Below are 144,179 nucleotides of genomic sequence, written 5' to 3' on the forward strand. Positions count from 1 at the left end.
GGAAGGGGGGAGTGTATTGTACGTCGTCTGGCATTGTGATGTATAAATTGGGACCAATATTGATCGCTCGACGGAATGGTACTCAGGATGCAGAACATTCAGAAGTACGCCTTTCGCAACATCTAAGCGCGGGGTAAAGGGAAAGTGGCTGCTATATTTCCTGCATTGCGTATCTGTGGATTTATGACTGTGTTTTCCATCCCCGGCGATTAATATATAATTCAACACACTCTTCGACGCTTCGAAATGGAAATGGCTGTGTGAATGTGGCGGGGGATGCGGTGACGGAGTGATGGTGGATGAGTGAGCCTTTCCCGAGGCTGATATGGCCGTGTCTATGGCCGGACAGATATGCGCTTCGTGTCAGACGACTTTCTCTCAAGGACTCCAGAGCCAGCGGGCCGCGTGTCCTACCTGCGGAAGAAAACTAATCGGAAGGGTAGCCGGGCCCAAGAGCGGGGGCTCGTCCTCATCCTCCCACATGAATGCGGGGTCCAGCAGGGGGAGCAGTGGTGGCAGTTTGCCACCCCTTAGCAACCCTTCCTCTCCGAATGAGGTAAATTACTCTCCCATGGCATGGCTGCAACATCATAATTGATCAGTCTGTCTGTAGGTGATTGCTTTTCCCAGGCATCTTTTTTTTTTTTTCTTTTCTTTTCTGTTTGGCAGACAGGCTGATGCATCTAGGGTCTAGAGATTCAGCTTGTGAAATGTGATAGGATTTTTTTTTTCTTCTCATCTGTTGATGAAGCTATATTTAGAAATCTCTTAATCTTGAGGTGACATGTAAGTTATTGAAATAGAAGCAATAGCGAGAGTTTGTGTATGAAAGATTAATTCTTGTCTGCTCGGAACCTCTCATCTATCCATTTTGATATGATTGGTACGATTCCTGAGGGGATGAATGTTTTTAATCTTCAGTCATCAGTTCATCTCATATCTCTCTGTAAGCATGAAACATTTTAATGTTCACAAATTTAATATTTGTAAGCAATATTGTTTTCAACAAAAGATTAATTGCAACATTGATGGATTTTACAATTAGACATGCCTCATATTTGTTCGTTCACTAGAGCCAATATGAAATGAATAGAATATTACAGTAGGGAATCCATGAAACTGCATGCTTTTACAGTTAATTTGTTTTTGGGCATCTAGCAGGGGCAAAATAATTGCTGGTAAATGTCAATGGGATTAATAACTGCCTTCAATTATGATCATCTAAATTAATTTGCAAATCATTGATGTTAACATTTTGAAATGCAAAATAAATAACTGAAATCTTAACACAATACACACACACATGCACACACACACACACATACAGACAAACCTGTGTAAAGAGGCGAGGGAGATGGAAAAAGTGGCCATTAAAGATGGTGGCCGCTGTATAGACAGGGTCCTTAACATGGCTATTCTCTTGGGAAAATTGTTTCTATTGGCAATATATATGGCCACTATAGACAGGTGGTCACTAAGGTAGGTTTAACTCATAGATATATTATGTAGATTGATAGATATATCACATATACAGACATACATCAAGGCTTGACAATTACATTTTTTTTTGGGGGGGGGGTGGAGGGGGCAGTCAGGCCAAAAAAAAAAGTCATCAAATTTCTTTTATTTTTTATGAAATTTGGTAGCTTGAAAAGATGAAGAAAATAAATATGAAGTCATTTGATAAAACATCAAAATGATGTGATTATGCCATGATAGTCATTTGAAAATCATGTGGCAGGTATGATAAAGGGCTTCAATGTACCACATACTGTGACTGAATTCACTATTAAATCTAACATATTCAGATTTGAATAGAGGCATACCTGTAAACATGACTTTCCATGACACCACATAGGCCTATTCATGAAATGATTCACAACAAAGGGGTATCACATAACTATGGATCCAATCATTGGACAGGTGAAATTTGGTCATGAGAATGAAAAATTTGGCCGAATGTGGCTTTGACATAGACGGAGTTTGGCCATAAAGTAGTGTAGTGATCTTGCCACTCTGGTATGGGCATCTGGTTGAAATGTACTTACTGTCTTGATTCTCTTCTTACCGTACCAAGCGCGAAAATTAGTCCCGCGAAAATATCTACTTTTACAGTATATCTGAAGAAGTGATAGCATAATATCTATTTTTGGTGGCTCTGAGCCACTGCTGATGTCATTCCATAAGACAGATACAATACACTCACCTGCCCCATCCGCACTCACATCCAGTACACAGATAGTTTTTTATATACCCCTTTTATACTGGGTACGACTTTTACCTCGCTTATGAAGCGAGCTAACTTTAGCTGAGGCCAAGTCATTTTATACTGCCATTCTCGACCACCCAAGGTTACGTGCGAGACCAGACCTATCGCTCCCCCATTAGCCTGCTGTCCTTCCAACGAGTGCGAAAATTCAGCGACAGTTTTCATGCTTACTTGCGAGTACGAATTCAGTTCTGTTGTTATACGGTACGTTACTCGTGAAATTCAACCAGTTATAGGCATATATATAGTGTATACGTACTGAGCTGGTCTATTTTTTTTCTTACGATTTAATCATGTCATTTGCTAGTTCAAAGAGTTAATTGCATTGAGAGTTTCACCGAACTGCGAACACACCAATGCACTGCGTAATACACAGCACGCCGGTGGCAACAGTACAGCAGTAAACGTGCAACCCGGAAGCACCGTACACGCTTTCCGGTCACGGGTCAGTGGATTTAGCCGTGGCTAAACTCGCAAACCTTTTATACTGAAGTTAGCTCACTTCTGAAGCTGACCTGATCCACCCCCCTAGAGGGGACTAACTTTAGCTCGGACTAACTATTTTTCAACCTTTTATACTGAGAGTTAGCTCGCTTCAGGTCCGCACGTGAAGCAAGCTAATACCCAGTAGAAAAGGGGTATTACAGTTTCAAGGAAGCATATGGAGCTCCTGCGCCATTGGACAAACAAAATGTATTATTCAGAATTATATTGCTCAGTAGTCTTTTTTTGGAACTTCTAAGCCAATGTACAAACAAAATGTATTATTCAGAATTATACTGTTCAGTAGTCTTTTTTTTTTTTGGGCATCTTGAATGGAATACAGGTGATAATAATCATGTCAATAATACCATATGTTTTGTATTGATCAAAGCTATCAGATTAGACATTTCCAGCAATTATGTGAGAATCAGTTCTGAGAGAATGGGTGTACACATCTGTGGAAATTGATCAATATCAAATTGATATCTACAGTGGTATATTTTAAAATAATCTTACATACAGCTCTATACATAGTAATGTAAACGCCATATATTTAGCGAACCTAGATTTTTGCAAATTGGGACTTCCCGACGACATCGCAGATATGGTTGAATTCGCGATCGTGAGGTACTGTACTGAACGGAGCAATGAATGTGTGTGTGTCTCATTCATATCGGGATCATTATATTCGCTTGTCTTTAATCTCGCAAATAGCACCCGACTCGTGAAATTCGCGAAAAGAAAAACGTGAAATATTTGGCGTATACAGTATATAAAATGTATAATACAAATAAATATGTGCGTGTAAAATATGTGTGTGTGTGTGTATACATCTCGACTCGCGTATGAAAATCCAAGAATATCGTATCTTGATGAATACAGTTGGGTTCTTTTTATGTGACAGATAGACCTGCACATTGCATTATTAATGTAAACCTCTGAACACACGTGCACAGAACATCACGTGTTACAGTGCACCATGAATTTCCTCCTGAAGTTGAATAATTTAGTAACAGTATATGCATTTTACAACATACTTATCACCAAAGCTGATAGTCAAGTCATAGAGAATGGAAGTTTTACGACTGATTAATTACATTTTTATGCAACTTCACAATTTTTTCTCCCAAGCCATTTCAATCCATGCCCTGCAAGGGTTAGGAACCCCAATATACACTGCAGAAAATAGGTTCCTATCTGAGACTGTTTTTTGCTGTAAAAAGAACATGTAATCACCACTGGAAAAGAGCTATAACCAGATCTAACAAGTAAGTGGAAATACTGGACTGCATGACTGCTAGAACTTACACTAATGGGGGAAAAAAGCTTCCCAAAACTCTATGGGTAATTATGGTTCACTTACACTGAGGTTGTTGAAATACTGCTGTCCATATGTTTATCACAAGATTTAGTTTTGCTGGAAAGTTCTCTTTGTACATCATAAAATCATATCGTGTTATGCATGATCTTCTTCAGATATATACCACTAAATACAATGCAATGCAGTACAATACATGACAATACAATACAATACAATACAATACAATACAATACAATACAATACAGTACAATACAATACAGTGAATGTTTGACATGCATGAGGCTCAGGATGCATACAAAATTACAGAAATGAAAAAAAAAATATTATAAATTTAATAGAAATACAGAAAAGTAAAAAAATGTTTTGATCAGTGTTAGATCCATTGTTTGAACACGACACAGGCATATGTACAGATTCACATACACACACATACACTTGTAGGAATACATTCACATATACCTGTGCAGAGCTGAACATTGGATTTATAATTTAAGATATATTTTCAGAGCTTAAGGAATTTGTGGATACAGACTACCTAATGATCAAAGGGAGATTATTCCACAGCTTTAATGCAGTAACCGTGAAGGTCCTGTCATACCAGCTAGATTTTGGGTTACTACACGCAGCTGAGTCGAAGATGGTGATTTGAGGATCAGTCTGCAAGAATCTTCAGCTCATTGAAGGAGGTAGATTTAACCAGAAGAAAAAGGAAGATTTCTGACAGAGTGTATATACAGTTAAGCACTTGGTTACGTATCAAGTGACCTGATTGTTTGTAGTTCAGAAATAAACTAGAGATAATGTTATGATGAACTATGAAAGGTGAACAAGGAGAAAGACTCATGAATTGTAGAACAGTCAAAAATTGTTTTCATTTTCTCACTCACTCTTCATTCTGTTTTTGTCTGTATACTATAGTGTTTTTGTTTCCAAGGCTTATACATTGCAAACTTTTCTGCTTGGCTAATTATCTGTCAGGAGACAAGTGAAATGTAGTTTTAAGAGTGTCTTTTTAAAGGGGATATTGGTCTAGAATCAAGTCAAATGGCCATCAGATACATGATAAAATCCTTCTGCTTGCAGTTTACAGCAAAAATGTTTACAACAAATTGCTTTATCATGCATTTTATGTAACTCATTAATACAGATGTTTGGACATTATTTCAGAACATTTCAAGCTGGCCCAACCAAGCTGCATGATATATCTCTTCACAGTTGCACTTTATAAGGTATTGATAGTAGATCCCACCATAAGTAGGTTGAGAAGCACTTTGCCAACTGTGAAAAGATGTATTGAGATATTTGTGCTTAACACAACAAGCTATGAAGTCATTAGCTTGGGTTTTCTATTGGCCCACATATATATATATATATATATATATATATATATATATATATATATATATATATATATATATATATATACATATATTTCATATTGAGAGTGCATTAAGGGATAGTGTTTTGGCAAAAAAAAAAAAATCCAGATCTTTTATAAAGCTTTACAGTGAATGCAATATATACATATAAATTTGTATGAATATGTGTTTCTTTACCCATTCCTGATGCAGGTTATTGACAAAGGTCACATTTTTTGGTAAATCTTGTGATATAAGGGAATGCTCAAAGGCAATATCAAACTTTTTTCTTCATATGACTGGATTAGGCACACACCTTATTTTGATGGGTAGACATCTAGGTTCACATTTAGTCAAAAATTCTCCCTTTCTCTAACACTTACTTTTGAATTTCATGTTTTGATCTATATCTATTCTTTCTCGCAAGACTTAGTATGTTTATAGCGTGATTTTTCTCTTTCTTTGCACATAATAATGCCAACCAAAATATGTTGCACTAAACAAGAGGACCATATTCAACCACAAATTACAGCAAGGTATCATAGTGGTATATCTTTTAAAAGTTGTCAAATTGGTGATGCTCGCTGTTTTTCATTCATATGGTTGACTTTGTAATCATCATATTCAATCCAAAAACAAAGTCATAGTAATCATAAGTTATTATTTTACTTGATATGTTAAAGTGAATACATAATGATTATGTACATACTATGTATACTTTTACAGTACAGGTGAATGGAAGTGTAACATATTTCTGATACTTGAATTTCCTATGAAAACAAACAAAATGCTCTACAAATATTTCCTAGGTTTTTTGGGAGCTGTGTGTGACAGGGAGAGGTAATTAATGAAGTTTTACACAATTCCTAAGATAAACCTAAATTTTCATGTAACATGCAATGGTAGTTTATGTCAGTTGTGCGTGGTGTCCACAATAATTAAGAACCATAACATTTTGTATAGTTTTATATAGTTTGTATAGTTTCCATGCCTCCACCACAGCACCACTACAAAGTGTTACAAGTGGCATTAAGCTTTTGGGTTGTCCATCTATCAGTCTGTAATCAATTTTGTGGGCAACATAAAGTACAACATTGTTTGAGGTATCCAAACGAAACTTGATGTACATGTCCTTATGAGTGGACAAATTTGTGCCTATCATCTTCTGGGTGCACTCGTTAAAGGCCAAATGCTAAATTTCCACTATTTCCTCAATCTCTTCAATGCCAGAATGTATTTCCATGAAGCTTAGTGTATTACCAGATTAAGATTCTGTAATGAAAGTTTTAGGTCATAAGGTCAAAGGTCAAATGTCAAGTTAAAAGCTGAAATTTAACCTTTTTCCTCCATTGTTTGGAAATGGCTCAAGATATCTTCATAAAACTTAGTACTTATACATGTATTGCCTGATATTGATTCTCTTTGGAAGTTTTGAGTCAGAGATCAAGGATCAAAAAGCCAGGTTAAAGGGTAAAATTATACTATTTGATGTTGAGATTATAATTTTCTCCATACCCTGAAGAAATGATTGAATGTACACACTTAACAGTGTAATTAAACTTGGTTTTAAAGTACAATTATGTACATGCATTACCACACAGTGCCTATGTAGGGAAAGTTTTAGGCCATGGGGTCAAAGGCCAAGTGAAAATGCTAAAATTTTACCTGATTTCCATTCAAGTGGCTTAAAATATTGTCATAAAAATTGGTGTATTATTGTAAACCAGATGATAAACATGATAAACCAATCATGTGAAATTGCTGTCTTTACATTGCAGTAGAACTCTAGACCAAGTGGGAGAATAATGCAATATGATGGAGACATACCAGTCGCCATTGCAATATTTCTAATTTAATGTTAGTTTTAGCTAAATGTATTCATTTCTTTCTTGAAATATTGCTTTTGCTTATTTTTTATTTAGGGTAATTTTAGATGTTTCTAATACCCAACATTATTTATGGGTAATGCTTGGTACACATGCTGAGTTTCTTCTGAGTTTCTTCTGAGTTATCAAAACAGCCCGATGTACTCTATATGCCAAATATTTTGCAATGTTTTTATTTTCGCAAATTTTGCAAATCTATAGTGCTATTCACAAATTTAAAAACAAACAAAAATATTAACTCTGATTCCATCATGAATGAGTTGTGCATACATGTATTTCTCTGTGCAATAATGTACTCGATCCACAATAGCCAATTTTACCACGTGCAAAAATTGTCGGGAAGTCCCTATTCATGAAAATTTAGACTCACTATTTCTGGCGTATCCATACAGTACTCAGGTCATGCTCATATTCTGCAGTTAGGAAACCAGAAAGACACGAACTCCAAAGGGTATTTGATATGCATGTAATTTTACAAATAAAGTATATAGAGATATTGTATCCCTGCAGTATTTTCAGGGCATACTTCAGGTACGTTATCAGTAAATAATGAGTATCACCGTCACCATTTTAGTTTTCAGCTATACTGTGACATACAAGTGACATACCATCCGAATTTGAGTTATTGATGTTTTCATAATTCACATAATAAGCTCTTTTTCCAGGCCAAATTTCATGCAGAAACACTCATCCTACATTGTACTAAGAGATATGTTAGATAAGACATCATGATAGTCCATTGACATCAGTGTAAATGACAGACACATTTTGCTCTTTTACGAGAAATGTCACTTTTGTCACTTGCTTCCTTTTGCCAAAGTAGGGCAGTATAGAACATGCTATTAGCCAGACATGCAGAGGAGGGTAGAATGATGCATGAGATGTCATCAAAATGTTGATGTGCTCAGGGATGTTAATTTAAACAAGCATGTCAAGCTCCAGGCAGACAATCTAACATCCATATTGCTATAGTCAGTGACCTGAGTATGCAGTAAGGAACAGTGATGTTTTTGACATATTGCCTGTGGAAACAAGATAATATTGAATAGATTGAATACACGTTCGACCCAGTTCCCATAATCATTGTGCTAAATAAGAATTGTTCATGAGAAATGTTTCATCTGTCTACTGATTAACTTTTTTTGATAAACATATGAAGTGCTTCAATTATTACGTTAGGTCAGATATTACTGCGTTCATGGTCTTTCAGTTGCAGTCTGATTTCTGTGCTTATGGCAATTATTGGAAGGATAATATGAGCGACAGCAAGTGAGAAAACAGTTGCATTTATATTCATCATCATGTGATAATAACAATTAAATTACCACGGTTGTACGCTGTCCTTGCCACGGCTGCAGCTCTGGAAGAAAATCGTTTATTGTGGGCATTTCCTATGTTCTGGCCAAATAATCAAGTAATGAACATTCCAAGGTGACTTATGATATTTTTGCAGCTCTTTAACACAGAACGTTCAGAGAGTTTTGCACCTCCAACATTGCATCAAAGGTTTACTTATAAAATCACTTACATGTGTGGGCAAAATATTATTGGAAGGTGTTAAATCAAGAGGCGATTTCACTCTACCTTCCTGTCTATTTTATATCATATGTCCATCTCAATATGGAACAACGTATTTAATAGACCTTGTACGCACTTGCAGAGATATCTATGTAAAGAATTTACATTTGTTGGGGGAAAAGAGCATAACGCATTTCCTATATTCTGTAGACATGTTCAGAGGACACAAAACATTTATTATCCCATCCCGGTACACCCTCTGCTCCTCACAAGGTATCAAACTGAATCACCCAACTTCCAAGATGCTGGCCGCACTTGGTGATAAAGCATTTTTCTATCTGCTGCTCCCAAACTGTGGAATCAACAACCCAAAACTCTCCGCAACCAGCAATCTCTCATCACCTTAAAAAAACATCTAAGAACTCACTTGTTCCATTAATATCAATAATCCACTAGTTCAGTGCATTTGAACATGCATGTATGTTTATGGAAAATGCGCTGTATAAATGTATTATTATTGTTGTTATTATCATTATCATAATTATTATTATTATAATTTTGTCACAGTGAAGAATAGTTTTATTGGCAGGGAAAGAAAATATTATCTACCCTTTGCATCTCAGATATCTGATTTTGACATTAATTGCAAAGATTTGTGTGTGTGTGTGTGTGTGTGTGTATGTGTGTGTGTCTGCAGAGAATGAAAATGCCATATGGCTGATATCTCTGATTTGTCAGTTAATCTGTACCGACTCATCATTTATCCCTTTCTATGCTGCTACCTAACTCCACAGTCCCTGGATAGGTACATGTAGCTTACCATATTTTTGCTGCGCCCAGGAACTTAAATGTGTGTTTCTCGATCTATTCCTTAATAATACCTTGAGAACAAAGGGATCAATTGATTTTTTTGTTGGCCTGCATCTGCCCAGTAAGGGGGTGCATGGACCAATACAGCGAAGGCACTTTCGATCAATACCTTTTTGTCTTCTGATCTTTCCTTGCCCGAACCTTCATGCCCCTCTGCCATTCAGCCTTCCAAAGATGCAAATGAATACCAAAATATCACCACTTGTGGGTCACAAAGAGAGACAAACCAGGAGGTGCATGGTGCCCTTCTCTCCCCATTACCTCCCCCCTTGGTGGCTCAGCCCCACATCAGTTTTTGCCTTATCACTTGAGGTTTTTCTAGAAATTTAAGCAGTATATCGTCTGTCGACAAGCAATTATTGAAGAGTTTTATCCCAAAATGAACCTACTCCAGTTTTGTCAAGTTGAGATATTTGTGATTAACGCTGCTAAGAAACCAAAGAAAATAATAAGAAAATACGGGATATTTTGAATTATAACTTCTTGAATATTCCTTGTTATGTTACAAGTGAGGTATTACAGGAAAGGTTTAATTCTGCTCTTTCTGATGATGGACTCACTTTGAATTGTTTAATAATGGCACTTAGCTCATTTTGCAATAAAACCCTTCAATTGGAGACATCCATTAAGTGCTTCATTTCTTATTGATGAAGTCATCACTACATGTTGATGTAATGGGAGTGAAATGGATGTGTGATATGTAATGAAAGGGAGAAAGTAACGGGCAAGCATGTGTGCATATAGTCTCTGTGGGTAAATCATTCATGAGAGAGGCATGCTCTCGGTGTTAGAAAGCTTGCTTCAATTTGTGAAATGTTTGTCATCAGGGCATTTTATTTGAAGGGACTTTGCAATGCAACTGCATGCTGACTTGTATTGATTCAAAAATACTGCAATCATCAATTATATGTATATATGACCAAAAGAATATCTTACTGTTTGCCATATTTTATGATAATTTTTTCCTCTACAATCTTCAGATTACTTAAATATGCCCACAAAAAACCTCCAAACCAAGATTTTGCCAGTAAAATCTTCTTTCAATCATTAACAAAAAACATTGGTGTGCACCTTCCCCTGGACCAAGCATAACTTTCACTTGTCCTGCAATGTCTTTTGTTTAATCTTATATTATTGGCAACATGGAAACATGCAAGTTACGTTTAGTCTGGGAGAGGATGTATTCCAATCTCATTTGTTAATGATATAATTGTACTTTAGCAATGATTGGCAGGTGGTGTCACTTTATAGAATCTTGGTTTAGAAGGTTCGTTGTTGTTTTTTTCTTGGCCTTATCCAAGGAATCTGAAAAAAATAAAAGAAAAAATATTATAAAATATATAGCACATACTTAGATATCTATCTAAAGTAGATGTATATGTGTACACATCTATATATGTAAAATATAATCATTTCATGAATATGTGGTGTCATGGAAAATCATGTTCAGGCCTCAGTTCAATATTGAATATGTTAGAATGATTGAACTTCATTACAGCATGTGATATTTGTATCATGTTGAACATTCCTGCCTATTTTTACATTGGTTTTTATCAATTATTCAACTTTCAAATGTTTTATTTTGTCTTAATCCCCAGCAGTCGACACACTTAGTCATGCCTGCCAATTTTCACACAATTATCATGGATTATTTTGTTGACTTATGAGATTATTTCATATTTTATGCTTTCCTTTATCATTTTGGACCAACAAAATGCAATTTGATCGCTTTGATGACTGAAACATAAAAGCTTCACTTTCTCTTGATGAAAACCTCAAATAGGGTGCTCCTTCAACAAAGATATGAATCATAATCATATGTATATATATATATATATATATATATATATATTATACATATATTTTTGATCAAATAAAAATCAAATCTACAGTGAAATCATGTACACATGACCACACCTATTACAGCAATGAAATTAGATGGTTCCCTCATATTCAGTTACTAATTAATGTTAAAGACTTTTAATAAGCATTCACCTGAGATAGTTGGCATATAGCACAATATTTATTGATTCAAAATTGAGCTTGATACTGAAATGGCATTTTCTGTGATATTAAATAATTTCATGTCTAGTCTGTCTTTTCTTTTCTTTTTTTCTGCTACATCTCATTGTTTCATAACAGGATAAGTCACGATCCAAGTTTTCGGGCATCTCAAGTTTCTTCAGTAACTTTGGCAGTAAAAACAAGAACAGTGATAGCAGGAAAACTGATGGTGGTCCCGAACTCCCTCCAATCAACCCGGGCCAGGCCATGGTTACACAAAATGGACATCGGAAGGTGAGAACACCAGATGCTCAAGGCACTCCTGGATTCAAACCAAAGACGTTGAAAGAATTCCAGTAAGTTCTACTCTTCCTTTGTTTCTTTATCGACCTTCTGTTTACTTGCTCATCAAACATTGTTTTGTTATATTTATATTTTTACATCCTTAATATATGATATCAATCTGGAATAATGCATTTTACAGTGGTCTCATATATAACAGAGTTTATTAAAGCATATTACAGCAGCTTTCGATGGGCTGTCCTGACCCATCAATAAATTCCCCCTGGGGCAATGTTTGTCACCATCTAAAACTTAACAGCTATCAAAAAATTAGCAAGATTGATGAGTTTATACTATTTCTTGACCGTGATTGAGTTGAAATATTCTAATTGATTTTAAACATTTCAATTTTTTGTTGCTGCTGCAAAGGAAATATCATTATCATGTTGATTTCTAATTGATTCTGTGCATAAGTGTTGTTGCATAAATATTTTTTCTCACCCACGTATATATCAAAGGGTCAGTTTGTCACAAATTCCCGACTTATCCAGTTGAATACATATCTAATGTTCATCCTCAGCAATGTTGTTTGTTTGGATGGAAGAGTAAGTTTAATGAATGATATACCGGATTAGATTAACAACAAAGTTATGATTTAACAACCACGTCTAGTCAAACTTGCATTGATAATGTATGATACCAATTTGCAGGAATTGAAGCTGTGGATTTAGCATCCTTGTTGTGGAAAGATGATTGAAGTATGCAAATTTAGTTTTATTCAGGTGCTCATGCAACAAGACTCAATCTCTTTTCTGGACAAGTAAATGTAGAAATGGAAAAAGTCAAACTGCAGAACCAGTAGCAATCGCCAGTTAATGAGTTGAATCTCATAGGCACATATAAAGATTCTGAAGTTACTTTATTTTTTACATTTTTGTTTTTATCTACTTTATCTTTCCAATAGGTGTTAAAATTCTTTGTCCACAACTTGCAATCTCATATTTGTACTGACTCGGAACTGGATCTTTTTACTTAAAATACATTGTCTAGAGATGAAGGTATTCAAAAATAAATCATTAGTCTGAGAGTTGGCTCATTTCAGCATTCATGACATATTCATCATTTCATTTGAACTGAGTAACCAATAAAAAGTTCTGCCATAGTTAATAATTAAGTGGCAATAGCTACATGAATGTGCCCAGTGGGCATTTTGCTTTAGCTCATAGTGCACAGTTGAGCCAATATAAAAGCTAATGATAGAGCTTTTGATGTGCGTCATGCATCAAGAATGAGCTTGATCATATTTCCATGTTCTTTGTGAACATGTAATTTCGATGGATTTTAAGGGAACTAGATGGCCGGAATCATCCCTAGAGCAAGGAAATCTGTAGTTGAGCAAATAATGAATGAGAAAAATGCTAATTTTCATTCTTTTTATATCAATGCAAAGTGCCTGGAGTGCAATATGTATATCAAAAATATGTATTGCATTTATCATGATAACTTTGAAAAACATGGTGGTTTTTTTTTTTTTACTTTGCAACTTGTTCATCTACAGATATGTACCTTGATTTCATTTGTTTGTGATATATTATGGATGTAATCCAGAATCAGAAACATCTTGCAATGTCTTTTTTTTTTGTTTATATTAGTACAATATCTTTTCAATGAAAATATGTATTCTTTATATATGATAATGTAACATGATATTTCGTCATGTGTGTTTCTTTTAATGTAATATACTGAGTGTGTAGCATTTGTCCCATTAAAGGGATGGTACAGTTTCTGTTGATTTGAGGCTTCAGGTTTCCAATGTTTTGTGATGTTAATCTTTTGAGATAATGAGAGACCTCTAATGAAATATGAAAGAGCATCTTCAAAGTTCATTTGATAAAAATTGGTTACGAAATGGCTGAGATATCCCAAACAATGTGATGAGGACCGCATTGTTTTTGTTTTTGGATATGTCAGCCATTTTTTTTTTCATCAAATAAACTTTGAATCCTCTTAGAATTGTATGCTCTTTATCATTTCACAAAGTGGTTTTCTTAGTATCTCGCAGAAAAAGTTTTATGCTGAATCCTCATCTCAACCGATACTCTACCATCCCTTTAAATATAGTATACGCTGAAAATGTCTTAGAGACTGCCCATGAAACCCCCCCACACACACACACATACACACTTGTGGCCCCGATTCTTTGTGATGCTATGTGTGTGTCACTCTGTTCATCCTCAAAACTCATTGCAGGTCTGAGGTGGAGGAAGCAGCGACAGCTAAGGATAGCAAGATATTACTCAAATACTTTGAATCAACTTTCCTCTCCTTCGCTCACATCAGTCTGACATTCAAGGTAAGCAGAGCCTGTCCTCAGTTGAACTTTTCTCAAGGGTGGATCCAGGATTTTGATATAAGGGTGGGGGCACCAGCGGCAACAGAAGGAAGCAATTAAATATTTACATATTGAAATATGACAGGGGTGAACACAAAGGCCATGACAGTTGCAATATGGTTTTGACTAGCCCTTCTTGAAATCGACTGCATTGTACCAATCCACAGAAAATATCCATTAAAAAAAAGCATAAAAGAAGTCCGGCAAAAATAGGGGGCGCGTGCCCGGGGCGCTCTCCTCTGGATCCGCCACTGCTTCTCCAGAATGATAAATGAGTGATGACATGTCGCAGGGTAGCAGATGATCTGGAATGAAAGAATCTGCCTCCCTTCCCCCCCCCCCCCCAAAAAAAAGGGAATATCTATCAGTATATTGTTTTGACATGGCCGGCGGAACCGTGGGGGCCGTGGGGGCTCGGGCACCCACACTTTTTGTGCACCATGCAAAGGAATACATAAGGTGTAATCACTTTGGGCCCCCACACTTTTTTTTAACCCGGAAATACGTAAGTGGCACTAAATAAAGATAGATAGAGATCTTGAAGTGTGAGCGCGGTTAGGTTATGTTTTTCCACTGAGGACTTTTTGTTTTTTTTTTGCTTGTCAGCTGAAGAGACCCGGAAATAGAAGGGGAGAAATGAGCTGAGGACCATTTATTTTTTGTTTTGTTTTGTTTTGTTTTTTGCTTGTCAGCTGATGAGACCAGGAAATAGAAGGGGAGAAATGAGCTGAGGACCTTTTTTTTTTTTGCTTGTTAGCTCATGAAACCCATAAGTGGGCCCCCACACTTTTGAAAATGCTCCGCCGGCCCTGTTTGAAACTCCAATATGCTCAGATTCGTGGTACTTCCAGATTGGATTGGATGGCATTCACTAAATTAGTGATGATTTATTTGCCGGGTAGCAGATAGTCTGCTATGAAAAAATCTAACCTCCCCCCCCCCCCCCCCCCCGAAAGAAATGGAGTATCTGTGTATATTGTATGCTCTAACTGATTGAAACACCAATCAGCTCAGATATTGATTATCTGTAGATTGGATTGCATGATCTCCACCAAACTATATCATATATTGAACAATAATATGTAAAAAAAAAATGTTCTCTCATTCTTGAGATTATGGAGGAAAAACAGTACTGCAGGTAGCAAAGTTGTCTGAAACTATTCAACCAAAAGGTTATGCCCCAGTCACATAAACACAGATCCTCAAGGATCTACATGGTGATCCAGGGAGATCCTGGGAGATCCGGAGAGATCCAGGATAGTTTTGACTATGATGGAGTGTCGACGAGCGTTGATATGACTGTACACACGGCATCAACATGGCAGCTGCACGGATAAGGCCGGAAGAGCGCAGAGTCTACAGGGACAAAAACGGCATCTACACCGATCAACATGGCAGCTACACGGCAGCCACATGGACCATCCCAGATTGCTCTGCCAACACGGCAATCCCCGGATGACGCCGGATGTTTTTGACCATCAAAAGTTGCCGTGTTGGCCTCCCAAATGTCCCTGGATCTACACGGAGATACAGGGAGGTCCAAGGATGTTCAAAGCATCAAAATGGATCTCTCCCCAGATCAACCCGGATCAGATCCGGGGTGATTGATCCGGGATGTCTATGTGACTGGGGCATTAGAAGTCTACCACTCTGTGAACTGAAAATCAAATAGAGCTAAGTCTGGAGTCTGTGGCTTGTATACACTGACGTCTTACCCACTGTAGACATATAGCCTGTTGAAGATGAGTGCCGAGTATACTCGGGCAGGTGTCTATGAGAAATGCGTGTTGTAGCAAAATTAGCCCATCCTCAATGGTTTACAAGGCAGCTGGCACCATAAGAGAGCGTGATACTGTCTGCAAGGTCTTTAACACATTAATTTGTCCTAAGAGGGGTTTGTTGTAACCGCCCGTCTTGCAGCTTGCAACTTGCAGATGACTGATTTAGACACAGGTTTCTGCCGAGACAGCTTCAGTTGTACTTAATTTGTGTAGAAGTGATTGTGCATTGTATGTCGGAAGAAAGCTTGTGAATTAAAATTGTCAAGACTACTTTGATAATGCTTAAAAAAAGAAACAACAACCGGAAAAGCACTCAGAGAGTGCTGACTTCTACTTTGCAGCTCATTTCCACCCATACACAAATGCTGAACATCATACCCTATTTCCTACTGATGAAGAAACCTGTCTTCTGTCTCAGTGTCTACCCCATCAGCACACTGTGCCTTGAGCATGCCACCTCAGTCATGGGCCCTATTTGCTAATGATAATCCCCAAAAAGAAGAAAAAAAAAAACAGGCATCCTGGGTCCAGATAAATATCTGGATCACTACCAACATTTAATCATCTGTTCCTTGTGCCATTATCAACTTTTCCAATAAGTTTCATCCATATCCATTCCCAACTTATTGAGTTATATTGCAAACAAACACACAAACAAACCAATACCAACAGAAACATATCCTCCATCGTAGAGATGATAAAATTACAGCAAAAGATGCAGTAGGCATAGTCATTATAATCATTTGCATGTCAAACTTTGGCACTCTCATGAATATGCATTTGAAAGACTAGAGGGTGTATCGTAATCAAAAGTATCTTTTGATGAAGATACCGAAGTTTGATGTGACTGATATAGTCCCTAGAAACTGCACACAAGTCACTCAAATAAATTGACATTTGGTCTATTAGCTCTGTATCTCTGTGTATCTAGCTTGCCGGACTGCATTTTTTAAGTGACAGTACGGATTGGACTGCGTAAACATTACCCCAAGGTTCTGTTACTGCTCCCTATACTAAAGGAGACTGCTCAGAAATCTCCCCTATAAAAATTGACATGAGGGATGCCATTTACTAGAGTCTCTCCTAAATTGCTTTTAATTTAAATCTCTTGCATCGGGGAATCTAAATTGATGTTTGTTTAGCATTCATGGATGGTAACACTGCAGTCAAACATGTGAATGGACAATCTTTATTCTGTGAGGCATCACTGTGCATTGATTTACTCCATGCCATAGAGTTGAGATAGAAGCCTGTTGTAGAGAGTGCGGAAGCAATTATAATGTCACCCATTATCACATCATCTTCAAAAAAGCTACATACTAGGTAAATTTGAGCAAAGAAATAAGGTGTATCATGTATTTGTATTAAAAAATAAGACACTCAATATTTGTCATAAGGACAACATTTTTTAAGTCATGGATATACTTGTTGAATACATTTCAAACTTCAGATATTTCAGTTTGTATGAGCTGTGTCACTCTAGTGTTTTGTATGACACTTTAGTGCCTTGATTCCTACCAATTCTCTGACATGCTCATCTGCGTTAAAACTTAAATGCTGATTTTCTAGAAAATATGCCTAGCTAGTGGCCGACTTTTTTTTAAAGTTTCTGTGGCAGTTAGTAGAAATAAAGTGTGCAACATATTGTATGATAGAATTGGGAAGGCTTAGAGTTCAGAGAATCAAACAACCCATCCCAAGATCATGGAATCATCATTTGACTTTACCGGCCTTTCATGGTGATGGATAACATGATAGTAATGAATGATCTCAAGACATGAAGATATACTTTCAGTCAGTGGAATTCCGAATAGAACATGTCTTTTCCTTTGTAGCTTATAAAGTTATGTGTTTACATATTCACATATACAAGATAAAGGAGCAGGGAAATTTTCACTGCAAATCAAGGTAGAAGAAAATATCTGGTCTAAGTATTCCATATATTTGTCTTACACAGGATGATACAATTTTGTAGCATACTGTAAAACATGATATATTCATGGCATAAATTTTTCGCAAATTGGAGCCGACAGCCTTTTTTGCGGCATGAAATTTTCGCGAACTGCCACTAGCATTCAATGCATATAGTGTAAACAAGAACTTTTGCGTCCATTTTAATTTCGCGAATCTTGGCGCTAGCGAAATTCACAAAATTGAAATGCTAACATTCCTCGTTTTACAGTATTATGTAGCAGGAAGTAACAGCGTTGGAATTCTTACAGAATAGAAAAGGAAGAGGAAAATGTGAAAAATTTTCATGTTACTTTCATGTGTAGAGGTGGTTTCATATTTGTACATCATTAGTCATGAACGAAGGTATCTCTCCATGCCATGGCAACAAACCAAGCATGGCGATCTAATAACGCGTTTTCCGTAGGGCCACTGCAATTCATACTCAAGTAGTACAGGCTTGTGTGTGTTCTAATTGGGAAACTTTAAGCTTAATTCATCTGCAGTGCGGTGGCGACACGGATGGACTGGTCGCAAACATGTGCACAGAAACGTGCATCATGTATTTGTTACAGTGACTGTTTCAGTATATAAGGATGTTTGTACTCCAGAGTTGTTCTTCAAACTGCCGAGTAACGCAACATGTGACCTTCATAAAATGGTGCAGGGTCCATCACTGATGGCTTGTATCCCAATTTTTCTTTTGATTGATATTGGAGCAGCTAGATTAACTGTTATTCACACAAACAAAGTAGTGGGATATCGATCGCGATCCATATCTTGAGATTTTTGCAAGCATTCACAAGGACAGAAAAAGCGGATCACCATGGATTGTCGATCCAAATTTCGAGATTTTTTTTGTAAGCGTTCACACAACAGAATATCAGAGCTACCAAGTCTCACACATTCTGCTTGAGACCCACGCATTTAGGGTCTGTCTCACAATCTCAAGCATGGCACTCATTTTTCTCACGCATCGGGAGCATAGGTCAAATGATCAACATGATAGTTGCAATTGAAGGTAGACATCCCTTTTGTCTTTCAAAATAAGTAAAGAATAAACACTAAGTATGCACCAGATCGCACCATTAGGAGCTAAAAATTAAAAAAGCTCCGTACCATGCTCCTGATCCCCCCGCTGGTTTGCTTCGCTCCCTCGCTCGCGCACACATCACTCGATCCCTCGCTTGCGCGCATGCACCAGCGCCGACGAGGCCGAGTCATGAAAATCTCACGCATAAAATTTTTGGAACTTGCCATCTCTGGAATATCCTGCCAATTGGTACACACAAGTGCACTTTACTGCGTGTGCTTTTCATTGCTATTTGTTCTTGTCCTTCACAGTGTTATGGTGCATGCGCTGTTGTTGTGGTGCGTATGCTGTTGTGATGTGTGCTTTGAATGATGGGATATAAAGGCTTAAGATCATGTGGTCCGTTCACATGGTTACCCTGGGGCAAATTATTGGGATAATTAAGAAATAAGCACAAGATTTCTTGAGATTTCCATCACGATGCTGATCGCGATAATCAATGGGATTTTTGTGTCCACACAAGCAAAAATCTTGAGATTTCTATCGCCATGCAAATCCCGAGATTTTGGTCCTGCTTATTTGTGGACTGTTGATCCCAATAATAAGCCCCCACTTAACATAAGTTGTATAAGCACATGTCTGCACATACACCTTTAGTGATGCAAATATTCCAAACAGGGAAGAATTGCAAAATTCCGTCCATTAATTCAGGGTCTTTGAAAAAAAAAATTGAATTGTATAAAAGCTGAATGAGTCAGAAGCTCATGGATAAGAATTGTGGGCACTTTACATTTATTGTCATTCTAGAATATTCATGTGGTAGAATTGGATTTTTCTAATTCCCCCACCCAGCCAAAAAGGAATATGTTGAACCTTAATATCCTCATTCTAAATAGGAAGAGGCTTGAGCGGGATTTTCACACAAGCTGTCTCTAAACCTTTTACTATCTGCAGGTGAAATTTATTGGGATGTGGAAGGCCATTTTAAAAAGGGCATTAACCCTTTATGTATAATGTTGGCTTTCTCTGTGATCTTTCCTCAATCCACATGCCTACTTAAGTGCTTTCACCTTCTTGGTGTGATCAGCTCAGCTGTCCTTTTAATTAACTGGAAAGGGGATCACATAGTCCTAACTTTAATCTCGTTTGATTGTGAGTGACTTTCATGTGGACTGTTGTATTGTGCAATTAACCTGAGATGATACATAAAATAATATGCTTTTATTATCAATTTTTGGGAAGAATTTCTTTGTAAATGTAGAGGAGGGGGATTATTCTGATGCCATTAAAATAGCATGGTTTGCAATAGTGGAGAGCATGGCATATGCAAAATTTTTGCATGAAGAATTCAATACCAGCTTGGACAATGGCATTCAATTTAATTTAGGATATGCATTGAAAAAAACAGTGAATGTTCTCAATTTTCATGTGTCGTTGGATGTGCAATGATGAATGCTCTGTTCCCATGTTTCCCAGCCCATGCCTGCTGATCTGGTCTATCCCTGTCAAACCAATGTCTCCCGGTCTAGTAATTTGCTGTGTCTCCCAGTTGTATGTTTACATCTACCTGAGATAACAGAGCCTCAGTCTCCAAAATGATGAAGAAAACATTTAGCTGCTGAAACCTTGTTACCCATATAATGCTTTAATGAAAGCAACTATGTACACTGTACATAAACAAAGTAAGCATGCACATTGGGCACACATTTTTAACAATCTAATTTCAAGATATGTGTCAAAATGTCAGATCTATATTACTGAGATCATGGACTTTTTGGAATGCATATCATCATGATAACATAGCTTATTTCCTTTTTTTTTTGGGGGGGGGGCAGTGTTTGAGCACCAGTTATTATTTATTTGATAGGGATATGACAGTTCAAATGGGACTTAATTCAACTTGAAAGGGGTTTTGTTTCACATTTATCTTGCATTTCAAACCAAACATATTCAGCTTATCTGAGTATGTATTTCTTACACCTTTTCAATATTTGTCGGTTTTTTTTCTTCACAATGCAGTAATAGTTCACAATTTCTCACATTCAATGAACTCTCATTAAAGTGATAATCATATCCGACATAAAAAAACAAAAAACAACTGACTTGATATTTTTGGTATTAAAGTGAGATAGCATACTAAATGCACTGAATGTTTTCATCAATTTCAGGTCCTCCCAAGCTGAAATTTTAAAGTATACATGCTCCTTTACTCGTTGAGGACAAGTCCCAAACTACTCAGGCAGGTGTCTATGGGAAATGCATGTTGTGGCAAAATCAGTCTGTCCTCAATGGGTTAAAAGAATTCCTGGACACAAACACCCGACACAGCATTATTCCAAACTGTGGTCCTTGATCCTTCTCGCACAGTGTGTGGTGAATTTTTAGGTCATGCTGACATAAGCGATAATCTAGGGTATACAACAATCATTGTCGCTGGGATACACAAATTTCTAATCAGACAGAGTGCCGAGTTCCAATTGTAAATGAGTGTAACTATCATTAACTTTGTCCTTCAGAATACAAAGATACAACATTTGATCATATAATCTTTTGAGTGATGGTCATGTAGCCTATGAGGTTTCCTGCACAAGTCTTTTTCCTTCTGGTTTATTCTTTGTGATATGATAATCATTTATAATGATCAGATTTTTTTTTTTTTAATGAATATAGTTGTAGTATATGTCTGTAAGTGGTATATCTGTCATATTGTCAATCTGTCATATTGTCAAATTGTCAAAAACAAAGTCCTTGTCTTGTAGTACTCTATATCCCTCATTCTGCTTTTTTTTTTTCTTCACTAAATAGTACAGATGCATGGAAACTACCGGTAGTTGTCAGTGAACAGAGATTACCTATTCAATCTAATCCCTTTAGTGTCACCTTGGCCTTCCTGTTGGATTAAGGCTCATAACTACACCCAAGTCAGGGCTGCACACTAACCTGTTTTCCCTACTGGTCCAAACCTAAAATTTACTGGTCCTGTACTATTTTCAACTGGCCCTGACAAAATGTAATTTTCGTTAGTTTACCTGTCATGCCGGACCAGTAAATCTTACAATCCCTGAAAAGTTGCTGGTCTGACAGTGAATGATTTTTACCGGTCTGGGACCGTCGGACCAGTGCCAGTGTGCAGTGTGTTGCCCAAGTGCATCGGGGTTGCTAACTTTACACTAAGCTATAAGGTCAAGTTTGAATGGATTACTCAATGCTGATGACGAGCTTGCCGAGTTAAGCTAAGTTCTTGGTCATACTAAAGGGTTATGCTGTAATTTTCCACAATGTCTTAATTTGAATGTAAATGACATACATACACTGTACATAGCATCAGTCCATTTCAGTTTATCATACACTGCATATTAACCCATAATTCACTGAAACACCTGAAACAGCCCATCTTATTATTCCCTAAAACTCCTGAAACTGCTCATCCATTTTCTTTTTATAGTTCTATGCTTTTTCCATTATTTTTGTTTTCATATAGAATACATAATTTTATAATTTGAAGGAGGTCAAAAGTAAACAAAAGTATGTCAGAATTACTTCATTAACTCACTGTTCGCTTGGTAAAGTCTTTATAAGCTTTCAAATAAATATAACTTATAATAGGTGAAAATAAACATGCAGTGAGCTATTTTACATCATTAAAAAAGTTCTCAAAATGAGAGCAATGTTGCAAGTACCTTCCAGGGAATCATACGCCATTATGTATAGAATCTTGAGTTGCTGAAGGGTTAACAGATTATGATGCACTTAATTCTTACCTGAATCTTTGTGTAAGGTTTCAGGGGTACCACATTCAAAATTATATTTCATTTCTTTTTTTATTGTTCATGACAGGATCCATCAAAACCTTCGAAGAGCTTGGAAGACAGCGGTCTGCTCCAGAGCTACATTGATGAGGTCTACAAGTGTCTCCTAGAGACGACGGTGGAGATACAGAAGATAACCCTCAAAGGCATCATCAATAGTCTCCTAAAGGACCTCAAGAAGTAAGTAATCAAACCTTAACCCTTTGTGTGCTGTGCGTGCTAATTGGCACAGAGGAATCCATAGCATCATACCGTATGTCTCCCCGAAAATTACAATGGTATCCTCCGCAATGATAACTTGAAAAATAGGGAATCAGTCCAAATGCAATTTCAGGGTGTGAAACTTTAACTCATTACCCACATCTTACAGAAAACCCCATGCGATTTGCTTCAGTGGTTCAAGAGAAATGAGGATCTTTGTAGAGCATGTCGGGAATCCCTTCCCTCCAAGTTCTGTCCATTGAGTTCTTATGCTGTTCCAAGAGCATCCAAGAGCTAAACTTGGAAGCAAAGGACCCATGACATGCTTTACTATGATCCACATTTCTCTGTGACCACTTAAACAAATTGAATGGGGTTTTCTGCAAAATATAGGTAAGATGGTATATTTTTAGACCCTGAAATAGCATTCATTCAGTTTAATCACATTGAAAGTTATCAATGTGGAAATCCGATGGTAATTTTTTTGGTGGACATACTGTACATTATTGTCAAAATTCCCTGGCACCAAAGGGGTTGATTCTCTAAACCATTTATAGACACCCCTCTTAGAAATGATTGTATCCATTTGCGTGTATGTGTGTCTTTTCTTTGCCATTGTTCACATCATTTTAGCATAGAACATTAAATCATTTTCTGAAAATCCAGGACCTCTCTGTCTAAATTGTCTTGTAAGTCATTTACAACTACCAATGACAGGATTATCACGAGCATTTCCCTTACTATGTGAATCTCCCTCTCTCTCTCTATCTCTCTCTCTCTCTCTCTCTGTCTATACTGCTGTCATGGTTATAGATTGCTTTTTCAGCAGATTGTAGTTGCTGAATCGGTGGACAAAAGCAATGCCAAGCCAAGCCAAGCCTATGCTTTTAGGATCCATTGAACTATACTGCCTAGGAGGGAGTAGTATTGCCTCAATTAAAAAGGAAATATTGCTGAAAGCAAATAGTGAGGTCACTCTTTCCTGGTATTTGGTATTAAATGCATGAGAGAGAGAGAGAAAAAAAAAAGAGATGGGGGGGGGGGGAGGGGGCAAGACCAAGACAACAAAATGGTCATCAGATGTAGCATCTAATGAGATGAAGTGGAATGGATGGAGCGTTGTGTCCTTGTGCACAGTGTGTTTGTTTGCATAAAAACTGTGTGTGTGTGTGTGTGTGTGTGTGTGTGTGTGTGTGTGCATGTGGGTTTGGTGTTTTTTGTATGAGTGTTTTCATTGTAATTGTGTGTTGGTGTTTGTGTGTGTGTGTGTGTGTGTATTGATGTTTTTTGTGTATGTGTTGGTGTTTTCCTTCTTTTTCGTTTTGTTTGGTGGATAATGTATCTTGAGGTTTGTGTAGGCCTATGCATTTTAGAAAGAGAAAGTAAGACATTGTTTTAACAAAAAAATCTGTGCTGGAGAACATTTTGTATCTGCTCCCTTGTTTTTATGAATCAGTTATATGCAGAGAATATCAATAATATCTTATCATAACACTGTTTGCTCTCGTATCGATATTCTGTGGTAGCTACCAATAAAATGAGATTTTCCTTTGTTTTCTTCCTGTGTGCTGAACATAAGAGCACAGTGACTAAAATTGGATTATGACTCAATGATTGCATGTCTATTTTAATTGGCCTTCTACATCAGATATTCAACAGTTAGGCAAAATATAGAAAATGCTATTGTGAAAGTGATGTTATTGCTGCAAGCATTGATTACTCTGTGGTCTACCCCGTGCAGTAAATAGTGTAATTATTATATTAAAGGGATGGTATAGTTTTGGTTGGGATGGAGATTTCAGATTTTAACTTTTTGTGAGATGATTACAAATCATATATGAAATTTTAAAGAGCATACAATTCAAAGAGGAATTCAAAGTTTGTTTGATGAAAATCGATTTTGAAAAGGCTGCGTGATCCAATAGAGTAAAACAGAGCAGTCCTAATCAAAGGTAGGACCCACCTTTTATTAGAAATTCTTTGTTTCTAGATATCTCAGCCATTTCAAAACCGATTTTTGTCATATAAATTTTTGCTTCCTCATAGAATTATATGCTCTTTTATGTTTGATTTAATATTATGAGTGGTTTCTAATTATCTGTCAAAAAGTTAAAACCTAAATCCCCATCTCAGCCAAAACTATACCATCCCTGTGAGCAATGCAGTTATGTCAGTAGATATTGATGCAGTTTATCATTTGAGTGTATGAGATTTTCTCCTCACTTTAATTTTTGCAGGGCAAGAGACAAGAATGATTTGAGGGCATATCTTGTTTTGATACAGGTGAGATGATAAAGTACTTTATTTCTATATCATGAAGATTCAATATTCATGTTATTTCTGTCTTATGAAAATGATTCCAGCTAGCTTTAGCACAGCGCTTTTAATAGTTTAACCCTAACTTACCTGGGCTATTTAGCAAGCTTGAATTCCTGGGGGGGGGCCATTATGGCCCCCCCTTCAGATCTCGGCCGTTGATCGCGCGATCGCCGCAAAATTTTGCATGAACATAAAGCCGGATGTAATCTACAAGACTGTTAAGTTCAATTTTCAAAAAATTTGCAGTTTTTATTTTAAATTAATTAATTATGCAAATATATGCAAAAAAACTCATTTTCGTCTATAATTGGCTTATAAAAGCTTATGGAATGCTGATTTTTGTTTTAAATTTTCCTAGTGACATTCCGAACATTTGTACGTAAAAAGAAAATCAGTATCAAAATTAATTTCCTATGTTTTCTATTGTTTTATCATTTTTTAATGTATTTCTTTGTTTTTTCGAACTTTTGTTTTTGTTGTTTTTTTCAGCAGAATTTGTCATACACATCTTTAGAAGCATAGCTATACTAAAATACATTTATTTCAGCCATTAAAATTAAAAATATGAATCTTTATATGAATTAATTGAAAAAACACAATTTGTATTGACTTTGTACACAAAATCACGTTTTTGAGCAATTTTGGGGTGGACGAACATTTTTTGAAGGGGCGTGGCTTCGGAACGGTATGCCCGGTCGCGACAAATTTGGTCTCAAAAGTTGCGCGAGACTTGAAAGTAAAAAGTCAGTGAGCGGCGCGGTCAAAAAATTTTGCGCGGCGGAATGGTCGCGGAATTTGTCGAGGGGGGGGCCATTATGGCCCCCCCCCCAGGTAAGTTAGGGTTAACCCTAATTGTGCTTTATTCACCAAGATGTTTTGAAACTAACTGTCAATGAAAAGTAATTACTTATTTATATGAGAGAAAAATAAGTTATGTCTCTGATTGATTTGGGAACATATTTTGTGGCAGAGATAGTTGATGTAGATTATTCAACATAGCTCTACACCAATAACACTGAATCTTTTCTCTTTTCTTATTCATTTATTTTGTGTGTTTTTGTTTGTGAAAATAATATGTTGATATTTATACCCCCGCCAAACGAAGTTTGAAGGGGGTATATAGGAATCAGCGGACGGTCGGGCGGTCGGGCGGTCGGTCGGGCGGTCGGTCGGGCGGGCGGTCGGGCCGTCGGGCGGTCGGTCCGTTGCAAATCTTGCGTCGCGAACTACTTCCTCAGTTTTCAACCGAGTCCCATAGAACTTGGCACAGATGTGTGCCTTGGGTTGTAGATGTGCAAGACGTATTTTTTGACAGTACCCAAAAGTATGTTGCCATGGTAACATCATATTATGGGCAAAAATGGGTACAAATCTTGCGTCGCGAACTCCTCCCACAGTTTTTGATCAATTTTTATGAAATTAGGTACAGATGTTCATCTAAATATGTTAATGTGCAAGATGCATATTTCCGCAGTGGCAAAAAGTGCGTTGCCATGGTAACGGCATGTTATTGGTAAAATATCTAATAGGGCAAAATGCTTCATGGCAAAACTGCTTCATCAGTGTTCTTCCAATTCTCATGGAATTCATATTGAATGTTTGTCTTAGGATATAGGTCAGCATGACACATTTCTTGACAGTGACAAAAAGTATGTTGCCATGGTAACAGCTCACATATTATGAGCCAAAATGATGGAAAATTTTGTGTTGCAAACTACTTCCTCAGTTTTTGCCCAATTTCCATGAAACTTGGTACAGATGTGTGCCTTTGGTTGTAGATGTGCAAGACGCATTTTTTGACAGTACCCGAAAGTACGTTGCCATGGTAACGGCATATTAATGGCAGAAGATCAAGGAAAGATCTTGCGGATTTAACTACTTCCTCTGTTTTTTGACCAAAGCTTATGAAATGTGGCACACACCTTGATCTTGGTGGGAAGATGTGGAAGACATATGTGACCCGCGACAACGGTTTCAGGCAAAAGTCGCAGGAGCAAATTTTCTCCTAGGTGGGGTACAAAGATCTTTACCATTATTTTTGTCGATTTGGGTTTTTTGCAGAAATCGAATCTTTGATGTGTTTTCTACATCTACACTAAATTTCATAGCATAAGACTACGTTTTTCCTATCGAAAATGGAATTTTAAGCACCCTATGTTGGATCGCACTCGTCAGTTTCAAGCTTCTTTCGAACGCCGCGCCAATATCCCCAGCGTTGCTACGGCGCAAGGTCTTGCCTGCGATTGGCTGGTGCGTCGCACACATTTACATAATTCGGCTTTCGGAGACGCCAGTCGCAGCGTTTGGGGAATGCTTTGTCCATGCGTGCATGATTACATGCTCCATTGTTCTTGCTATAGAGGTTTATACGCTGTAGTGCGTGCTCTTCGTTTGGCTTTCTATCCAAACTATTCTACCGCAATGTTCGACAACGGAAGTGAAACAAATATATAATTTAGCACGACATAATCGTGTGAAAAGAAAAAAACAATAGTCTACTTGTACATGTAGTAAAAATTATGACAGCAGACTGACTCAGGGGAAGGTAGATGAGAGGAAAGGAGAGGTCACATGAAACCAGTTATATTCAAATACTACACATCAAGATCGCACGAAACTATAGAGTTGTGTTTGTTTGTTTTAATATAATTAACACCACCGAACAAGGCAACATATGCACGGCTTGTAAAAGCAAAACAAACAGGAAGCGTAACCTTTGCCAGCTCTGGCATTTTTCTGCCTACAAAAGGGTTGCCAATGATAAAGTCAAATCAACAACAATGAAAACGCGATTTGTAAATGTGTGGATTCGCCACCCGCTCCTGTTACATGCGCATGGTCATGGCGCGTGGATGTCATTGCGTAATGCGTGCGCCATACACAATGATACGTGCAATCATCGTATCCGCCATCTTGAAAGACGTAATGGTAAAACAAACCCGAGCGAACCGCATTGTTTTTCGGCTCCATACGCTGAGCTCCTAGGAACGGTGCCCGGGAAATTTGACTCTCTCAGTGAGCCAATCAGAAGGCGATGTGGTTGCTAGAGGCGGAGCTTAACATCGATTGGCACCATCGTACGGATGGGTGATTCTCACCTCGCATCGCCGCTCGGACATTATCTTTGAGAAAGAGGTGAATCTTCAAAGCCCGTTTTCTCGCAATTTAGTCAGGCTAACAACTTAAAAAGTGCATATTATTTCGCTTTCCATGCCCACTTATGGTGCCAAAGAATGTAAGTGTTTTATATCAATGCAAAGCTTAGGAAATGGGCAGTGTGATTCAGTGAAAAAATGAATTTTCAAAATGCCCGACTTTTGCCTGAAACCGTTGTCGCCGGTCACATATTTTTTGGACTTGTCGGAAGCTGCGTTGCCATGGTAACGGCATATAAATGGCAGAAGATCAAGGAAAGATCTTGCTTATTGAACTACTTCCTCTGTATTTGACTGAAGCTCATGAAATGTGGCACACACATTGGTCTTGGTGGGAAGATGTGCAGACATATTTTTTGGACGTGTCGGAAGCTGCGTTGCCATGGTAACGGCATATTAATGGCGAAAGATCAAGGAAAGATCTTGTGGATTGAACTACTTCCTCAGTTTTTGACAAAAGCTTATGAAATGTGGCGCACACAATAGTCTTGGTGGGAAGATGTGCAAGACATATTTTTCGGACGTGTCGGAAGCTGCGTTGCCATGGTAACGGCATTTAAATGGCAGAAGATCAAGGAAAGATCATTCCTTGGGTAAGACTGTCGTCACGGGGCGGGGGTATTAATCACCTTAAGTGATATTTCTAGTTTGTTCTAATCATATGTCAAATTGTCACCGGCACGATGGATTTTCACTCGAGAATCAAATTAGGGATAAAGTTTTAGCCACTCACTTGCCATTCAAATAGTCATAACCTACCAACCCATGTTATTTGGCACTCCATCAGTCCTTCCTATTTTTAACCTTAAACAAAATTGACTATATGTAACAGTCTCTAATGAAGACTAAGGTGATAGCATATAGGGATTAGGTGGATTATACATCCCTGTTAATCCACAATTCATTCTAATCTACTCCAGTTGGCAAAGAGAGCAAGCCAGTGGCACATGCCAATTTGGGAATTAGAGTTTAAAGGGGAATTCCATACCAGTTAAAGGTTCGTGAAAAGAAAGACTAAAATTTTGCAAGCACAACATTGAAAACTCGATTATATGAAAATAGGAAATTTATAAAATTGTTAGATTTTGCTAAGATTAACTTAATGGTTCTTGAACAGTCAGTAGGAATGTGCAAATAGTGAATTCATGATGTCATATTTCACAACTTGCCCTATAGTTAGTACATTAAATCTTGAAATTTCCATATCTTTTTTTTTGTTCTACAGCAATTATGCCCTAGTCTCAAATCGCAACCTATCTGGCTGATCATTATATCAAAATCATTCAGCCTGGAATAACATTAAGTATATGCTTACATAGCAAAAAAAAAAAAAAAAAAGAATTTTTCTCATTTTATTCTTACACTATCATTGGAAAATTGTGTGGTGATATCATCAGCTCATTCATTTGTATATTCTCATCAATTGTTCAAGAACTGTCAAAATAGTACATATTTTAAATCTCAGAACTTTTAATCTGATTTTGCTTAAATTGTCATTGTTGTGCTCATAAAATGTTACTCTTTTCTAAATAGATTAAAGTTTACTGATCCTGAGTTCCCTAATTTTCAAAAATGGGAGATGCAGAGAGTCTAATTCATCTAGAACAAGAAAGTAATGATTAGCATCTCAACTGAATTCAATTCTTTCCCCTTAATTGTCATCCCATGAGGATGTTACATATCTGCATACTCTGGTGTATATATATCCTCAAAAGCTGTGTCTGCACAGAATAATTAGTGACTTATCAGTGCGCTGGCAAACCTGTCACGGAGCTCTTATGAGGCAAAACGAAATGCAAACAAACTGATATCCCTTTCAACCATCTCTTTATTGACCTTCGTCAGTAATCTTTCCTGGAAAAAAAAAAGAAAAAAGATCCCAATGTATTTTTGCCTGTGATATGCTGACGCCAGCAGTAGACTCCTTTTTATCCAGACTGTCAATATCAGTTAAATTAGTGATTTTAAAGTTGTTGAGTATTGCAGCTTGTGGAACCAAATCTCTCACATGATATCTTATACAGCAAGATCTTTCAGAAAAAACAACAAAAACTTCTTGCAGTTTATAGACAAAATAAGTGAGCACATACTGTACATGCTTACACTGTCAGTTTGTCCAGTGTGATGTTTGATGTTTATACTCTGGAAAAGGTCTTGCAGTACAAATTACAGCGATAGACCTTTCTGATGATAGTGCAAACTTTAATGCATAAAGTGCAGATTTCAAACATCTAGCACTCCACACACACAGACATTAGAGCATACAACCTTCAATGAGCCATCTAGTTTGACTTGAAAACATTAAACTAGAAAACATTGCTTTTAAAGGGATTGTATAGTCTTGGTTGCAGTGAAAATTTGCTTTTAATGTTTTGCAAAATATTTAGAAGCCATTCTATAAATGTTGAAGAGCATACAATTCTAAGGGGAATTGAAAGTTTATTTGATGAAAATTGGTTTTGAAATGACTGACATATCCAAAAACAAGGTACAAAAGAGAGATCCTAATAAAAGTTGTGGCCTGATGCATTTTCTTAAGATTGCCTTTTTATATAGGAGCCATTTCAAGTACCAATTTTCATCAAATATAATGTGAATTCCTCTAAGAATTACATGCTCTTTCATATTTCATAAGACGTTTCTCATTATTTCACAAACACACACACACACACACACACACACACACACACACAAGTTGGAAACCTGCACCATCTAGACCAAAACTGTACCAACCCTTTAATAATGAACAGGAAGAGAGGCATATGAGGTAATGGATTCTCATTAAGCCTCAATTAATTGCCACAGCATAATGAAGCAGAGCACACTAATCTGTGAGATGTTCAGTAAATGTGGCAAAAATGGCTCGTTGGGATCACAAAAAATGTATTTGGCGTGAAAACAATCTGTAGATTGCACTCAGTCAAAACCAGTGGTTGGCAGTCAATTATGATAATTGTATACAGATTAACAACTTGATTTTCCAAAACATGATGTTCATGGCACTAGTCGGAATTAATAACACATAATCCCACTGCAAAATGCAGAAACTTGCAAATACAATTCCATCTGTTTTTAATTGATTTATTTGGATGAATATACACATGCTATGCATTTAATCATTGTAAGGTCGTAAAATTCTGTTTTAATTTTTGGTAGCTATCAAGTTTCCTTTTGCACTCACCATGTCCATTTTTCTCATGATAGTGTGTAAATGGACTGGAAAGCATGTAGCCCTATTGATTCATCATTGTTTTTGTCTTTTGTACAAACAAGTGTTGTCATGCAAGGAAGCATTACTATTACCAGTACCCGAATACATGTTACAATCCTTTTAATGCCTATACTCAGTAGCAAAATCTAATAGCCCAAATAAAGGACATTACCATTTTTGATGCATCAGGGGAAAAAAAAGAAATGCCACAATAGGATAGCAACTCTTACCATGTCCTTTTATAATAATTTATGGGCATCTGCATGACCACTTATGAAGAAAAATTCAGTATCACTTTCAATTTGTCTGCACTCATTCTCTTTGACCTTGGGTGTCTCTACCTTCATAAATGGGTTGATAATGACGAGAGAAAGAGAGCATACTCACAACTTGGATATCGGAACCTAGCCAGACAGCAATAGAAATTCATGCCTGTTTGCCACAAAATTAGATCAAATATTGATGGTTGTTCGTAAACAGGTAGATACAAAATTTCTGGTTCTGTGGTGACTCGGTGATGCCGAGAAAGATACACTTAATTATGTACTAGCTGTCTTCTCCAGGTCTACATGTTCATCTGTGATGTTTTAATTGTTCTTCTGCAAATTCCAATTGACATCGATGCAGTTGAGGTCGTTGATAATTAGATTGATGCCATGCAGTCATGTTTTCCTGGTGAGATGATTTATCTCAGTCAGGGACATGGATAAATTGAGTGGAAAAAAAGATGATCTTGGCAACCTGCGTTTTACATAGATATATGACCGAGTCTCGACATGTCTTGATGAATTTTTTAGATAATTCATCAGTGAGGAGGGGATCCTTTTGTGATGATCTGGCTAGTTATTGCCTTAATTCACTCTCATCAAGCACAGAGTATATCATATGCTCTGTCAGCTAGAATGGCTAGATCACAGGAAGAGACACACCGTTGGGCGTAAATTGGATACCAGAAATCCCTGTGACAAAGATTAAGTGAGGCCGTTGCTATGGGATACACACACGGATTCCTGTTTGTTTGGGCATTTTATATGCAGCATCTCAGTCCAGTGTCTGCGGCCTGCAGAGTGCATAATTCAGAGTCTCGATTAAAGGCATTGCAAGGCTAGTTCATTTGCTAAAAGAAAATAAAAAGGAAAAATAAATGGCGGACTCGAACAAAAATTGTGTCACCGTAGCAGAACTGGCTGCTGCTTTTTAGAGGACAATGCTATTGTGATACTTTAATTCACATAAGATCAATTCAGTTCAATTTAGATCAATTCATTAGCAAGGCATAAGACTGACCTAGAAGTGTGCATCTGTTATCTTGAAGATGTACTCATAGAATAGATAAGTCATTTCTTACTGCTGGCGGCATTGATTGTTTCAGCCTAAACTTGAATCATGCTACCTTCTGTGACAAAAACCAACAAGTGCTGAAATTTGTTTTTCCAATCAAAACTGTTTGTCAAAACATGCTTTGTTTGTTTTCAAAAGTAATTCAGACATTTCTGTCTTTCTTTCCCTCTTTATTTTTTCCCCATTATGTATAGTTTCTCATGAACATCAGGTTCGTGTCTCACCAATGTGATTTTTTTCTCTCTCTGACAGAACCCTCAGTTCAACAAGACGTCGACTTACGTCATTTTTGCTCACCTCCTGAGACAGCTCTCGACACTGGCAGACAATGATCACCATTACATGGTTCATTGGTTTAAAGGGTAATAGTCTCATTTCATATATGCTGTCATAAAGGTCTGAACCCTGTCCCCTCCCCCAAACACAAACTTATTTAGAGTCTGTGTATACCTGCCCTGTTCAAAGGTGGAAGAATACTCACTTTAATTTTTGACAAGTTCTAAAACCCCTACAAAAAGTTGATAAAGGCTGCATATGTTGGAGAAACAAGTACAACAGTATGAATTTCCATGTACATGCTGTTATTATCATTATTATTATTATTACTATTATTATATTATTATTATTATTGTTATTATTATTATCATTATTATTATTATAATAAAAAGTATGTCATAATTTTTGTGAAAAAGTCACATCACAGTAATGTTAGGTAATGATATTGATAACAAATAAAGTGGTATTTCTGCAGCGGTCCTTCATCTCTTAAAAGGAATTAGATATCATAGTAGAAGAATATTATTGCTGTGATGAAGGCACCAACTATAGCTCTTGTCTGTGAGGACTTCTAGAAGCCATTATATTTGTTACTATATTCTTTCAGGTTGCCCGCAGCAAACTTCAAGGCTATAGTGGACCGCCTGCAGCAGTTTACATCTGTCCGCCTCTTCCCACCCTCGACCAATGACTTGCCCCCCATTGGCAAGTGCTCTTGGTGGATCCCAAGTGCCACCAAGGTTCTGGCACTTCTCAGTGAGTATTGCCAATTACTATGTTTACTCTTTGATATTCCTGTATGCTTACACCAAAACAAAAATGTCTGAGGGCGTCAAGATTTCTAGTATTGCTCTAGCTGCAACAGATGAAACAAAGGGACCCTCAGATGAACTGGCAAAAAAACAAAAAACAAACTTTGTTGTAAATTTGTTTTAAATAACTTGTTATTGCGATAATCTCCAGTGCTGTCTCTGCTTAAGAAATTTCTTCTGTGCAACTCCAATATTTTTCAATCAGAGAATACATTGATTATGAACTCATGCTTGTGCAATATTCTAGTAATGTGTCATTGTGCTTCTGCACATTACTGTATAGTGGCAATAAATCTTTATATATTTATTATGATACATATGCAGAGATGCTAAACTGTTACTTTTGTGCAGTATTTGTACTTCACCTGCATAAAACGACTGCAGTTTCTTCAAAGATACTGTTTTTACTAATTGTGTAACATACGTATCTATTGCAGGTTCTCAAAAAAAAATATGCTGTTTCATTCCTCAAAATACTGCAGTAATGTTCACAAAGTTGGCATTCCTGCATATGTAGTTTATATATTTCTGGAGGGTCAAATTATATACTATATATTTGTCTCTTTCCACTAGATGCCTCCAATTCAATGTGCAAGCCCTTGAAGATTCCATACACGTGTTTCTACAACAACACCCTGGACAACATTGACCTAATGAAGGAGTACTATGCTTGGCAGAACCCTGTCGGCAACCAGCTAACGTGAGTCTGAAGTTTATACTCGTTGAGTGCATTGTGAATGTATGAAAAGATTGATTGCAAAATGGGTTAAAGGGATGGTACAGTATTGGTGGAGATGAGAATTGGGCTTTTAACTTTTTGTGAGATACCAAGAAAACACTTAGGAAATAGTACAGAGCATACCATTTTAAGAGGAATTCAAAGTTTATTTGATGAAAATCGGGTTTGGAATGACTGAAACATCCAAAAACAAAGTAAAACAAAGCGATCGTAATAAAGTGTGGGTCCCACACTTATTAGAATCGCTCTGTTTTGGATATCTCAGCCATTTCAAATCCAATTTTCATCAAATAAACGTTGAATTCCTCATGGAATTGCATGCTCTTTCATATTTCATAAGAGGTTTCTCATTATCTCACCAAAAATGTTAGAAACCTGAAATTAGGTCTCAACCAAAACTATACGATCCCTTTAAGCACCATTTTCAAACATTTTGAAATAAAGTCCATCATCAGGTAGAGCAAAATAAATCCTTTGCAATGATACCTCACTTGTTGCATAACAAGAAATTTTCTGGGAGTTTTGATTGAGAATCTCCCATATTTTCTTATCATTTTTATAGCCGGTTTAATCACAAATATCTCAAATTGACAAAAATGGAGTTAGCTCATTATGTGAGCAAAGTCTTCATATCAATGTATGAATATGAATGTACAGCTGTAAAGGCATGTGTGTCATATAACGTTTACTAGCTTGTACAAATGTGTGTAAATGAAAGCAGGGATTGAGGGGGCTTTATAGCAAATTGTATCTTCTTAGTGGTGATCAGCTAGATATGCGAATCTTATATGTATGCGTGTGGTTTGGAGAAACTGTATAGAGCATTTCTAAGTCCCTTGTAGTTCTAAATCAATTATTTTGGAGAGACATCCTTATGTAAACAGCAGTAATCTCAATTTTCCAGATATCATGGACCCCTTCTCTGTTTAACCCGTTGAGGACGGACTGATTTTGCTACAACACGCATTTCCCATAGACCCCTGCCCGAGTATACTCGGGACTCGTCCTCAACGGGTTAAAGGATGATTGTAATGATGTTGTGAATGCACAAGTGCATGGAATATCTTCATTTGTGTGTGCACAATATGTATGTCTTCAGTCATTGGTCTCAATGATGGCAAAGGTTGTAGTCAGATGTTTTGGTTTCTGAGATATCGCTATGAAGATATCAAAATGGACAAGTGCTCAAAATATATAACCATGAATATGTGAAAGTAAGATCTCTGACCAGGAGTGTGGTGACTGCTGATATTCTGTTCTATAGGTTCACGTTTTGCCAGTACCCATTCGTGTTGAGCCTTCAGGCGAAGAGAGTCATCATGCAGAAGGACTCGGAACAACAGATGATCATGACAGCCAGGGTCAGCTGAGCCTTGTATTACTCTGTCTTGTAAAAATTATGATATGGTATGATAATGGTAAAAAGATGTTTACACCATGATGTAGGCAAATGTCCAATGGTGACAAACTGTAATCTTTTGATGATCTTTTCTATGTGCTCTTCTTTTGAAGAATCTTGTAGATAACACAAAAAGTAAACATGGTATACATTTCGTTTTGAACATTCTAAATATCAACAACATACAATTATTTTGTGTATGATGAGGTTCTTGCTGATAAATTAGAGATGTTTTATTCACAGTGATGTCAAACATTAGATTATGAATTTAGATTTAGTGCTTTTTTTAAGTCACCATAAGGAAACAGTGATTTGGAAATGCAAGCTTTAGTATGAATTTGGTAAAATCAAAGGCACCATGGAAACACAAAACCCAAGGCTGGTTTGATCTTCTTAATTTCTGTTGCTGTAGCAAGAACATTGTTTCCAGTTTGAGCCACCCCAAATATTAATGCTTTTAAAGTACCAGGTAGCCACTAGAAAAAGAAATCAAAACCAGAGGTTGATCTCATCACCTTATTTTTCTGTTGTGCCACAGAGAACACTGGTTGCCAAAGTCCAACAGCGTGAAATGCCAAACATGAACATGCTCTTCCTCAACCTGAAAGTCCGCCGGTCTCACTTGGTGTCAGACTCACTGCATGAGGTAAGTAAGACTCCAAGGTATCTAGTCAAGATGCTGAAAGTCCTAGATCAGAGACTCCAAGTCTCCTGACTTTGGAGGGAGATCTCCTGGGTAACTTTAAGGCCATTTTTTAATATCTTTCACTCTCAAGCTAGAGTTTGAATTGCCCCTGGTGTCTCCCACTTCTGATGCATTTTTTCCCATTTGAAATTCACCTTTCTCCCTGCTCAACTACATTTCTGTTACAATCTCCAAAATTTAGGCTAAGATAGTATGAGAGATCATCGATAACCCAAGATCTTTGTTGCATTGTTATTCAATCTTGACTTTTCTTGTGTTTGACTTACAGAAGTCTATACCAATACGCCATGATTTGGGCACCAGACATGAGACAGTTCTGTACTTCTGTCGCCATTCAGCAATTCAAGAATTTAATCATGAATTCACATCTCACCTCATACGAAAATGGAGAAAGTCCGCAGGATAATATTTGGGAACTTAAAGAATGTCTCAATTTCTATATGTGCTGTTCTAGGTTGCGACCAAGAAGCATGACTTGAAGAAGAAACTGCGAGTGGCGTTCGCAGGGGAGCCTGGTCTGGATATGGGGGGCCTCACCAAGGAATGGTTCCTCCTTCTACTCAGAAAGATCTTCCGGGAAGAATATGGTAACTGACAAGATGGATGCTATATTATATTCACCTCATGAGTAGTTGAATTATATAAATCTTCTAGAGTCTTCACAGTTTTATTGTCATTCTCTTTTTTTTTTAAACTAGTGGTATATTGCACTCAGCAATATATTTGTAAATAAATTTTAACACTGCATATTCTTTGCATTTTTGGTTTTGCCTTTGAAGCATAAACTATGCCATGTTCCTAAATCCATACAATTATCAATTTTCAGGTGTAGAAGAAAAAAAATGTGATTTTTTTACTTGTCTTGCCCTTGATCAATTAACATGTCTTAATCTTTTTAAACATAGTGTGGCACAACCTGTTCAGTCCAGTTTCATTACTTGCTATTCAATCTCCTTCTTCCTGCAGTTTCTTATACTGTGCTTTCTCTGTAAAATTACATACTGAAGATCAGCACAGTCACCTTTGAGTTTCCAAATTCATTTTGATTTTGACCACAGGGATGTTCACCTACTTCAAGAAGTCACACTGCTTCTGGTTTAACCCAGCCTGCACGGACTGCAACCAGGAGTTCAACCTTGTTGGAGTTGTATCCTTTTTCATATGTGACAACTGTACTTTTTGCAGGTTTGAATGTATATGCATATCAGTCTTGCATAATATTTGCCAGTGACAAATTCTCTTGCCCATGGTGATAAATAACTGAACATTTATGTGATTTGTCAAACGATATTTTAGCATCATTACTGATTAAGTTGTTGATATGCAAGTAAAAATGAATAAAGTTCAAGATTTGATTTGGATCCAGCAGAAAATATGATTCATTAGAAATACATCATATGCATCTGTAGTTACATCTCTCTCTCTCTCTCTCTCTCTCTCTCTCTTTCTGTTTAATGTTTTGAGGTGTTTCTGTTTTTTAACCTTAAATATGGCTTTATTCATGGCTTAAATTTACGAATTTGAGCAATTCTCTTGTGTTACCCAGAGTGATTCCAAATCACTGCTCCTTAATTTTAGGTAAAAGGTTTGAAGAATGTAACAGGCTCAACAGTAAAAGTGGAAATTGCATGTGAGAAAGTTTAGGACAGAGTATAAACATGTTTTGAAGCAGACAGAGGTGCATGGTTTATTGACAGATTAGTATATTCCATTTGGAGAAGCCAGGAGGTCTGATTTTAGAAATTTTGACATTTCCACTAAATAGTTTGTGCTGGAACAAGATTTTTTTAAAAAATCATTTTGCATCAGTTTGTGAACTGTTAGCCCAGTCTTTGGCTCATGCATTTAATTGACAGGATGCACCATTCCGGGAGAAAAGGTGTAATGAAAAAGATTACTCTTAGTATAAAGCCTACGTGATGCCAATATAACTTGTGTCTCAGAGTTTATTTTAAGAGACAGTGTTGCAGTGCCAGTGTTACCAATTTATATATCAATGCTATTTGTACATTGAAAATAAATTATTGCCTATCATTGTCAAGGATACCAATTTCAGTGAAAGTGCCCATTATCATCATTATTAGATGGGAACATGGTATGACCATGATGCACTGAATTTTTCAGAGAGTGATGAAACAACACCAATACATTGTAGTGTCATTCTTTTTTTGTGTGAAAGTACTTGGTATTCTGCAGCATTTTTCTCTTTTTAGAATGTACTGCATCCATGGCCTTTGACACCAATATTTAATGAATATCATTGATTTGATATGGCATCATGGTATATGGCATTGATGTTTTCTAGAGTATGGTCGATCCAATCTGAAGCTATCAATATTTTAAATGAAAGTGCTGGGCATCACCCCGTGACAAGATACGAAGGGAAATGATATGTGCATGAGTGATGATGCTTTCCTTAGTGGGTGGTTGCTATGCAGCTGATGGGACTGGCCGTCTACAACAGCACCATCTTGGACATCCGGTTTCCCGCCATAACCTACAAGAAGCTGCTAAGCCCAGCGGTGGTGCCCTACAACAACCCCCAAGCCCCGGTGGGCAGGTGCACCGTCAGACTGGATGACCTGGAGCAAATTAATCCGGTAGGGAGTCACCTCCACCCAACATCTCCTCAATTTACATCAAGGACATTCTAAACAAAAAGAGAAAAATACTCTTCAGAAAAACTAAATACTGTAAAAAGAGGATTATGTGTGTGTGTGTGTGTGTGTGTGTGTGCGAGTAATCTTTCACTCTCAGTTGCATAACATGAATTCGGCTTGCTTTTGATTTCACACAGGTCAGGGTTCAAGATGCCTGACCACATACCTCCATCCTAGCACAAAGTCTGAGAATTCAAACCCTGTTTACACATCTCCCTCTTTTCAGGATCTTGCCCATGGACTGAAGGAGCTCCTGGAATATGACGGTGATGTAGAGGATGATCTTTGCACCACGTTTCAGGTGAGGAAAAGGAGGATGGAGTTCAGATCTGAGTAATCTTGGGATTTTAATTCTTCTCCCTCTGTATGTTGGGGTGCAAACTCAACTGTGCCAAAGGGGTCATGGGTTTCAAAGTGATATATGCTTTACTGTATCATGTGTTCAGGTTGAAGTTAACACATTTGTGTAAGTCATTATCATGTTAGCCTCATAAGCTTGCAAGCTTGTGCGCTTAGAAACACCCGTATAAGGCATACAAATGCAGTTTATTATTATTATTTTTTTATTATTATTTTTTATTATTATTATTATTATCATTATTATTATTATTATTATTATTATTATTATTATTATTATTATTATTATTATTATTATTATTATTATTATTATCATTATTACTATTATTATTATTATTATTATTATTATTATTATTATTATTATTATTATTATTATTATTATTATTATTATTATTATCATCATTACTATTATTATTATTATTATTATTATTATTATTATTATTATTATTATTATTATTATTATTATCATTATTACTATTATTATTATTATTATTATTATTATTATTATTATTATTATTATTATTATCATCATCATTATTATTATTGCAATCATCAATCCAATTTTTTGCATTTTAGTCACTTTGTTTATGTCTTGTTAGAAGATGGTGTGTGTTGTGATGCAGGTTTTTGTCTTGAATTACTAGATAAATGTCTTTGTAAAATATGTTTGTGATTCAGCTGAGAGACCAAACATACCTGCTTATTTCAACCAGGCAAATGCCAGCTTTTTTAATGTTGTGTAAATACTTTCAAAATAATTGTCCATGTTATCTGTCTTTTAAATGTGTATGGAAGTATGTGTTGATCTTATGTATACTTTTACAATACTTGTAACTCTATGGTGCATCTTTACCTTGTTTAACACTTCTCTGATACTTTGTTGCAATCTCTTTACAGTGTTCACTACCTGTTTATGGCACAGTGATGACATATGACCTGAAGCCGAACGGGGCAAACATTCCTGTGACCAATGAAAACAGGAGAGGTAGCTTAAAATGATGACTTGGTATTTTCAGCATGCACTATAAGTCCAACATCTTTTCACAGGTTTTACAAATATTCCTGTTACCAATGAAAACTGAAAAAGGGAGATATGCTCAACTTGGTATTTTGAGCTTGCACTATTAATTCCGACATCTTTTCACAGATTTCACGAATATTTCTGTCACCAATGAAAACAGAAGAGATAGATTATAATGCTCCATTTGGTGTTTTCAGCATGCACTGTAAGTCCAGCAACTTTTCACAGGTTTCGCAGATATTCCTATTATCAACTGCTTCCTTGGTACCCATGTTAAACAAATCGTGAAACAAATGCCATTCAGGTTTAGTGCACTTTTAATCCACTGTTGCTGTTAAGCTTAATTTATGTATCCTAAGTTTCTAAAACTCACAGTTGTATTCTATGGTCAAGTTCGCTGAAACGAAAATATTATGAAAATATTTTAACAATAGTCCATGGACATGAAATGTAAGCTTGACTTGACATCAGTGCTCGTGATATATGTTTATGATATAGTAAGTTAGACTGCCCACTCAGACATGGCAATTGCCTCAAACAGTAGGGCCTTGTAGACATGCTAGGGATTAAGAATATTAGATCATCTCTATTCATTTTTTTGACAGTCAGTATATCCAGACATCTGTGCTATCTGTGCTTATTGAAAGCTCTCAATTGGATGTGCCAATCCACATAGATTACCGTTAGGGATTATTAGAAAGTATAATAACAATGACTGCCAATGCGGATGATGCACTGCATATCATCAGAGCAATCTTATTATAGTTCACATAATACTTTGTAAAATTCATTATTCCAGCATTCAATATACCCTATTGCCTCCCCCTCACCAGCAAAAGAGGATATATTGTCCAAATTAAGTGTTTCTCTGACATTTGCCTTCCAGAATATGTGGATCTGTACGTCAACTTCCTCTTGAACAAGTCCATCTATGAGCAGTTCGCCGCCTTCTACCACGGCTTTCACAGTGTGTGTGCTTCCAATGCCCTCATCATGCTGCGGCCGGAAGAAGTCGAGATGCTTGTCTGCGGATCACCGACCATCGACTATGAGGAGCTGGAAAAGGTCACGACCTACAACGGATTCGACAAGGAGGATGTGACGGTGAAGTGAGTATATATTCCTGTCGATACTGCTGAGTGTGGATGATAAGGTGTGATGATTTTTTGATCTTCTGGCTGCAGTGATGAGAATTGTGGCTCAAGTGGTTGAAAAGTCAGGGACCATCAACCTTCAGGTCCCTGGTTCAAGTCCCCTTTGCTGCAACAGATGTGTCCTCATCAAGGGAAGGCACCTTATCCTCATTGTATAGTCTTTTGAAGATGACTTTAACCTGTCGGTCCAGTGACTATTTGCTTACGCAAGCATTCATTGCATTGTATGTAGTCATGTGAGCACAAATCAGCATAAAAATGCTGCTTATTTTCTCTTTCCTGCTACATAGGCTTTTTTTCCTTTTTAGTTGAATTCACATTCTGATGCAGTGGTGAACTTGCCATTGCATCAACAACTGAAATAAATATGCACCTTCTCTTTACTCAACACAATCTTTCTTGAGACAGAATTTTGTTTGATTGACAGCTGCATCATAGAAGAGATTCCTGTGATCACTAACTCCCTCTTTGCTTTGTTGGGCAAGATAATGATGTGAATAGGAGATTTTTTTCCCCTGCCAAATTCAGAGAACACATCTCTGCAACTTTAGAGGTACATTGGACAGAAAAGAGCTGCTTGGTAAGAAGTTAGTGAGATAAAAAGCCAGTAGTACAGTAGATGATGAACTTTCTGCAAGTTACATGCTGAAATTGTGATCTTACAGTTGTGATTTGAAATCCCCTAGACTGTATATTGACCAAAATAGGTAAGCAGACATCTCTTTCTACATTTGCATTTGACCTTTAACCCCTCTTCTCTTCCTCCATGCAGGTACTTCTGGGAGGTTGCCAAGGGTTACCCCGTTCCCCTTCAGAAGAAGTTGCTGCTGTTTGCTACCGGTAGCGACCGCATCCCCATTGGCGGGATGGGCGAGATGAGCTTTAAGATCATTCGAGTGGACACCTCCTCCAACATGTGAGTCATGGCGTTCCACACTGTCAGCATAATTTGAATAATTGTTGAAACAGACATTTGGATACTCTTTACAAAGAAACCAGAATTTTGTGAATGACATAGTGTACATGTACTACCATCAACTTCCAGCAGAATGCATAGGAATCATTTTTTTTTTTTAATTGAGCATCAGCAGAAGCAGATCTAGAGGGGGGGGGTTGGGGGGGTTGCAACCCGCCCCCCCCCCCCAAAAAAAAAAAAAAAAAAAAAAAAAAAAGAAATCTGGGGACCATTTTTTTTTTTTATCTTATCTTTTTTTTTAAACTTGTAATTTTATTTTTTTCTATTTATGGCAATGACCTCTATACCAAAAATAGTGGTGTTTTAGATGCAAGAAAATGCCATTTTCACACACAGATTTTCAAAAATTCTCCCTACTGTGGGAGGCCCGGGGGACACCCCCCTCCCACACCCTCCCCCCCTCGCTCGCTCCGCTCGCTCGGGCTCGGTCCCTACGCTCCCTCGCATACCGCCCCCAACCCCCCCCCCCTTATAAAAACCTAGATCCGCCCCTGATCAGTTAATTAATTGATAGCAGTTCTGCTGGTGTAAACTTCTTGTGTATATGCAATTTTGTTGGTCTGAAATATTTTTTAAAGTAACATTTGAATCAGAGCTGCAGTAGAAAAAAACACACACACGTGCAAACACCTATATGCTTTTAATGTTTCCACACCTTTCAAAATGCTGATTTTTCGTCTTCTTCCACATCTAACCTTTTACCAGGCTTCCCATGTCACACACCTGCTTCAACCAGCTCATCCTACCACCTTACAAGAGCAAACGACAACTGAAGCAGAAACTCACCATCGCCATCTCCAACGCGGAGGGCTTTGGCTTGGAGTGAGAGAATTGGCCATCCTCTGGTCGAGATTGGCAATTATCGCCTCCTCAACCTTTGACTAGAGACTCCATGCACAGATTTGTAGCCTGAGCCAAGAAGAGAGGACATATTCCGTAAGAAGAGAGGATCCTTTTCTTGGAACTGAGATTACTAGTGCAGCCAATCCTCTTTGTGGATGCTTGACGGATAGCCAGTCACATGAAAAACCTTTATCTACGTGAAGTATCCGGAAACTTGAGAATGATACTGTATATGCAGTATGCTATACAGTGTTTTTAATATCGCAAATTTTGCAAGCCAACGGACATTTTGTGAAATAAAAAAGATTGCGAAATACTGCCTCCCATGATATGAGTGCATCGTACGTCACCCTCAAGGAGGGGCTGAAATCAAACTTTTCTCCAGAAAAAAGGATAGTATGATGTACTGCTTTTCCATTCAGTCAATGCAGTTCGTGATCACGAATTAAGCCTCTCACAATATTGTCTTGGAAACTGCAATTTGTGAGCTGCCGTACATGATAGATGGCATATAAAGTGCTATGGAAGGTTCTAGCCATGAAACAAATTCTAAACAAGATTGAGGTTAGACTGATCTGTGCGGCCTTCTGAACTTGGCAACGGTGCGGCTTTGTGAGTGGAACATCTTTCATGGACAAATACCAGCGATCCCCTACTTGCAAAGTACTATTGAGTATCGCTCAAATGACTGTTGTTCTCAAATCGGATCCAGGCATATTGTAGGAGAGTGGGAGGTGATGATGCTACTTATTCACTGTCCTTTTCTAGAGGACACCCTGAATAATTCTAGGTCACCAGCTCTTCTGATGACAGTGTGATTAGAGGTCACCAGTCCGTGTGTTCATTTCTGCTGCCCTTTCCACCTTTTGCTGAGCAAGAAGCCGGGACGACATGTTATTTGTCTCCTCAGACTGGATAAAACAGCCTTCTCACCCTGCCATGTTAAAAGCAGTCAGAAGTATATTACATCTTGACTGTGGAAGCGATGTTTATTCCGATGTATTTGTATCAGCGTCGCCTGTGGAATATGACTGGAACAAAATATGGACACCCTATGCCGCCAAGTCTGCACTGTTATAGGATTACTGAAGAGTTCAGGAATCCATGCCTGGAATTTCACCTCATAATAGACCCCACTGAGAGACACTACCACAACTACTTGTCTGATCACATTGTTGTGTAATCAGGTACCAGAACAAATGAGCTCTATAAACTACCCTTATATAAGCATGACTCTTTTAGTAGCAATGTACAAGCTCATTGTATCTTGTTCTTATGTTTGTATGTGTATTTGGATATGCACACCTACGTATGAACCCAGCTGTTCTTTATGTACTGCTGCATTCTCTTTTACTGATGCTATGAAAGTTAATCATGATAATATTTCTGACTTTTCAGAGATGGGAAGAATTGAATGACTTGGTGGTTTTCAAAAACATAGCAACAATTTTTGAAAAATTCACATTTATACAATTAATCTTGTTCTCTCGATTGCATATATCAAGTGGAATATTTCAACAGTTAAATATGTCTTTATAAGCTGATTTCAAACTTTCTATGAAAACATCAATTTTGTTTTATGCACATCAAGTGATCAAGATTGTTGTCTTGTAGCTTAGTGCATACCAGTGATTCTAATGGCAATGAATAAACCAGTTCAGCTTGTAGCAGAATTATAGAAAATACCAACAGCTTCTAAATCACTAGATATATTAGACTACTTTGTGCCAAAACCCACATTTGACATATTGTCTCTAAGCAGTAAAGCCCAGTGGTTCAAAGAGATAGCCAGAATATTGTTGAGAATAGTGAAGTGTTAAAAGTGATGTTCAAAAAAAAAATCAAGAGCCTACCACATTTTTCCTGTCCATTGAATACATGTTCTCAAAGTTCTTGTTAACCATTTAAACCATTCCATTGCTTGATTGATGATTGTCCAGTAAATAGAAACTACACCTTGATAAATCAGACACATTCCAAAGCAATCTTAACTGTGCTGAGAAAATACAAATGTGATCTTGAAAATGTAGTTATACTTGTATTTACCATACCAGAATATCACAGTTTCAAGCTGCAGAGACAATATAAGGTTATAGCTATATTAACCACAAATTTGATGACATTGTCTGTCCAAAGCAAAGTCTGATTATTTTTGGAAGGATAGACAATGTGGTGATAATATTTGTGAGTTGAAGAGCTGTGTAGATGGAGCAATCACCATACAGTTCTTTTTTAAACTAACATTGTACGTGCGCATTGCTGAAGACATATCTAATCAATGTATGCAGTAAATACTATGATGAAATAGTTATCTTTGGAAGATGTGAAAGAATTATCTCTTTTTTTTCAATGTTACCAGATATCCCATCATTAGAGTCGGCTGGTATGCAAGACTACTGGCTTATACACCTATTCCTTTGCATTCAGAAGTACTATGATCATCACATGGGTTTCTCTTGTATTGCATTGATCTTTGCTATTTCCAGTCATTTTTTTTTTACATCTACATTCATCTTAAACACAGATTTGATGTACACTAAACACAGATATGGCATATTCTATGAAACCTGCATTAAGTGATCACCTGTCCACAAAAACCTCCTGCCAATAAAGACCACTGCAAAGGGTGTTGTATTAGTTGTCTCTGTAGATAGGGAGCTCATTGGGAGCTAATTATATTTGTTTGGACATCAGCAAAAATTGCTTTAGAATTTGATGTGAAGTGTTAATTCGCTGGTTGCAATTAGATAAGATATACACTGAATTAGGTACTAGGTGTTTTGACTATAAAAAAAATGTGCAATATATAGCATTTGTAATGACCTTTGTTACAATGCAAGCCAAATTATTTAACATACTGTCATGCATGATTTTGTAATACTCCAGTCATACTGATACATGATATATTTGGGACAGACTTAAATTCATTGACAGTAGTACTAAAAGTATTCATTTTATACTAAATGTAGACAATCTACTTGAATGACAATTTGACATGGCTTTTTCATCATACTTATACAATATATACAGTGTAATTTGCTTCCATGCAGTGTAGAAACTTAAAGGTTTTGCATGATTTATAGAATAAACATTGAGATTTTTTTTTTTATAGAAACCAGTTAGTCAAGAAATATTAAAGGTGTGATAATGCTATGGGGGTCATAAGCATATTTCATAACAACATTTTGGGCTGTCTACACACATGAGCAGACTATTTTATGAAGATTTTATTCTGCGAGTGTAAAGACACATGCAATGGTAAAATATTTTTTTTGTGCTCATGAATGGCTGAAACACATACAGGGGTTACACTTTTGGTAAGATAAGTGCCTTTGAGATAAATGTGAGATATATTCATATGTAAGCATACACTGTATATCTAAATATATAATATATATAGATATATAATATATTTAAATATATAATATATTTAAATATATGATATATTAAAATATATACATGTAAAGAGGGCTTGACTTTTTTTTTTCTGGTGGCCTATTCAGGCCATTGTAATCTATGAATATGACATTTTGGTGCCACCCCCCCCCCCCACACACACACACACACAAGAAAAAAGAGAAAATTGTCATTTTGAATTTCAGCTGCCTGATCAGGCCACCAAAAGATAACCTTTATGGAAATGTGGTGGCCCGTCATCAATGGCCACTGTGCCACTTTTAATATTGAACCCTGCATATAGGCTTATAATGCATATGGTACACAGTGGAAGTAGTCGTTTGTGCGAAATATTGTCCTTAGAAATCACAAGCCCATTGAAATTGATGGGCATATTACTGTGTCTCAAAACTGTGACTGATTTCTTTGTTTTTATATTGATAGTGTCTTTAAAAGAAATGGTTGTGCTAACTCATGCAGGACTATACTTCTTAGTTAGTGTGCCTTCATTAGATACAAGTATTGAAATGTTTCAACTATAAAGGTCTTTCACTACTCTTATATGCATGCCAACGTCTTTCATGCTCACTTTTTAAGATGTCATTCTTTTTTTCAAAATGATTTGTATCAAAGAGTATGAGGCAGTATAATGTTGAGAATGTTCATTACCCATGATGGTTGTAAGTGTTGCTTTGCACATGGTTTGAATCTGTGCTGTATTGAAATGTAATGCTTATTCCTGGCATGATTTTGCAACATCATATTTGATTCAGAGAAAACTATGTGAAGATGATGGCAATATGTATCATTATTTTCATTAATTTCTAACTCTACACAATTCTCATGCTTCATTTACTTTTTAGAGTGAAATCTAAGTTTTCAGAATTTATTCCATTTTCTGTCTTTCAGGTAAGATTGCCAAAATAGAACATTCCCATATTTCTGTCCTTGAAATGTGGAATTGTTGCAAGCATGTAGAAATCACAATGAATTTATAGCATTTGCAATATTGTGCAAATCTTGAACTTGTGCTGCATAGCAGGTGATGTTGAGAAGACCAACAAAATAGTCTTGAGTGCAATTTCTGCCTGATGTGCAAAAATTCTAGGATAAGAATAGCTTCCAAAGATAGTCCTCTTTCACTTACACTGTATATCTGCACAAGGATTCTAATTGGTACTGCAGCTGGTGTAAGAATGATGACAGAGCTCTCAGAAAGAGCTCTTCAAATATTTACGCTGCTGCCCTATAGCTTCATTGGACATGTTAGCATTGCATCCTTTGATTTACGTGTTTTCATAGGAACATTATTATGGCGTAAAGGACTTTTAGCTGATATCATGTAATGCAAGTCCATGTGAAGTGTCTTCTCTTCTCTAGATGGCTGTTATCAGAAGTATTAGGGGTGCTTTGAGGGTTAGAAGGAGTTTGAAGACGAGATCTCAGTGGATCTTTATGACTTTTCTCATGTCTGCTTTTCCGCTTATCATAAAATCGCAATAAAAATGTTGACATGCTTGCTTGAATAACCATCGAAAATAGCCTAATTCAAAGATCTATTAAAATCATCTGTTGAGAATGAGGAGGGCATTAAGTTGTCTTAAACAGTGTGGGTTTAGTGGCAACTTAACGCCCTTATCATTCTCGACCGACGTAATATGTAATCATTATTCTATGCACTATGAAAATTATGATTTATATGCAGATACTGAGATCATTAGAAACAATGTGTACATGAAACATGTAGATGTTAACACCTTGCAAAATTGCCTTGTATGCTAACAGATAATGTAATAGATTGTGTGTATGTAAATATATACAGAGTATTTTAAACGAAAAATTGACAAAGATTGACAAATGATTTTTTGCCTTTGTACTAGTAGGTTGTTCATCTAAGCATGTTGTGTTTGTTTGTGTTTTTGTGACGTATGTGTCCGCTCTGGTGTGTGGTTGTTGCACCCATGGATGTTGCATCGTGGATGTGGATCGATTTACAGTAAGCATTAATTTTAATATGTGTATACCACTCCATTCCTGGTTCTGCTCAGCTAATGCCCTGTGTATGTGGTGTGTGTGTGTGTGTGGCGGGGGGGGGGGGGGGGGTGCGTGTGTATGTGTGTGTGTGTATGTGTGCATGTGCAGTGAGCTTAAATGATTGTGGGCGGTCCACGTGTGTATTTGTTGCTTTGGTCTGTCTTATTATGACTTTCTTCATACATGTAAAATGACTAGTGTGAACACTGGAATCTTTAGGTAGTAAGTTTACAGTGGTTTAACACAAAGGCCCAAATTGTTGCCCTTAAAGAATTTACAAACATGCACTTTGGCTAATTATGCATCAGTCATAATTTAGTGTTGATGGGTGCATTACACACTATTTATATATCATATATTTAAATATGTATATGATTTAATACTGGTGGGTGTATTACACACTATTTATGTATCAAATATTTAAATATTAAGGACCTATAAACATTGCCTGATCTCGAATGCACCAGTAAGCCGACCAGTACTAAATTATGACTGATGCGTAATTAGCCAAAGTGCATGTCCGTTAATATTAAAGGATGACAAATTGGTCTTTTAATGTATATTATATTTATTCATATACATTAGGCGTAGGTGTGTGTGTGTGTGTGTGTGTGTGTTGATACATAAGAAATACATATTTCCACATTTCGATAAGATCTGACAGAATGACGATATATTTATTGTCCTTTCAGCTTCGCACGTAAGCAGGATGTAACCCTAGATATGATTTTTCATTCATGACCATTTTTGCAATCATGCATTCATAGTGAAAGAAGTACAAAAGCATTGCATCTATAAAATGCAAAAAAACAAGCAATCAATTATACTGAACACTTGTTCTCTTCATATTCTACACATTGACTTTCAGTGCCGTGTAGAAAGCATGAAAAAACAAAAGGAACCGCTCAAGGGTATATCAATCATACTCAATTATGTAAGGCAACATGTAGGCATTGAATGAAAGTTCAAAACTATACATTTCAAGTAAAGGATTGGCAATACTTTTAAGAAGAATTTATCGTGTGTGTGTGTGCATGCGTGCGTGCGTGATGTGTATGTGTGCATGCGTGCATGTGTGTGTGTGTGCATGCGTGCGTGCGTGAATGTGTATGTGTGCATGCGTGAATGTGTGTGTGTGTGCATGCGTGCGTCGTGAATGTGTGTGTGTGTGTTTGTGTTGTTATCTCTCTTTCTTTTCAATGTTGAAATATTAAGTTTAATTTCATTTTTTGAAGAAAGTACTATTCATGCAGGAAGGGTATACCTCCTGTGAAGAACACTTGTTATTTGCGTCAAAAAGGTGTGATTTTTCTGTTTGTACAGCGACATCAGCTAATGATATCATAGTTGCATTAATTTGAATGTCAATAAATAAAGATTATTGAAAAAAAGTGTGTGTGTGTGCATGGATGTGCGTGTGTGTGTGTAAGTTGATTATTGAGAGCCACAAAAGATTGATTTTTTTTTTTTGCCGAGTATATTACACTCGACTCATAAAACTGCAGTCTCGCGACCACGATTATCATTACTCTCTATAACGATTCTACAACTGTTCTGTTTTTAGGTGAAATAACTTGTCATCACATATCTACTGTGCTACTATCATCTGATTTGGTCTAGACCTAATCTAATCACGTATCTATAGATACCATAACAAGATCTTCACAAAATGGCATTGGATAATCATGGTCTGTTGGTCTCTTATAGTGTTAGCTTTCCCGCCTTCACTGCAGCGAGCACGTTGTCCGTCAGCGGCTTGAATGTCTTATTCTTGGCATCGACCACAAATATCGGGTCCTTGATGACTCCGATGTCGATTCCCTGATCGACCAGGGCTGTCTTCTTGTGCTTGAAGGTACCGGTGATGTCCATTTGCTCCACGACCCGGAGGAACTTCGGACAGGCGTAGGGAGGTAGGAAAGAGGTGAGGTGTGTGTAGAAATCGGGCCAGGAGAACTGGTTGGCATTCTTCAGCACAACGGCCGCCATACCCGCTCGCCCGTCTTCGTTCCCTTGAAAAGGATGTAACGATTTAAGGAAGCATTATCATTTTTGCGTCAAAAGCAAAAGCAAAAAAACAAACAAACAAAAACAAAACACATTGTTATTCAAGAGTTTTGATTTTGATTTGTTGGCGGTGTTGTTGTTCAAGTGCAGTGTGTTTAGTTACGTGTATTCTCAGTTATGGTAGTTTTCTCTTTCTCCCTCTGTTTATCTGTCTATCTGTTTGTCTGTTCATTTTCTTTCTATGTGACTCTCGTGTGTTATGTATCTTAAAATAGCTGCAATTTAATGGTTCTTATAACTGAGTACAGTATTTGATTCGTCAGGGACAGAGATCTTAATGATACAGCACGCTGCTCAGACACTGCAGGGTGAAAGAATAACAGTATGTCATCGCTGGTGTTTTTTTTTCCATCATCTTCTGTCGTTACTTCAAGTTTACATGCTAACAGGTAAATGTTCCCAAGCATAAAGCGTATCGATTCTGCGAATGGAGAAAGATTATAAATTTTACACTCAGCATGCTCAGCGAAAACTGAAAGAAAATTGGAAATCCTTTCCAAAGTAGTCAGAAGTAACGATCAAATCGTATACTCAGTATTATTATGGTTTATTATGTTCAAGAGTTAATTTCACCGGTTCCATGACATTTGCTCCTGCGATATCTGATCCTATGAAATATCCACACGCTACGCCAAACACAATTTTTACCCACAACATAACCCTAACCCTAATCCTAAACCAAAATCAAAATCATCAAACTAAACCTAAAACCCTAAGTCCAATTTCACCTTCCGCCTTCTCTCGGCAACAACAATTCATGAAAATGTAACAATAGTATCACGCTTAGAAAGAACACGCCCCTAATGATAGCTACTTCACAAGTCATGACGATTGATATTTGCCAACCTTACATACCTCTGAAATGGGTCAAGGGAATTTGTACTTTTTATACAAAATACGACAGTTCCGTTTTGTTTTACAGAGACTTTTCTTTAAATCAGTCTACTACTGTGAATACGAGGAAATCCACCTCGACTGGCTTCATCATAATCTATGTTAATGATTATTCCTGTCCTCTTCTCACAAAATTCCTTGCACATATCTCAAATTTCCAAAAGGTGAGGATTTATGAGGAAGAAAACATCTTGAAGACGGCGATCGTACCAGGAATCTTGACACCGTACACGTTTGCCTCCGAGATATCTTCAAAGCTGTTGACGACCTGCGAAACTTCCGTCGTGGATACATTTTCTCCTTTCCACCTTCGCGGCATAGAAAGACACAATTATTACTTTACACTTTTCGCGTCAAACATGGTGTGTTAGTGATGGATGGGCATTTCAAAAGCATTCAAGAACATGTATAGCAGTGGTTGTTTTGTTTTCATAAACACGCATATACAATTATTATGATTAATTTTGAACTAAAAATGACGGGGGTTACGACAGCTTAAATCAATCTTTAGCATGTTGCCAAGAATTATAAATTTGATCAAGTGCTGATTAACACGAGATTTTGTCGTCGAACCAAAGTTCAAATACCTTAGAGACGATAAGTTGGGTTATGCATCAACGTGCAATGAATTATTTCCACATACATTCCATAATATTACTTACAGTCAAACGAGCTCCCTTAGCGGCCATCTGCCGTATACGGTCATCAAAAAGAAAAAAGCTATACTTCATCTATATGGAAAATCAAAATGTGATAGCTGTGTATAGAAGCTTCAATCGTCACTTTGCTCATGATGTTCGTCAAACGCGTAGTAGGGCCTATGATTTACTTGAGCAATGTAACTTTATCCAGTATATCTTATCATTTACCTGTCGATGAATTTCTTCATATAATAATTTATTAGCTTCAGTTGACTACAACAAGGTGACGTGACAGTTGGTATTGTGACGTATATGCAATCGTTGACCTGTACCTGAATGTATCACCAAGGCGATCTTTGAAGTACACGTAGCCGTCGGTGTCTATGAGCAGGAGGTCTCCGGTGTTGAAGTAAAGGTCACCGTCCTTCTTCACGTTGGCAATTGTCTTCTTTTTGGTGACATCTCGGGAACCCTTGTAGCCTGCAAAGGGGCTCTCCGACGTGATCCTGTTCACTGCCAAGCCGACCTTACCTGTAGGCAGTGAGTGGTGTACATAACAGTGGTGTTAAAAGCTCGTCAACGCACACATCACGAGTTAGAAACAAAATATGCGCACACAAAAACATGCAAGCAAACTAGATGCCAACATGATAATAGATACACGTGTCCTTATATGCACACACACGGAGATACGCACAAAACGTTCAAGATGTGTATTAACTAGTATCTTGTGATTCTCTAACATTACTGATGATGATGACGATGATCCACAGCATTTGTATAGCGCTAAATATATATGTTGTATAGAAACATTCAAAGGCGCAGGTCGAGGTACAGCTACGTAGTAGCAGTATTCTTTCCAAAGGGATCCATCGGCTTTTCTTCCATATTTTCAATCCCTCATTAACTCATTTATTATTTCATATATAGCACACACTGTACAAAATAAACTGTGGTAGTTTGTTAAGATGTACAAAAAAAGTATATGTGTGTGAGTGCGTGTGCGTGTGTGTGAGAGAGTGTGTCGAGTGGGGGAGGGGGGAGGTTGTGATCCTGAAGGGATCAGCCAACACTAACTTCCTACTTTCTGTGTACATCTCGGCGTAGTTAAAATGAACCCCATCTCCACAATCTTCTAAAGGGTGCAGCAAATTGATGGTAAGTCCTGTGGGCCTCACAGCTGAACCAATTGAATCTTCGTATTATATACATTGATTCTGTATCACAATTCCAACATAAATTTCAATCAAATATGTGTGCGGCAAATCATTTTATTTGTACAGGTGTGAAACTTTTACACTAACGCGGGAAGCCGATCAGGACTGACACACGGATATGATACAAGCTTACCTCTTGGGAGTCGTTTACACAGGCCATCTCCGCCTCTCTTAGGCTCGCCACTGGCGTAGTCATAATCCACGATTTCTACTGGGTCCATAGCTACCTGTTAACAATATGTTTTGTTCAATGCTATTTTTATCATTGTTGCATTAGTGTGATGCGCACGCAATGGTGTATATCAAAAGCATTATTTCATCACTTCGATAAGTAGACGAATTTGTGAGATGACAATTGCAGCTGCATTGTTCGTACCTTCCAAATGCCTTCGACAAAGACCGGAAAGACTTCCGAACATTGTGTTCGTGTATATCGATTGTCAGGATTTGCTTGACACAATATTTATTCAATTGCTCTGGTATCACTGTGTAGGTGCCATTAGTATATTATGACTACACGGAAGTCAAAGTTCAAATTTCCTGCACTGAAAAAACAAAACAAAACAAATCAGTCTTTCATTTGAATTGAAAAAATACCCTGTTGAATATCCTGGTATACTCTATATTTAGTGTGACAAAAGTTACGTTCAGACGACAAGCCCTAACCTCGAGGTTAGGAAACCTCAGGTTAAATTCCTGCCCCTTTGAGTGCGTTGATTTTTGTGTCCACACGGTGCTGAACTACGAGTGGAGACCCCCCGCGGCTCGTGGTTATCGTGGTTATAGAGCGCTAACCATAAGATTTCTCGTGGCTCTTAACATCGAGCAAACCTCGAGGTTAGCTAACTACGAGTGCGTCTCCACAGTCCCTAACTACAAGCTTAACCTCGAGGTTTCCTAACCTTGTCATCTGAACCTAACTAAAGTGACAATTTTGGTGAATAGAAACTCATATCATGATAGAATCGTTTTCTTTGTTCTTGTTTAATTGGAATGAATGAATAACTACACCTCAGGGTTTAGACCATCGGGCGTTCATTTCTTTGACGTACCTGTAGAAGCCAGGGTAATCGCCCTACGCTCCCGACTTTACCGTCAGTGTTGATGAAAGCGAAGTTGCCCTCGGTGGCTCCATACATTTCGTTGATGATGCCGACCTTAAATCTCGTCTGGAACTCGCGCCAAATCTCCGGGCGGAGGCCATTACCCTGGGCGAACTTGACCTCGTGACCGTACACCCCGTCGTTGTCTTTCTGCAAAGGGGGCAGCAATACAATCATGATATTATGTACTTATAAAATTACATCATAATAGCACGTATGCATCACTTGCTTTTTGAGAGATAATGTTGACAGAAAGTGTAGCAACACGTCGCTTTATCACATTCTGCTAATTACCAATTATATAGGCATCTATACACATACTCAACAAATTTGATAGAGAGAATGAAACGCTGGAGTAGAGGTATACCATCACTTGTGGTTTCCGTTGGTTTTAATTTCATTGTTATTAAACATTAGTCATGACAAGTTTTGAATAACCGTAAAATATCACAAGCGATAATTGCTAAAAAAGTGATAAACTTTAAAAATTACACTAAATGCCATGAGCAATAATGATTTCCGTCCTCGTAACACTAACACGGTATTCATTAGATTCATTATATATCCAGTACTGTTTTAGTTCATTTTACTTTTTTTTTCAGTCATATGAAAATATCTACTTACCGATTGGTAAATGTAGGTCTTTGGTTGATTCTAGAAACCACTGATTTTCAAAGAGAGAATCGAATGTTCTTGCGAAGAGCATCTATTAAGTCCTCGAGGTTAAATCACGTCTCAATCAGTATAGAGCAAATACTACTCGGCCTATAAATAAACTCAATATCAAAGTGAAACATATATTTGGGGAAGGGATCAGGATGTCATTGTTACGTAACACACAGGTAGCTCTGCATGCGTTTCAAGAAAAGACATCGTATGATATATCCATATACTGACAAACGCTGTGACTGAAATTTGGTCAAATCGTTTGAACCAGATTTTAAAGTGAGGTGAGGAGGTTTAGAGTATTATCCCCATTCAGTCTGAGTGAAGTAATTGGTTGAAGCTGATATATGATGTTAATGTTATTTCACATCAGTAAAATAGTGTTGGGTAAAACTCAAACCTATATAAAATCCGAGTTAGTATAATGTCAATGACTGCTCTGGACATTTCATGTGAGGAGAAGGTTATCGAATAATTTGTTTTGTCTTTTCCCTTTTTCTTTGCTATCGCATTTTTTTTAATGCTTGTACGTAATTGGCTTATGTCATCAGTCTCTTCGTTGTTTTAGAATTTGAATTTTCGAAGTCTATTGAAAATGAAACACTCTAAAAAAATCCGGGTCAGCAACTGACCCGGAACCGGGTCCGTTGGGGTCACATCCCGTTCCGGGTCAAAAATGACTTGGAATTGGTCATGAAGACCCGGAATGGGGTCACCCTGACCCAATTCATGACTCTGAATGGGGTCATGTCTGACCCCATTCCTTGTCATTTCTGACCCGGAACGGGATGTGACCCCCAACGGACCCTTTCCGGATCAGTTCTGATCCGGATGTATTAAGAGTGAACAATGTATCTCTCATAAATAAGATGTACCAGCTGATCTCAAGATCTTCTTTTCATCTCAGAATCTCTTATTTATGAGATTTAATCACGCAGGAATAAGTTACATCTATCCTATGTAGTCCTTGCCCTTTGGAATCATTGTAACCATCGCACTGTGTTTGGATTTATCAACACTCTTATCCCCCATTCAGGTGATACTGTAGTTATCGGTCTCGACTTCTCACCCTGGGTTGCGCCAGAAGATATCTGCACAGCTCGCCGACGTAGTGGAAGCCTGTAGCTTTGTGCCTTCGGATGTCGTCCCAAAACCGAGATGCGGAAAATTTCTTCGCCAATGCAACAGTAGCACCTGAACATAACATAATAGTTATCAACAGCATAACGATGTGTCGTTAGGGGGTTGTGCATTTCATTTGTTAGTCAAGGTGTCCAACAACTTCCCGAAACCAATAAACAACAACTACGCCAAAGAAATTATATCAAAGAAAATATGCACATTATCTATACGCACCAAAGGCAAAGGGAACAAAAGGAACATAATCTACTCTAGAAATCTAGTGTAGCATCAAAATCATATATATATATATAATTCAAACAAGTTTCCTTCAAAATATTTGTACAATCAGTGGAGATAAGATTGTGAAAACATAAGAATACAATGAACTTTAGACGTCGAGATTCACAAGAGAATGAAAATATCGAACTATTTTTGATGGTATATGCCCCCTTTACTTCCTCTTGACTTTGTGAGGACTGTTACAAACTTAATTAAAAAAAGGTTAAAATCCACTGTATATTTCAGTATCAATATACAAAATCCTCATATCGTCCATCTTTAGGCATACTCGAGGAATTTCGTCATTTTTCTCACCCACCGTAATACCAGGCAGACAGTGTTCCCTGTAGCAAAGCCGCGGAGTGATACATAGGAAGCGAAATGTAGTAGATGTCACCGGGTGAAAGGGCTGTAAAGCGCTGGAAGAAAGTGGCGCGAAGAATCTTGCGGTGCTGTATGATTACAGGCTTCGGCATGCCTGGGGAGGAGGGGAATACAATGTGAACGCTACACGGTAAGACTTATGAACACATGCAATGATGTAGGCCTAGATATATCGAGTAAAAGTGCTATCGAACCTCGGATCCTCTTCCTAAACTAGAAATATAGGTGCCTATATATATATGTATATATATATATATATATATATATATATACATAATTATATATATATATATATATATATATATATATATATATATATATATATATATATATATATATATATATATTTGTTTATTTATATTTATATTTATATTTATTTATATATATATATATTTTGTTTGTTTTTGAGGACGCGCTGAATTGCAGCTATTTTCCTGAAATCAAGGTAAAAATCGACCCAAATTATGATTAGTTATGTCGGTAGGTTCTTATACATCATTTTACACTCAAAGCAAGTCAATATTACGAGTGCATATTCATTAACCCATCGCTTTGGAATACATCAATAGTAATACATGTAGTACATGTGAATCATAATACAGTAGTGTTAGTGTATCTCGAAAGTGATAGGTTAACAAGAAGCACTAGTGAAGCAAAGCAGTACCGGTATTCTTTAATCCTATAATATACATTGTACTACAAAATATTCGTCAGCAACAGCTATGTCAATTTTATTAATTGATGTTAAACTATTGTGTTGATTTCATCACATTCTTTAATTCTTTTGTCCGTTCCACTTGTCTCTGATTGACTCACCTGTTGTGCCGGAAGTAAAAATATAAATGGCTGTGTCATTGGGCGTCACTGCTTTCCTTGGGAAGGCTCCTCCCGCCATCGACTGGATCTCCATGACTACCACACCAGGAGGAGTCTTGGTATCGTCTCCATCATCCCACATCCACGCCTCCACGTTTCGCGCCTTCAACTCGGGGAGCATTTCTTTTACGATGTCCACAAATTCTTGGTGCACGAAAAACGAAGACATGTACAGATTTACAAGGAGATAAGGCATTTAGACATGTCTCGGTGCGGATGTAGAAATAATAATACATTTCGTGTGCTTTCCCTGTTCAATCGCATACCTCAATATTGTATATGCGATGTTATATCACAGAATTATATTGTGTGTTCTGGCAGTCTACTGGTCTAGACAAAATCAGTATTCATATTGATATTTGTATTGATATATTCTACATTATTTTAATATGATACAATGTATCAATATCAGAATCTATTTTCATACTAAAATTTCTTCTTCAGAGGAGCCCACATAACTTAAAAGCATTATCGTTAGAGTGGGTCCCTCCATTTTTCGTACTGTTCGCTTTGAATGTAAATGGAAGTTTGGTTTTATACTCCATGCAGATCAGCTAATGTGACCAATTACCTGAGTGGTGTCAGTCGGCTTCTTCGCATCAGTTCTAACCAATGAGAGATGAAAAAAAAATTCAAGTATAACAATATTCCGAGATATTACGGGGAACATGTAGGGCCTATAATATCGCTTACCAGAGCCAAATATGAGCTTCTTTGCCTCACTAACTTCAAGACAGTAGAGAAGCGCTGACGGTTTGAGGTTAGTGTTGAGCAGGCTTGCGACAATCCCAGACTTCATCAGGCCTAGAACCAGCCAGGCGAAAGAGGGTCCGTTGTGTAGGAGTAAGCACACCGCATCGCCGCTTTTTAGACCAGACTTTTCCATCCACCCTGCAACGCGATTTGCCTGTGCATCCGTCTCGGCGTAGGTGTATTTCTCGTCTTGGTACAAGAGGCACATACGATCGGGATGTCGACGGACCTGCTCCTCGAAGATATCGGTGTAAGTCAGCCCCGACTTCACCTGGCCAAGCATGTTCTTGTTCCATCTCGCCAGCTTGAGAACAAACTTCAAGTCCTGGAGCCACAGCGGATAGTTGTAATGGATCCAGGCCAGGGACGCAACGATGCTTGCCACGCAAGCTCCTGCTGTGATAGCGGCTATATCAGTTACAGTGTAATTTGGATCAACACCGTCTGATTTCCCGGAGAGAATTGAAGCTCGACCGAGCAGCGCTGCTAGGACTGCAGCTACTAAAGATGACAAAATTAGACCTATCATTTTTTTGCTCAAGAAAGAAATGTATGACCTACTGAAGCAAATACTCTCGGTTGCTCAGTGGAGTAGAAATGAGACAGTCCGTCTAATGGCGAGTACCAGGCAAGGATCGTTCAATGACACTCGGCACTGGAATGGCATTAACAACCAATGGAAGATGTTCGTTCTTTACATTTTCTGGACATTGCTATTTGTTCTTCTTTTATGGTGTTTGATCTCTTGTTATCTGAATGTCTGATCCCTTTGTTAATAATCTTTATCTAAAAGTTTGTTCTCCTTACAGAATGGGCACCGGATAGATTGAAAAGGAAAGACGGGACGTATAATTCTCTTTCCTCACCGTCAATCCGATAAGGCCCGCAAAATGCTGTGAATGGGAAACCCAAAGAGCACCAACTGATTTCATTGTCCACAGATGTTTGGCGGTAGGCAGGTTTGAAATAACATTGATAACGGTTGGAGGACGGTCTGAATAATCAGAGTCGCCTGATCGTCACCCTGTATTCTCGACATATCGAGGTAAAAAACAAAACCAACAACTCAATAAAATATAGTAACAGTCACTTTAAAAAAAAATGCTTATTCCATTTTGTTTTATTCCGTTATTGCTGGTGAATAAAAGAAAGAAATTGAAAAAAAAACCAAAGTTACCATAATCACTGTCATCAACAAAAATATGGGGTTGCCTTATACCTCCCATCAATCTCGCCTTAAGTCCACCCTCCCAGATGAAATATACAGAAATAAGAAATTAGTTTACGACATTGTGGAATCTATTCTTTTCAACCCCGTAGTTCAGGCCATGTACATTTCGCCAAACGCAACGTAAGTAATTCCTATTGGCCTTACAAATCCTAGGGCAAGTCTTCCAAAATAACGTGATTGTATCTCTGATATGCGTGAACTTATATCCGGACAAAGTCTACAGTCGCAAAGCCCGTCAGATGGAGTGTCCGATCCGCAGATGGGGACTTTAAGTTCATCAGCTACGCCGATCTGACGTCACAGTTATATTCCATCTAGATGCATTGACTCATCCACATTATTTTTTGTTGTTCTTTATTTTTTTTTTCCTTTGGAGTTCGTGGATAACCAAGTACATGTACAGGCGTAGTATCACCGTATTAACCTTCAAATAATACAATTTATGCTTACACGCTACACACACCTACGCATGAACTCGCATATTCAAATGTATGTATGTATATATATATATATATATATATATATATATATATATATATATATATATAAAACAAATTAAAATTCATGTGCCAAAATTAACCTCATTAAAGTTCATGGTACAAAGTTTGTTTACAGCGAACACGGCTACAGTAACATTTTCGTCATAAAGTCATTTATTAGCGTTATTGACAAAGAAAATCTAAAGAAATTTGCTCTGTCATAGTGAAATGCGGATCGCTTGCAATAATTAAAAAACGCAGAACAAACATTTACAGAATGTCTGTCTCTGTTTTGGCGAACGCTTCACATTTCAGCGTGACGTTTAGATAATTTCATACGCTTCCTCTGTAGACAATTCTGCAGCAATTTGCAGTGTCACCGTTACGTTTTATCCGTTTTAACGATATTTCTTCACGAGAAAATCTGACAGTTCCATCATTACTGTGAACCCCAATATCTGTACGAAGAAACGCATTCAATACAACTTTGAACAGCAAAGATACATGTATGCATTCTAAATCAGGACAAAAGCATTTCAATTGTTCAGGACTGCATTTCATTTTATTTTTTTCTCGCATGCACATTTACAAACATTATTTGATTCAGACAACATTTTTGCTTGGAGCATAAAATAAATAAAAGTGTATTATTCTACAAGAAATACAGTATTCACGATAAGAGACTATATTATCTTGTTCATACCTTGCAAACTTTAACCTGTGTACCTTGACGCCCCTGTTCATTAATTAATCTATTTTTTTCTTCATTTTTTTTTTTTAGATGTGAAAAGTATGTATAAACCCCCCCCCCCCCAAAAAAAAAAAAAAAAAATCCCGTTGAATCTCGGATTGATGTTTAAGCTCCTAATGGTAATGGTTTTACAACTGTACAACAGGTGATAGAATACTTATAATCCCATTATATAACTGTTGCAATGCTGTACTAACAAATCTGCACATGTTATCCATGATTGGAGGCTTGGCACATATTACTGGACTTCCATCCATACTGTTGAGGTGGCGTCCGACAGAGTATCAAATTTTATGTGGTACACTGCACAGATGTATGGGTGTGTCCTTATAGGTGTGCATGGTGTTTGTACGCACCATATGTACACATCACCAATCCTCTTCATATTAGCAATGCATGGGATTTTATGCGGTAAAGTATCAAGGTTGCTAAACTCATATGGTTATAAAAAGAATCATGGCATCTAACATACCAACATGATATTCTTGTCATCTGACTAATTTCATCTACTATGACATGATTGTTATTATTCTTATAAATCTACATGTCTTTTGGAATGTCTATGAAAAAAAAATGGGGGAAAAAAGGTTAAAGATAATCATAGGAATAATTACCATAAAGTTGATACGTATAATTTAAGGAAGTTCAGTTTGTTGTACCACAACTGCTACAATGAAACAACAAATGAGTTCCATATTTCACTGGTCTGTGGCATCACAGATGGCAAGAGAGATCCATTGTTGGCATCATACAGAAACACATCCGACAATCAATTTAGATGCTGAGAAGAAAGGTTGGAGGAATATTGCGTATGACCGGCATATAACAAAATCACTCAATATGCTAAAATGCAGCAAGGCAGAGCTATGCTCTCTGACGCATAACACTAATCGTCACATACCCAGTGGTTTCACCACAACATCAGTCAAGAAGGAATAATACATGTATCTTGTACAGGATAAGGCATCACCCAATGCTATCACTGAGCTACCAACATTTCATTGTGGCTGGTGTTGATCCAGCGTACATTATTTGTGCAATTTCGTACAAATAACTAACAATATAAATATTTACATGTGTTGATATACATACACATATACTTTTTTTCTTCTTCAAATTTCATTACTCTACAATAGAGGAAGATTTGAGGTAAACCTCCTTGTGTGTGCTACATGAGATGTAACATAACTTACATCTTTCGAGAGGTATAAACCAATTGCTGGTATTATCACATACATGTACATCCACAAGAAGGAAATTACAACTAATATGACATACTGAGATGAATGACATCATTTAACAAAATGAAGTGACAATGAAAGTTGACTAATGCCATACTTCTCTTGAGTTGGACTGAAATCTAAAAATAGTACCTGGAGAATTTATTCAAAACTGTTTAAACGTAAAACATCCTCCCCTCCCTCCCCCCCCCCAAAAAAAAAAAAACCCAACAAACAACACCCACCAACAACAACTATGCATAACTACACAGTAAAAAAGTTGACTGGTATAATCTTTACATCATCTTGGCAGTTTTTGGGGGTCTATCTGAACCTCTTTAAAGTAACAATAATGTCACTTACAGCTGTATGTAGTACTTTACTTACCTCCACATGCATAACCACAACATGAAAAATAAAATGACCCTTTTCATAACGAGTGAGAACATGATGTGCTTGATATCATCTCGAGCAGTACAATGGGAAAAGAAGGCGACATAATTGGCCACTTTCACAAACATTATTCAAATTCTATTCAAACCATCTTAACAAAGAATGCTTCCAACAACAAAACAGCTCGCCCGAGGCTTCCCTAACAGAGCAAACGAAATGTATGCTTACTGGATTCCAGGTAACACTAGAACTATCAATGAAGGTGATTGATGTCTTGCAAAACCACACTTCTAGGGCCCCATTGCAAGAAAGTTGCAATCAATTGCAAATAATTGCTAATTTTGAAACAACCATTCTGATTGGCTCAGGGTCTGCCCTATTAAGAAGACATGCATGCAACAATGATTTTGATTGGCCAGTGACAATCAGTTGCAAGTTGCGTTTAAAGGCAAAGTTTCTAGCAACGGGGCCCAGATCATGATACATACTAAATTTGACTTTAATTGCTTGAATGATGGAAAAGTTATTCGATCTGCAACGTTTTGGTAAAATTGTGGTTACCATGGCAACGGTTTGTGTGACAAACACAAAAATGATGTGTTCCACATCTATACCTCAGGGCCATAATGCCCACCAAATTTGGTTTCAATTGCTTGAAAACTGTGGAAGAAGTTCACTCCACAGGTTTTTAAAAAAACACATGCGGTTACCATGGCAACGCATTTTCCGATACAAATACAAAGGACATTTTGCAAAACTACACTTAAAGAGCATCATACACACCAAATTTCACCTTCATAGATTAAATGGTTCAATTTGATACAAAAATGAGTGGTTACCATGGCAACACATTTTTCTTATATGTGACCCTGCATCACAAAACCAACAAAAAGTCGCCATACATGGATTTTCAGTTAAGGGCAGATTCTGAAAGAGCAGACGCTAAGCTTTAAAATGATGTACGTTGTATAACTCAATTCAAATGGACTCCCCTAACCTACCTAAATACTGGAAAGAAAGCCTACACTCTGGAAAATTGTGAACTGAGAAAAGAGGCTCTGAAGTACAGGGTCTATTTAAGCGCTTAATCTTTCACCAAGCCGCGGTAGCTGTGTGATGAAAGAGACAAAACACAGGATGTCAACCGCCAGAGCAACAACAATGAAGGGATTATCAGATTAAGCTGAAATTGAGCATGTTTCATCAACACATTCTGCCCATGATTAATGGAAACTTACATAGCAGTAGCATTATCCTTTCAAAAGTTATTATACTTGAAAGTGTGGAGTGTTCCATTTATTTCAAGAAATGAAAAGAGGCCTCTAATACATACATGATCATTCTTTACTCTCCCCCAAAAAGGGGTTGTAGAAAAAAATGTTGTAAACACACTTTCCCATTCGTGTTATGATCCCAAACTAAAGAATAATGTAGACAAAAGATAGCTCTTTCAGAAAATATGAAAAACTTAAGATTGACATAGTTGACCCATTTCACCTGTTTTGAGTCCTCACGTAAAATCAAGGGGTGGGACTTTTTGTTTGTTTTGTGGTGCACGGTCACATATTAACACATTGGTGTCTTGCATAACTAAACCTCCCGATCATCACACATACTAAATTTGACCTTAATTGCTTCAATGATGTGGAAGTTATTCAATCCACAAGGTTTTGGTAAAATTATGGTTACCATGGCAACGCTTTGTCCGACAAACACAAAAATTATGTGTTGCACATCTATGCCTCAAGGCCATAATGCCTACCAAATTTGATTTCAATTACTTCAAAACTGTGGAAGATTTCGAAGAAAACATGCGGTTACCATGGCAACGCTTTGTCAAGTACAAACACAAAGAGTGTCTTGCATAACTACACCCATAGATCATCATAGATACCAATTTTGAAATTGATTGCTTAAATACTATGGAAGTTATTCAATCCACACGGTTTTGGTAAAATTATGGTTACCATGGCAACGTACATTGTCCGACAAACACAAAAAACATGTCTTGCACATCTACACCTCAATATCATCATTTACCCTAAGTTTCATTTAAATTGCTTCAAAACTGTAGGAGGAGTTCGTGACGCAAGATTTTGCAACAGACCGACCGACCGCCCACCCACCCGCCCGACCAACATCGCGGGGATTCCTATATACCCCCTTCACACTACATGTGGCGGGGGTATAAAAATGTATTTATCCAGCAATGGCAGCACTGAAACTTGAAAAAATTCATTCAAAATTCAAAATTCACTTTCACTGATGCGCTCTACTAATAATGCTGCATTCACTCGATCCACTCAAATGTTAAGGTGAATTTGTCTTTAAAAAAGCTCTCTAATCTTTATCCAATAAGATATGCAGTGAAATTCAAAGGTGCCAATTCAAGGATGACAAGAGGTTAATGATTTAATTAACCCGTTCCTTCCGCAATTCTCCGAGTGCCTTTAAATCCCCCAAACGAGATTCTTTTTGCCCATCCACAGAGAGGCCGACAGGTTGGTAATCAACCTGTGTGAAGGCAGTCAAGCGGTATATTTTATTCCCCTTTCCACGGTCAACTACATGAAAATAAGATACTAAAACTAAATCAGGAAAAAGGTAAATAATACTGTGAAATACGCATTTTTTAAACAGAAAGAGAATACAGATAGAATAAACTCTGATCTTTTTATCAAACCCACTTTTCTGGGCATTTTAACACAACGAAACATGAATTTAGGCCAAGAAAGGAGGCACTCCTGTCTTCATCTTATATCAGTTGCTCTTCATTGTATATCAGTTGCTCCCACAGGAACCTGGTATACCAGGTTCCCATAAGGAACGGGTTAAGTAATTATCATGAATTAATTAATTGAACAATTAAGGAATGCCAATGCCCGTGGCAAAATTACCCTGGGATTGGATAGGCTAAGGCGGACTCATGCAAGGTTCACCATACCCCATCATAATACTGCTTGATTGTAAATACCTGGTACTACGTCTGTATATACACAATGTATTGATAATTGTACAGGTTGCATTCTTTCATTGCTGAAAGCTGGTGCTAGCTGGCTTCGTATTCACACCACGGGGTGACTTCCTTGTCGCACTTGAGGGACACGTGGAGGACTGTGCACAGCGCCCCCTCTATGCGCAGAGTTTGCCGACTCAGCAATTTATAGTCTATTGTTTCCACGCCTGTCTCAGAATCTTTCTTGAATTGCTCCTGTGAACATCAGATAATAGCATCAGAGAGAATCAGAGCACTTTGTATTAGATTAACAAAAAATGTTGCAACACTCACCAGTGACCGAGTCTTGCGAGTCTCACATCAGGCAAAATCTGACAACACAACCTAACATCTCTGGCCGAAGGAAAAAAAACAAAAACAAAAACAAAAACAAAACGACAAGAAGAAGTTGCACAAAATACAAAATAACACCAATACAAAAATGTTCATGTCATTTATTTCACAATAGGACAGATATATAGTGATACAACTGTATTGAACAGTTAGACATTCATTATACACATACTATACACAGTGTATACATGAATACTTACACTTAGACCTGGATGTCCAATTTTAAAGAAAATTTAATAAATTTCTCCATTTGATTTTACTCATTGATTTCAAATTGAATATCGGGAGTGGCTTTCCACTTTAATTATTGAAATCGCGGCTGAGTACACAGTCACAGGAAGGGACTAGTACTGTTAGTAATTATAAGTACACTGACCTGTTTCTGGTTGTGTAATCTTGTCATGTCCCTCTTCCTCTTCCTGCTGTCATGTATGTGGTAGAACGTATCCTCCGGTCCGGTTGTGATACCTTCAGGTTTAGTGATCTGCGATTGACAGGAAAGCCAGTATTCAGTTGTTGAATAGTTAGTGAAACAAAATGGTGCAGCTGCTCAATCCGTTATATACATGTAATTGTGCAAAAATTACATTCTTTTTTTTTATTACAGTATTCCACAACATTTTGTCTTTGATTGGAAGCAAAAATAAATCAAACATAATTTTCACATTGGGGATTGGCAAGATAAGATTTTGTTGTTGATGGTTTTCATGTTACAGTTAGACTATGTCTTAACTTGAATCACGGGCATATCATTTCATAATATTGTGGATCTAAAACCTTGTATGATGACAGAAACCAGCACCAACAGGCCATTATGAAGTGCATTGTGAGATGAGGTTAACTGCAGACACACAATCCTATTTGACCATAACATCAGTCAGTCAGTGATATGATATACATATAGTTTTGGATCACAAATGACCTAGTGGAAATTTCTTTGACAGCTGCGAGAAGTCCACATCTATACATATCACATCTATGAGACAAATTTATACTTTGCACACATTTTTTTTTTTCTAATACACCAAAAAATCCACCTGAATATATAAATTGGCACAGAAGAAGTCTCTGAACAATGCCATTATGCAAGTTTCACTGTATTACATTTACTTGACAAAAAGAGTGAAAAAAATAATTGTCAATATCCCTTCAATTCAAATTTATTCCAAACTGATAACTTTCATAAATTGCCTGATTACACCCAGACAAAATGCAATTATGGTCAAATGACTTCCTCTGAGATTCCAAAACAAAAGCTTTCAAAATTTGGCCACAATATTTCCATCAGGACAGCCACACAAACATCAGGGAACTCCTTGCCAGCAGACTATCCTGCAGCTCGAGATTCCCCATCACAAAGAATTTCCAGTGTACATGTACATACTGTCATACATTATATCGCTATTGGAGCAAAAAACTTGTATCTCAAAAATGCCAAATGTTCAGAAGAGGAAAAAAAAAAAACATGGCAAGGAGAGATCACCTTTCCTTTGGCAGTTAGTCGCAGTTAACCCTCCCCTCCCCCCTCCCCCCCCCCCCCAAAAAAAAAGGGGGGAAAAAAAGAGAGATTTTCGCCGAAATTGGAGATTCCAGGTCTTGTCATGTGAGTGATTATATGCGCTAATTGTAAAAATGAAACATAAGGATACCAAATTAATGGTTATCTGTTGCACTTACCTGTAAATTTGCTTTTGTGAGGCGGTGATAGAATTCATCGTCTTCACGTCCCCAACCCCAAAACTTGTTTGACATCCCATTGACCTAAATATGATAAATGGAGCAAAAAATCATGAGTTCATATTAAACATCTTAGGTACTATTATTAAGGCAGTAATTTGTCATAATTACCTTCCAAATGTTAGGTGGAAGCTGACATTCATTATTGTTTATCTAAAATTTCTAGGAGCTTTTGGATCACTCATTCCTTTTAGTAGTAGAATTGATAATCTAATCTTATAACTACTACAACTGATCATTTGTAAAGACTATACATTGTCTTATGGTTTGGAAATCTAACGTCTTGCTAGTACACATCTTATTTTCATCTATTGTACTAATGCCAGTGAGATGTATCTTGTGGCGTCTGCCCACCAACCTCAGCATAGTGCTCCCTTTTCAGCATGAGGATACCACCAATGAAGGTTTTGTAGTGGTATCGAGGATGGATCTCTGGTGCAGCGATGTGGTGCGGTCCCCTCATCACCCTCTCGTAGCTGTAGCTCAGATCCTTGTTTCTTGGCAAAAGGTCGACGTCGTGCATGACCATGTAGTCGCAATCTGTCTTGCTCAGAAGGAATCCGATGTTGATCAGGGAGGCACGGTTGAATCTTGGGCAGAAAAGGGATTGAGAGTTTGGGCCCTTCACTTATAATCAGGAAGAAATGTGTTTGCAGGCAAAATATATTATTTCTGTATCACTTTTGTAAAAGCAATAATGATAATAATAGTAAGTCTATATTTTAGAGCGCCTTTTCCACTGGGTACAAAGTGCTATGAGATGTCATCCCTGGTCGCCATAGGAGATAAATACACATGTATATACAAATTACCAGGCAGTGACAGTACAAGTCCTGTGCATATACCGAAGAGGACTCAGGGAATAAAAACTGTGGTATTCTTTATGTGTTTTGGTTCTCAGATAAAGTCTTGTTCTTTCATTTTGACAGCAGATCTTCACCAAAAGTGAATGATCTTAATCCCATGGTCTCTGCAGCTCTTTGTCAGCTCACCTCATGCAATGCAATCTCTACAACTTATTATGCCCAAAGCCACAGACAAGCAGTATGAAAATGGCATCATCAAAAGAGATGTGCTGCTGCATATATGTAGATCTTTCCACAGGACTACACATATAATGATCCAATAAACATTAATAACACTTGAAAATCTATGTTACTTACACAGGGTTTTTCAACTTGATATTATGATCATGATATTACTTCCACGGCTGAGAGTGATAGCAATGTGACTTGCGTGACTGCTTGTGATCTATTAAGGGGAGCTTCTAAGAGTCAGTGGGTCCTGCCACTGCTAATACGCAGGCATGCATCAACAGATACCCAGACGCACAAAAGTGAGCAGCACAGAGACAACTGTTTTGAAGAGAGATAGGTGTACAATACAATACTAGTCCAGACCAAGACTGCTGTAGAACTGTTGCTTAAAATTTTGAGTTTGACAGAAATTTACCTCAGGTTATCCATCTGATTCACAATGTAGATGTTGTGTCGCACTCGCTGCATGTTCAAAAATTTGTGCATGTAAGGCACAAACTCCATCAATTCCTCAAAACGCTCCCTGAACGGCACCACAACTGCCAATTTGTGTGGTCCCCAAGACTCGTCGTCATCATCATAAGCATCATCGTCACCGTTAGTTCTCCCTCTCCTTTCTGCTTGCTCCCTGGCCTTCCTGCTTTGCGCCAACTGGCGGTCACTCTCCCTGAGCTTCATTTGGAGGTCCTGCATTCTTACTGCCATCTCGTCGATGTCGGCACAGTTGCAGCCCCGGTGCATGGCGAGGTAGATGGAGACGAAGAAAGACGAGATGACCATGAGGCACAAGACTCGTATCACAGAGAAACGCCTGAGAGCCATGGAGACATCACAGCTGGCTAGAGCCTACAGAATGAAATAGCCCATACGAATTATAAGACATACGAAAAACCTGCAGACATGCAATCACTAAGGTACAAATGAATTTCAATGTAAATCTAGTCCTGGGTAAACAAAATCATTGAGTGATTATACTGTACTGCTTTGTTTGTAAACTTATTTTTAATTAAGTTCTAAATCTACTGAAGAAAAAAAGGTGATGTTTGTTGGGGTAGGGTAATGTTGTGGGAAAAACAAACATGGAAAGTAAAGAAAAACTAAGGTGACCTGTATGACTACTGTATTTACAGAGCAGAGGTTATGCTGGTGCTACTACTAGGTAAGTTTCTTTCAAACTGAGCCACACAGAGTTAGAACCTCTCTAGAAGTAAACTAGAAGTAAACTAGAAGAGAGCTCACCCAGGTCAGAGAGTGCAGAGAGTGCAGTGGCACTACCATGCAATTGCCACACTGTCTCACTGGTATAGTCACTAAACGTTAGATCTACCCGTTAATTTAACTATAATATTATACCACTGCACTGGCACTGCACAGTGTAGAACATCTAGTGTCTACAACATACATCAGTCAAGCATATGTCAAGTAAGCCCGACCAGCAGCGTCTGCACGTCTGGGCTGTGTAAATTTAGTTTATGTCAAGTGTGTCTACTGTAGACAGTAGAGTGGAGTAGCAGCAGAGCAGAGCGAGTGTCGATAGATACAGTTTGACATAGATCTAGATCTTTCATAATTTTGCGCTGAGAAATTTCATTGCACATTATCGATCGAATCCACGTTGACAAAACAAACAGATCAGTCACATTCAACTGCTTAGGTAGACTTAGTGTTAAATTTACTGTTACTCAGTGTTAGACTCTATGCCATGCCCATGGTATGGACGGCACGGTGAAAAAAGAACACACATAAAAATACATTCGTGGGACTTACGATTTTTCAATGATTTCTGCTTCACAAAATATTGGCAATGTTTTAATATTTCCATATCAGTCACCATTCAGTCATTCGATGAGTAGTCTAAATCTTACCTGCATAAATACATATTCGAAAAAGGTTGGTATGATATCCCCTTGCACAGACCGTGCGACAACAAACGGAGACTTCACATCACTATAAATAAGTCGGTCTCTCTCGTCTTTCACCAGCCGGTACACGCTGCAGCTAGAGATGTCGTTGATCGAGATGTGATGTGTGTTGGAAGTGGCCACGTACACATCACATCACGGTCGGATGTGTTGGGCCGGTGGTGGTAACGCACGGTGGTGAGCGCCAAGATATTCCATGGAGCTACAAGTACATGTAGCTCCATGGATATTCGCAGACTTTGTGGAAACCGTCAAACACCGAGGTCCATGTAATGCCCTGATCGGGAGGTTTCGCAGTGCTGAACACCTGCACTGCAAAAAGTCTGGTGTTAAATATGAAACACCGAGCTGGTGTTAAATTTCCGGTGCTCATTAGTGATGACTTATAACACATCCGGGTGTCGCTTCAAAATATAAAACTTTTGTCTTTTTTTTTTGTTTTTTTTTAAAGATAGGTAATAAGTTACTGTTCTTCTTGTTGATTTTGAACTTCAACAAGACGGAACAAGAACTTTCCAATAAAGTATTTCATTTTTGAAAAAAAATAAGTTGTGAACATATTTACACCACAACAACACCAGTTGGTGTGATATCATATTGACACTGGGTGGGGTGTTATTAACACCAGAAACACCAAATAAACACCATGTAGTGTCATTTATGAATTAACACCAGCGCAGCGTCAAAAATATCACCAGCACATAGTGTCAAATTAACACCACGAAGTGGCAGGTGAACACTTTTTAACACCATCACAGCATACTTTCTGCACCTGTGGGTCTGGTCCTCTATCGATACTTTATCGGTGTTAGATTTAACACCCAAAGTGTAAAATCTAACACCCCTCTTTTTGCAGTGTGTTTCTTGGCCATGACCAAGGAAAAAAAAAAGGAAAAAAAAAAGAGGAAGAAGAAGAAGAAGAAATTTATAATTATAGATAATATTCTTTCTTTTTCTTTCTTTCTTTCTTTTTTTTTTTAACATAAACTGATGTTCATTACGGCTAACGTCAAATGTTTTGCATTTCTTTTAATAATGAGACATTTCAAACAGGCCCTGGGAAAATATAGGTCCTACCTGAAAAAAAAAAGAAAAGAAAAGAAAAGCAAACTAGACGGAGAACGTGTTGATCACGAATCACGTGACTCCACCCAGGGAGGTGGAAGCCCCTCCCTGCTCCTACAGTCATTTCCCAAGTTCTCGTAAACGTGTATGGGGACCTGCATCATTTTTACATTCACTTTACTTACATTTTCATGATATTCGTAATAATTATGCATGAGCAGCAGGTGTTTAAAAAAAATGGACACGAAAGGATCGCATACATTCAAGAATGGATGAAAAAATGATTGATCGAGACAGGATACAATATGTGGCAGCAATGAAATAGTTTTATTTATGTACCTGCTAGTTGTGTTGGTTTTTTTTTTTTTGGGGGGGGGGGGGGTGTATGGAGTCACTCCTCCGTATCTTATCTTAATGATGTAGGCCTATAACATGTTGTTACTGATTTATATCTAGCTGTTGAGGAGATAATTATAATGTTGAGACATTTTAAGCCAGACTCTGTGAAAATCTCCCTGAGAAAAGCAAATTGGACGGAGAACGACGCGTTGATCACAAATCACATATCGGGACCTGAGAAGATCAAACAATAATTCGAACAGTTAATCTTACTGATCGAGTGTATGTCGAGCGAAGGCTTTATATCGACCTGCCCCATGACAGGATTGGATTAATCTTCGGATTAAACTTGACCCCTGTGAATCGGGAGACAGGAGGCGAGGTGCGAATTTATACCCGGTAATTAATCACTTGTGGTGTATGCCTAATTCCAGTGACAGAGGTAGGATTTGGCTTCGTAGTTTGCTGAACACCGAGTCCAGATCGAACGCGGTAGAGACGGGCAATTACTCCTTGATACACTAATGTAAACTTTCTTATAAACATATTAATTTAGTCCCCCTTTCCTTCAACAGAATATGCACATGCTCATGATGAAACATCAAACCTAGAATACTTCATTAAGTGAGAATCACCAAGTCCTCTCGTATGGAAGAATCAGGAAGATAATTATTGATTTAGATCTTAACTGGACAATCAAGTAACGATTATGAATCCCTGTTTACAAGATCGTCATGGCATTGAGTGGTTTGACTCTACAACATTTTGATATTTAGAGTGATTTCTGCTGCTTGAACTGACGTCACACTTGTGTAATGTCATGACATCATCAACTTATCTCATTATAAACATAATGTGACTGTACGATCTATATATACGGGTATGTCTCTGTCTTTGCAAAACGCGTTAAAATTTAGAGTTCCCTAATTATTTGTTTTCATATTGTTTGATTTTAAAGAAACTTCACTTTACTATTCGTTTGATTGCATTCTCTTTCCTATCAGGGTCAGGAGTCGGACATTGTGCTGGTTTGCCCGTTATGTGTCAGAAAAGCTGACATCAAGAGTAAAAGAGAGAGGGAGAAAAAAAAATAAAACAATTCTGGACAAGCTTGATAAACTAGTTCAAATCATTTATGGTGTATAATCTCTGCATAATCTCTATATCTCTGCAATAATTAACACACTGGCTCTGGCTGCATTTTATGGTTTATTCCACGGTTTTCCGCGAATTCCTCGTCTATCATGGGTAATTCTCCTTTAATCGGTTTAAGCCCTGTATGAGAATACATTCTAAGGAAGAAGGGGGAAAAGCAGAAAAAAAAAGAAGAAACGCTTCCTACACAGGATACCATTTGTTTGGCGTATAGTAGACGCCTTGAGACTTCAATAAATGCAGCGGATTACGCCGACGCCCGAATCTTTGAATAATAAAGCTACATCGTTTGCACTATTGATGGTAATGAGCAGCTGATCTCCCTGTGCGTGACGTCACGACACGGCCCGACGCGTTTCACGCCTCAGGTTCAATGGCTTGCAAGACCAAGGTACTACACCCATTTTGCATTGCAGCAATGATGAACTCCCCAGATTAATTAATACCCACCTTCTCCACATACAATGTAGTTATAGTCTGCAAACTTTTCTCTACTCAGCTATATAGGCCTACACGAAGTTGCCTTCCAAATGAGAATGAATGAAGCCTTTATTACGACTTAGGTCTCTAATAATGATAAAATGTTTCATAAAAAGATATCTTTTTCATTTTGTTCTATTCTGTTCTTCAGTGATACGCTATGATAATAATTATATACTGGCTGTGAATATTGCAGTCACATATCGTCAATATCATGTACTTTAATACTTTCATCTCAATGACTGATTTACAAGGGTGAGTGTGACCGTGATCCATATCAGGAAAATTCTACGTAAATATAATGTATTTATCTAATGAACCTTTATGTATTTAGATGGATATGGATATATTGACCAATATTGTACAGGCAATAGCAAATTTCTCTCAATCAGGCCCTGCACCAAACCTAATTGTGAATTGTTTTATAGACATTTCAGAAAACGAGATATTGCACATGAGAATATGATGAGACGTGAATTCTTCAGGACAATGAGGTAACATGTGTTTCTCTCTTGAATCATACACCTACTGAAAAGAATCTGGTTACCGTTGCGTTGTTACGTTGCTTTTACGAGGACGATCAAATTTTTGAAATACCAGGTCTTAGCTGATCTGACTAGCACTTAGCACGGCACAGCAGCTTAGTAATTGATATAATGACACCGAATATACAAGGTAATTGAATACGGAAGTATGAACATGCCGGTTTTTCCTTTTATTCTCCTGTTCCAGTTAATTTTCACGATATATTTTATGTAGGGTTTTTTTTTTCTTCTTTTTTTTTTCTTTCTAAACAAATGCAAGTCAGGAACAAGGAAAGGGGAATATTTTATTAGAAAAAGATCACTCTTCCACTTAGAGTGGTTATGGACAAACTTGCATGATGGGAGGGACCAAGCTCTGTCATATTTTTGTCACATGTATCATCTCAAATTCATGTATACTATTAATTCTGGATGAATATTTATCTAATTATTTTTGCGAACATGAGAAGATGCAACCTTTGCTCAAACGTAACTGGAATTTCATAAACGAAGCGGGGGGGGGGGGGGGGTAGACCGGGGAGAAAGAAGGATAGTTGTAAAGGAAAGGGGGTAAAAAGGTTTGAAAAACAAAAGGGACACTTGTTCCCCTCTCGCTTGTTACCGATTGTATAGAGGAGCGCAGTTGCCATTGGAATGTGAATGGGGTTTATGCCGGTTGTTAAACATCATGGTAATGAGTGATGTGAACACTTCTTTATTCAGCATCTTGGCCGAAATGTGGTAAAAGCGCTCTTGGGCCACTTTCATTCATTCATTCCAGAAAGCTGCTGCTCGCACTGAGTGACAATAGAAAGGATTTCCCCTCGCGAAAAGGGATTACTGATTAGTAACATTGAATCAGCCGGCGACAAGGCGGACCCAGTTGACATGACCAGCATTCCTCGCCCTGCCACTCCGGTCGGCGAAGAGAAAGCCGTGAGTTCTCCTTCCTTATCTACTATCTTAGCATAACAAACAATTTAGACATACTGCGAAAGTGTAAATCCCTTGACCGAGTTTGTGATTTTTATCGTCAGGTGTAGGGGCTGGCAAATATTTAGTTTTCTGTGCTGCGATGTCTTAGCTGTTCATTGACCGAATGAGCCATAACACCCCTGTGCTTATCCGTGTTTACTTCCCCCTCAGTCGCGACAAGCCATCAGCGCCAGTCAGTGTGAGATAGTATGCAACTTGAAGACCTGCTATCAGCACAAACTCCAATGACTTGTGGCGTCCATTCATCCGATGTTCAGCCCAACGAACCGGCCATCGCCTACTGCGGGCAGACGCCACCAACAATGCAATGCGTGCCGCCACCAGTAACAAGACTCGTGTCACACAACATGATCTCGACCCAGCAGTTCTTCGCCGACAGTAAGGTATCACCGCTGGACATCAAGTCCCTCCTCTGCACAGACTCGGAATCTGAGAGCTTTCTATCATCGGTCGAGAGGAAGGCATCTCTCTCGAAGACAGACTGTTTGGCCACATCTCGGCAGACTCCGCCACACGCCGCGACAGGACTATCGCCGCAGCTTCGTCAATCTCCGTGCGTCTCGGCAGCCAGCGGGGATCGCATGGAGTCGATTAGAGGCGACTACCGCTCGCCAGCGGCGTCGAAATGTGGGAAGCTCCCGTATCACATTCCTCTCGTCATCAAGATTCCAAACAAAGTGAGGCTACCACCTAGTCGGGACGGCAAGCGGTCAAACGAACACACCTACAAGCCTCATCGACCAGGAGACGGGCTGCTCAAGATAGGCGAACCCTCACTTTCGACTACCGCCACACTCTTTGCCGGGCAGCCAGCGACTGCCCCGAAGACAAATTCGTCCGATGCTGCACTACCACACGGTTTTGTTTCACTCTACACCGACATCAGCGGATACAATATCATCAGCTCCAGTGAGCCCACCTCGAAGGTTCCAGTAAGTACAACATTCTACCCTAAACCCCAATTCTTTTTTAATTACAGATAAGTTTGAGCAACAATTCATTGGCGGTTTGAACAATCCTGTAGAGTAGATTTTCATTTAACAATAAATGTCAGTGTGGCTCTGTGGATAAGACCACACAGGCTCCTGATTTGTGAGGTCACTGGTTCCAGTTCTCTGGCAGCAGCTGTCCCCCCCCCCCAAAAAAAAAAAAAAAAACCAAACAAACAAACAAGGCTCTTATCTGATATAGGTGAACATTAGTGAGTAGGTATTATAAGTCGAAAGGCACAAGTTAGTAAATGATATGAATCATGATGCATGAGTTCAGTTCAATTTCAAGCATCAAGGTCGGTAGGTACGAAGACTTAAGTATGGGCTCCATATACAGTGAACCTCGATGGTTATTTTTTCACTCGGTTGTCGCACCATGAGTGGGCGATGGTGTGGCTTAGTCACTCGCGAGTATGCCTTGCAATCAAAATGGTTCGGGTTCAAATCCCATCGAGTCAAGCTGAGCACTCAAGAGCAGTGTTGTATAATTAATACCCACACAAAGGGTTTGAATGATGCTACCCCCTCTTGGGTCACCAAGCAGCCAAAACAGCCAAAAACTTGCCCCTGTCAGAGTCTTGTATCACACAAGACTATCTCAGCATTTATAAAGATAACGTTTATAGTAAACGTATCGTGCCAAAACGCATTGTGCAATTATTTGTTGTCTTCACGTGAAGAGATATTAACTTCTGGAAATCATCAAATATTTTATTAAATTTTGTGTCCAATTTCTATTTTCCCCGTGATCACTGTACAGTCACCTTACTAACATTCATACTGATGATTTTATCATTATTATCATTACTGTGTGTACTAAGTATATATATATACTTTGATATGTTTACTTTCTTTCATTTTGTTGCCTCCTCCTGGTACACCTTTCAGGACAGACTGTTTGCTCACCCCCCTCCCATTGCTGTTGCTTTTCACTCTTTCCCTTTCTTTATCCCTCTGGTGTTCCTTATCTCCTTTATGACTCCCTATTCATCCTTTTCCTTCATTGGTTGCCCCATGATCCTCATGATCATCACTGACCCTCCTCTGCCTTTTGTCTGTCCACCCTCCTGCTCTCATTCCCCTCCCTTTACCTGTTGGGCTCCTTGCCCGTGACCTCCCACCCTCTCCTTTGTTTCTTTGTTCTGTGTACCCAGCCTGTCCCTGACTGTTATTGTTGTGTGAAGTCCTTATTATGTGATTGCTTTCCCTGCCTGTTTGTCATTTTGCCTCTGACGAAGATTCTTCTGGGATCGAAAGCTCAGGCCCCTTTTGACTCCACTGATGATGATTTTTGAAAGTGGAAGAAAATCTCTAGTGTCTAATATTGCTCATACTGTGAATAACGAAGGAGAGATACTGGTTCGTTGCTTTGTCTGATTTGCATGCATTCTCGTGTCACTTGTGGAGGGGGAAATGAGTGATACATATGAGGAACACGTGCTGTAGAAAGTCAAGTATTTCAAGGGACGAATGCATGGAGTGAACGCACAATGCAGTTATTCTGAGTACTACACAGGCCCCTACTTATTGCTTTGCAACACAATCTTGCTACCCCAACACTAAATTTCTTGATGAAATCGACGTTTTTACCAGCAAGAAAGGATCTCTTAGGATCCTTCATTCGACAAATCCTTCATTCAGGAGGAGATTTATATATGCCCCTCTTTAGCTCTCCTAAGTAGGTCTAATACCCCACCATTTGCCAAATTTGTGTGGGTGCGTGTACCCGTGCGTGAGCTTAAAAGGGTAAGGTATAAATTGTAGAGTGGTACCTGGCAAAATTCGTGGGGGATATAAGGAAGTCTTTCGTTTCATTTGAAAATGGAATCAACTAAAAATCGTCGATAGTTTTCTATGCGAAGTCGAACAGATTGTTGTTATTGTTGTCGTTATTATTATTATCATTATTATTGTTGTTATTGTTGTCGTTATTATTGTTATCATTGTTATTTTTCTCCAAAGAAAACCTTCCAAATATGCCTCCAGACAACTTTTGATGTATGTTCCGACATCTGAAAGACTCCTTCCAATGTGTTAAAAATCGAGGTCTTCAAGCTTCGCGTTTTTGTGTGTTTGTTTTGTTAGTTTGCTTTTTTACGTCCAATAACACAGCAATATGCGATAAATGAATTCCGTTTTCTGTCAAAATTATACTACTATTTCTTATTCTATAGTCGTCATTCCGTTACGAAAAATATTGACCATCATGATTTGTCAAGTAAAAGCATGTGAAGGGAATTCCATGATTATGCGTAAAATATAAAAACGAAATGTGCTGTCGTGAAAAAGAAATCGCTGTTATGAAACGGCACCATACATTTACTGAGTGAGATGTAAATGTTATGGTAGAGATAAATGCAAATATTCATACTAAATAGTGGATAAGACTCCCGAATCCTAATTAGAGGACCCGAGTCCGATTTCCGCCCAGTGCTTACGTCCGTGGACAAGATGTTTTTACCCACAATGTCCCTCTCGATCGACCCAGGAGTAATTTTGTAAAGGGTACCTTGTAAAGGGTACCTAAGGTAGAACCTGTAAATAGTAATGGCAGGACCCTCTGGTATAGAGTAATTGCTACACAGAAGAGGCAATCATGGTTAAAGAAGACTTTATGATTATAATGATAATAATAATAGTAATAATAGTAGTAGTAGTAGTAGTAGTAGTAGTAATAATAATAATAATAATAATAATAATAATAATAATTATGATTATTATAATTATCATCATCATCATTATTATTATCATTATTATTACTATCATCGTTATCACTGTCATTATCGCTTTAGACCCCTCCAGATTCCTGTCAGACCGGGAACTCGTTGAAGTCTGCCAGTAATTCCTCGTCTGCCTTGCAATGCCTGCCGTCAGTGCCTTTGAGTGGGGACCAGCTTCGTTCAACAAAACCTACGGGGAAGACGAGGAAGTCCAGAGCAAAAGGTAATGCTAGAGTCACAGACGGCCGGGTCACAAAACGGATTTGATCCGGGTGAAAATGAGCCGGATTAGTCCCGGAATGGAGGGCAATTATTCTGCTACAGTCACACAAGGCCGGATTTCGAACCAGGTCCATAAGGAATTAAAACCGTATTGTCCCGGTTCGAACCGTAGAGACCCGTGTTGACCAGTTTCGAACCGTATAAAAATCCACTTTAAAACCCTTAACTGAATCCTTTTCGACCCCTATAGACCAGTGTCAACCCGCTTCGACCCGTACCGACCCGGATGTAAACCTTGTCATCATCCGTTGTATGAAGGCTATGCGGTATACGGCAAGGGTCCATACGGTTTTACTCTGCGGGTTGCAGCGGGTCGATACGAGTCAATGCGGTTCGAACCGGATCAATTCGGATATCAGTACGGAATTGAAATCCGTGAGAAAATTTTGAACATGACCAAAATTTTTTCACCGCCGTATCGTAGCCCCCGGAATCCATCAGGAATTGACACCGGTTACGATGCGGGTCAATATGGATCTGTACGGCTCGAACCGGGTCGATACGGTTTTCATTCCTATGGACCAGGTACGAAATCCGGCCGTGTGTGACTGTAGCATTAGTGAAGTTAATACTCTCGCTGTGATTCTCGTTTTTGACGCGAGAAGTTTAGCCTCAGTCTTGTGCGGGTAGTATCCTTCCTCTAAAAAGTGATGACGAGTTCATGTTTTAACGATGTACATGCCCTGGGTGTGTCGAGAAAATTTCTTCTGTTCTGTGTGTGTGTGTGTGTGCGTGTGTGTGTGTGTGTGTATGTGTGTGCGCGCCGATTTCATTACTTAGTTTATTATTTCCTACTTACTGCTTATTAACTTCATTAATCTGCCAGAAAAAAAATATATATCTATACTGTTTTATTATTCAATAAACACTTATTACCACACCATACCATAACAATGATTTGATGTTTTAAAGAAGTAAAGAGACAGAAAAAAAGGGGGGATCAGAACTTATGACGTCAGAAAATTTGAGTGCAGGATAATGAAGAGGATCTGATCCTCTCTTTCTTGAATTTCATCGATAGCTGGCGGTATTTCCAAGAAGCGAACATCGTTCACACACGACCAGGTCCATGCCATGGAGGTGCGATTCGAACAGCAGCGCTACTTGACGAGCGTGGAGCGAAAGGAGCTGGCAGCACTCATTGGATTGGACGATAACACGGTATGTACACATATGCAAATTTCTTTTAAAGGTTGTCCCAGATCTGCATTCGATTAACGATGGGATCATTCAATTTTAAGTGAATTTGAATGATCACCGAGATCATCATTCAAAAAGTTATTAACTAGTTCATTCCATTGAAATGTCATCACCATGTATGATGTACGCTTTCAAAGTTGCAGCAGCACCGCTTTGATGAATGTTCAGGAATTCAAATTCGGGATAAGGCAAGCATTTACAGTATTTGGGTAGTAATTCTCGTTACAGCTTATTTTTTGTAGCTTTTCATAATGTTTATGTTTGAATAACCTTTAAAAACCGCTGGGTTGCTTTTGCCAGCGCATAATGAGTGTATACAGGGTCAAAAAACTACAAGTATACAAAGGGGTGAAATAAAATGACTATCCTATTGGCAAGAAAGTGACTGCCAATTTCTTTGTAACTTGAATGGAGAAGAATTTAAGAGAAATGATTTCAAATTGAACGCTCAAAGAATGAAAAATGCACCGTGGATGATTGTGGAGTGTTGACGAAAAAGGTTTGAACTAGAACGCCTATTCTTGAATTCGAATGCAAATCTGACGAAATTGGGCGGGAAAACTTATACTTTGATTTTGTTGATGAGCAGCCCCATCCATCCAGAAAAAAAAGAGCTAATTTATAGTACTCTCAACTTTCACTACGTATCAACAACTTATAGAGAAGAAATTTGGAACCTAGCAACTCTTCCTACAACTTATTTTTTATTCTTCAAGGGAAAAAGTTTCAGACCAGGTATCGACTAGATAATATTGACATCGTTTATCATTATGAAATGGTCAAACCGTGTCATTTAAGACTGTGAAAGAAAGGGGCGTATTGCAAACTTTTATCATATCTTATAAACTCCTTTGAAATTCACTCTTAAGTTTTATTTCTTTCTACCATCAACAGGTGAAAGTTTGGTTTCAAAATCGCCGCAGTAAGCTCAAGAAGAGGGCGGAAGTGAGTAGCAGCAGCGGAGGCTTCGGGAATGGCGCCGTCCAGTCTCACCGGGGACTCTCTTCATCTTCCATACCGCCCAACACCGGGCTGCCGCCGCAGCCAGCAATGACTTCGACGGCCCCGCAGGACTTCGCACATCCCTCGCTGCTTTCCATCCCGCCGGCGGTGGTGCAGCCAATCAACAAGTCTGTAGGTGATCACGTGATACCTACCCAAGGCGCCACGCACTTCGCAATGCCACCAAACGTTGCCATGTCTCAGCCTGCCCCATCTGCTCTCGTGAGTCAAGTTGCCAACGTGCCCGTCGACTCCCAGCTACCCGTACACGCTGGCAGTCATCACTTCAGCCCGTATGGGAGCGCTGTTCTTCCCGATGTGCGAGCTCCTCAGCACTCCTCTGCTATGGCACACTATACATCTGCATCATCCGCCATTTCACCACTGATGTCGCACACACAGACTTACCAGACGTCCTCCTCTCATCCAAACAGCAGCAACATGCACCTAATCCCGCCATACGGTTTAGGTCTCCATCAGTACAACCCATACGGCTTGGAAGGGTCGCTATCATCCGCATCGTACGGGATCCCTGGGTCGGACGGCTTGAGCAGTCAACCTGGAGACCACTGGCCCAATGCGCCTATGTCCCTCCCGCCTTTATCCAACGGCTTCGTACCAATGTGAAACTGTGATTAACATGATTAATGCCCTCCCCCAACGACCGATATCTCATGAGAAATAAATTTGATAAGGAAATGTGGAATCACAATTTGACTTTATTTCTTTGTGAAACAGGATTTATCATTGTGGGAAATGCGGGAGAAATTAAAGAAATGGGTGGCTCCATCGTCACGAAACGTAATGTAGTTATTACCAAATGTTTGCCATTTAATGAGAAGCCTGACAATTGAACATTATTATGAATAAATATACCATTGGTGCATCCAGAGAGAAGTATAAAAAGACAACAGTGTGTGCGTTTATGCGTGCGTACGCGTTTGCTTAAGTGCTAAAGAGTACGGACTTTGACACAGTCTCTGGCGCCTTCAGAGGTATTATTCTACAGCATTGAATGGGGGAGGCAGGGTATTATGTTTCTCCGTTTTATAGGTAATTTTGATCAAAAATGAACGTAGAATATCCTTTTATAGGCAATATCAGAGATGATGTAATTTTCGTCTTATTAGATCGTCTTCAAGAGAAAATGGTCGAATGAAATTAGATCCTAAATTGCAATGTTTATTCCTCATGCTGTTCCTTTCTATGGAGCACCTGAAATAAAACGACACTATGACCATGAACGTAGAAATGATAAAGTGCTTCAAAAGACGCAAACTTGCCAAATACACGTGCTGAATTCAATCTACGTGCCATAGACATAGCTACTCATACATTGTGCCTCAACCAAGTCTAGTCCTGCTTGCGGTTGAATCCCTTGCCAATCCAGCCATCACTGTTTGATATTGATGATGATAATCATAATTTGCTGGTCTAATTCCTTTTCATTGTATTTTCCTCTTTTCATGATATTGTTTGGAAGCGTGTAGGCCTACATATCACAGGCTGTATCACTTTCGAGTTAGTCATTTTAGCTTTCATAGCATCATAACTAATTATCCGCCATAATGTGAAGATACGGGTAGAGAAATTTAAGGTGGTAGCAATTTGTTGCCCATTGCTTTGTAAGTGAGGAAGCCATTTTGTTTCGTTATTGCTATCAGCTGATCTTCGTTTGCTGAATGGAGGAAACACAACCTTGCCCTGGACGATCGCCAGTTGAGTCGAAATATGTGATAGCGCCCTCTTGTGTTAAAATATCCACTGACTAGACACGAGATGCCAACAATAACATTATTCGCATCATTCTGTTATACTGTATAGAAAGCAGGGGGCATTAATGTTGTTCTGGTTATCTGTTCTCCTTTGCATGTTGGGAAAAACGTATACATGTTCTAGTTGCTAATTGTGGGATAGCAACCAGTACCGTTTCTATGCAACAACACCTTTTTTTTTTTTCTTCTTCTTCTTCTTTTTTTTTTAAAGACATACCATTAGAAGAGTGTCGCACACCCACAAATGCATTGGGGCCCTGGTTGCCGTGCGAACCCTTGTCGCAAAGACTTGCCAAAATTTGAATAATGGGAATTAAGCGTGAATAATGCCAGTTTAATAGCTGACTTTTTGTTTGAGAAAAGGGGGTGTTCCTCGACGAAATCCATCGTATCCAACTTTTTGGCTGAAATGTCTATACTCTGCAATTTGAGTGCCAGTACAAATACTTAAGTTTCAGCGTAAGGGGTAAAGCGAAAAATCAGTGCAAGATGTGCAGAGTTGGATTTTGAGTGATGCCTCAATATATTTTAGGACCAAACGAAAAAAAGTATGTTCACCGATTGAATAAAAAGCAAATGAATGTGAGGTGCTTTCAGTGTTTCGTACATTTTACATATTTCTCTTTCCACTGAAACATCTCCGTGCAAAGATTATTACACAAGACATGCTTTTTGAAACTAAATAATTGGAATCATTGGATATTGTTATCTTGTCAAACAGTGTGCCCTAGATTTGGGGAAACATGCACAGAATGATGCAACTCCTAATTTTCGTTCAAAGTAAAATGTACGGTGATACAGATTGTAAACAGTCATGAAACATAGTGATGTTGTTTAACTTTCCTCTTTCGGTGGCTGGTTTGTTCAACATAATGTTGCACGGGAGGGGGGATGGGGTGGCGGGGGTAAAAAGAAATAATTAGCTGTCGGACTCGAATGGGATAGTAAATGATGTGTACACACACCTGTAAACAGCCGATGTTACTGATTCAGCCATGTTTAATTGATGTGTGTTATAACTGGAAAAGTTGAGATGATTATTCCACTGTGAAGTACTTCTTTTCTTGATATGTGAACAGCACGATGAAATGATAGTATTGACATATATTTTTGATACTTGTCGAAACTTATATTAGATTTTTTTTTCAATAAATTAAGAAGTGAAGTAATTTATGTTGTGTGCTGTGTTTATGTGTGCTCTTAAGACCTATAAAACGTACGTAACATGTTTGGGTTGACTTTAATGGATAAATGTATAAATAAGATGGACGTAGTGACAGCAATTTCATCAAAATCGAGAATAAGATACGAACGTCATAAAAGTTTCACATATAAAGTTTGAATGCAAAATCAGATAAACGCCATTTTCACAGTTTTCTTTTAAACAAAATAAAAATTCATCATCGAATTGAAGGGAAAAAAGATTTGTGCACAGGTCAATGAGAGAACTGTAAAGGGTCGTGACAATTTGAGTTTGTGTTATAGACTAACATCTCCGATCTGTGAAACTTTGAAATTCCGTAACTATCTTTAGGTCCGATCCTCGTGAAATGTCTCCCCTTTTGCGGATCTGATTTTTCTTACTTTAACGCAGTGGGAAATTGTGTTTTACAGCGTCGGGACAAGCAAATGATTATGTTTTGAGTGTTTTTTTTTTTGTACATGTCCCGTTGTTCTCTTCGATATACGATCGCTGTTTGTTGTATAAAATTCTGACCATGCACACACACTCATCAAACGACTTCTCCAAGAATACAAGTCAAAACCGCTTCGAAGAGTTCTCATAATTTCAAGCACAGTTATTCAGTAATTATGGTAATGAAAGCAGATTTTTCACACCCTATCCTATATCTCGCATAGCACAGATAAAGTGTGGCAACCATGGCAGCATCAACATTTAGCGTGAAACATAAGACGGATATTTCCCTCAAGTTCTGCCAACACAGATAGTGAACGATCGCTGTTACGAGGCCTGGCCGTTCACACATCTCAATGATACGATGGAAAACGAAACATTTCTTAATGAACAAATTCTTCGATATGGGCAACAGAGACGGAAAATATATAATAAGATGCATAAAAGGGGAATCGTTCGTCATTATTGTACGAAACACCTAAGCCTCTCAGGGAAAGTAAACTTATTCTGTCACAACAGGGAATGAAAGACCGTGGTACCAAACTATTATTATCAAAATCAACATTGGACAAGCACGGCGGCCGGTACAAAATGACGACTTTAGTTACAACGTATATGAGGACATTATTTTCTGCGAATGGAAATTTATCATTTAGGCTGGATAATCATAAGTATACCCTTGCGAAGACATTTTATAGATGGTCTCAATTGACTTATACATACAATGCGCAGTAACAGAATTACTGGTCTCAGATAAATGGCGCCATCTTTTGACTTTGAACGCACCATCGTCAAAATGAGGGATGATACGGAGTTGTGGTTGACGAATGGCGAATTCCTTCGCAGCATTAACCCAACGGATTTTTGTCCTTGCATGCAGAGGCACATTGCAATTTTTCCCCGTGCAGATACCTGCCAATTAGTTATAGGCGTAAAACTGTGATCCATCATTCTGACTTAAAAGAAAGAGAAAAAATAAAAGAAATAAAGAATGAGAAACTCCGAAAGTTAAGAGTACCAGTCATGGTTCCATGACATTTTGCTCAATTGTTTCCGTGAAATATCTGCACACTAAGTTAAACATAAATTCTACCTTCAAACACAACTCTAATTTAATCCTGATCCTAACCTTTGAATCAGGCTAAACCTAAAAAAAGAAGAACAACAAAAACAAACAACAAACAAACAAACAAAAACAAACAAAAAATATCAGTACCTTAACCCTATTCAGTCCTTGGAGAAAATGAGACCAGAGCAATTGTCCCAGGAACAAATGTCGTGTCACCACCAGCCACAGGGGCCTCTTGCCAGATTTGACTCGCTAAGTCTTCATCACACGTCATTCATGAATATGAGGTCTGACAAGCGCATTCCACCTGCTTTTCGGTTGACTTAGAAATAGCGCCATCTTTGGCCATTTGCCACTTCTCGTCGTCAGTGAAAGAAACAAACTTGCTAGGGATGTACTACAAAATACACGGAAACAAAACCCACTATTACCACAAACATAACAACAATAGACTAAACAGTACTACGACTCGATGTGTGAGATAGGAAATAGATTAATAAGATCTACGGAGCTTATAATAATAATAATAATAATAATAATAATAATAATAATAATAATAATAACAACAATAATAATAATAATAATAATAATAATAATAATGATGATGATAATAATAATAATAATAATAATAATAATAATAATAATAATAATAATAATAATAATAATAATAATGATAATAATAATAATGATGATAATAATAATGTCTTATTTATCCAGGGTAGCCTCTTCAGTGTTGCCACTGCTCTACCAGAGAGCCCTGTTATTATTATTATTACCCTAGCATTGCCAGGTACCCATTTATACACCTGGGTCGAGAGGGACATAGTGGGTAAAAACATCTTGTCCAAGGACGTAAGCACTTGGCGGGATTCGAACTCGGGTCTTCCGATCGGGAGTCGGGAGTCTTATCCACTATGCCACAGCGCCCCCACATCGCCATCTATGGAGCTTACCTGAAGCATTTCATAAAACATCCGATACCGCGTGGCACATGTTATTGTAATCATTGGAGTTCATTAACCCAGTATTCTCTGAACACTACTTCATTCCCCAAGAACAGTGCACACTTTTTGTATTCTGTTCTAAACAAGTTGTCATATACGTGAAACCAGGTGAAACATACTGTAATGACGAAATGCCGTATCGTATGCTGCAATTTCTTCAACACATTGCATTTTTGCATAACATTCTTATCATTGCAGTAGATACATATTTCTAAAATATACACATCTATAGGCCCTATGTAAAAAAAAAAAAAAAAACCGCCCACTTCCGCGTTTGTCTTTGTTTTCCGTCCACTCCAGAATAGACCAGTTCGTAATTCCACTTAGCGCATGAGTAGAAAAGGTCATTTGTTTGATTTTGTACCAACGGACATTTTGGTTTGTTACTACACTGATATAAGCATTTGTGATGTGATGATTATTGATGTTATCCTTATAAATTCTACTTGCCAGCACATCCAGCTGACAGCAAAAGTGGTATTGGACAATATCAAAAGAAAAGGTTGTTAATGCATTCAATACAAAACAATGAAATGGTGACTGATGTTAATTGACGGACTATTCTGGTGACCTAGTCTAAACACAAGTTCATTCTTTGTTTAAACACGAATTCCGTTGATTATCACGTCTGACAAGCTTATGCATTATGCCGCTTTGAAAAAGAGTGAAGTGCCTAACCAACTGAGAGAAAAAAAAGAAAGGTACTTTGTATCAATATGTACATGAGCTAATTACGAACTAGCTTTCAGCCATCGAGATGTCCCTTTACAAAATGGTGGACGAAGCTGCATGTCCCCACAGCCGATACATTCGGCATTCCGCCCTCTAGCAGGCTGTCTTAGTACATGTATGACAAACTCTTTGGACGCCCCACACGGCATCGAAGCGAAGAGAAGATGTTCTGCCCCCCCCCCCACCCGCCTCCCGGTGCCTCCCCCCCCCCCCCCCCCCATACGGACACTTCAGTGTTGTGGCAAAATGCTTCTGATTGGATGGATTGGTGGATTGTTCCACTTGACGATAGGGGAATCAGGTTTCAAACGATACAAAGCAGATTAAAGCATGGTATTAGCCGGTCGCTTGAATCCATAATCTATATGGATTGCCAGTGACGTAATATCTATTGTTAATATTATATTCATCTCAAGCAACGTTTCATGCACGTCAACATGTGCGCGATTAATTTTGTCTCATCGTGTAAAATAATTTCGAGAGATTTAATCATAGATATTTCCCGATTACTATGTCGCTGCTGACCGTACAGCCATTTGTCATCGCTGCTGTTCAAGCGTGTGTATGTGGTGGAGAGATCCAAATTTTTCAATATATCTGTCGCTACATGCTGCCAAGGAAAACGTAAATGGGTCGGTTGGCATTAATTAAGGACCAACTTGTTGATTACCGATCCCAATTGTTACAATAGCTCAGAGGTGATACGAAACTAATTCATTAAGAAGTCACTTTCTCGCAAGATATCTTAATTTCTGTTCTCTTTTACCACTACGCTCAAAATCAGATGTGATACAGATAACATACGAAGAAATCAAGATCAGGGTGCCACGAAGAGAGATGCAGGTGTACTGATTCTAGAAAATCTTTTGTGGTAGTGTGCTTCCAAAATAGGAAAACTGCAATCTTTTTTTTTTCTTGGGGACCAGAGTAGTGATAACAGCCCAGGCAACATAGGCATATAGAGTTCGAACAATATTTCGACTACTTCATCTCCCTGTCATAACTTGCATGCGGCACGGGTCCTCAATCGACGTACCTCACAACAGCAGCAGCAGCAGCAACAACAACAACAACCAAACAAACAACAAACAAAAACAACAAAGCAAGATATCTATTCAGTGTCATCAAATCCGTGTGAAGATGATAAATGCATATTTTGTTACACTTCTTTTTGGCTTTTACGCCATGAAGATTATGGCAAAAATACTTGAAGGTAAAGTGAACACTATCTTGTCTTTGTAGAAACCGTTATTGATTCGTTGTTTGCGGTGTAAAGCAAGCCCATTCACTAACGATCAGTTTACCTTGTTAATTGCATTGATCGTATATATCATAATGACAGATTCCACCGTTTTTTTTTTTGCATTAGTACATTTAGTTTTCAATGTCTCCATTTTTATCAAAAAGGAGCGTGTTCACAAAATAATGAAGGGATGAAATGACGTACTTTTAAAATACAGATGAAGCAATAATGTCGGAACTTCTGAATCGTACCTTCATCAAGTGCCTTATTGGATACTTCAACCAAATCAATACAATCATGATAATAATCTTGAAATAAGCAACAACAACAACAGCAACAACAGCAACTGCAGCAACTGCAGCAGGAACAACTGCAGGGGTAATGCACTAAAAATAGCCGAAGAATATTAAGAAGCTGGATGTAATAATCTGTACGAGTGTGTGTCAACAATCTGTGTTGGTGTGAGGAATATAGCATGCCCGTGCATGTGTGTTTGTTTTCAGACTTGAACAAACTTTGTGTATTTCTGTAGCCCATGGGACATATCTGTTCAGTGTTTTTAAAGGGAAAAGGGGAAAACTGTACGGAGAAGAAGAGAGGGAACTCTATAAACTTCTGGATGCTTTGGGAACTCTTAAATAAAAAAAAATCATTTCATACTCGAAGACAGAGACGCTTTACTGACAAAAGTTTTCCTCAAATCAAAACATGGCATAAAATTCCACTCGCAAATATGAATTTAAGCGACTAATAATCATACTCTCCAAATGAGGAAGAACATATAGATATTACAAGTCAAAAGATTGCAGAAAAATCCCATTCCTTTGTGACCAGGTTGAAGAGGTGTCTCCGCGTAAGAATTTCCCCCCCCCCCCTCTTTCTTTTAGCTCTCTGTTTGAAACAGGCCAGATATTTAAATATCAGCCGAAACATCGGCAAACCAATAACTGTTGCATGTTATTTGAGACAATTTTTAAAACTTTTCTAGTATTCCCCTTTCTCAAAAGATAAGGTTTGCCTTTCCGTCCTTTTCGAATGATCATGACACCAGGGACAATAAGCTAAATTACTTGTGGCGTTTATTAATGGAAATTATGGCTTGATTAAAAAACTTTTATTCAAGTAACGTCACTAGAAAAAAAGAAAACTTTGAAAATCGTATTAATATATTCTAAATACGTTGAGAGGAGACAGGAATTAAGTCTCCAGTCCTTGCGTTTGTAAGCACCAAGGTCCAAAGGCGCGTAGCGTGAAATTCGCATGAATATTTCAACGTTTTTGATGCGCACAACCGTGGGATAGATAGCAATGAAATAGTTGATTACACTCAATGGGATTTGCGCAGTCGTTAAATATTTAGAGCACTTAATGAAGATTGAGTCTGATCGTATGGAGTGGTCGACCTTCGTCAATGTTTGATTTTTCTTATTTTTTATTTTTTTTCTAAAAATGGCAATAAATATTGGTAGACTGTTGGATGTATACGAGGCCAGACAAACTTGAGGGACGAAAACAAAGGGAAGAAGGCAATTAATCACAGCGATTGTTTGAGTGTTTGCTCAAGACCGTCAAAAACTTACCCATTAAGAAATGACAGTTGGCGCGCTCTTTTTTCTCTCAAACATTATAGAGGGAATTTGTGATATGAAGTCAGCATCCTCATATCTCTCCATTTGATGTCATCAGTTTAACACTAAAATGTTCCCATGTCTTCCTGTGTGTCAATATCACGCCATAATGAATTATATAAACCTGTGCGGCTCATACAATTTAGAATTGAATTGATGTAAAGTTACAAATGATGTGATGATATGAGGAATCTAGTTCCATTTGTTAGCAGCGAACCTATCAGTTGCCGGCCATTTCGAAATGACTCTGGTATTAACACCATTACTTGAAATGTTGGATGGCCGCGTTACCGTCATTGTTATTTCAGTAATAATACCAAGGAAACTGTCAACTGAGCACCTGTTTAAATGACTGTAATGTTTTCTAACGTCTCGAATAGGAATAGTCAGCAGAACTGTACGATGGAGTTCACAGGGGGAAAATGATATAATTCACAAAGTTTGGCATAAACGGAAGCAGTTGACATGATAGCCATGAGAATAATGAACTTTTGCATATGTTAATTCTAGTATTAATTCACTGAATAGTATATTGATTTACAGGTTATAATATCAGTGTACGGCACAATAAGGGAATTACACGTTCATTGCAGACGTCAAGAACATGAACGAAATTATGAGTAATTTTATTGAAAATGATGAAAATGATGTCCTTAATCTTATGCGCTTATCTTAGGCGCTGAATAGGTTTTTTTTTGTTGTTGTTGTTGTCATGACAATCACATGACCCTAATTCAGTAGAGGGTGCTGGTCTCTAACATTCTAGTACTTTAAAGAGTGTTCACGTACACCTGATTGTATCAATTTTTGCATGCTGTGAGTTGTACATGAAATGTAATGAGAAATAAATGACTGTGAACAAAATCACCAGCAACAACAGCAGATACATTTGCATCATCCAACAGGATATATAAGAAATGTTTTCATTAATTGCCGGAGACAGAGCACTTCCAACATCGATTATTATATAGGCCTATATATATATATATATATATATATATATATATATATAACATATTGTGGGTATGTGTGTTTGTGTGGTTGTGTGTGAGTGTTAGTGCACAGACAATAAAAGACTATACCTGCCATTTTAATTTGTGAGAGTTATCTAGTGTTGAATTTAGGTAGAAGTGTAAAAAATGCAAATGGGCCCGGATTACCCATCCTTTATGTGTATATGGCACTATGCAATATGTGATATTCGTGGTACATACAACAATTATTATGTTTATAGGCCATCAGATACATTCAGTGGCAGTAAATTTTAATAGTCACAAATGATGATTTGTCTGTAACATGATGTAGCGGGCCGGTATTTTCCATTCGTGATATGGCTTAATGTCTTATATGATTGTGTGTATATGTAAGAAAGATTACCTCGAGAATTCAAGAGAAAGACGTACAACAGACTTCATACGTGTATTCCTTCTTTCCAGATGAGAACACAAATCCTTGTGGATATGTGGCGTTCCCCTAAAAGTCTCTAAACTGGGCGAAGAGATCACCCGTCTCTAGGCCTTCCAGCGCGTTACAAGACACCCCGCCAGCGTGGGTTATGGAGGTACATTCGTCAGGGGACGACAAGTCATTTTTACGAAACTGAGAGGAACTCAACCCTCTCTTTTCATCTTTTGATGAACATCTAAATGACTTAGAATTGCAATTTCAATTTTCCTAATTTTTGCAATCAACGGGAGCTTTGCAACTCGAGAAACTGTTTTCTTTTTTTTTTTCTAGTACAGAGCGAAGAAAAATGAGAACACATGCATTTTTTCGAGCAATCACGTTGCTGTTATAGGCCCAGGCCACCTGCGAACTGCTTGCCGCAGGCTGACTAACTTCCTTGGAAGGTTGTCGTTTGCGCTCGAATATCATACGCTGGAAAATTTGGCGGGATAAATTGCTTGTCGACATGATGGAATTATCCGCCTAGAAGCTGTTAGAGTTGCAAGTTCTCGGGGGTTGTTGTTCCAATGGCAAATTACTCGATTCAGCCACCTAACACGTTATTGATTGCTGCAATATCGAATAGCGAGGTGTGAGTGTACAATTACTTCAATAAGATTCTGCGTCTATACCGGGGATCTGGCAAATTTTGAAAGAAATACGATACTTTTGGATAAATTGTCTTTTAGGTCAAATAAGATAAAAAAACTAATGATATTTTCGGTTGCAGTCTAAACAAGAACTTAAGAAATGGGGTGTCTATGACGACTCATACGAACAGTTAAATAACCCTCTCAACAATCTATTAGGTGATCAATTTTCTATTTCTATATCGTCACAATACCGAAAATAGCACACCCTTTGCAGACGCTGTAAACGGAATCGTGATATTTTGTACAAATGAATATTCTAATCTATTATTAGATGACTTGATTTTTCAGCTTAGAGTAGTAGTATAGTTTTCAACAATTTTTTTTCTCTCTCTCTCTCGTTTTCTGGCATGCCAGAGTTGATGGAACAATGACGAGTTGGGTAAATGGATTTCGACAGGCTTCGGGTGGCACGTCGGTCCTCTCCGCTGCGCGAGGAGGGGCCCGGTAATTGGGTGTTAGGTTGGGGTCAGAAACACCGGCGTCTTCTCTCACAACTATGCGCGTTAGAGAGATTGGGAGAGGAACTGGTATATAGGCAGGATGGGGGAGTGGTGCTTGTGCTTGTAGCCAGTAATCAAGGATGAAATCGGTTAACGACGGTGTGAGGTGTGATACAAAGGGAAGTAATAAAAGAGTGACAAAAAGACAAAGACAGAAAAAAGAGAGATAGAAAGACAGTAAGGGAATGGGTGAGCGAAGGGGAGAGTAAGAGAGAGAGAGAGAGAGAGAGATGGAGAGATGGAAAGAGAGGAGGAGGGAGGGAGGGAGATAAACAGAGGACTACCGAGATGGAAAAAAGGAGATCAAAGACACAAGGAAAAGGAAACAGAGTGCAAAGAGATGCGAAGTTAAGGGAATCAAAGAAATGCAGAGGAACTATGACAATACAACACTCAGTGTCCTTGTACGGACAGTAACTTGAAGAACCTTCAGAATATAATGCGCAGCCTTTATGACGTCGGTTCCGTTGTTTTATAAGCTATTCAGGCGAGTTTACATAACATATATTTTACACAATAATATAGAAGTGTAAGCTTCTTCCCCTCCATTGTGTAAAAGATTTGTTTGCAACTAGATCTCCAAGAGGTTACCTCAAAATGAAGATACAGCAGGGGAGAAACCTCTTTTTTTTTTTGCTTCAATTCGCTTTCTTTTTTTATAGGTTTGTCTTGACGTATTTACTATTTCTATTTGTGTATATTTAAACTTCTTTCCAGCAAGCGTTTGCCATCGTAACAACAAAAAATAAATTCCTCTTTTTGTAAATGTCACTAAATTACATTCTGAACTTTGGAATGAGTGTTAAAATAGTATTCATATTTTTCATGAGAAAATGAGCACGTCAAAAAGAATCATTTTTTAAAAAGGGGGGCAATCCCTACCCGTAAATTTCTAACCTCTCTGTGGTGAATAAGCTCTGAAGGCGCCTTTGTCATTTTTATATGTCTTGAACATTTTCCTTATCCTATATCCAGTAACTGATTTTACGTAACATTGTGATGCCATCTGTCGGTAGAATGTATAAGAGGGTGCACGTCACGAGTTAAACTGCACACGACTATACCTCCTGTGAACAAGGCCCTCGAGTTCGACACTAAGCAAACAAGGTCCACGAGACATTAAGCCCCACGATGTAATGTCGAACTCGTTGGTCGTTTTTACCCATTGTCGAACTCGTGCGCCTTGTTTGCCTAATGTTGGATTCACGGGCCTTACGAGTAGGTCGAACTTATGGGCTGTATGACTCGTTAGTTGTATGACTCGTAGATTTATTCAATGTCGAACTCGTGAGCCGTATGACTCGTGGGTGTCGGTCTCGTGGGATGACCCCGTATAAGTGTCCTGTATGTTTTTTTTTTTTTTTTTTTTCATGCCAACTACTAGTATGCGTGAATCTCTTGCTGATTGCATGGGGTTTGTTGGCTTTCAAACAGTTAATAGTCAGTTTGGAATCCACTTAAATGTACCAACCAACGACCAATCAATATGCCTGTCAATAAAGTGATGCTAATAATTGTTCACAAAAAAGAATTATTATTGAATATCTCTATCCCCATTACCAATAGTAATATCGTATTCTATGCAAGACCTCACTTTGACTATTGTTAGCAATCCATGATAGACATGATTAATTATTCAGGTTGTCACAATAACCCATTTACAATCATCCGAGAGGAGGAATATAGAGAGAAATAAATACCACCTGCCATAAAAAAAGTTTTTCCTTTCTGTTCCCTTCAGCTACAGTCGTTATTCAAAATATTTATAGGGTAAAAAAAAAGTATCTTAAAGAAAAATTCCGGACCAGTTTGATGTTGGTCTGTTGAGAAAAGAGTAAAAGTCTATAAACCAAACAGTGAACATTTGATTGATATCGGATAGAATAAAGGAAATTATGGAAATGTAAAGTCTTGCCAATTTGACAAACAAACAAACAAGCAAACAAACAAACAAACAAACAAAGAGTTCTTGAAGAGTCAATTATTTGACTACTCAAATGAAAAAGTAGATGTCATCATCTCACAGATTGCCGCTTAGTTTGTGCACAAATCTTGCAATTTTCATTACTAGTAGTATTTGGTTCAAACGCAACTGTACCTATCTGCCTCAAATCTCAAATTTTAATGTATTTAACTAATCATTATTTCCAAGTCATTCAGCCAAGAATGAGATTACTTCTTACACTTTCAAAGCAGAAAAAAAAATTGAATTTTTGTACACAATCACCAACAAATTGCGAGGTGATGACAACATCAGTTATAGCCATTTGCAAGTCATATCAAGCTTAGTGTTGGAGAACTATTTTGAAAAAAAAAAAAATGATAGAGAAACCTTTCGATTATTTTAGAACTCCACTACTTTTTATCCGATTTTGGCCAAATTTCATTGCTACCAAATTGGATGTGCTTGAGAAACATGTTACTCTTTCTTTTCAAACTAACTTTTAACTCGTATGGAATTCCCCTTTAAGTATTCGCTTCTAAGCAAATACATGTATGCAACAAGTAAACAAATAAATAAAATGACAACTGTGGACCCTTTTAGTGAAAACATCCTCACCAAAATGACCAGACAGCTGTTTACTTTCGAGGTACAAGAACCAATTGATGTCTTTAACAGAATCAACCATGTGCGAAGGTCAAAATTGTTTGGTTGTTGTTATTGTTTTTTTTTTCTGATCCTCGTAACCAATAAAGCGGCATTGCAGTGTTACAGAGAAATAAACCACCATTTTACTTTCCACCTGTTTAATTTCACTTCAACTTTTGTCAGGGACAGTGACCAACAGGGTCTTCGATGTTACGAAATTCTATTTCTGTATTGATTTGGATCCTTTACTAAATTACTCATGGTTTATGTGATATTTGTCATTGCACTAATGTTGGAGAAAAAAAAAATGCAGATATAAAACCAATCCCGTGCAAAAACAAACTAGATCAAACCCAACGTAAACTTAGCTTGATTTTGAACGCAATTGACCTTAATTTCTTTCTCAATTGCAATTGACATTAATTTCTTTCTCAAAATAGAACTTTAAAAAAATACTCTATTTGTACAAAAAAAAACCCTAATCTTCCAGTCAATATCCATCTGAGCACAGTTACAAATTTGGGGCAAATATCCAGATTGTAAAGAATGAGCTCTGCTTTTTACATGCGGCATTTTATGCTTTTAAACATTTAAACTAAGATTACCAGCGCGCAGACTTCAGATTTCCAAGGCCTGCAGGCAATCAGTTTTCTCTACCTTCCCCCTTTTTTAATGCCTGGTTTTAGTATTCCGTGTCGACGACAGCCGTTAAATCCTACACTGCGGCGCCTTCCACTTTGGTCACGTTGGTTAGTCAGAAATGGAAAAGCGTCAGAAGAAGATGAAGAAGAAGAAGAAGAAAAAAATTCTTCTGACAAATTCGCCCATTACCGCTTGAATTAACTGATATTCTTCCCAGTGGTTCGAAGGGAACAGCCCCTCTCACGTAAGCATCGCTTCAGACGGGAGACAGACTCAAATCCTCTCCCTCATTTCGTCACAAAATGGAATACCAGCCTGAGGCTATGGGAATCTCAGCTACTCTACGACAGTGTATGAAATCTTGGGGAAGGGTACAGAAGCGGGAGGGGGAGGGGAGGGGTTTGGTTATTGCGGTATTTTATACAACGTATATAGGTAGAAGTCAACTCGTGTATATAATGTAAATGGGTTCTGATCGAAATTCATTGAAAAAATTGGAAATATAAATCAGTGATAAAAGAGATGCATTAACAAGTGAACGAATTTTAGACTGTCGAAAGCGTTTGTTTTCTTTTTTCATACGATGCTCTAAGTATGTGTTGGTGTTTATTTAAAATTACTGTGGTGATAAAAAACAAAACAAAACAAAAACGCCTACCTTTGAATTGAAATGGAAAAGTAGAAATAATCTTTTATTAATGTTATTCCAATATTACATTCAGTTTACTCTCAATTCTCGGTCATGTTTCATTGTATGGAGGTATATAGGCCTTCCGAGTGTAGACTTGACTTCATCCAGTTCACCAATAATAAGACTGCCTAAGCAGTGTTGCATGCTCTGAAACATTCATGTGAGGTTGTATGCCGACTGTTTCAATGTGAAGTTCTTAATCACTCTCGTGTCCCATGAAGGCAGGTCCCCGATTACCAAAGTCCTCGTCACTTGTATTCCTTTTTTTTTAAAACCAATTACAGCAAAAGAAAAAAAAACACACAATGATAAAAATCATTAAGACACATTGATACACGCGTGTACGCACCATCACATACGCACACACCACACACACGCACATGCAGTCACAGAAATTAAACATGCTACAGTAACTTGCATCGATGCTCTTTCTCTCTTTTCCCCCAGTCAACATGCAACGAATTTGATGATAAAATGCAGCAACAGGGAAAAACGGGGATAAAAATGTAGACGTCATTGTATCGATGGCGGGACAGGAGGCTCAGCAGGTAGTAAATGGTTGTTTACGAGTTTGTGTGAGTACGAACCCCCCAGTTGGTGCTGCGGCTAATGAGAGACCTTGTCAAGGGGAAAGCGGGCTGACAGGCGCCCGACGCAGACGCCATGGTACACCTCGATATACCCGCCCGCGGGTCTAAAGCTCTCGCCACCGCATCCAGCGAGTCGGTCGGCGCGATGCTGGAAAGGAGAGGGATTGGCGCGGGATATAGTAAGGGAGGAGGGGACGCAGGGAGATGGAACCAATACGAGAAGCGGATAGAACGTGCCTCCATTTCCTAGTGATCAGTTATTTCTACAGGTATTCTGTCATGGTCTTGAAATCATAGAAAATGCTATGTTTTTCATCGATCAGAACACGAACGAGGACTTCGCGCAGTATACAAGTCTCATAAATCTACGTTCATTTGCAATTGTGGTTAAATCTACTATACGCTGAGTAAATGCAAACAATTATCTATAATGCGATGCTCCGTGCATGAGATACTGATATCTAATCAGTTGTTGTATCTATACAAATACACATGATACAACAGGAGAAGAACAAAATAATCTCCCCTTTCACATGGCGTTCCTATACGGTGACACAAATTTAAACCTTCGTGTGATCAGTTTACTGTGAGAGTTAATCTCTTGATGATTAATGAGAATCAATTTTAATTGTCATCGGGGGGGGGGGGGATGGCATGAGATTCATTTTTTTTCTTTACAAACTGTCCTGTCATAATAGTCCGATAGTGGAAATTTCGATAGAATATGATCACTTGGGTGCATTCAGATGATGATTTATTTTTTACCTTTACCTTTACCTTTACCGAAGATACTATGAAGATTGCTGTGTAGCAGCAGTCGAGCTTCCAGGTCTATCCTCATCTATCATCAGCCCACGGTGGGTGGTTTCTTGTTCAATTCAAAAGAAGGCAAGGCAGACAGGCTGTCAGTAATTACTGCTCATCACACATCAGAATTGACTATTGGGAATAGGGGGACAGGAATCGGTGGTCTTCCCAGTGCCGATCAAGCCTAGACTTAAAAGCATCGATAGATGGAGCTTCCACTACTTCTTCCGGCAGGGAATTCCAGTCCTCTATCACTCGATGTGTGAATGTATCCCTCCTTACATTTGTTCTGCATCTCGGCTTACAAAGTTTGTACCTGTGGCCCCGTGTAGTTGTATCTGCCAGTACAAAGAAGTCATCAGGGTTTATCCTGCATACTCATGTATGATCTTGTACACCTGTATCACATCTCATCTTCGCCTTCTGTACACAAGGGATGGTAGGTTGAGGAGTTTAAGCCTTTCTGTATAAGGCAGGTGTCTGAGAGAGGGGATCATCCTGGTTGCTCTCTTCTGCACTCTCTCCACTGTCTTGATGTCTGAAGTGTAGCGGGGGACCAGACTGCATTACCGTACTCAAGGAGGGGACGTACTAATCCTTTGTACAATTTGGGGATGGTGGAGATATCGTGACATTGATATGTACGCCTGATACTTATGAGGACTTTGTTGGCCTTGTTTACTGCATATGCTACCTGTTGGTGGAATTTCAAGTTGGCATCTATGATTACTCCCAGGTCCTTTTCCTCCTCTACTGAATTCAAGGCTGTACCTCCCAGTGTGTAGGATTCCTCTGGGTTTCTACTTCCAAGATGAAGCACACTGCATTTCTTGGCATTGAATTGCAATTGCCAAATTGAGGACCATTCCAAAAGGGAGTCCAGGTCAGCTTGTAATTCTTGTCGTTGTTCTGGGAGGAAGGCACTGGAGAATACCTTTGTGTCATCTGCGTAGATTCGTGCAGTACTGTGTAGCACCTCAGGAAGGTCATTAATGTACAATACAAATAATGTTGGTACAATATACACTTCCTTGAGGGACTCCGCTCATCACATTACACCATTCTGATCTAGCTGTATCAACAGTTACTCTTTGCTTTCTGCCACTGAGGAAGTCTGCTATCCAGGCCTTGAAGTTCCCTGAGATGTTGTATGCTTCAAGTTTGGCCAAAAGCCGTTGGTGCGGTACACTGTCAAAGGCTTTTTGGAAATCTAGGTAAATGACATCAACCATGTCTCCTTGGTCTAGCAGGTCAGTCCACTTTTCAAGGGTGTTAAGCAGTTGTGTGACACATGACCTACCAGGCACAAATCCATGCTGAGAGTCACAGATGAGATTATTTGACATCATATGTTCAACTATCTTGTCTCTGATGAGTGATTCCATGATCTTACAAGGGACGGATGTTAAACTTATTGGCGGTAGCTACTTGCTTCAGTTTTACTTCCCTTTTTGTGTACTGGAACAACATGACTAATTTTCCAGGCGGATGGGAGCTTCCCACTATGAAACGACTTAGAGAAGATGATTTTTATTAAAATATATTCAAATGTTTAGGTATATAATTATACCGTTTTAGACCACTGAAATAAGGAAAAAATGATTTGATGTGAATCTGATTAATTTCATGGTAATCGTAGAAGATGACTTCACAACAAAGGGAAGACATGTTTTTTAAGCCTGAGTTTTTATTCTAACACTTGGATCGGAGGCATGGGAATCAAAGAGTCAACCGATTGCGATTGCAAACGTCATTTTGTATATAATTTTTCTTAAAAGCTCTATCAGGCTGAGGTATGTATTCAGCAAAATTCTAGCATAGTTAAATTGACTTTTGAAAGAGAAATTTAATGTTGTTTACACACGTCTCTAACCACTGCAGTTAATATCGTAAACGAATGAGCTGTATACATAAATATTATAGCTCAAACTGAACTTTAAAGATATTTTTTATTGAACTTAGATCGTGAATAGATTATGATTTATTTACTGATTAAAGCGAATTCTAGTTGGCTGTTACGTGTTTTAATGGTTGAGTGTGTGTGTGTGTGGGGGGGGGGAGGCGTTAATGATGAATGACTCTATACTGTAATACAATCTATGGTTTATTGATGTGTCCTCAATGTGTAATGTCTTGTAGATGTTTTTCTCTCTGTCCTTTCATTTCGTATTCTATCGTGGTAGTTGTTGTTGTTGTTGTTGTTGTTTTTCATTTCGTACTGACATAATTTTCTTTGTGGGACCATTACATGTATTGTTTCTCAGATAGTTTGTCCTTTTTTTCAATAAAAACATGCTCACTTCAATAGAGTGAAATAAAAGTCTACGATTTTAAATTCATTGGCAGTCCTTACATTGTGCTGACCATATCATGACGATGTATTCATTTTTCCTTCCTTTTTCTCAAAATAAAATAAGAAGAGGAAAATTGAGCTGGTTTTTGACTGTATTATATATATATTGTTAGCTTTGCTGACTTGACATTTTTTGCAAATGTTTAATTATTAATTGGTCAATCAGATGGTAAGGGCAAATGGCAGCAAAAGTAAGGTTAGCCTTCATGGCTATGCCCCCTTGTTGTATAGTTTAAACATATCGTTATTTATCGTTTGATAAGGAGACAAACTGAAAGCATACATAACATTTATACATAGAGCCAAACTTAAAAAGGTTGACCGCCATGTTCTATATGTTCACAATAATGTATTGTGCGTCCTAACCGGATATTGTGTTTCACTTTAACTTACCATATTTTATGTATATTCCTTTGTAGAGAAATATGAAAATGAATTGGATTGAATGAAATTGAAAGGACATCTTAATCCCATTTTCGTTGCCCTTCAATAAAACGTTCTTTTATGACTCAGGACGAAAATCATACAAATATAGAATATACAAAACAGCATAAAAAGCACGCATATACACGCATTGACATGTCTCAGCCAATTTTAAACAACACAAAACTACAAAAATTGCAGCAATCGGTCGATTATTTTGATACCTCGGTCTCTTTATATTATAGAAGTTATTGACTTATACGATGGAAATAGTTTCTATATAGGCATAACATCAGTCAAAAACATTTGATAAAGTGATACCATGTTATCAAACAAAGTTTAACCACTTCATTATCACGTGAATATAACATCGAAACAATCATGGGATATAACTGGAAATTAAATACAGTGACATATGCTGTAAAACTTAAAGGGGTGACTTTTTTAATAAGGTTTTTGCTCTGTGTCTTCACATAATGCTTCAGCGATGACACTTATCTTGTCCATTGACAAGATTTTGTCTTTGAACAACTCGATGAACAATACTTTTTTAAAAATCAATTTATTTATGTCGATGCTACTCGTTAACTGAAAGTACTACGCTTTTTGTTCTCTTTAAGTGATATTTAGATTTGATATCAATACCATTGAAAGCTGGTGTTCCATTCTCCCATTAATGTTTATCTTCTTACTAGTGTATGAGCGGTTATGGAGGTCAAAAATCTTTGTCTGTGGGTCTGATTTCAAGACATTCACTGAGCACAGCTCGTGTCATTATACCAGGTTAAGAAAGTTCAGAATATCACGGATTGGAGCACATTTCATAATTTGAAATCGCGTTCGGTGCGATTCTATATCCTATTTACTTACTCATTCCATCTTTTGCTTTCATGTCATTATAATATAGATGAATATTACAAATGTCTGAATGATAGTATATTTCATGCATCATACGTGTATCACATAAAAACGCTTCTAGTTTTTATGTGATACACGTATGATGGAAAGACTGGAAATGAAGGTTAGCCACAGATATGTCAGTTAATTTGAAGATTCAAAAGTACATGAATGCTTTGTAAGTTACTATATGATGACGTTTGCCGGCGGATGCATTAGTACGGGTCTTTTGTTTTGCACTTCTGTACTTTTTTTCTTTATTTCTTATCACTCTTAGATAATTATGTTTTACTCTCGCTCTGCTAATTCAAAAAGACGGAAACTGACGGAAACGGAAACGCAGTGGCAGTGGCAATCTGCTTTGATTTACTAAATCACGAGGAAATTCGTATGGATGTATGAAAGAGAAAATGATTGCTTTTCTGATCTCAAGCCTTTTCATTTACCTTAGGAATAAAATCATATCATAGCTGTTTTTTTAATGTCCTTAAGATTTGAACAAGACGGTCTTTGCTTCTTCTTTTTTTTTTCGACTAAGATTACTTCTCTCCTTTATGCACTGGAGAACTCATGCCGAAAACGGTCTGGATTTGAACACCCACTCTTCTCAAATTCTCTTTGTAGATACTTTTCACAAATTCTCTCTAAAGAGTATAGGCCTATAATTTGAGCAAGTTTTGAGCCGATGTGATGCATGTATAAATGCTCGTCGCAACTGTGTTTACAAGTACAATAACAGGACCTGATACTCCGGTGCATTGAAAAGCATGAAACCTGGTTAAACAACAAATACCCGAAAAAGGAAAGATCGTAACTAAGGGGAAAATGTCATACAGGTCTTCTGCACCCCTGAAGGAATTCCCGTTGCTATCGAATAAAATCTGAAATTGATAAAATATTGCCGGGTGGCCCCCTCTAAATGGTAACAATTTCAACCGTAATTGTCTTCTCAGTGAGCTGGCCTGAGCCAAAGCCAGGACCTAGCTCGTCCTAATTGAGCAACGGGGACCCGCCGTGTACGGGCCATTGCCTCTCGCTGCTACGCCCGCTGTGAGGGGAATTTCAGCAGCTCTTGTACTCCCACCGAAAACATTCCAGGATAAAGAAAAATAGGACCAAAAAGTACAATTCTGGCAGTGTTTTTTTTTTTTTTTCTAGATTAAGGCAGTGACATGCACCATATAGTTTCCTCGTTCAGTTTTTCAGTTTGTCCCTCAAACTTTCCTTCCCTGCACACAGGAGCCAATCGTGCCCTCTCGTCACAGGGTTGGAGGGGGTCTGTTGGTTGACCATCGCTCTAAATGCGAGCCCCTGTTTCTGGAAATTGGCAATTACATCCGGAAATTGCCGACTTAAAGGCAAGGAGAGCACTGGTACTGTCAGCTTGTTGTCCCGGATTGTATTGTTAACAGTGATAACCACTAAAAAAAACCAACAACAACAAAAACCCCACAGAGATATCCAAGACAACAGAAGACATCTCAACGTAAAATAATGACTCGTAAAATAATTACTCCATGCTCTAACGGCGTCACATTTCGTCACAACATCAAAGAAGGCGTGACCCTGCGCACACACACATTGTCACGGGACTGAGATAGTAGTCATAAATACCGGGACAGTTTGTAGTCAGTCCAATCGTATCCCCTCTGAGAAGTAAACCAAAGCGAGGACTTTCCACCGACAATTCCTCTTTGCGCGTCCGCGTCCGCGCGCGTGCATCCAACCTACCGGCTATACAGTGCCCTTTACATTCCACTTGCATCTTGGTTGGATACCGCCAATCTCCAAACCGCAGATAGAGAGAAAGTAAGATGGAAAGAGAGATAGATTGAAAAAAGAGGGTAGGATGAAGCTGATGGAGAGGAAGAGAGTGGAAGAAGCGAGAGAATTTATCTCGATGGCATTCATTTAATTGATAATCTGTTGCAAACGAGTCTCGTGCATGCGTAATTGATATCAATCGTTCTGAACTTCTTGATTGGGAGGGACAAGGCGGTGTTTCTTCCGGTTTGAAGTCGGGGGAACCCTACTGAGAGCCAATTAGCATCACACCGCAAAGCTGCCTTCTAACGTCTTCCCAAATGACACTAATAGGGGTGTATCTCCGTAATGAGTGGAGGCTTCAACAAACGTTGATGGTTCTCATTAAATATCATCAGACTCTGAATCATGATATAGCAGCAATTAACGGTCTCAGTTGTCTCAGTTCTGCGGGGGCTTTGCGTTCGGGAATTTAATTTCATTTGATCCAGACAAACGTGCCAGTCCTGATCAACATCACGATTGGGATATTTATACGTATTGGACTGATCTGCTTTCTGCGTCAGGAACGTTTGGTCTCGTCCGCCACGTACGTCTACAGTTTCAGGGTTAAACTAAATTGACCGGTAGATATTTAACTTCTCACAGGCACATGCCAATTTTCAGAAGTTAGCTATCGTCTCTGTATCATAACAGCATGCCGTGTTATTACCGCACCCTTTTTCTTAGTACTGCCATCGTCGTAAAAATCAATCTCATTATCATGATTATTGTAACAGCAGCTATAATTTCCTCGTCATCATCAAAACTTATGTTGACATTGGCAATACTGAATTGTTAGGATAGATTCTATGTGTTTTTCTTATCAGCCATATCAGTAGCTTCATTATGGTTCTAGGACAACCACCCCCTGGAACATTACCCCAACCCTTCCCCTAATCCTAACCCTAATCCTAATCCTGAACCTGAACCTAATCCTAACCCTGACCCAAATTCTAACCCTACACATATACCCTAACCCTAATCTTTACTTTAACCCTATCACTAACCGGTATTGAGTGGGAGGGGGTCATTGTCCTCGTGGATAACCTCTTATCTTTGCTCGAACTGTCCTTGGAGGTAATTGTCCTGATACGCTCCATTACCATGATTACATATAACTTTATCATGATACAAATAAACTTGACAATTATTGCGAATGACATGAAATAGCTAAGTAATGATATATCTAAAAGATTATTAACAACATTGACTTACAAAGTATTTTGCGAACCCTCTACAAATCATACCGCAGCAGCATACTTGAAACTATTCGTGTCAGTGTTGATGATTATTGTTCTGTCTTCCATGTGACTACATGCGTTCTGATCGCAGCACTCGAACCAAATTTAAGCTCTTTCTTTTCAAACACCACTTACAATGAGGTAGATCTTTACGTAATATCATGATCTTTTGAAAACTTTTTATACTTTTCGAAGACTTTTTTGTTAATACAAAAGAAATAAACAGAAAAAAATGAAATAAAACCCGGAAGTAGCATCAGAAATATTCTTTGTGCCCATCCCCCTTACGGAGTTCCTGTACTATTACTACTAAATATATTACTGGCATTATCGCTTTCTCTATAGCACAGAGTCTGCCTAAACAATCAATACTATATCATAACTTTTTAATGATGGCTAATAATATATAGACAGTATCTCTCGCTGAAATAGAAACAAGTTGCGTTAAACCTTGGATGGAGAACATTTGCACGAGAAAAGGTTTTCCGTGGATGGGATCATAATGAATACTGCAAAACTTATTCGATGGATGAAAAAGGTATATCCTACTGACGATATCGTACTCGAGTCATAAAACATGACTTTTACTAAGTTGTTTGATCAAGATTGCTTGTGTGCGATTTCATTTTGTTTGTGCCCTAAACGATTACTTGTAGGAGACAATAACGCGTAAGTAAGAACTTTGAAATGAAAGTTCCAGATCAACGGAAACTTTAAGTGATTTTCTAGGGGGTGGGGTAATTCAACTTTTCTCAGTTCCCTGGAATTCAAACAATCTGAACTATATCGAAAGGGGAATGAAGCCAAATAACCATGTGAACTGAGTGATTACAGCAATATAAGTAGAACACACTAGTAAAAGTTCGAGGAAAATCGGACAATCCTTTCAAAAGTTATCTTTCTTATTATTTTTCTGTTATTTCTAAAGTTTTGGTGCAGCCATAGTTGGATTAGAAGAACACTACAGCTTGTGATGTCACATAAATATTATAATGAAGAACGATATAAAGAAAATGTAAAGAAAAATCCCCTCTAAGTTTGAGCGGCTGCTAACCATGGTGCCGTAAATTTCTACCCTTCCATACGATAGCTAATCCTATAATTGAGCTAATGGCTACCACGGAGGTGATACATTATCCCCTTTTTTTGAAGTTCCAATACGTTAATATGCATATCAAAGTTGATGAAAGAAGTTTTAGAATCCTTCAATGATTATTTAATGGAGATGCATTAAACCTAATGCACTTCTGGACAGGTATGGCCCAATGAATCAGGAAAATACTCTCCTGGGTTCGACTCAATAAATGTTTAATGCAGTAGAATATTGGATAACGTACAGTATAGGTATACATCTGTTGTTGTTGTTTTTGTTGTTGTTGTTGTTGTTGTTGTTGATGATTTTTCAGTGGAGAAAACGAATTATCAAACCACTGCCGATCACACCTCGATTGTAAGTTATGTCGAAATCATGAAGCTTGAAAACTTACAGAATTGGAATGATCGAACCCCTAATAATTATGATTATGTTCGCAAAATGATATGCATCGAGAGAAAGAAATGTTTTATCACAGTTATCCGAACTTTCGTCATACAAATCCTGTCAGACAGATATTTGTGTGTTTCAGGTGAAAGCTCACATCCTGAGCAAGTGTTCCGACACTTCAATCAGTAGAAAAGAACGCAGAATGGAAATGTTGACGGTTAGGCAGGGAGGCGAAACACCTCCCTGGGTTAGGTCGGTCTTTAAGACAAAATTTATACGCGATACTTTCCTAGATTCCTTAATCAGAAAATATCACACACATGCATTATGTACTGTCATCGCCATCCCAGTGTTATTCCTTGTGTCGCTACTATTAGTCAGTTTGGGAGCCAATATCTTGCAGCGGTTATTACGGATACCCATTAAATCGCATGATGTCTCGCTATCAGGGGTAGCGGAATAGGGGTCTCTGTGAGTTAAACTGTATCCATGACAGTAAAATCTCCGGGCATTTCTTGGTGCTAATCGACCCGCGTTTCTTCCCGGATTTCGCGTTTTTGTTTAACTTTGGACACACACACACACACAAAACGCACACACACGCACACACATGCAGGCAGGGTATCAGACGGTGCTGTAATGGCTTACAGAAAGTGACTATTATGATATCTATTCTACGCCTCGATTGCCGTTTGGATGCCCAACAGTGGCGGGTAACTGTCGGTGTGTCCTTTGAGTAACTGATAGTCTTAATCTTTGCAATTCACAGACAATGGCGGCGTTCGACAAGTCCCAAATTATTTCTTTTGATGATCAGTGGCAACACAAAGGCGATGGATGGTCGGATTTGCACCTCGCGTTAAAAGGTGACGTCTCTTTGGTGAAAGGGAACGAAAGGGAGGACGAAGAAAAGCGCGAAGCCACGCATGGCTCACCAAAGGCATCGCTCCGCCTGCAGACGTTAAACAATAACAATAACATTCCGTCCCGCGGTGCAAATTGGATGCCGTAACGCCAATAGAATTTATACAATCGGCGCAAAGTTTTGTCCTCGGCACTCTTCTGTCCTGTTGTTGGGAGGTGTAGCTGACATCTTCCTCCGAGGCTATTTAATTTGCATGTGTAAGTGGTTTAGAGTAACGCAGGTGTCTCTCTTTATGAATGCACCTATTAGCCCCGCTAAATCTTTCCGCCATCATTTTTTTTTTACCCCTTCTCCAGAGGATCAATTTCTTCTTCCTTCTTATCATCCGGATTTTCAAACCTCTTTCATCGCTTCACGCCTTAAAATACTGATTGGAGAATGAACGCCTTTGATGAAGTGAAAAAAAACCCCCAAACGATGGACTAGAGACCATGTCGAGTTTATTGTTCACTAGAATTGCAGGATCGATTTTTATTCACAATTCATACCTATTTTCTTATTGTTGTTGTTGTCTTTTTGCACGCCCATAAAGAGGCGCTTTCCTTTACAACAGGATTCATGAGTTGTGTAAGTTATTTCCTGTCATGCCTTGAGCTCAGATGACATTCAACAGGATTAAAAAGATACTAAGCGACACCGGCAAGCTCGCCTTTTCGAAAAGACACAAAAAAGACTATACATACAAATGGGGGCGCTGTGGCATAATGAATAAGACTCCCCACTCCCAATCAGAGGACCCGAGTTCGAATCCCGCCCAATGTTTACGCGTCCTTGGACAAGATGTTTTACCCACCATGTCCCTCTTGACCCAGGTGTATAAATGGGTACCTGGCAACGCTAGGGTAATAATAATGGCGGGGCCCTCTGGTATATCAGTGCATGCCAACACTGAATTATTATTATTATTATTATTATTATTATTATTATTATTATTATTATTATTATTATTATTATTATTATTATTATTATTATTGTTATTATTATTATTATTATTATTATTATTATTATTATTATTATTATTATTATTATTATTATTATTATCATTATTATTATTATTACTATTACTATTAATATTATTATTATTGTTATTATTATTATTATTATTATTATTATCATACAAATCACACATATCGCCACAAACACAAACGCACCCTCACTCACACACACATATACGCACAAACCCACCAAACACATTTACTCTTACTTTCTTGAAAGGAAACTAGGCAATCTCTAAAAGTGGTGGCGATTGATAAATTCTTGCCATTTAAGGTATAGCCGCGCCCACGGTGTGATTACACTGTTTTGATTCCAACAGAAATCGGTTACTATAAACACTTTCACACATCTTTGAAGGGAATGACATTGAGATGGGGATGACACAACCTCACTCTCTACTCGCACTGTTCTTTTCTCTCATTTGTACAGACAATGCAATTTTCGATAAAAACTTTTCTATTTTTCTGTGTCTCTGTGATCAATTCCTAGTTGTGTTAGAATGTGTTTGACCTGGTCCCTATTCAGCTGGTGGTTTTACAAATACATTTTAATGACACCGTGATGAAACCATGAATAAAACATGAATGAGTCTTTAGCGTTTTTTTTTTTGATTTATGTCACCAGCGGAAATGGATGATATGAATACCTTACCAACATACCCAAACATAGGTTAATGTACTCTGTCGAATATCCAGTGAGATATATATAGAGATAGAGGGATAGATGGCTTAACAGATAGACAGATTATGATATATATATATATATATATATATATATATATATATATATATATATATATATATATATATACATATATTTATATATATATATGTGTGTGTGTGTGTGTGTGTGTGTGTTTGTTTTTGTGTGTGTAGTAGGGAACGAGGAATAAAGAAGATTATACGGGTTAGAATAGTTAAAGTAGAACTACCAAAGTACCACAGGAATATCGAAATCACACAGGTATAGATAAGAAGGCATTGAATACGTTGTGCGCAAAGTTACGTTTTGTTTTGTTGTTGTCTTTTGGTGTGTGTTCTACTTTTCCTGAGTGAAGTAGAGAATAATTCATACAAATTCCCTTCTGGAAAGAACACAGTGTCCCACAGTATGTTCACATAGTCGATTATGTGAAAGCGCTCGAATTTAACAGTGTGGAGATGATTTCCTACTCTGGTGTGTGTTTTCACAGAGTGTTCACATGGTAACGTTTTGTTTTACACTGTGAATTGATGACTCACATTGTGTTCACACTGTTAAAACGCTCGAATTTAACAGTGTGAAGAGATTTCACACTGTGGTTTCTCACACTATGGGACATTGTGTTAATCAAGTAACAATATAAAAAATGAAAAACTTCAAAGTAAGTCACACACAAGTTTTCAACTTTTTTGTAACTCTTATTCAATCATGAACGAGGAAATACGAAGGTAGCTCAAAAGGAAAAATAGATACATACATACATACATTGTACATACACTGCTGGAAAGAACACAGTATCCAACAGTGTGAAACACAATTTAAAACATAGTGTGAAAACATTGTGAATCATAAATTCACAGTGTGAAACAGAACATTACTATGTGTACTACTACCCTCTGCAAAAAAAAAACAAAAACAAAAACAAAAACATAACACCATCTTCGCACTGTTAAATTTGAGCGTTTCCCATGAAATTGGTCTTACCCTTTCGTTTGACTGTTTCTACTGCTTACTACTCGCGAGGAGACTGCATTCTACAAGCTAGGCTTTTTAGCAGTTTCATCACTTTCCTCCATCCTTTCCTTATTACGATTCAGTTACAGCTTGCCTATGCGTTTCTTTATACTATGAAAAAGAGATGAACTGCATTAATTTCGCTTGAATACGCAAAAGTCACATTCTACTCTATTGGTTTTTTTTTTTGAATATGCAAATGTCATATTGTATTGCATATGGAATGAAATAAAATGAAATGAAATAAAATGTGAACACATTGTGAACACGATGTGTTCTTTCCAACAGGGTAGATAGATAGATAGATAGATAGATAGATAGATAGATAGATAGATAGATATAGATAGAAAGATAGATAGATAGATAGATAGATAGATAGATAGATAGATAGATAGATAGATGGATGGATGGATAGATATGAATAGATAAAAAGATAGAAAGATAGATAAATACATAGATAGGATAGATAGATAGAAAAATAGATAGGTAGGAAGGTAGAGGGGAGGGAGAGAACAAGCCAAAAAGATGAATCTGCCACAGATCGGTAGAAGTCAGAGATTATATCAGACCTCAGGACGATGAACACTTAAAATGAAATGTAACCCATCCCACCATGGATATCCCACAGGAGGCATGGGTATATATCAAAATGTTTAAGAGAATTGCCATTATAAGAATAACCCTCAATAGACACCCCAAGAAAAAATGCGGGAGGGGAGGATCGCCGATGACACTGAGATCGGTAAAATTGAGAAAAAAAAAAGATATTAAGAAACGAGATAGACAGAGACGCCCGATGGATAGGAGGCGAGATTATGAGAAGCAAGACGGAGGTCGGAGAAAGGGTGCAATTAAACAAGGGGTACATGTTGCCAGGGATGATTATAGTTGAGATACCTGGTATCATCTGTCCGAAGCAATGTGGAGTACAGCGGACGAAGAGGAGGACAAGGGTCGATGTATAGCCTGGAAGGTGAAGAAAGAGGAAAAAGAGAGATAGAACTAGCGAAATTAGAAGAGATATAGGGAGAGGTGGAAGGGCCAGCAAGTCGAAGAAGTAACCTGAGCACAGAGATGAGAGAAAGAGTGAAGTGGGCATTACATTTAGTTGCTCTACATGACGCTGTGTGAAGTCTGTATGGTTGGGACGAATTAGAAAGCACAGGAAAACAACAACAGAATATAGACACTTCACTTTCTTTGGTAACAGAGAATAAGATTTCATAAGCAAAACAAAGCAAGCTCAGAAGAGCAAACAATACTTGAGGAACCTTATAGTATATTGTCATGAAAACTGAAATGATGGATATAAAATAACAATACGCAAACTGCAAAAAATGGAGGGACCTACTAAAAAGACTTGTAGAATGTGGGCCCCTCAGGTAAAGAACGTTAATAGGAAAATAAGTTAATGCACATGGAAAAAAGGGGTCTGGAAGCCCACGAAGAAGACAGAGTAACAAACAGACACATGTACACACGCGCGCATGATAATAAAACGAAATTGGCACAATGAAACTAATAAAGGACGACTAAAGGGCTTTTTACACTTGTGTTTCTTAACCCCGGACTTTCTCTGACCCAGGACTATCGTTAGTCCCGTACCAATTTTTTCAGCTTTTTACACTCGCCAATTAGTCCCGTACTATCTCTTGTCCGGGGCTAAGGAGAAAACTGACCTTTTTACACTCGTCTTTCTTAGCCCCGGACTTTCCAAACCACATGAATATTCATAATTACGCTGTGTACAGTACACGTACACGCACGCACCGGCAGCACTTGATTACCTCGTTTCTGATTGGTCAGTGAGGGTCGCACTTCGTCTCCGTCGCTTAGCCCAGGATTATTTTTTCGTTCTGTTTACACTCACTTGCTTGGCACCGCAATTGCGGTGCTAGCACCGCAATTGCGGTGCTAACCCCTGCTATTTTGCAGGGCCAGATAGTACCGTACTATCGGTGGGGCTAGCCCACTTTGGCAAAAACGAGTGTAAACAGAAAGTGGGCTAAGGATAGTCCCGTACTATCGGTGGGGCTAAGGCCCCCCCTTAGCCCCACCGATAGTCCGGGGCTAAGCAAAAATTTACAAGTGTAAAAAGCCCTTAAGAGACAAGACAGAATGAGACAAGTCTAACATGACAGAAAGACAACGCAACGGACAAAAAGGCACAACAGATACAGCGATCCTCGACAGCAATATATCGAAAAAATAATGGGACGCATGAAAAGGACAAGAAAATTTAGAAGGACAAGGAAAAGGACAATGACAGTTAAACTCGAATTAAGGCCCCTCCTTCAGTACGAAAGTCTTCGGTTCCATGGCGGGACAAGCAAGTTAACTTCTCGTCCTAAACAAGGTGCCTTGGCGAAGCAATCTACCATGTCGTCATCTCTTGTACTATCCGCCTGACGCCTCGATGGGTTTCAATAAGTCACCTTCTGACCTCGCGTGTTATTATTCGTATAGAAAACGTATCGTGGGTCAGGAGGAAATTAATGGCTGATTTGCTTCGGTGACCTTGAACTTGGAGCGGCCTAAAGAGAAAGCCGACAGCAATATCTCGCATTAATATTGTCCTGTCGAAATAAACACAGGTGATCACAACTGATTATACCTCGTCGTTTACCCTTATGCATTCTTTTCATGAAATAAGGTTGAGAGGAAGAACGAGATAAGTCGCAATAGGGATAGAAACAAAAGATTGACTTTTCATCTAATGTAAGTAGATGATTCATTTCACCCTCTCTCCTATTTGAATCTCCTCCTAAGCAAAAAACGTAGCTTTGTGGTAAGCGCACAATATTATCGATCGAGGACACCCAAAAGGCAAATCTTCCTATTAACATCTAAACTATCGCGCCGGAGTTAGGAGCGGCTTTTCAAATGGGCTTGAACCACCTTGGAGAAAACTTACACCCTCGCAAAAGCTGTCTTTTACCACACAATTCTCGCAGAGTAGTGAGTGGAGATAGTTTACCTGAAAAGCGTGAGATTAAATTGTTAATCTGTCGCGAGGGCGTGATAAATGAAACTAAACTCCAAACTCCCAATTTTCCTTTGTGGCGCGACGAGCTTGACTAGTCGGCAGAACTAACCTCAAATCAAACACTTCAAACGATCACCTCAATAAAGTCCACTTCTTGTACGTAAATTGTACTCCATTAATCAAATTGACAGAAACATCGCTTTCACTTTCTAGTTGTTTGTCTGTTATGGGTTATAAGTTTTCATGTTGCCTAAGAACATTTTCGGTGTAATTTTAACTATTTCGGGCGTTTTATCGGACGTCTGATCCGACAGTAAGACAGATTAGGATCGCATTTGTGCCACCCGCACCGAACGTTAAGTTTTGACTGCCGATAGTTCTTCAACTGCACACATTGTGTAGTCTCCTTGTAATTACGAACAGGAATCAATCTTGGGAGGGAAATTACAAGGGAAAGCGCGCAAACAATCGCGAATGTCTTTGGAATTCCATTGTCCAATGCTCCCAGTGTATGGACCACAATCAATCAATCATCATTAACTTCTCGCATAATCTTCACATATCACACGGAAGAGAACCCTTCTCTCTATTGCATGTTCAGACATTTTGTCACAAAATCCAATCATTTTCATCAGAGGTTCGGCAATTTTTTTTTTTTTACTGCGGTCGTCACCGCCATTAAACTCACAGAAATGCGCACCTTATAAAAAGTGTCATAACGGGAAACTGCGTGTGTGGGAGAGGGACCATTCACAACCCCATATTAAATTGCTAGGAGAAGAAAAAAACACATTTTTTTTTTTTCTACTAGATCTAGCTTGTATGAAAATGACATCGATCTCCATGCCTAGAGAAAGTAGTAACGACTCGCTAAGAGACTTTAAAGAGGGGGAAAAAACGGCTTTTACTATGGAATAATCAGGCTGCTGCAAGCATGTTAAGTCGTAAAACAGCGATGTCTAAAGATCGAGTTCTTTGTGATTCCAAAGCAATTAGTAATGCTGTCGTTTAGGTTTCATTCACGTACAGCGCTTCCTGGTTTATTTTCTTCTCCCTTTCTCGCTTCTCTCTTTCTCTTTCTATTCCTAGATGTTTCATCTGTATTAAGTGTGTGTCTGTCTATATTCTTTCCATCTGTCCATCTATCTATCTGTTTATCTATCTATTCGTTCATCCATCTACCTTTCTGTCTATCTAATCTATCTATCTACATCGTGATCTATCTATCTATCTATCTATCTATCTATCTATCTATCTATCTATCTCTCTATCTGTCCAGCTATCTATCTATCTATCTATCTATCTATCTATCTATCTATCTATCTATCTATCTATATCTATCTATCTTATCAACTGTTTTGTCTATTTAAAATCTATCTATCAATAATGTAGACTCCATCTATCACTACTTAAGCTATGTCTACCTCTTTCCATGTCTGTCAACCCCGTGTCTCTTTTCCTATCATCTTCACCTCTCTTTCTCTTTATCTCTACCTCTCTCCTCGTATTGCGTATTTTACCTGATCTGTTCCTATTTTTGATGGTTTCCCCCCTTCTGCCCTTTTCTCTCCATCCAAGCGTGTATCTTTCTATACCTCTAGGTCTATTCATCCCGATCTTTCTCTCACCAGCTCTTTATTACTCTCAGGCTGCGTGTAACTGACTTTATTTACCTTCTCCCCCTGAACCTTGCGCTTGTATAATTCCTGTGGATTTGATTCCGGCATTAAATATGAGTTTTAAGAGCGGGCGAGGCAGCGGTCTTTGTCGGCACGCTCACCTATCACCCCCACTAAAAAGGAGGCCGCCCCGTTTATGAAGGTGCTAAACGCAGTTTAGAGAGGACAAAATTGGTGGGCAATCACACAGACGTTCAATTGATAGTTTTAATAATCTTGTTGGAGTATTTATGTCCATAATGCCAGGATTTCGGTTCTAGAACAGTTCCTGCCGCGACCTCCTAGGCCGAAAAGGATCCTTTACAACTTCGTCTGTCATCCGCGCACACCGTGATGTCTCTTGTGGGGTGAAATGGTTGGAGGTCCTGCTTCTTCCCTGTAACCATGGTGACTCATCCCTGCACAACACATTACGACATTCCTCCAAAGAAACGTCATGATGGAATGCTAATGTCCAGCAGATTACAACCGTGTTGATGATCCCCCTGATGTATCTTTTTAAGATAATTGACTCCGATAAGAAAAACAAACAAACAACGAAACAATTATCAATACCTTGTCACAATAAAGCTGCGGTTCGATTCTCAAGCAATAGGGGATCAATAACTGCTTCCCAGAACTCATCAACCCTGGATGACGTCAGCGAGTTAAAATCACGCCATACCCTCATAACTACAACGGTTATGCTCTCTCTGTAGGCAAGGATCATAATGTTTAAAGTGGTAAACCTACAGTTACCATTTCAAACGCTCCCTTCCAAGAAAACTGCATAATTTAAATTCATACACACCGCACTTGTCATAATCATATTATTCTGTAATATGGTACAATTTAAAATGTAATGTAAAATTACATGATATTATGCTTATGCAAAGCAAATGTCCATCTAGCAAATGGTGAAATCGAATGCACACAACATTTAGACACAATACACTAGGGAGTAATACCATGAATACGGACAAATGATCAGATTGAATACATGGCTGCAGCAACCGCTACTTTTATGTGTAGTCAGAATAATGATTATAGGATGAGGAAAGATGAGGAAGACAACGGGAATTTTGATGTTGATGACAACGACGACGACGATGATAATGATGATGATGATGATGATGATTGTGATGATGATGATAATGACGACGATAATTTTGATTCCTTCCAATTATTCATTTTATATCACCATCCCTTCATGTGAAATAGTGAAATCTTTGACAAATTATGCTGATCCTACACCGACGTTTCACTTTGATACATTCATTAAAGCACACCTAATAGACGTTCGTCAAGCTCCTGAAAATATCTTTGCGGGGCAATATCATATGATACTTTATATAAGTCTTGCATCTAAAGGCACAGTGTAGTTTTAAAAAGAATCAGAGAAGAGAGAGAGAAAAAGAGAAAGAAACGTAAGTGCTTCTTTGCATAGTGATTTCATAGGACTAGACGACTTGGCATTAGCAGCCATTTACCCAGTAGAATGTGATAAATCGTTAAGATGAATAGATCATCATCATAATCAATGGAAGGGGAATAGAATGATGCTAGGATTACATGACGATTATTGTTATCGTTTTTTGAAGTTTCCCCTGGTTGTTGAATTCGAAGACTGGTCCAGTCTCCGTCTGGTTACAAGGCACGGGCGATAAGTGAACAATCTACATACCGGGCTCTAAAATATGTCTGTTTTTGACATCGACGGACCAGGTTTTTTAATCGCAGGTCGGGCCTTTCATGCCGCCGATTCATAGCCGGCGCTAAACCTTGGCTTACGGTGTTTTATGAATGTCGAACCATGCGATACACCTGTCTCGCGCACCTAGCTAAGGGGCTATGGCCGGGCAGTTTACCTCGGGGGTTCCAACGGCTGACAGGTAAACCGCTCCGTTTCACCTCCACAATACTTAATGATGTTTCCTCAGCCACAGTTGATAAGAACGAGTTCTGAAAGGCGGAACCCAAACTGTGATTACGACAAAGGACGCGCAAAAAATCGCTATTTTGCTGACAACAGCTAGATTTTGTCTACTCATCTTACCGTTACAGCAAATGTGGAGGCATCAAACAACTTCTTTGAACAACCCGTGAAGAAACAATGCACAGGGAAATCAACACAGACAAAATATTAACAATTTGGTTAAAGTCGTTGAAAGGAAAAACTTTAAAGAAATTCCATCTGTGATTTAGAAAATTATTGATTTCCACCCATTGGAATAGAGAAAAAAGAAGAAGAAGGAGAAGAAGAAGAAGAAGAAGAAGAAGAAGAAGAAGGAGAAGAAGAAGGAGAGAAAATATCTTTGGTGAAGTAGTTGCAATGATTAAATAAATCTGTCATTATTCTGCCCAACGCGATTAAAAAGATTCCTTTGGAGGACTATAGATTCATCTCTACTCTCGGTAGTATCATTCTACCTACTCGGTGTTTCATCTGGGTTGAGTGACTATCACACAGTTATGACGCATGATGAATGTTGACTTATTCAAATTCATTAAATTCTTCCGTATGTTTTTTTTTTTATTGCAACTGATTAACAAATCTGTCATTATTCTGCCCTTTACATGCGATTAAAAAATGCCTTTGTGTTTTCCAGGCGTTTTGGTATTAGATCGCACCGAGGACCGGATTCATCTGTGCTCTCGTTAATTAGTTGCGAATGTTGGCTTTATCTTCAGTTGAGGATGACTGGACATCGAAATGATCCACAATGTTTGTTTAGGTTAAAGTTACTAAAAAAAAAAGAAAGTAAAAGAGATATTCATTGTGTTTTTTTCTCTCTCTCCTTTAGATTGCGTAGACAGTTTGTACAGTTCTATCTTTTATGTCAGATTATGGATGCTATGGGTAACTATGATATGTGTGGAAAACTTTGTAGTAACCGCGGTGAAAATGTAAATTATCATTTTTATTGTTATTATTATCATTATTAGATATGAAATTTGCTTTGGTGGAAAAAAATCAGACAGGGAACATATTATATGCAATAATGTCTTACAAACGACACAACTTTGAACTTTATTTCTATCGACCCTTTCCGGAGTATTGCTGTAAGACTATCGAGGGGAAAAAAAAAAACCCAGAGAAATGCAAAAACCAAGATTGTGTTTGTGTGTGTATATGAAATAAGTGCTTGAATTGTTGTTTGAGTGCAGTATTATTGGTTTCTTTGTTTCTGATTTTATAGATTTCATCATAAAATCTGCATCTCTACTATTATGCAAACGAAAATATGAATATAATGAAAATATGAATGATATATATTCATCAAAAAAAAACAAACAAAAAACAAAACATCGTGCATGGCCATAGCAGGTTATTCTAAATACATCTGTCATCGAGATATTTTTTTATTAGTGGTACTCCCCAATCACAAAGAAGTAGCGAAGGATAGACACAGACTCAGACAGACAGACAGACAGACAGACACACACACACACACACATACACACACACACACACACACACACACACACACACACACACACACACACACAGATGTACTAATGTCATTGTATCATCTCAGTGTTCTATCAGTTTAGAGCTAGGGTTGTCATTAAGAGGATGAGAATACTCTCAAAATGCACCAATCAATGCATATTTTATGGGAGTCAAAACGTATCCATCAAAGCGATCATGCTCGTAATCAAGTCTAATACACACTAGCACAGGAAACAAGCCTTAAACAACTACAATTACTGCTGAACCGTGTAATTTGATGAGAATGTGATTCCAGATCTGCAGTTAAGTGCCACTGAAATAATAACAATTCGCCAACAACTGCGCACGGTACCGTGAAGAAACCTCAGGAAGGGTACAAATCACAACCCTTCCCCTCTTATTTAATAAATCATTTGATTCATTGGTTACACGGTTGATCGCAGATGACTGATGTGGTGCCTTTAATTACCTGATTGCTGGCAGACGTATGATACGGAGGCGATTAGCCCGGGCCCAAGCGCGCGTCGCGTGCGTTGAGGTCGTGGTAGCGAGGCCGGTCGGTTCTACATGACAGCTTCCCAGCGTTCAAGCAGAATGCTTTTCAATTAATTCACTGTTTTACCCCCTTCTACTTTTAATCAAGTTCCTATTTTCCACTTGTTGCTTTTGATAGAGGCACGATGAGGACTGAGCTTTACATCAGCAAGCAGGATGTTCAGGAAGCGATCAAAGTTCTTTAAAGTTTTTCCTAACCCTCTTCCAAACATCAATTCGGTGAATGTCGCTCCTGAAATCCTGAAATCGAATCAGGCAGTTACAGGCTTTCTCGCTGTTGCCCTTCCGATTGTCACTTCGTTCCTACAAGTTCATGGAACATAATGATTAATCTCTCTATCCTTGCTGAAATATCCTAGCTGTCACTCTTTTTCTTCACAAACGCACACACTCTCTCGCGCTCTAACACAATGTTTCTTCGACCCGAAGTAAATGACTGTGAAGCTGAGAGAGCTAAACACAAGGGCAGACATGGCAGAGGAACTTCATATTGAGAAAGAAAATCTTCCTGTCGGCTCGTGATAATTTCAGTGGAGAACTCAGTCTACTAAACTGGTGCGTGATGAGAAGCGTTCGAAGCATTGATATAGCAAGGTCGATCAGTAACTCAATGTCATCTTTGCCAAAGTCTTTACCTCTCCCATTTAGTCTGACACAAAATTTTGCTTCCAAAATCATGGCAAGAATGAGACATTTTTTTTTTCATTCATACATTGCTGCATTCTTATATGCTTGCCTGTTTGGTATTTTGTTGTCTTCTAAACCGAAACATTCCATTCGTGAAGTAATTTCCGTTCATTTCCGTTTGACCCTATATATGGAAGACCAGCAACAATGATAATCACTGAAGCTGCATAACTGGCTACAGTTACGGCGCTTGAAAAGCAAGAAAAACTTACTATTTCGGACCTGAATTCATTTTGTCTCATTAAGTCATTATGGAGATTAAAAACAAGGGACACAGAAAGAGGGCAAAAGAAGCTTTACTTTATCGTCCGATTAACATAATTGGAAAGGTCAAAGTCGGAGAAACAGAACAACGAAAGTTCTGTCAAAGCAATCTGACTAACATGAGACAGTTATGGAATTCTTGTTCCACTTGTTATCATTTAGCAGCAAGTATCGATCAAGATTTGAGATAAATAACTAGCTTCAGTATTTGTTTCTACAGTTACAAACTTCAATTTTTTTTTTGTTGATTAGGCAAAGTTAATATACTAAAATGGTCATCACTGCTAAGACTATTAAGATCAATGATGTTTTGAAATAAAGAGTGTCAAATGTCTTCTTTTTATTTCATTTTGCTCCCCCCCCCAAAAAAAAAAAAAAAAAATTGAATGCAGAGTTATATGCGGTGAATGGGAAACTAGTGTAGAGCTGACGTCTCCTCGTTTCCTATAACTGAATTACCTCCACGGGCTGATGCCACATCTCTCAGAGAAAAATAAACTGAAATGTGTAGGCAGATGTGTTCTCTTGCAAACATGCTAGCATTTCTCACCATTTCTCCACATTCCAAACATAATATAGCTTGTATAATTATGCAATATTGTCAAAAACAAACAAACAATAAGCTAGCAATAATTTGTCTGCGCTTTGACACGTGCTAAAGTGAACAAAGACACACACAAAGACATACACACATACACACACACACATGCACAAACCCACACGCGGAGAAATATACACACAGGTACACATATGCACGCACTTGCACACGCACACGCACACACATACACATACAAACACATATTATTCACACTTGTCTTTAAAGAAAAAAAAAATAAAGAACCGGCAAGTTACGCTCATGGGTGTAACCCGGCGCTCAATCCCATCATAACTGGTGATAAATCAGTACCTCGGGGTGCTGCACCATGGGTAGTGGTACGTGTGCGCCACCATGCAACGCTTTTTTACTTCTCGGGTCATTCAAGTGACTCACCTGACGTGAACTTTGACGCTTGATTGCCGAAATTATGGTCCCTGCCATTGAAGACCCTTTACATCATGATTCATTGAACCAACACACACACACACACACACACACACACACACACACACACACACACACACACACACACACACACACACACACACACACACACACACACACACACACACACACACATACAAACACACAGCACAAACATACACACAACACACACATACACACAAACACACATGCATGTTAATGTAAAGACACATTGTGGTATGTATGTGAGTACGGGCATTTGTGTGTGCGTATGTATGTGTGTATCTATTTTCATAGGAAAATATACATCTAAATGAACATTATTTTTCATATGACATAGTGAAATCGGTAGTCCTACATCTGGGAAAGCCTCCGCATGGAAATATCGCACCATTATTATATCAGACTCTACTCTTGCTTCCACTGTTGGCAGATCGAAAATGGGACTCTTCGTAAAGTCAAGTTCAAAGAGATAGATATCTTTCCCCCTCATTTCTGTATCTCCCCCACTTCTCCCCTCCCCTCCCCTCAGCCCCCCCCCTTGCCTATCACCATTATTACGGGCTTTGATGAGGGGCGATCACTACGAGCTGTGCTGCTGGTAATTGGTATGGATTTCACACACAATAACCCCTGTGTCCTGTGCCAGTTATAGATATCATAACTCTTTATAACGTCTTGAGGACATGATGCTGCTCTCTAGAATCTGATATCCATACAAGACGGGACTCGGAGCAAACTCCTGTGTCATCCGGTCCTGAGCCGGCCGAGGTAATACCGGCGAGGCGTGCACCCATGTAATAGAGCGATTCTGGCAATTTGTATCATTAAACGCGCACGGCTCCTGGCGTTTACGATATTCATACCCGTGTCATGAGGACACTACCGGAGCTGTGATTCGCTGCGTGGACAATTTAATACCAACTTAATTGTGTTTGCAGTGGTGGTATATTGGCTCTCTCAGCCGCTTTGCATTCACCCTAATTCTACCTATCCCAGGAGATACAGCGAGGTTGACGCGATCTATGTTGTCTTTTCACATCCATGGCCTTTCCGCCCCTATTTTTTTCTTCTGTAAGTTGTTTTTCTTGTAATTCGATTTCGCCATCGTTGATAGCTTTTGCCGATGAGGGGAGCGAACTCGCCTCATCCCACCTTTCCCCAGTAGACCCTTCCCTAGATTTCCAAAGAGGAGCACGGGGCTTGCTGGCGTGTGTTTGGACTCCTCGACTGTTACCGCTTATGGCCTCGCCGAGCTCCGAATTATAACACCGACGACGCACGGTGATCCGTCTAACATTTGACACTACTGTCGTGCGCCAGAAGCCCGTAATTGGTTTGGCGCTCTTGCCTTTAATCGCCTAGCAATTGCCTGTGCGCCTCGGTGCGGCGCTGCCGAGCTGAACAAACTCCTAGCTCCTTCCAATCACAATATCACATAATTTTTAAACGTCTACACTGGGGATCAGTTACTGTGCCTACGGAGACTCGATAATTCATGCACTCAATTTTCTCCTAAGCTGTAAAATACCTTCTGATTGTTCGCGTTTATGTTCCCTCCCGCCATCTCTCCCCCCTCTCCCTTCCTCGCTCGTCTTGGTTTGCGGGCCCGTGGAGAATGCAAACATGCTCGTTCCATTACACACTTTATCAATCTTTCCCCCTCCCGTCTTCGCGCTCAATCCTTCCTCACGACACTTTGCCAGATTAAGGCTGGTCCGAGACTCTCTCAATTGATGTGAAGACGAAAAGGAGATTCCCCGATGCGGGCGCGATCGTGTGCCGCCATCAAAGTACTAATTCTGATAATTACATGAATAGCGAAAATATATATACAAAAAAAAAAAAAAAACCAATACACACATACAGAAAATTCAAGTTGGACGGTAACATAAGCCTTATCTGCTTTAGATGGATACGGCTTTTTATAGTCGCAGCTCATGTATCTCATGTTTGTCATGTTTAATGATTATATCTTTGAAATTTCAAAATTGGCCGTTTCTTTATAATATTTTAAAACTAGCTGGAGCAACTTCGGCATACAGAATGCCGTGTTACTCTTTATGTTCAAGCATTAGCGCCTCTGTCTCTTTCATCGTTATGAAAAATACATATTATAATAAAATGAGTGTGTGTGTGTGTGCTTGTGTGTATGTGTCAGTATATTCGTACTTCAACATTAAATGCCGTCGACAAGGAATGTGTTAACTGTATCACATTTATTTCTTCTTCTTTTTAGGTAGAAGGGAGAGAATGGATGGAGGATTCTGTTACGGGATTGCAGACAAATTACCTCAGGACCTGGTCAGAGAAAGCGACAGAAAGACTGAATGACTGATAAACAGCAGAAGAAATAGGGGATATAACCAGAGAGTAAGTATTTGTATGATGGTTGAAGTGATGTTGGCAATTTAAAATCTTACATTAAAAAGAATCAATGATAATATACCCGTATGAAACTGATATAATATTCTATAACTCTCTTTTCTCTCTTTTTTCTGTATCACTATCTCTCTCTTGTGGTATATATCATGGTATATATTATCACTTTAAATGTCGTATCAGTGTGTATTGGTGCATAATTACACTGTGTATGTACATTAATACTATTACATGCTGTTTGTCAGTGTGTAAAGATAATAACTATAAACTCAATACCGCACTGCAGGTTGTGGAAGAGCTTACACTTTAACGACTGTGAAAAATATCTCTATTTAAAAAAAAGCCAAGAGATTGATTAAACAGCGAATCGAACAACGAAAAGAAAAAGGCAAATAGACGTCGACTTTCCGTAAGGGCAAGTATAAACGCAGAGGGAGTTATTCCGAATAGCGCGACAAAGGAGGTTCACATCTAATGGAGATATTTGGTCTCTTGGAAAACCGACAAACACAGGATATGATTATCAATATTCGTTGTTCATCGTGCCCGTGCTTCTGTACCGATACCAACTCAATTATGTAGCTATGACTCTCTCAAATTTGATTAAAGTGATCCCATCAAAGAATAAAGACAATGATTTATCTATCTTGCAAAGTGTGATAAAGTTTCCTTCCCTAATCATTTTCTTGAGATATTCACACTCGTTTTCTCTGAGGCTTGCAGTGACTTAACCTTTAAGTACTCCAAGGAATTTTTGACTAGGAAATCTTTTGCTCTACTACTATGATGACGCCATCCCCTCGTTCTCATCACATCCCGAAATCTGTCATCAGCAAACAGTCATATTCTATGTGATATCATTGATGATTGTCTGGCGGCCAACTGCCGCAATATTCCTCAACGGTCATGACTGACAAGACTAGTAATACGGGAAATCGGCACTGACTTTATAGTCCAACTCTAATTGGCAGAGTTATTGTATAACCGGTACCTATAACTATTTACACCTTCTGTGTGGATATTGTACAGTCGCTGTATAATTTATTCCGTGCGTACAGTGATGTCTTACTTTATGTACCACACACTTCTTGCATTGTTGGCGCAGACATTGTTGGGCCATCAAGCTTAATTCTTCTGCACTCCAGGGCCCCATTTCATAAAAAGATGTTAGGATTGCAACTCTTGGTTGAATGACAACTTCCCTTAATAGCAACAGCCAATCAGGGAGTTGGATTCTTGTCGTTACCATGACGATTGTCATTCCAGCAAGAGTTGCTATCATATCAACTTGTGTGTGTGTGTGTGTGTGAAATGGGCCCCTTTGTTGGCTGATATCTTACTCACAATACAATGCTCTCCTTTTTATGTCTTACTAGTACATTCCGCGGAATGGCGCACTTCAGATTTGGATTTATTTTTTCAGTGTGTTATCTCATGGGTGTAAACTGGGAAAGTTGTACGGTAGGAAAGAGGATCACTATTAGTCATGCTAACTGGTAATCTTTATTGGCTCATCGTCATGACCGAGAAGAAGGAGAAGAAAAAGAAGGAGAGGAAGAAGGAACAAAAACAAGAAAGGATCAGAAGATGGAGGAGGGGAAGATGGTAGAGAGAAGGAAAAAGAAAGATAAGCAGGGTGTATTTTCTTGTTGTTGTGAGAATGATATAGCCTACACTGCAAAAAGTCGGGTGTTAAATATGAAACACCGAGTTGGTGTTAAATTGCCGGTGCTCAGTTGTGGTGTTTCATTTACACACACGGGTGTCACTTCAAATATACGCATATATATATATATATATATATATATATATATATATATATATACATACATATTATTCTAATAAGTAATTAGTTCCTGCTCTTCTTGTTGATTTTGAACTTCAACAAGACGAACAAGGACTCCTCGTAAAGTAAACATACCTGTTTTTGTTTTTGTTTTTTTTGGAAAAAAAAATGTGAACACACTTGCACCACTAACACCAGAGGGTTTGGACTCTTATTCACACTGGGCGGATATTATACCACGAAAGTTAACACCAGCAATGTCATATCAACACTACTGAAGTGTCATTGTTGAATTAACACCAGCGCAGTGTAAATATATATATATATATATATATATATATATATATATATATATATATCACCAGCTACAGTGTCAAATTAACACCACCAAGTGCCACGTGAATACTTTTCAACACCGTCATAACATATTTTCTACTCCTGTATTGACACTGGTTTGTGTCAGTTTTTAACACTCGGTGTTAAATCCAACACTGATCTTTTTGCGGTGTACGTGCGCGATAAAATGCTTATTGTAGCGGACAATACATTCAAAATAAAATTGTTTTCTGTCAGTTTGTTGGCTACGTCACAATTATCCATTATGATAATGATTTAATTCTGTAACCCTGTGAAAACCCACTGGACGATAATTCTGACACAAACAACTTTATCAAAGCTGACGTTAGGGGAATTTCTTGTTTGGAAGATACAGAAGCAACTGGAAATAATTTCTCCACGCATTTTACAACAATGCTGAGTTCTTCTGCTCTGATCATATTTGTAAAAGGAGTACGTCTGTCTCCAACTATCTGTGTCGTAGTGAGTCAACCATGAACTAAAACAAAAATCAGTCCAATTTGCACAAAATTTGTTAGCTCATGCAACTAGCTCATATGATAATATAGCTCTTGGGTCTTACTATCATTAGCAAGAAATAAATCTTGTGATCATTGCTACTAATTCTTTCCTCACAGCATATCGTTCGCTATCAATTTGGCAACCACTGAATGGGGAAAAAAATAACCGTCATTGAGAATATCGCCACAAACACGTCATATACACCCCATGTAGGGAAGCTGTTCCACAGCCCAGAATTCTTTGTTCTCTCGTGTGAATGTGTTCTATCTCTTTCTTTCCCTCTCCCCCCCCCCTCTCTCCCCCTTCTCTCTTCTAATACTCAATCTCATTTTTATTCCCCCTACTCCCCGAGATGGCCCTGTTTTCATCACTGCGATCAGAAACCTATTTTCAAAGTAAACGACCATATAATACATCGATGATTATCTACGGAGCGCTAAGTGCATCTGTGTCAGGCGAACAGGGCTCTCGGCGGTGATGTGCGCGCCCAAATCTCAGTGGACCATTTACCATCAGTACTGCGATGAGAGGTTTTACGCGCCAAACGAAGGACGGCGCTTGAGACAGCGGGGTTGGTGATTACGTTGGCTGTTTCCTGCTAAGACAAGCGTACGAGGAAAGACAGATTAAGACTTGACAGATATTATGCATGCATTTCAGGCAGTCGAAAGCGCTCAGGAAGAAAGCTGGGATTCCCTGTTTTCACCTTATCCAAGGAGGATTGGTGGTATCAAGCACACGTATAATGATGATCAGTGCATATGAATCATCCATGCTATTCACAAAATTATATCAGTTCTTGAAAGGCGATATTATCCAAACTTGAGGTGTGATTTGCCTACCTGAGATGTCTGAGAATCTAGATTGATTCAAGCCAAGCAGAGGAGGAGAGTTTCATGAAAATAATAAGATTCCAATGCTTTTATGTTTTCTAGAAGAGGAAGCCTATTCTCTATGTCCTTGTTGAAAACAAGACGGACAAAACCAGATTCAGGGGCATCATGTACGCTCATCAAAACTTACGTCTATTTTGGGAATAATCATACAACGTCAAGGCAGCCATACACTGTTCTGCGTGTTTTCTTCCTAGTATGCACTTTACAAGAGAATAAAATGGCTCGCAGTAACACACAAATAGATTTCACTGTGCGTACTTCCATTATGTTTTGCAAAGTTAATGTTAATGAGAATGGTGATACAATATAAATTATATCAGGCGTCTTTGCTCTGAATATCATGATGAAAAACACGTACGTGCCTACTGCCTAGATATAGAAGCCACAAGTGCTCACATTTATCTATCTTAATCAATTGAAATATATTTTCTCTTTTCTTTTTTGTGATATATATATACCAGAATGTTAGATATTAAATTTTGTTATTCCAATTCAACTTGTTGTTCTGTATCAATGCGCCTAGAAACGCTTGTATTAAGCCCTATATAATGGCATTCATCATTATCACTATCGTTTTTGTCATTATAAATCCCCTGCTTACTAGCTATGCAAATGTATCTACCACAACCTTTTCCTGTGTGAAGTGTGCAACTGAAGTGGAAGCTGCATTAAAAAAATGATGGAGATATTTTTGTTTGCAGTAGAAACAATGAATGACTAGAAAAATACATGTCTTAGTGATAGCGAGACAAAACCAAGACAACACTAGCTCAAGTAGATCACTAGTCTTATCCGTTACGATACAAAAGTGGTCAGGTAAAAAAAAAATAGTGAGTACGAGTAACACAGAAACTGACATGAAAATCCCACACAGAGCACAGGGATAACCCGGTAACCTCGACACTAGATTCAACCCCGTGTCACTGCTTGCTTTTCATTCGAGAGCTTTGAGAACAAAACTAATCATCCAACGAGATAAATTTTGGTAATTAAGATAAATCCGGGCGTATACACTCGAAATCCCAGAGTCTCAACGCCATAAGTGAATCCACACATACATGTTGAAACACACGGATTCCAAACGCAATGTGGAGTCAAGGTCCCAAATTGTACGTCGGTGATCTCCGCGGCCGGCACGCTTATCCCTCCCTTCAACTTTGCTGTACGGCATGGCTATCACTACCACGTAATTTGTCACCGTGCCACACATTATACCAATGCGGGAAATAAACAAATTTTGGTTCTTAAATGAGAAATCGATGAGGAATTCGTTTTAGCACTGATTCTTCTTGTCATCCGGCTAATCCTAATCCGGGCTCCTTGGATTTCATTGGATGCCGACGATTGGGAGATACTCATCCGGAGTCTGCCAGAAGCAGCCCGGTAACGATGTGAAGGAATCGGGTCTTTTACCTCTATTTGCTCATAAGACCGGAGAAGGAGAGATGATAAAGAAGGGGGTCGGGGATGAGGGTGGAGGGGGAGGGGAGGGGTGAGGGGTAGATTCAGAGAATGAATTGAAAAAAAATATTGACTTTGGAGAGTATATGGCAGACATGATGGGACTTTTGATGAGGTGATAAAAGCGTGACCTCAACTCTCTCATTGGATTGTTCACAAATATGTAACTGTCAATCAATTCTTGTCGAAAAATTCAAAACTTCTTGCGAGGTCCCTATTTCGTAATCATCGCTTAATAAGGATAAAGGTTTTTTTGTCCAAGTTTTAAGTTATGAATTATTGACCGCACTATATGAACGACTGTGTTTGAATTATCGAACTTGAATAAAATGGAGCTGAGAGTTCCTTCAAAACACAGATATACAAATAAACAGGTTGCGATTAATCTACATGAGACATTTTGTGAGATACGCAACTTTGTCTTGATCCTTGGACGACATCAGCACAGGAAAACACTGGAATCAGAGACGTCCTAAGAAATCAAACAGTAGCTGCTGTCATTATCCTCATCATCATTACCTTCCTATCTTCTTCGCTCTTATACGCCGGCAGGAGGGTTTCCTCCTGGTTTCGTTACCATCGCAACGGCGTTAATTGGGTCAGATTGCTGGGTGATATATGCAACGCCAGTCATGTCTTTTACTATTCCTCCCATCTCTCCCCTTCCTTCAAAGTGGACTATCCAGGCGATGTGAAGAGATTCGATTTGCTTTCAAATTAAGCTAATTTATCACACTATTTATATTCATTAAGTTCATCAGGTGCCCATGGATCTCAACAAGACTCCCCTGGCTTAGACGGTGGAGGCATGACAGATCACCTGCATGCTTCCTCATTTTTTTTTGTCGGTTTCTTCTCGTTTGATCTTGATCGAAACCGTAAGACTCAATTCATGGAGACACAAATCTCCAAAAAAAAAATAAATCTAGCCGATTATTATTGTCACACGAATTATTTCTTCTTTGAAAACAGACTCCTTAAGGTTGCTGACTTGTTTTTATACAACTTAGGCACATTTATGTTTCAGTTATCAGCAAACGGCTTGCCTGACGTATTTACTCATATGTTTCAGAAAAACTATATCGTCCATGCTTACCCCACAAGACAAAGAGAATCATTTCACCTTCCACGTACTCGCACACTCCTTGCTCAAAAAACAATTGTTTTTACCGGACCTAAATTCTGGAATGATCTTCCCGCCGATTTAATCAATTGTTCTAGTATGTTTACATTTAAACAAAAATTGAAATTAATGTTAATAAATGAATATAATCAGTCTGATTAGAATATTTCAATATGTTATATGCGCAGTATCCTCGTTCAATGTATATTTCTGGTTTATGCTCCCGTTATATAATCACTGCACCCGTATTTGTATTAACATTTTGAACTCATTATGAAGTTGATTATAGATAATGTGCACGTATATACTTGTGTACCTAATTATATATGCCATATTTTCATTTAGTTTTTATTCTTTGGGTTCTTGTTTTTTGTTTTGTTTTTTCACTTTTTCTTTTTATTCTCTTATTTCTTTTTCCCCTTGTACTTTGATATTTTAGCTTTCATAATCGTTTCGTCATTATTACTTTGTGTCCTATCTCCATTGATTGCATAGAAAATTTACACCGGTATTTTTTCATGGAACCTGCGTTTACAAGCTTTGCTTTTGCGGTTCCATCATATTTCACAAGTTATAGAGAATAGTCTTATGTACATTGTGTATGCTGACACACTTTTTTTCTGTTCATGTCCCGACGTATGACATATTTTGTATCTTACTTGGTTTGTATTCTTTTTTTGGATGTATTTTGATGTCAAGTGAAATATGAAAATAAACGTGCTGGAACTGTTCACTGTGTCTCGAGTGCAAGACCAGTGCAGTTTCAGTTATTCAATTCAATTCAATTATTCAATTCAAATCGACAGATTCTGATTATGATTATTCGACAACGCGATGATCATTTATCATGGGCTAATTTGAGTGATAATGCAGATGATAATGAAAAGATAAACACCTGTAATGGCGGATTACAGGAAATATTTCATTTCATTGCATTTCATCTCGTAAACGGGAAGCATGGACTCACCCATGCTTTTCTCAGTTCGGGTGAGGTGTTCAAATCCTTACTAAACAGCTGTTCCGTTAAACAAAGTTAAAGAGCAATTAATGCACAACATGTTCCCATTGGCTTTGATAAGTAGAGTTTTTAAAAACGAGTAACGAAATGGTCAAGGTGTAATCAAAATAGGGTCTGAAATATAACACTTTAATGAAATTTTAGGTTTCTCAGAATTTCACACGTGAGTGAAATGATTGGCATCTGCGTATATACTCAATTGGAGAGAGATTATGGCGCTATTCCTATCTCTTGTCTTCCATATGATCTTCATGAAACTTCCTTTACGAAAAACATAATCCACAGGAATGTGATGTCACATCGTTTATTCGATGCAGTTTTGTTGCTACGTTATAGACCAAAATGAGTTGTGATGAGATAAATTATAATCACCACTTCCAATTGTTTGTGAAAACCTTGTTGGAAATAAATAGGCATTTCAAATTTCATAACTTTCTCATTTTTTACGATTATCTTTCTCCATTTTTCAAAGTCAATTTGGACATGTCGTGGAGTCGTACTTAACTCTCTGGCTAAATTGCATTCGTGGTGTACCGTGAAGCAGAGTAATACTCTTATTCGCCTCTTTTGAAAACCTTGATGAAATGTCTTTGTGTGATCTATATGACAGTCCGATAAATCCTTTCTGGAGTTGATCAGTCTTTCCATCAAATCGCTCCGGCTTTGAAAGGGCGCACCATTTCAATCAAAATTACAACTAACCGTGTCTAATCAGGATACCAGTTAACGCGATAAACCTCTACGAATTCATCACTCGACAATCACATAGCATATTTTTCGTTTTCCCTAGGATGGTTGTCTTGATCGAATCATAAGTAAGATTCATCAATAACCTTGATGGCACAATGATCCTTTTGTCGAGGAAAGCACAAAGCTGTTCAGGATTTCGGCATTTTGTTCTACTCCTGCAATATTCTGGGGTATTACTCAATAGAAATGATCTTTCATGCATAGTAATTGACGTGAACAGAAGATGTGATTTACAAGTATACGTGATGAACCTGAACGAATGCATTGATCGTCCGGTTTTCGCGTTGTTGATTTATGTGTTTCCTACAGTGGTTCTCTTGATCAAGCCATAAGCAAGATTCATCAATAATCTTGATGGCTTAATGATCTTTCTGACAGGGAAAAGACAAAACTCTCAACGGCATTTTGTTCAACTCCCACATGCTGGAGTTAAATTCGTGTGCATCGTAATTGACATAGACAGAAGATGTAATTAACTCATCTCAAAGTTAATAAGATTTTTTTTTTAATATAAAATGTAAGTTTGCTTACAAGTACAATCTAAACGACTCCTACGAGGGATTTCTTGAAACAGATTCTTGTTAGTATATAGAACATACAATTTCATTTCATATCTGTATCTTTTTTTCATCTGTCTTTAGTTGTGTGCGTGTGAGCATACTGTGTGTGTCCACGTGCGTGCGTGCACCCACTCAAACTCACAATAGTGTGTATGTGTGTGTGTGTGTGTGTGTGTGTGTGTGTGTGCGCGCGCGTGTGTGTGTCAGCAAATTAATATCACTTTGAAAAAAAAAGAAGAAAGATTTGCACGCTGCCGCATGCAGTCACCTTCCACCGCTCGGCACCGTAGCGCTTACTTTGATTGACACGTGCTTGTCATGATTCCATCGATCGAAGGCAAGTCCGTTTCGCCCCACAGTACGAATGACTTCCTTCCGCTCAGGAACAAACCATCTTGCGATGGATTTAGCCGTTTGAAAGTGTGCGATAACAATGATGACATTCTTGGAGGATTTTTTTTTGTTTGTTTTAAGTATGAGTTCAAAACGTGTGTGTGTGTGTGTGTGTGTGTGTGTGTGTGTGTGTGCGTGTGCGTATCTGCTGGAAGAATGGAAATCCGAGCAGAGAGAGAGAGAGAGAAGGAAGATTTTAGTGTACGTTTTTATGCATTCGTGTGTGTGTGTGTGTGTGTGTGTGTGTGTGTGTGTGTGTGTGTGATATCAATCGTTCTTCAAACAGTATGATAATTGTGATAAATGCAATATTTAGCAATGTGCTTAGGGTGTTTCAGTGTAAAAAACAGTTTTGAAATGTCAGAGCATTCTCTTGATATAAATATACAATTTTAGATAATGCTCTGACATGATGAATATTGATATATACGCATATACATGTTTTTAGTTGTACTCATATTTTTATCATTCATGTACAAAATCATTTTGTATATATACATATGTATACATATATACATAATATAAACATACATGTATATTTATGTATCCGTATGTGATGACAAATTGGCATTAAAACGCTACATTTTGCCAAGGAAGGGCATAAAAATAAAGAAACAAAGCAATGAACAGCTTAGAATATTATTATAGGCCTAGATGTATGATGTCCATTGTAATAAAGCAACAGCGGTCTGTCCTATATGTGGCCAGCACACAGACGGGGATGTGTTGGTACATGTATTAGATTTAGTCCAGAATTAAATCTCACGCACTGAGTTAACAGTGCTGCAGGAATAGAGTCCGCCGCGACATCAAATGGGAGCAATCTACATGATATAATAAAATCATTTAAATCTGAACGAAGTTGTACATAAGCCCTTTTTATTACAACAGCAAAACTGATGAACAAGACAGTGATTCTTCGAATCAGCATGGTATGGCTCCATGGAATCAGCAGCTTTCACCCACCTTCCTGCATGAATTATACCGACGTTCACGCACAAAATATCTTGTACCCTATATGCATTATGTTGAATAGGGTCTGTTCACATTGAGAAATGGCCATTTTGACTGAACAGAACGGTCCTCTCTCTAGAGCGGTCATCGTTATCACCTCATCTGCACATCAGTTATGGGCATTGTTGCTTTCCTTCTCTTCAAATTTGAACGCGTATGGTGATGGTTGCTCTTGAAAGGATGGGGGGTGCCGAGTACAACGGGAGATGCCGAGATGAGAAGAGGGGCAGGCAAGGGTGGGGCCGGGGGGGGGGGGGGGGGCGTTGAACTAGGGGAGGAGAGAGATACAATGCCACCTCACCGGTGCGGCATCAAAATTGGGTAATCGAGAAAAGCGTATATATCTCACGCTCGCGGCCCTACCCGCCCATGACTGATGAGCGCGCGAAACAATCAATATAATCCGCTCCGTGCCAAGGACTCCTACCAGCGGAATCGATAAAATTAATTTCACTTCTAAAATGTATATTTTGATTTAATTGTCTGTCGGAGTGACCAGAAGGCGTTCTGGCCCTCATTCCACGTTCTAGTCATCTGTCTCTCTGTCGGCGATACCAACTCAAGCACTCGACGAGGGGAAGCAAGAGCTCCTTGCGTGGAATGCCGCTGCACACTATAAAAGCAGCGGAATCAAAAAGACTATTTAGTAAAAATATGAACATTAAAGAATTGTAAAGCTGGATAGATAGATTGACATGTCCAAATAGATAACAGATATACGATAGATGGATGGATAGATGGATGGATCGATGGATGGATCAACAGATGGATAGATATACATACAGAGAGTAAAAAAGGGGGAGATAGCGATGATTGGAAGATTGAATGTGCATTATGTGTTTTGCGGGATTACAGCGCGGAAGAAAAGACGTAATTTGTGATCCGTTTGAATTGAGAACAGCGTGCAATTTATTTAGGGCATTATCCTGACAGAGCAAGCGCCTTCGGGCTTTCGATTTGTTCGCGCGCCATACTGCACTACCATCCAGCGAGCAAGATTAGGTATAGGATCGAGGAGTGACGGGTATCATGGCTCGAACAATGCGATCAATTTCTCCAGCGCAAGCTATCAACGTATCAAATAGAAATCAGCCCGCTATAAACGAACTGCCTCATGTGCTTATGTGCTTGTGAATGCGTGTGCTTGTGCATGGGCGTGTGGGTATGTGCGTTTGTGCGTATGTGCGCAGCAGCGAAAGGTCGGAATCCCAACAACCTGTCGCTATCCAAGGAAAGTTTCCGGAACCTGTAAGTCATATTGAATCTTGAAATTACGGAGAGAAGGTGACTTTTGTTGATATTCTCTTGGGTGCCTTGTTTAGGACGAGAAGACAAGGAGGCGACTTATTAAAACCCATCTTGGTGCCTTGTTTAGCGCGGGAAGGTTAAAAACGCGATTTGTTGAAACTTGTCTCTGCCCCTTGTTTTCGACGAGAACGTTTAAAGCGACTTTTTAATCTCGTTTAGAATCCTTGTTAAGGGCAATTAAAGCGAGAAGCGACTCGTTTAACTTGTCTGGGCTCCTTGCTGGTGACTAGACGGAAAGAGAATGATTGTTGAAATTCGCCTGGGCGCCTTGTTAAGAACGAGAAGGCAAGAACGCTACTCATAGAAGCTCGTACTGGCGCCTTATTTGGGACGATGAAGGCGAGATAATGACTTGTTAAAATTAGCTTGGGCGCCTTGTTCAAGGCGAAATAAGGGATCAAACATGTCAAACGTTTATTTCCGCACGGGAAGAAATGTATCTCTGGGAATCAAGAACAAATACAACGGCTTCGGAAGACCTATAACCATAAAGGTACGGTCATGACTATTTAGCCCTGAACAAAAAGCACTATATCTATATAATAACTTGTATCGCATACATGAAAACTTACATGACTACAAATCATGTGCATTTTTTCCGCATACATAATTATTTTCAAAACAATATTGAATACAATATTCTGATTCCGTGCTTACTAGTTGCCTTAATAAATGCTCTTGGTAGTCGGTAGTTTGTCGTAACATAAAAACACAAAATTAAAGATACTTGCTTTCTTCTTTTAAGGAATATTGGGTAATTATTATATTTTTTTTTGGCGTACATAAGTACCTTTTCTTACTTTTTTGTTGCACTTGTATCGGGATGGCTGTATATTCATTGTATATTATTATCTACAATCCCCTTGAATTCCCGAGTAATTCCGAAGAATTGATAGACAAGAACACTGCGTTGTTGCTATACAACGAAATTTTAAAAAATAATCCACCGAATGATTTATTGCGGAATAATCCGTAACTCTCTTGTGAGCATTCATTAACTTGCTCTCGGGGATCAGCCGCTTGGAATAGCGAGTATTGAAAAGACCTTTTTTTTTGTCATTATATCATGGCGCGCTTTTTTTCATCCCCATCATCTTGAATTAAGGTGAAAGATTACAAGCGATCGACTTGTCAATTACTATGCAAATTATTTTGGTTGAAATCCTCAGAGATTTTGCTTGAGTTTACGTTCTAGTAACCTATTAAGAAAAATGACTTTTGATTAATTGTTTCTTTCAAACACTCTCATGGTTTATCCTGCTTAGTTTCTTTCATTTTTGTAGAAGGAAAGACGACTTATGATTCAATGGAAATTCTAATCCAGTCTTCATTTTGCATTACTTTGTGATTCTCTGAAACATGGCATTTCGTTTCAGTTCTGTCTTCTGCGATGTGTTTTGAGAAGAAAAAAAAAATGTTTCGAGATTTAAAAAAAAATCGATTGGAGATCATCTTTTTCATGTCTCCTCCTCCATCTTTTCAGTTCCTGATACGAGTTTGTCTTTGCCACCTATAAACCAACTCTTCAATATTGGTTACCGAAACTTTCTATACGATCATCTCTTTGATAATCGCCTGTTCAAATGATTACAAATCGGACATACTGAAAAATTTGTTGTCATTTTTGCAGACCTCAAACATTTCTTCCAGACTGTACGATACGGCTAAGCTTCATCCTGTTTTATGAAAGAATGGAAACAATACATTACAATATATCAATTTGCTTCTTTCTGTTTTTTTAACATTGCATAACACTCACTTTGAACTACAAAAAAAGAAGAAGAAATGACGTCATTTTGGCAAAGAGACCAAGAAACCACTTTAATCCTGAATGATGACTTCTGGATTCACCTTTGTCATTCAATATATTGAAAAAGTAAGGGAGCTAATATGTTCACATCTTATTCTGAGAAACTCAAAATTCACAGAAATAGCTGTACATAGATGAATTTTACAAAATTGATGACTATTACCGACTCATAATTCCCAAGATGTTGGAAACAGTAGGACAACGGGACTAATTGCTAAACACCGCTTGTTTTTGTTTTTTTTACAATCAATGTACCTACATGAGGAACGGTGTATAGTTCCCATGTAACTATCAGTTAGACTGCTTTCATCAGAATTCATCTGAATAGATGAAACCATTTCAAGTCATGACACTGAAAATAGTTCTAAATAAACATATATCGGCGATCTTTTCTTAAAGAGGAAAATTCTAAGGATGTAATTATGTACATACACACACACACACACACACGCACACACTCACACACATATTATGTATGCATTTATGTAGTAATAATAGTTTATATATATATATATACATATACATATACACATATACAATATAAAAATGTTATATATATATATATATATATAACATGTAACATTATTATGATACCCGTGCGTTTGTGACTGTATGCCTTGGGGTACAGGTGATCGTCGTTGGGGGTTTTTAGGGAATCCTAATGCCCCGAACGATCTCCAGATGAGCCAACTTACACGTTGAATATCATAGCTGATCATTGGTAGAAATAAACATTATTTCTCCTCTCCAAGCTTGTGTGCACGACAGTCATCGCGTCGGGTGAACGCGTCTGGTTTCCATAGGGCGGAAAACGATTAAGCACCATTTTTTTTTTTTCATTTTATTTTATTTTTTCCCCTTCTTTGGTTCTCTGTACGAATCCACTCCGGGAGAGGAAACTAATAAAAAGTCATTTTGTGAGGGCACTAAGCGACACATTTTAATTGCCTAGGTGATGACTATCAGCCCTCCAGCACCGAGTGAGGAAGATGGTGAAACTGCGAGAAGTGGCATTCTCAATTTTCTAATGTCTCCGCGATAGCGTCTTATCGGGCCTGTAAATCCACCCAAAAAGCTCACCTATTTCACGCGCGTAATTACTTTCCTTTCTGCATGACATGCAGGCGAGGCGTTTTATCACGTCGAAAAATCTTATTTTCACCTCTTCGCATCTTAATTGCCGGGCCACCGAATCTTTCTACTGTCAAATGACGTATTTGGTCGTATAGTCTACGTTTCCCTATTTCGTCGCAGATATAATTTCTAATTGCTTCGATGTTTTTGCTCGCTTTCGCTTCTTCGGAAAACACGCATTCGTGCGGGCTGCCGAGCGCCATGTCAGACAGGCTAAGGCACGGGCAATGGAGTCGCAGATCAAGTTATTAGCATAGTAACAAACTCATTATGTTATTTGTTAGAAGAGTGAGCTGAAAAATTGGACACTGACTGGGTCTGATAAAAGCCGTGTGCCGTGTCCGGCTAATAAATGACGGGACACGCTCGGCGTATAAGATAGCTGTGCTCGCGGCACGGAGGCAAATTCAGCAGCAGTCAATTTCGCGTAGTTTATCAGATGACTCTCAGAACAGCCCCTCGGCTTCGTGATCATCATTGACATATCTTTCCCATCACACAAAAACGAGGTTTCAAATTGTGGAGTTTTTATCCGAATTAGAGGCGGAAATGCAGTGTGGCTATAGAAGAAAAAGAAGAAGGGGGGGGGGTGAGTGTCGGGAAAAAAACCTATTCCCGTGAAGATGCAATTCGTTGTCTGCTATCTGAGCATGATCTATGCTGTAACACATACTGAGTCAGGGGCAAGTACCACGCTAATGTCCTCAGTTGTCAGCGATTCAGAGAATGCACGTCCGATGAAGACAAGTCCCAAGAGAGTTGTGAGCCGGCGTGACCCACGTCTGATAGAGAGGAAATCCTACAGAAACACGAGGAAATTGACACTCGTTGCACATCAAAATTTGTCACGATTCAAGTTAAAGTACATATATATATATGTATATGTGTGTGTGTGTGTTTGTGTATGTGTGTGTGTGTCTAAATAGGATTATATGACTCTAATGAGTCCTTATAGATAAGTTTCCTCATAACGTATCACGTATCATACTTAAATTCGTCGTATATATATATATATATACATATAAGAATATATACATGTATATATATATATATATACATATATATATATATATATATATATATATATACATATATATATATATATATATATATATATATATATATATATACATATATATATACTCCTAGATGGGTCATTTGGAAGACATTTCCATTTGTTTTATATGCAAATTTATTATTACATGTTCAATGGCAGTTTACGCAATGGAGACACGAAATTATCTCCTTAATGACCAGTTGTCTCCCTAATGAAGACACTTCCCCCCAATATGTCTCCCTAAGGTGCCAACTAGGGATATATATATATATATATATATATATATATATATATATATAAGAAAAAGAAAAGACTGATGCAAAAGTAATTCATGATTCACTCCAGACGGGCATTGATCGATGTTTGCATTCTTTGAGAAAAAAAGTAGGGCCTACAACTGAACTGTTTTCCTATAGAGGCTCTTTGAGGCTTACATTATACATAATTATCGTTATTACTAAGGATCTTTCTCTGAGCAGATATATCACACCATAGACGTGTACGTCCTCATTGCCGTAAAAAATTTATAAAAATATAATAATATTCTAACAGATACGATCGAAACAGTTTTTACGCCTACATTTACATGCTTTACATTACATAGTTTACATTTCACTGCACATTATCTTATTAGGAAATATTTCAATAAGAATAATATGACGTGCTCCTGTCGATTTAAATCCATTCTGTGTCAAGAAATAAAGTTCAGTCTGCTACTATTCATTGATCGGCATATGTGTTACAAATGTAATTTGTTTGGAAAAAGTAATTGATGAGTCAATAAGTGAATGAATAATTAATGTCTCAGAGAATTTCGATCGGTCTATTCGGTCGTGAAAATCATGAAAAAACAAACAAACTGATATTCATATTAAGTTTGTTGAAAGAGTAGTAGAGCGCTCACACAGTTACAGCAAGATACCAGAAGTCAATAGAACACTCATTGAGCTAAAAAACAAATAAAAATAATATCATACTTGATGTATAATCACTAAACAAATGAAATCAAATCAAAACAGAAAGAAGGTTTACTTTTAGAATAAACTGGCCTTTAAAAGTTTGTTGTATTGATCTGTGTTAAAGGGATCGTATAGTTTTGGTTGAGACTTAACTTCAGGTTTTTATCATTTTTTGGTGAGATAGTGAGAAACCTCTTATGAAATATGGAAGAGCATGTATTTCCATGAGGATTTCAACGTTTATTTGATGAAAATTGATTTTGAAATGGCTGAGATATCCAAAACAGAGCGATCCTAATAAAGTGTGGGACCCACATTTCATTACGAACGTTTTGTTTTACTTTGTTTTTGGATGTTTCAGCTATTCCAAACCCGATTTTCATCAAATAAATTTGAATTCCTCTTAAAATGGTATGCTCTGTACTATGTCATAAGTATTTTCTTTGTATCTCGCAAAAAAGTTAAAGCCCGATTTTCATCTCCACCAGTACTTTACCATCCCTTTAACTGCATGCATCGGACTGGATGTTTTTGGGGAGGCTGTTCCAGGATTATAGTGCCACAACGGTGTTCTGATTCTTTGAAAAAGGAAAAAAAGAAGGAAAAAATTACCTTTCACTAAAGACTAGAGAGAGATGTTGATAGTACACACGTATCCATGAAAAAAAATTCAGACAGCAAAAAGTATTTTACTTATGGCCTCTTCCATTCCTTTAAAACTTAACGTAAAGAAAGTATTAGATGACTGAGACTGAAAAATTCTGTGAAGCGTGGAAAATCAGGGGCTTACATAGATTGAAAGATGCTAAATCTAAAAGTAAAAGAAACTCTTTAAGTATCCAAACATTCCATCACAGAAAAAAAAAGATAAACACATATTCATCATCATCGAGGTATACAATCCCGTCATCTACGACATAATATATATATATATAATTGGCCGTTATGATATGACATAATCTTGTTAAATTCTCGACGGCACAGCATCAATTTCTGTCCTTGCTAGTCAACATGTTCAAGGTAGTATATGATTTACAAATGACCATTATGTCAGTCACTGCAGTGAAAACGCATACTCCTGAAATCAATCTGAATAGACTGGTATGTCATATTTCATCTTTATAGTGACATCACTGGAGACAATTTGAACATACTGTGGAGCATTAGGTTGGTAACCATACTTTTGCGACGTCACCCAAAGAACATAGCAACCTCCTTCGAGGTACCCAATTATTACTTCCCACACATCACCACATACACAAGTGCTGTGAAAACAAAAACGTGTACACATGGATGTTGCTGTGGACTGCATGCACTTCTGTTTGTCGACTGTGTATACATCAAATGTCCATTCTTTGCAATTGTTTTATTATCTAAAGGGTGTTAGGTAACTCAAATCAACAGACATACTACTTTAATCAACCCGCGCAAAGCCTGATTCTTGAGAATGCTTCTGCCCCTTCCACATCCACTTCGGCAGTTGCAGGGGTTCTTTTCGATTTGCAGGTTCATAGAAGGTTCATAGGTTCATGAGCTTTATTTGTTGCCATTATGCAAGGTATTCCTAATGGTTATAAAGATTCATTATTGACTTCAATCAGATAGACTGTCAATTCCTTCGTCATGATTGATGTTTTTTTTTTCTGTGCGTTCATGATGTTTCGAAAAGAAGGACTTTATTTCAATTTTCTCCTTTTCCAAGATTTCTTGCTTATTTCTGATTTTTTCTTTAAATAAGTTATATATTATTTTCATGCATTTTAAATTAAACGGCTCTGCCTTTGAACACGAAAATACTCGATCGTGACCGTTTTCTTTCAAACGATTTTTCTTTCTTCCCTTTGAGAGCAGTCTCTTGGTCAGTCAACTCCAGAACACTTGGCTTACTAGTAAACACCCACTACTTGCGACATCACAAGGTGATCGCCGTTTAATCTTCCTCATCTACCACCTGTCAGGGACGATTATGTTTCGTACATCTCATGAATATGCAGGACCGTGATGTCAAACTTGGTGGGTTTTTTTTTTTTCCTGGGCAGTAACCAACCAAATGTATTTCAATAGATTAACTAATACGAACAGAATTCCAAATCCAAAAGTCCAAATCTTACCGTACGCCTAATCATATAGAAGTGGTTGAACTAATATTGAAGATGAACAGAATGGATACACCGAAGGATAATTGGTATCGCCAATTTTGAAATACCTAGTGCATCCACCCTCAAGTGTGTAAACGAACGAGTGCTTGAGGTAAGTTGAACTATATTGCTGAAGTCACTGCCAAAATTATTGCGGAATTCGCGCCATTGAACTCGACCTAAGCAGCATGTCTTCAGCCGAGTGTTAACGATCTACCTCAGACTGCTGTTACCCCCCCCCCCTCCATTTTCCTTCTCCCATTACGGTGAAAATAGTCTCGATAAAGGTTGAATGCTCACCACTTGTGTTTGGGGGGATCAAATTAATCGAGGACAATCGACCACTTCTTCGTGGGTGGGTGCACTAAACACATAGGCATTACACACTACGCATTTATACCGATTTTTGGATCTTTCTATTCATGTTGCTAAGTGTGCCAAATCATCGATAAAAATGATTGTTATGGTAATTGCTTCTCCGCATTAGAGGGTATATTTCAATGTAGCCACGAGGACGCATTAATTGGGAACGGTCTTCTTTTTTAAACTCCAGCTGCAAGGTAGTAAATTCGCTCTCACTTAAAGTGATAAACTGGTGAAGGGATGTTCTACGGAGCAGATTCTCCAAGCAGGTATCGTGGTATCCAGCCATACCAAACAGCTTTCTTTTTGCGGAGGCTCTGGAACGTGGTTCTGTTTTTTCCGAACCGCTCCAATGAGCGCAACAGAAAGGAGAGAAAAGGTGGCTATGTGTCTAGCAATTGGTCGTGGCATAAAACTTCACAAATCGGCACGTTTGTGCGGATTAGCATCGAGCGGCGGATCAAAGGCTCTTCAGCCTGCCAGGCCGGGGTGAAACAAAGGGGCTACCTACCTCAAACATCACCGCTCATTGCACTGCAGACAGTTACTTTAATGGTCCCGAAAGAAAATGAGAAAATTTGGCGAAGAAAAGAGCCCGTGGACAATCCGACTTTGGTATTTCGATGGACTGCTTGCCCAAAATCTGTTAAGAATAGAATAAAAGCTAGAAACCAATGTGAACAGTGCGTATGGACACATGCACTTTCCCTTTTCCGAATTTTCTGTCAACAGCAAATCTTGCTCAGGCAGACAAACGGTCGAGGTAAAGAAAATCTATTTTCAGCGAAACAGCTATGATTTATTCAAAGTTTTGACGAAATCAGAAGTATTCTTCATATCTGAAGACTTTTACTTTTACACTTACTCTTGTTAGGAAGAAGAAAAAGTCATGAAATTGCCACAGTGTATCACTACTGTAAGTGTACAGTGCACCAATTGACCAGCGTACTGTTAGTTTACAGCACTGTTAGGAATTTGGTGTATTTTCGCATATCAAAGATATACGAAAATTAGATTTTGGGATGGCGTTCCAATTGTACTTTTTTTTTCAAGAATGTGATTTATGACAGAAACCATACGTATTTTAACACTATTCAACCTTTTTACGTGTATTAAGAAGCTGGTTCCACGTTCCTATCCAAATATTGAATTCATATCAAAAATCCATTTAGATTTGTAACGATTTTAATGGAAGACAATTTAGTGAAGTATCAAAAATGCCAAAAAAGCAAACAAAAAGCGAACAAAAGATATGACGAATCCGCA

The 144,179-nt window shown here is 38.2% G+C and overlaps 4 protein-coding genes across 4 annotated transcripts; 2 read left to right on the plus strand and 2 right to left on the minus strand.

Annotated features, from left to right (window-relative positions):
- Positions 1 to 325: 325 nt before the first annotated feature.
- Positions 326 to 44,109, plus strand: LOC140241712 (probable E3 ubiquitin-protein ligase HECTD2). The gene is made up of 18 exons (XM_072321461.1): positions 326 to 556; positions 11,848 to 12,065; positions 14,242 to 14,344; positions 22,985 to 23,136; positions 25,395 to 25,440; positions 33,436 to 33,545; positions 34,067 to 34,215; positions 34,845 to 34,971; positions 36,275 to 36,371; positions 36,948 to 37,055; positions 37,570 to 37,702; positions 38,174 to 38,262; positions 39,554 to 39,715; positions 40,002 to 40,076; positions 41,030 to 41,117; positions 42,040 to 42,262; positions 43,080 to 43,223; positions 43,989 to 44,109. The coding sequence occupies exons 1-18, from the start codon at positions 326 to 328 to the stop codon at positions 44,107 to 44,109; spliced, it is 2,376 nt and encodes a 791-aa protein (XP_072177562.1).
- Positions 44,110 to 51,257: 7,148 nt separating this feature from the next.
- LOC140241442 (long-chain fatty acid transport protein 2-like) lies at positions 51,258 to 60,087 on the minus strand. The gene is made up of 9 exons (XM_072321171.1): positions 59,499 to 60,087; positions 58,746 to 58,949; positions 57,865 to 58,023; positions 57,214 to 57,338; positions 55,428 to 55,628; positions 54,509 to 54,602; positions 53,491 to 53,689; positions 52,728 to 52,825; positions 51,258 to 51,568 (listed from the first exon to the last, which is right to left on the minus strand). Exons 1-9 carry the CDS (start codon positions 60,085 to 60,087, stop codon positions 51,258 to 51,260), a joined length of 1,980 nt encoding a protein of 659 aa, XP_072177272.1.
- Positions 60,088 to 66,681: 6,594 nt separating this feature from the next.
- On the minus strand, positions 66,682 to 71,728 carry LOC140241793 (beta-1,4-galactosyltransferase 7-like). The gene is made up of 6 exons (XM_072321544.1): positions 71,621 to 71,728; positions 70,171 to 70,601; positions 69,077 to 69,308; positions 68,659 to 68,742; positions 67,358 to 67,465; positions 66,682 to 66,843 (listed from the first exon to the last, which is right to left on the minus strand). The coding sequence occupies exons 1-6, from the start codon at positions 71,624 to 71,626 to the stop codon at positions 66,682 to 66,684; spliced, it is 1,023 nt and encodes a 340-aa protein (XP_072177645.1). The 5' UTR covers positions 71,627 to 71,728.
- Positions 71,729 to 76,128: 4,400 nt separating this feature from the next.
- LOC140241443 (uncharacterized) lies at positions 76,129 to 83,059 on the plus strand. Its single transcript, XM_072321172.1, has 5 exons — positions 76,129 to 76,176; positions 76,494 to 77,054; positions 80,159 to 80,171; positions 81,252 to 81,391; positions 82,325 to 83,059. Exons 1-5 carry the CDS (start codon positions 76,129 to 76,131, stop codon positions 83,057 to 83,059), a joined length of 1,497 nt encoding a protein of 498 aa, XP_072177273.1.
- Positions 83,060 to 144,179: the final 61,120 nt, after the last annotated feature.

The sequence above is a fragment of the Diadema setosum genome, chromosome 18 (genome assembly GCF_964275005.1).
Source record: "Diadema setosum chromosome 18, eeDiaSeto1, whole genome shotgun sequence".
Lineage (NCBI taxonomy): Eukaryota > Metazoa > Echinodermata > Echinoidea > Diadematoida > Diadematidae > Diadema > Diadema setosum.

Bases quoted from the DNA above. Each gene is read 5' to 3' on its own strand.
- LOC140241712 (XM_072321461.1), top strand. From the start codon at position 326: ATGGCCGTGTCTATGGCCGGACAGATATGCGCTTCGTGTCAGACGACT. The intron at 25,441-33,435 runs GTGAGATGATAA...TCTCTCTGACAG, and splicing joins CATATCTTGTTTTGATACAG to AACCCTCAGTTCAACAAGAC. The intron at 39,716-40,001 runs GTAGGGAGTCAC...CCCTCTTTTCAG, and splicing joins ACCTGGAGCAAATTAATCCG to GATCTTGCCCATGGACTGAA.
- LOC140241442 (XM_072321171.1), bottom strand. From the start codon at position 60,087: ATGATAGGTCTAATTTTGTCATCTTTAGTAGCTGCAGTCCTAGCAGCG. The intron at 58,950-59,498 runs GTAAGCGATATT...TCGTGCACCAAG, and splicing joins GAAGCTCATATTTGGCTCTG to AATTTGTGGACATCGTAAAA. The intron at 52,826-53,490 runs GTACAGGTCAAC...TATGCCGCGAAG, and splicing joins CGCCTTGGTGATACATTCAG to GTGGAAAGGAGAAAATGTAT.
- LOC140241793 (XM_072321544.1), bottom strand. The intron at 69,309-70,170 runs GTAAATTTCTGT...TTTCTGCCCAAG, and splicing joins AATCAGATGGATAACCTGAG to ATTCAACCGTGCCTCCCTGA. The intron at 66,844-67,357 runs GTCAGTGTACTT...TGATGTTCACAG, and splicing joins GATTACACAACCAGAAACAG to GAGCAATTCAAGAAAGATTC.
- LOC140241443 (XM_072321172.1), top strand. From the start codon at position 76,129: ATGACCAGCATTCCTCGCCCTGCCACTCCGGTCGGCGAAGAGAAAGCC. The intron at 76,177-76,493 runs GTGAGTTCTCCT...TCCGATGTTCAG, and splicing joins CGGTCGGCGAAGAGAAAGCC to CCCAACGAACCGGCCATCGC. The intron at 81,392-82,324 runs GTATGTACACAT...TACCATCAACAG, and splicing joins TTGGATTGGACGATAACACG to GTGAAAGTTTGGTTTCAAAA.